Source organism: Microchirus variegatus (genome assembly GCF_963457635.1).
Source record: "Microchirus variegatus genome assembly, chromosome: 5".
NCBI lineage: Eukaryota > Metazoa > Chordata > Actinopteri > Pleuronectiformes > Soleidae > Microchirus > Microchirus variegatus.
The window spans coordinates 24,124,436-24,258,651 of NC_139806.1; the positions used below are offsets into that span (position 1 = coordinate 24,124,436).

At 40.1% G+C, this 134,216-nt stretch overlaps 14 protein-coding genes across 14 annotated transcripts; 6 read left to right on the plus strand and 8 right to left on the minus strand.

The window, feature by feature from the left end:
- Window positions 1–1,937: 1,937 nt before the first annotated feature.
- LOC310927006 (clathrin interactor 1-like) lies at window positions 1,938–9,852 on the minus strand (the record flags this gene model as incomplete). The annotated part of the gene is made up of 12 exons (XM_083889240.1): window positions 1,938–2,323; window positions 2,435–2,618; window positions 2,969–3,279; window positions 3,425–3,502; window positions 3,624–3,705; window positions 3,792–4,008; window positions 4,673–4,841; window positions 5,190–5,444; window positions 5,659–5,767; window positions 5,914–6,010; window positions 6,202–6,306; window positions 9,812–9,852. 12 exons carry the CDS (start codon window positions 9,850–9,852, stop codon window positions 1,938–1,940), a joined length of 2,034 nt encoding a protein of 677 aa, XP_083745366.1.
- Window positions 7,468–8,607, plus strand: LOC310926669 (creatine kinase, testis isozyme; the record flags this gene model as incomplete). Its single annotated transcript, XM_083888852.1, has 1 exon — window positions 7,468–8,607. One exon carries the CDS (start codon window positions 7,468–7,470, stop codon window positions 8,605–8,607), a length of 1,140 nt encoding a protein of 379 aa, XP_083744978.1.
- Window positions 9,853–10,883: 1,031 nt separating the features above from the next.
- tpst1l (tyrosylprotein sulfotransferase 1, like) lies at window positions 10,884–14,332 on the minus strand. The gene is made up of 5 exons (XM_083889225.1): window positions 13,892–14,332; window positions 13,270–13,428; window positions 12,926–13,179; window positions 11,852–12,053; window positions 10,884–11,663 (listed from the first exon to the last, which is right to left on the minus strand). Exons 1-5 carry the CDS (start codon window positions 14,297–14,299, stop codon window positions 11,628–11,630), a joined length of 1,059 nt encoding a protein of 352 aa, XP_083745351.1. The 5' UTR covers window positions 14,300–14,332; the 3' UTR covers window positions 10,884–11,627.
- Window positions 14,333–19,758: 5,426 nt separating this feature from the next.
- Window positions 19,759–23,375, minus strand: crcp (calcitonin gene-related peptide-receptor component protein). The gene is made up of 6 exons (XM_083889975.1): window positions 23,219–23,375; window positions 22,596–22,632; window positions 22,402–22,500; window positions 22,180–22,274; window positions 21,432–21,489; window positions 19,759–20,407 (listed from the first exon to the last, which is right to left on the minus strand). The coding sequence occupies exons 1-6, from the start codon at window positions 23,224–23,226 to the stop codon at window positions 20,261–20,263; spliced, it is 444 nt and encodes a 147-aa protein (XP_083746101.1). The 5' UTR covers window positions 23,227–23,375; the 3' UTR covers window positions 19,759–20,260.
- Window positions 23,376–23,512: 137 nt separating this feature from the next.
- asl (argininosuccinate lyase) lies at window positions 23,513–32,285 on the plus strand. The gene is made up of 16 exons (XM_083890033.1): window positions 23,513–23,652; window positions 23,738–23,932; window positions 25,545–25,628; window positions 26,927–26,983; window positions 27,071–27,168; window positions 27,254–27,331; window positions 27,453–27,530; window positions 27,621–27,673; window positions 30,031–30,093; window positions 30,181–30,295; window positions 30,387–30,471; window positions 30,671–30,730; window positions 30,834–30,917; window positions 31,081–31,161; window positions 31,283–31,389; window positions 31,677–32,285. The coding sequence occupies exons 1-16, from the start codon at window positions 23,638–23,640 to the stop codon at window positions 31,822–31,824; spliced, it is 1,401 nt and encodes a 466-aa protein (XP_083746159.1). The 5' UTR covers window positions 23,513–23,637; the 3' UTR covers window positions 31,825–32,285.
- A 1,208-nt stretch (window positions 32,286–33,493) lies between these two features.
- Window positions 33,494–42,294, minus strand: ca4c (carbonic anhydrase IV c; the record flags this gene model as incomplete). Its single annotated transcript, XM_083889637.1, has 8 exons — window positions 33,494–33,670; window positions 34,718–34,881; window positions 34,970–35,036; window positions 35,107–35,199; window positions 36,093–36,238; window positions 37,168–37,332; window positions 38,244–38,291; window positions 42,240–42,294. 8 exons carry the CDS (start codon window positions 42,292–42,294, stop codon window positions 33,494–33,496), a joined length of 915 nt encoding a protein of 304 aa, XP_083745763.1.
- Window positions 42,295–43,399: 1,105 nt separating this feature from the next.
- aldh3a2b (aldehyde dehydrogenase 3 family, member A2b) lies at window positions 43,400–50,484 on the minus strand. The gene is made up of 11 exons (XM_083888996.1): window positions 50,446–50,484; window positions 48,763–48,929; window positions 48,070–48,301; window positions 46,902–46,987; window positions 46,389–46,597; window positions 46,188–46,305; window positions 45,646–45,787; window positions 45,389–45,555; window positions 45,200–45,299; window positions 44,717–44,955; window positions 43,400–43,965 (listed from the first exon to the last, which is right to left on the minus strand). Exons 2-11 carry the CDS (start codon window positions 48,922–48,924, stop codon window positions 43,951–43,953), a joined length of 1,470 nt encoding a protein of 489 aa, XP_083745122.1. The 5' UTR covers window positions 48,925–48,929; window positions 50,446–50,484; the 3' UTR covers window positions 43,400–43,950.
- Window positions 50,485–56,475: 5,991 nt separating this feature from the next.
- On the plus strand, window positions 56,476–58,031 carry LOC310927343 (uncharacterized protein; the record flags this gene model as incomplete). Its single annotated transcript, XM_083889638.1, has 3 exons — window positions 56,476–56,596; window positions 56,699–56,880; window positions 57,438–58,031. 3 exons carry the CDS (start codon window positions 56,476–56,478, stop codon window positions 58,029–58,031), a joined length of 897 nt encoding a protein of 298 aa, XP_083745764.1.
- Window positions 58,032–59,402: 1,371 nt separating this feature from the next.
- vtnb (vitronectin b) lies at window positions 59,403–65,471 on the minus strand (the record flags this gene model as incomplete). Its single annotated transcript, XM_083889639.1, has 8 exons — window positions 59,403–59,539; window positions 59,657–59,986; window positions 60,198–60,356; window positions 61,653–61,809; window positions 62,102–62,241; window positions 64,642–64,869; window positions 64,951–65,067; window positions 65,408–65,471. 8 exons carry the CDS (start codon window positions 65,469–65,471, stop codon window positions 59,403–59,405), a joined length of 1,332 nt encoding a protein of 443 aa, XP_083745765.1.
- Window positions 65,472–67,356: 1,885 nt separating this feature from the next.
- Window positions 67,357–75,737, plus strand: LOC310926985 (solute carrier family 13 member 2-like; the record flags this gene model as incomplete). The annotated part of the gene is made up of 12 exons (XM_083889218.1): window positions 67,357–67,458; window positions 68,558–68,686; window positions 69,881–70,017; window positions 71,379–71,638; window positions 71,724–71,883; window positions 71,979–72,101; window positions 72,695–72,904; window positions 73,100–73,200; window positions 73,490–73,605; window positions 73,686–73,847; window positions 73,944–74,081; window positions 75,615–75,737. 12 exons carry the CDS (start codon window positions 67,357–67,359, stop codon window positions 75,735–75,737), a joined length of 1,761 nt encoding a protein of 586 aa, XP_083745344.1.
- A 5,966-nt stretch (window positions 75,738–81,703) lies between these two features.
- unc119a2 (unc-119 lipid binding chaperone a2) lies at window positions 81,704–93,804 on the minus strand (the record flags this gene model as incomplete). Its single annotated transcript, XM_083889640.1, has 5 exons — window positions 81,704–81,816; window positions 82,530–82,702; window positions 82,807–82,906; window positions 84,810–84,923; window positions 93,549–93,804. 5 exons carry the CDS (start codon window positions 93,802–93,804, stop codon window positions 81,704–81,706), a joined length of 756 nt encoding a protein of 251 aa, XP_083745766.1.
- A 5,411-nt stretch (window positions 93,805–99,215) lies between these two features.
- On the plus strand, window positions 99,216–100,563 carry LOC310926867 (beta-crystallin A1-like; the record flags this gene model as incomplete). Its single annotated transcript, XM_083889074.1, has 5 exons — window positions 99,216–99,272; window positions 99,396–99,514; window positions 99,606–99,747; window positions 99,846–99,988; window positions 100,416–100,563. The coding sequence occupies exons 1-5, from the start codon at window positions 99,234–99,236 to the stop codon at window positions 100,561–100,563; spliced, it is 591 nt and encodes a 196-aa protein (XP_083745200.1). The 5' UTR covers window positions 99,216–99,233.
- A 5,953-nt stretch (window positions 100,564–106,516) lies between these two features.
- On the plus strand, window positions 106,517–114,610 carry LOC310927013 (Golgi SNAP receptor complex member 1-like). Its single transcript, XM_083889248.1, has 9 exons — window positions 106,517–106,553; window positions 107,568–107,688; window positions 107,918–107,978; window positions 108,261–108,368; window positions 108,483–108,574; window positions 110,542–110,613; window positions 111,431–111,460; window positions 112,324–112,406; window positions 114,221–114,610. The coding sequence occupies exons 1-9, from the start codon at window positions 106,526–106,528 to the stop codon at window positions 114,343–114,345; spliced, it is 720 nt and encodes a 239-aa protein (XP_083745374.1). The 5' UTR covers window positions 106,517–106,525; the 3' UTR covers window positions 114,346–114,610.
- A 961-nt stretch (window positions 114,611–115,571) lies between these two features.
- LOC310927346 (trafficking regulator of GLUT4 1-like) lies at window positions 115,572–116,372 on the minus strand (the record flags this gene model as incomplete). The annotated part of the gene is made up of 3 exons (XM_083889641.1): window positions 115,962–116,372; window positions 115,683–115,809; window positions 115,572–115,588 (listed from the first exon to the last, which is right to left on the minus strand). The coding sequence occupies exons 1-3, from the start codon at window positions 116,361–116,363 to the stop codon at window positions 115,572–115,574; spliced, it is 546 nt and encodes a 181-aa protein (XP_083745767.1). The 5' UTR covers window positions 116,364–116,372.
- Between the last annotated feature and the right edge of the window lie 17,844 nt (window positions 116,373–134,216).

Genomic DNA, 134,216 nt, shown 5'->3' on the forward strand with positions numbered 1-134,216 from the left:
GTGTGGGAGATCTGTTTCAGATCTGCGACATTTGAGAACTAAAAACCCACATCCACAGAAAACCTCCATCAAAATCCATTGTTTACTATCCAAGTTTTGGTGCTTAGTGACAAACACAGGCAAAAACATCCTTTGTGAAGGTCAAGAATAAAAAATAGAAGAGTTAAAACAATATCCACATAAAGTCAACAATAATGGAATACCTGCACAAATGAGCAGATATTTAAATAAGCAATGAATAAATAATACATTAAAACAAATTTAAATTGGAGTAAAACAGCAATTGACACACATTAGGGGTTTTCCTTAAGTTTTATCTGCTAAAGGTGTAATCCAACGAAAGAATAAAGATATGTTATCGGTGCGGTTCTGTTCAGAATCTAATGTGATGCAAACACCAGTAAGAACACAAGACTTAGAAAAAGGAGGAAACATCATCTTACATGTTATAATTTAATGTTGAATGATGTACAGACTAGTACAATGAAACAAAAATAAACTGTACCAAACTAGAAAATAAATCCTTTAAAACTAAATCATGTTATTATTCGTCATCTTCCATAAGAACAAAACCTTACGTGTAAACTAGTAAATCATTAAACTAATAGCTGTGGAATCATGATTCTGAGGGTAACAAAATAAAGATTTGGTCTTTTGTAGCGCAGTGCCTGAGAACATGACTAGAGGCTCTGCTTAGTTGTTTGCACATCAGAGAAAACTAAAAATCATACACAAAAGTCACACACACTCGCATTCACACATTACGCACACACATATATAGACATCAACCGAGATCCCAAAACCCTTTTCGATTGGTCTCAACTGGCCATAGAATCCATTTAATAAAACAAATGGAAAAAATATTCTCCTGTGATCCATATCAAAGGTAGGTAGAGGTGGTTATTTTTCGAGCATATTGTTTTTCACGTTCCAGAAATGACAGACTGAAAAATAGCTACAAAGTTAAATATGTTTAGCGGGTATGTTTAAATACTTACTGTGGTGTCCTGAAAGCTCTGCTGTGTACCACTGCCTTATATTAAATATTAAGGAAATGTAGACAATAAAAGAAAATGATGCTCAGATAGTGACACTCTTTTCCCACAGCAGGCTGGAAATACTCTTTAAAAGACCACATTTCGCTCCTCTATCCATTAACAGTGTCTGTTATGCACAAGCGTAAATGTTTGAAATACTGACTGTCACTTTAATCAGGCATTAATAACAGACTGAGGATAAGAATAACCTGTTATACATAAACTAGGTGTCCTACTGCACATCCAGCTGTGCAGGCTGCAAAACTACATAACCCTATCCTGCCCCCTGCTGTAAGTATTGATTCTGTATGATCCACATATTGTAAAAACAGAGTGAGTTCACTTTTTGACTGAACTGTTTTAAAGTTATAAATAAAGATGTTCTCCTGTTCTCCTGAATGGAAAATTAAGGCAGCAATGCCAGTTTCATCTGAGTTAACCTGACTGACTGAGTCCTGAATGTGGTTACAGAGAGAAATGTTTTGCAATGTTTTGTTAGGAAGCGGGATATACTGCAGTTTATATATAAGATTTTTTTTAAAAATGGGTAAAGACAGGTACCTTTATTTCCACAGCAAAGTTGTGACTAATCGCTGTGGGTTGACAGCTTCCCTGCTCTTAAGGGAAAAGTAGCAGGAGGCGAGGGGGCACTAGTGGGTGTGGCAAATCAAATCATAGTCGTATTTTCTGTCAGAAAAACACAGGGAGATAGTTTCAGCACTACTCTCCAGTGTACCACAGAGTGTGTCATCAGACAGGATAAGACTGATGCCACTTCCCCCATAGGAGCAGAAGCAGAGAAACATGCAAGGTTGTCTTCGAGAACAGCAGTCCTTCTGTGGTTCACACTCTCGTATGTGTCAGACATGCACACTCACACTCACACTCATTCGCACTCCTTCATTTCCCAAAACTGCCAAAGTTAGCAAAGGCATCTTGTTTGGGTGGAACCACAGCTGGGGCGATGGAGTGAGTCAGGCCCATCCCGACTCCTGGTGCTCCCATGCCACCCATCATCACTGGAGTGGTCATGCCCATATTCATGCTCATGTTCATTCCCATCATGCCTTGGTTTACAGGAATCCCGCTCATCCCCATGGTACCCGAGGTCATTGAAGGTGGCATACCCGCAGCCAAAGACGCAGACATGCCAGTTGCTATACCCATCGCCATGGCACTGCCTGCCATCATGGGATTGGCTGGCGGTCTGATGGGTGTCACATGAGGTGGGGAGCTCAGGTTCAGTCCTCCGAAGTTCTGGGCCAACAGGTTGATGGGAGGAACTCCTGCACAAGCGGGGAAGAGTTTTATTCTATGAATTATGTCAAATTATAACACTGATCTAAACATGATGTGTTCTAGCTTAAACGCACAAATCTGCATACAAAATGCTGTACCTTGTTGCTGGATGATGTTGTTGAGAGTGGGTGGCGTCTTACTGGGGTTGAGGCCAGCTGACAGGAAGTCCAGGCTGATGTTGACAGAAGGATCGGACCACGTCGACCCCAACGACCCTTGACCTCCAACCCCGACCTTCTGCTGTTGTCCTAATGGCTGCTGAGATGTCATGGCTCCCAAACTCTGAAAAAAAATCACATATTTTACACTCTGATAAACACACACAATATTATATATAAAATAATACACATCGAAAAAGAGCTAATGTTCAATTTAGTGTGAATTTTAGAGGCCCAGTGTGTAAGAATTTGTGACAACTAATGGTCTGGTCTGAACCTGCAGATTGTAACTTGAAATGCACACGCTGGTTTGTCTTTCTCAAAACTCTAGAAGTACTAAAGTACTATATAAAGTGATTTATAGTATAGAATATCCAGTATCTCTTTATAAACCTTGCTAAATGTTACACACTGGACCTTTGTTATTATAACCTATGCTGGTCAATGTTTGATGAAGACGTGTACTTCACTTACCTGTTGTGAGCGAGACAGTGGCATGGCGACAGATGCTCCTGGTGTTGCTCCTCCCAGAGAGAAAGTCAGGCTCTGAGACGCACTCAGTGTTGCGTGTGGATTGGTTAACTGATTAACTCCACCCATCAGGTCAAACAACTCTGCAGAGGGAGGGACGGGGGGAGGGTTCAAGCCTGTGGCTTTGGGCGACTGGACGCTGCCAAACAGGTCAGTAATGGGATGAGATGGAGCAGCGTTGGATGAAGCGGAAGGATTGGCAGAGAAGGCGCTCCAGTCTCCAAATTCTCCATTTGCATTGGATGATGCAGCAGCTGGTCAAAGGAGAGGAGTGACGTGTTTAATTAGGACATCAGAAGTATGACAACAATTGCCCGATGCTGTCCTAAATCCACATTCTTGTTTATTAAAATCTACTTTTTCTGCATTTGAAATTCATTTGTCTATGATGAAAGTTACCTGTGGAGGTTGGGAGGCTGGCTGAGGCAGCAGGAGAGGAGAAGTCAGCAAATCCAGCAATGAGGTCTGAACTTCCACCTGGATGGAGACAAAAACATCTGTATTCATAAAAAAGCAAGAATCTGACAACTCAAACTATGGCCCGATGCTTTAAAGCCATGTCATCCTTATCTTTGGGAGTGTAGATGTTCGTTGTTACCTGTTGTGGTGCTCTGACGGGATGAAGGGTCGATCTCTAACAGGTCAGCAAGGCCACTACTGGATGACTGCTTGGCTGATGACTAACAAGGGAAGAGAAGGCAGTAAAAACATGAGCTGCTGCCATTGTGTGTCACTTTTGGAAACATGCGAGCGTGAACACGAGTACCTTCTCATCTGGACTCTTGTCTCCAGTGTAGTGAGCTGCAGCACCGAGGTCCAGAGTCTTGTTGCTTGAGCCGCCACTACGTTTCCGCGTGGTGGTGGTGGTGGTTTCTGTCGCTTGTGTGATCTGGATACTCTTCGTCGTGACCGTCTCCTCCTCGTCTTTGAACTCCAGGGTTTCCTGACGACCGTTTCGAGATGCTCGGTCCTCCTCGTTGTCACTATGGCAACCACAATATGGACACATGAGAAACAGAAGTCGGGAGGTTTAGCCGTTATTCCTGAACCATGTCTTTGTACAAAATGCAGCTATTATGAAGAAAGCACATCGGTATTAGTGTTTGACTGATATGGGTTTTTCACTCGCTGAAGCGAACCTTTTGGAATCAGCGTAGATGTTGGCTGTTATACTATAAACTACATATTTAAGTGCATGTAAAGCCATAAAAATATCTATATACTGTTGTCACCACACAGGAAAATGTGCAATTGACAACCTTCCTAATTTAAATAAGGTTCAGACAAACACACGCTTTAGTGGTGACCAAAGCAGGTGAATTTTACCGCTTGTCAGTATTTGAAGAGAATAAAAACATTAATGCTCCAGTATCAAACGTCCTGTGCAACAAAGAGAAGCAACGTCCACCTGCTTTGGAGACTGTACACAAATCTTTTGGATTAAAATATTTTTGTGAATTTAGCAGCATTATTATTATATAAATCTATTATAACAATAGGCTGATCGATTACATACTAAATGGTCGATGCCAATTATTAAAAAAAGTGGCCAAAGGCAGCATAGTTAATTTGTCTACTACCTCTCTCTAAGAACATTCCATGAGTTCAAACAGGCGCTCACGTCTGAGAGTGAGTGTGTTTGTTCACCTGATTCTGTCAGGCGAGTCGTCTCGTTCCTTCTTCCTGAACTTGTTGAGCGTGTCGTCGATGGTGCTGCCGATCTTGTCGCTGATCTCTCCGAGCTTCTCGCTGAAGGGAAAAGCTCCTCTGCTCTTATCCCAGTCCTCGTCCCACTTACTCCGATCCAACTCATTCGCTGCAAAGAAGGCGAAGAGAGGCGGACGCGTATTATAAATATGTAAAAGAGCAAATCTTGACATGGTAAATGAAGCATGTAAGTTCAACAATCAATAATCAAACTTATTACATTTGTGTTGATTTATTAAGATAATACTTAAAGCTTATCGAAATATCAAAAATATCAAGTAAATGGGAAGATTCAATAACTTCAGTCTCCACAGGGTTGGGTCAAATAACTTCCCATTATACTGATCAACAATCATTTTGGCCTCTTGAGGATCATCAATAAATACATATTTCAAACAACAAATATATTATTAATCCCTGTGGATTTACAGTTATCACTTTAATCACCATTACATACAGTTTTTACAGCCGCCACCGCCGCCGCCACCACCGCCGCCTCCTCCACCGCCGCCTCCTCCTCCTCCGACTCCACCACCACCACCACCACCACCTCCTCCACCTCCCATACTGTCAGAGGAGACTCCGATGTATTTGTCTTTGTTCTTCTTCGCTTTCTTCCTTTCCTCCCGTAATCTGTCGTCGTCCTGGACGAACTCCACCATCTCCTTCACCTTCTGACGCACATTGATGCCCTGATCCTTTCCATTCTCATCTACAAACAAACACAGCGAAGAACACCCACACCGATGACTTCTGACCTTTTCCTCTTAATAGAATCCCAATCAGGTCATATTTTTTTATCATTCAAGGTTTCATTTTACCATGAACTGTATTCATGCTTGTATGTACAAACTCAATACAAAATTGCTCAATGTTAGTCTGGAATGAGTCAAATGTGCACCAAGAGTTTAAGTCCAGAAACTCACCAATGAAGTGGTAGTTTTCTAATGATCGCAGGTCATAAATGTGTTCTCTGGCACTGGTGACTACTCTTTCAGACCCATTCCTGATCAGATAAGCCAGCAGCAGCAATGCCTGGGAGAGAAAGCAATAAAACGAGAGAAAGCATGAGATGGAGGGAACACAGAATCAGAATACATCGCAAATATAATGAGGAGATGCACGACACCAGCACATCTGGAGAACAACAAACCAAACCGCCCACCAGAGTGGAACCTCACCTTATAGACTCGCCTCCAGTTCTTCTTGTTGTCCTTGAGCATCCTGGTCCACAGCATGTTCATCACCTCTGGGAACTGCTCATACATAAAGGTAGACCTGCACACGCAAACATCGAAATTAACAAAAGCCTCTAAAGCACAGAAGAATACACTGAGAAAACCTGTGAAAGTAAAGCAAGGCAGAATAAGATCAAAGGAGGGGAGCCTTTCTCTGCTGCCTTAGAGAAAGCATCTGTGCACGCGTTTACATACAGATACAGCAACCGTCTATTTGCATGTCCTACATACTTGGCTATTTCTCCCATCAGCTGTCCAGATGGTCCCCAGGGATCATCGTTGGTGGCCTCTCTCACCTTGGACTCGATCTCCGAGTAGTTCATCACCACGTTGGTGCTGTTGATACACATAACACATGGGTTTCATCATAAAACAGCAGTGCCATCTGACATCCTGAAACACATACTATATACATATGCGAAGAGGCTGAGAGGAGGGAAAAAAGATGCGTCTTATGTCTTGATATGGATATAATATCGATATATGGCCCAGCCCCAACCTCAGGCTGAGGATGCAAATCGTTTTTAAGATAAGAAATCAATCACTTTTGCGCTGATATTGCAGTTTTTCAGATATTCATTTGCTACACAGGTGGAGAATTCTGATTTTGGAACAGCAGGTTGTGGCTTGATGGTAAATGCATCTAGTGTGTTTCATTACGACATGCTTTACGCAACAATATAGCTAAAAAAGCCGAAAAGAACAGCGTAACAGGAAAAAAACCCCACCTCTTTCACTATTTTAACTACAAATCCTTCGGCCCATTCTTCAAAGTTGTATCATCAAACCTCTTTATTACCCTGTTCTTTTCTCTCTCTCACCGTTCAACTGCCATTACTCGAGTTAACAGACAATACCAGATGCCTTTGACTCCGTTATCACCAACAGATGAGGCAGACAAACATCAAGGGCTCTATTATAACATGACTCTGAATGTGCACGGAAAGCCAAGGCTGCCACTGCCAGCTCTATTGAGGTAGATCAATAATGGAGTGTATTCATCATGACCGGCGGGCGCGACCGACAGCTGATGATGCTAATATACAACTGGTGTCTATTACATCTTCATGTTCTCTCTTCCTTTCATCTCTTTACTTTTTTGTGGCCTTTTCCTCCATTTTTCATTCTCTCGACTTCCCTCCTTCATCATTGTTTTCTTATCAAGGTTGTTTTATAATGAATTTGAGGTTTTTCAACCCTGAATAGGCAACATTAGTTTTCAACAACCAGGTCAGGGCAGACTATAAAGTTAGCAGGCCCTCCCCATTGCTTGTCAAATGTTACGAATAGAATGTGTCACATAATATGTCAGATCATGCCTTGCATCATTAGTGATGTCACGAGTATCATCAAAGGCAAACTTGTTTGATAAACACTATAAACCCTAACAAAGATCACTGCTACTAACCCACTAACCGCTAGAATTTAACATCAGAGCTCCAGAAAGAGAAGACATTCACATCTTTTTCCTTGACAAAATCCAAACAAACTGAAAACATGGCAAACACCTGTGAGTGTATGAACAAGAACATGTCTGCTGAAGAAGAGTACCCAGATCTCAGTCAGCACAACAACCACATGGCCAAGGTGTTAACCCTGGACATGTACAGGAAGCTGAGAGAGCAGCCTACACCCAATGGCTTCACCATCGACAACGTGATTCAGACAGGGGTTGATAATCCCGGCCACCCTTTCATCATGACCGTGGGCTGCGTTGCCGGTGATGAGGAGACTTATGAAGTGTTCAAGGACCTGATGGACCCCATCATTGAGGACAGACATGGAGGATACAAACCCACCGACAAGCACAAGACCGACATCAACCCTGACAACCTGAAGGGTGGTGATGACCTCGACCCCAACTATGTCCTGAGCTCCCGTGTCCGAACAGGACGCAGCGTCCGTGGCCTCTCCCTGCCACCACACTGCACCCGAGGCGAGAGGCGCGCCGTGGAGAAACTCTCCATCGAAGCTCTGGCCTCCCTGAGCGGAGACCTGAACGGGAAATACTACGCCCTGAAGAACATGACAGATGCTGAGCAGCAGCAGCTTATTGATGATCACTTTTTGTTCGATAAGCCCGTGTCTCCTCTGTTGCTGGCCGCAGGGATGGCTCGTGACTGGCCCGATGGCAGGGGTATCTGGCACAACGACAACAAGACGTTTCTGGTATGGGTGAATGAGGAGGACCACCTGCGTGTGATCTCCATGCAGACAGGAGGCAACATGAAAGAGGTGTTCAATCGTTTCTGCACCGGCCTAACCCAGATCGAGAACCTGTTCAAGGAAAAAGGCCAGGCTTTCATGTGGAATGAACACCTGGGCTACGTCCTCACATGCCCGTCTAACCTGGGCACTGGTCTGCGTGCAGGTGTGCATGTGAAGCTGCCAAACGTGAGCAAAAACGCCAATTTTGATGAGGTCCTGAAGAGGATGAGGCTCCAGAAACGTGGAACAGGTGGCGTGGACACCGATGCTGTGGGAGGAGTGTTTGACATCTCGAATGCTGACAGACTGGGCTTCTCTGAGGTGGATCTGGTGCAGATGGTGGTCGACGGAGTCAAGCTGCTGATCGAAATGGAGAAGAAGCTGGAGGCGGGACAGTCCATTGACGACCTGATGCCCGCCCAGAAGTAAAAGCCATTTGAGACACAGCCTCCTCAACTCTACCCTCAGATAGGTTACGGGGGAAAGTTGTGGAGAAGTTGAAGAGGAGGCAGAGGAAAGAAGGAAACATGGAGAAGAAGGAAAAGAAGGAGGATATCCAGAAGGGCGCCATGAAACACCTCTGCTAACTGTGTCGTTAAAGGAAAATGACAGCCTTAGATTTACACAATAACGAGACAAATACACATTCTTTTAGTTTAGTTGGTATATTGATTTTGGTTAATCTCAAGGGAGTAAAAGAAAATAGTAAATATTGATTCGAATGAAATGCTACTTGTACTATGTTGATTATATAGACCTTTATAGTCTGTCCACTTGGATTTTTTGGAATTGTGTAATAACTTAGTGATACAATCTGAATGGACACCAAAGAATCTCGTTGATGATGAAGTATGTCCCTTCAGCTCAATTATCCCTTGATGACATGATATTATGATAATGATAGTTTATCAATATGTATTGTATGGTCATAATAAATAGATTTAATATAGAATAAACTGTCTTTCTTCTTTTTTGGGTGTGGGGGTCCCAAACGTATACAAACAATCACAAACATAACTCCATGAAGAAAATAATCACAACAGCAGCGCTTTAAAAACAAATGACACGTTTTTTTAAGCTTTGTTGTTTGTGCTCAGGACCATGGGGGGCAAGGGCACGGTGCATGATGGGTAACTAATTGGCAGGGAACTGTTAATTATCTAGTCACTGGCTGTAAACTAGCAGCCACTAATACTGCACTTGATACTCAAAGTGAAATGTCAGGTGAAAGCATCACCGTGCGTATTCCAGCAACATCAGCAGCAACAGAACACAAATAACACAGCCGAGCTGGGTTTAGAAATGATGGCCGAATTAGCTAGCTAGATAGCTTTCATTAGGGATAGGAAACAACTCGATTTCCGGTTTAAAATATCGCGGGGTTCATATCCCATGCGTACCATAGTGGGGGGGAAAGGACACAAGAGCAGGTGCATCTCTAAGACACACATGTACAGCAAATATACGCTACAAGGATGAAAACTGGCAAGTAGCCAGCTAGGCTAACAGCTGAGGGCTAGGTCCGTGACGTCACGGCCCGTATCCTCTCAGGTCGGCGGGTAAAGCTGCTGCTGATGATGCCCGAGTACTTGCAGCCGGTTAGCTTAGCATCCACCTGCTCCGCGGTACTCACGCTTTGTCCACCAGCTCTCTGACTTTCCACATATTTAGCATCTCCGCACGGGACTGCGGGCTCGCCGCCTCAATACTGCGTCACCCCCGTGTCTCGACGCCCCACAAGACAGCAGTGGTATCCGGTTATTGACAACGACAGTCCCCCCCCTTCCCTGAGCTCCACGATGGGCCCTGGGTGTTGTACGGCCGCTGCGGTTAACGGACCGGCCCCAGTTGCTACGGAAACGTCCTGCCTACGTCACTGAAACGTCCACGCTCGCTTTCATATATTATAAAATATATATATCATATTTTATATAAAATATATATATATGAAACATATACACATATAAGGCGTATAGTTGTGTATATATGATTTATGTAGTAGTGTATAGTGTATACCATTCCCATACGAAATATGCATATATAATGTGTAAATTAAATCAAGAATTGACGTTTCAGAGAATGTGGCCTGTGGGCAACATACCAGCCACATAATATTAATTTATAATGGAGGTTTTTTTTTTTGTCTTAAATTAATTTTTGGATCATAAATTAAATGGAAGTTTATGTTGTTCCATGTCAACACAGACACTTTTAATTTTCTGTGAAATATCTGTCATTGCAATAGCATGATGGAATTTTGTGATATAATTTTAAGCTCATTTGAATCGTTTTTTAGACTTTTAAAGATCAATACTGGCCAGACTAGATGCTCGGTGGCCCCAATCAATGGGCAAATAAATGTCGTATGTCCCTTTAAATCACGTTCAACCATATTTACAGCAATATTAGCAAATTTCCTGTCAGTTTGTTTACATTTTGCACCACTAGATGGCAGTATATCTCCACTTATCTCCACTGAAATAAAAAGCACTAATTACAGTTATAAAGGTGACATTTAGGCCATTTTTTAATCCATGTCCAACAACATACAACAATTACAAATCCTCATTTCAGGGTAAACATCCTCCTGAATGGCAAATGGTCAACACCAAAATAATTTATTAAGAAAATAAATGTACATCTTTAAAAAATATACAGTCATTATGCTTCATGGACACTGACTGACATCTCGGTAAGTAAAAGGTTTGTGTCAAGACACATTCACATTTGTGGAGAAGCCATGACGACCGACACACATGCTGGAATACTTGCAGGTACGAGGTGTAAGGATGCATTGAAATGTCTGTTCACTGTGAAGGACACATCGGAGAATGCAAAGAGAAGCAGTGAACCTCAAGGGGTTCAGATACAGTGTAAGGCCCGGTTCACACTGGGTGTGCATCGTGGCTGTCCTGCATACGTGCACTGCAATACTGTCTCCCCTCACCACCAATGTGATTATGGCTTAACTTTCTGATTTATCATAGACAGAAAACGCCACACAATTTAGTGTGGCGTATTTACTGAAACAAAGAGAGAGAGAATCTGCACAGCTGCTAAAATTGCTTTTAAAATATAATATTTATGTTTTTCATGTATTCAGATTCAGCTAAAATGATTGTAAAAGGAGCAGTTTTAAGTACAATTGCAGCTACAATGTCAACACTTATTTGTTCACATGGACACTGAAATGAAAACAGCCACAGCCAGTGTGAATCAGGCCCTCAAGTGATTTGAACACAAAACCACTTCAGGAATCTGGATTTTAAAATCCTCCAGCTGTAAACAGAGACAACACTGCACTCAAGTCTTAGTAACAAGTCAAAAATACACATGGGACAGTTTAAAAAAATCTTCATATAAGATATAATTACTGAAGAGCTGGTTCTGTTAAAGGTGCATTCATATCGTGGAGCCTGGGAAAAACAACTGGATTTTCCTCCTTTTCCTTAACTGGAGTTTGAAGATCCGGCTGTTTTCGAACCCTAAGACAAAGAAAAGATTCAGAGTTTACTGATGAGTAGAAATTAAAAAGCAAAATAAAAATGAAGAGGAAATCTACATCCACAAAAATGGAATAATAATAAAAAAATACATTGCTTCCTAAATTCGGTTGTTTTACACCGAGTAAAGAGAAAGAAAGAAGAAATTAGCCCATTTGTCTTAATCTCACCTGTGAGTCGTCGAATGGAGATGCCAAGGGCTCTGATCTGGTGTAGTTTGGCGGGTTAGCGTGAGGGTCGTAACCGAGACGAGCCAGCATGGGTGCGATTTCAGCCATGTCGTTTAACACGTCAAAGGGAATGTGTCCCACCCACTTGGACAGGGCGTCTGTGTTCACCGGCTTAATCACCTGATCCGTCGATCGCTCGACCCTGCATGGACACAAACACCAGCGTCTTTAATAAATATATATACATAGAAAATCTCACAAGCAAATGAGCCAATACAGAGAATTCAAAATGCCTAAATAACAATAATAATGACACAAAGTCTTCAGCCTAAAGAAAATCAAGATAAACATCAGACTACAGCTCAAATCATTAGTTCATGAAAGCTGAATCAAAGTTTACCACTTTAATCAATTTAATGTCAATGATATTATTAAAATTGTGAAAATAAGCTGGGTAGAACTGCATATCTTTAGGACAAAAATTAAGAATTAACAAATAAAATGTCATATTTTGCATCCAAAATGATGAACTGACAAATCAAGAAAAAAGCCATGAGCATTATACAAATAATTATCTACAATTTTGTCAGGCGATCATATCCTTGACAAATTGTTTTATCGTCGAGTATCGAGTCCTTTTTTTTAACCTGGCCTCATTGATTTCGACTTGCAACAGCAGATCAAAATAACAGGTCAAAATATCTCACAGGTCACTGACAGGGGTTTCATTCCTGACTCTGCTCTCTTGACTTGCTGCTGTGGACAAATCAATCTATAGATCCGAGTTTTAAATGACCTGTGTCACCTTTCTTTCATCCACATAAAGTACTGTCAAGAAGAAAATGCATGTAATTCATTGGGACGGTCATTATTTGAATAATCTGCTCCTAGAAATGCATGTTTTTTTTGCTGATTTATCATTTTCATATTTTTCTACCATTGTGCATCACCTGTTACTGTGTTTTTATTGCTTATTCTGTGAAATGTCAACTGAAGCCATCTGCACGGCTGATACCGCTGCAGCTAAGAGATGATCAGCGTGGTGTCTGCTTACACAGCACATACAGTACTCACTTGGACAGAGACACACCACCAGCCTTTCCGATCAGCTCCTCGTGGTGCAGCACTGACAGATCCCACTGCAGGTCTAGGAATTGAAGTAACTTCCTCATTTCCACCTCCGGATACAAGACAAGTTGCTCATAGTGAACAGGCAGACATACGTCTTTCCCCGCTGCCTGGCACTGGCTGAACATGGTGTCTACTGCGCTGCTCCACTTGGTCAGACAGTCCCTGTAGCTGGTCAGGTCGAAGCCAGAGATGGTGACCTATGAATGGAGACATCATATTAACAATCAAAGGTGTTCGCGCTGGAACTAACTTGTCAGGTTTGTCCTGGTAACAGTAAACCGGTGTACCTTGCGTGATATCATGGAGTGGACTGTTGCCCGCCCGTCTCGTAGCATGAGCACAAATTTTGCTTTCGGGAAGATGCGAGCCAGGTATGACAGAGACTTCAAGGCAAAAGGGTCCTTATTGCAAAGGCGAGGTGCAGGTTCTCCATGGCCGACTATCACCTAGAAATACACATGGGACAACAGTGACTATTTTAACTAAGCTATGTTCTTAACTTTTAATGTAGATTAGCCCTTATTTATTTTAACAATTTGTGCAGCTTTGAAAACAGTGGGCTCTAAAAAGTGTGAACTAAGAAAACTTGAAAAGAAGAAGTGGATAAATCAGTATTATTGTTATTACTTCATTAACTACCACTTATCATTTGAGCTGAAGGCTGGATTGTGTGAGGAAGCTGGAGTGCATGAAAAACAAAATGTCTGCACATGTAGTGCAATTATAAACAGCCTTTTCAATAAAAATGATGTTTAAGCTTAATATTAAATACATAATTTAACAGAATTTTTTTTACTGACAACATTTGTCAAGTTTCTGAAATCAATCATTTGTTATTTGTAATAATTGGACAATTAATAAAATATAGATTAATCAGCCCAACAGATAAATCGGTACTGAGCAGCTCACCTCTAACAAGAACGCTCTCACCGCTGAATCCAACACCTGGTCAGTGACGCCTGCCTCCTCCAATCGTATCCTCTCTTTAACAGAGCGACTCCAGGTGGCCCGCATGGCCAGGAGGCGAGGGATCACTCGGGTCTCTTCACCACAGCGTACGGCATTGTGGGCATCCAGCATGACACGCATGAGCGTGGTGCCGCTCCGGGGAAAGCCTCCGATAAAGATGAGCGGTGTTTCTTCTGGGAAGTGTTCAGGGAGGGGCAGGCTCTGATTGACTGAGCCCAGGTTGAGCTCCATCCATCGGTGCCGGTGGCTTTTTTGAGGGCACTCAATCCCACTCATGCCCAGGTAGAGCAGGGACGCAGAACAAAGGAGCACGCAGCCCAGCAGCAGACTTGACCTGCTGGTCCTCATGGTGGCTGGGTGCGTTTGGGAGTCAAGAGGGCATGAGAATTAGGGGCGCCTTCAATTTCAGTAAAAGCCAGTTAGATGTAGTTTGACAGTCAGAAAGGGACGAGAGTGCAGCTGAGATGCAGAGTAAGCCTGGACAGAGGCCAGGGGGCTGCAGTCAGATGCTGATTGGGACTCCTCACTCCTCGGTAGGTCCTCGTGTTAGAGAGAAAGATGCAGGCTTGTTGCATTCCACAGCTGACCATTTCTTTCATCCATTGTCCCTACAGTATAAATACACAAGAAAGATTTGCACCAGAATTAGTTGATACTATTAAAACCAAACTGTAAATCCTCTTACATAATTATGTCATGACTTACTAAGCAACAAAACAAAAATTATTTATCTTTTTCCAAATGTTTAAAAATTACTAAGTGCAAAAATGATCATGAATGTGCTACTGTGGAATCAGTAAGAAGGGTGCAATGGTGGCTGGCTGCTGTGTTATTTCTGCCAAGAACACATGCACACACTTCCAAAGGATCTGAAAAGCATCCACTCTGTTTACAAAGATGCAATTCTGCAACTTCCATCTGGCAGGCGGCCACAGACTCTGAAGCCATATCAAAATTCACTGCGGCATGAAATGCAAACACACTCTGAGACAGTGTATCTGCACACGCTAATTACAGCCTCCTCATGTTTTCATTTGTGCTGACAGTTTCTGCCACGTTGAAACGCAGAGCCATTTGTTTATTACCACACAAGGCGTACATGCTACTTCCCCTTTTATCTCCCAACGCATTAGTAGTTTCATTACTTCTATTATTATTACTATGACAAAACACACAAGCCTGACAAACAAACAGAGCCCTCATTACTCTGACTTTAATAACAATATAGTTCTACAACCACACCAATTCATAACACAAATAGCAAGTTGCGTGGAGAAGCTAAATGCAATATGTCCCCTTTTCATCTTGTTTGAATAGATGCGAAGGGAGCGTCACATCTGGATGCAACGTGGGAAATCCTCGTCTATCCGTGCAAGAGTAGCCTGCCCATAAAATTCAGACTGACCATGAAAGCAAACAGGAAAAACAGCTGGAAATGAGGACATCTCGACCTGGCAGTAGGGATGCTTTCTTGAATGCTGCATTAATCGTGCTAAATCCAGTGGTATACAGAAGCTTTATGTGTAATTGTAATATGCTTCTATGCAGAGATTAAGCCACTTGGAGATTTAGACCAATGGTTTGAGAAAGGCTTTGCTGCACACAAGGTTTTATACACATTAAGAAATAAAAAAGAATTCTCATGAATAGCTATGTATTATAGAAGCGGCAGAAACAATGACTTCTGAAAATGTGAATAATAAAGACCATAACTATCTCTTCAGGTAAGACAGAAAGACAAGCTGCAGATACTGTCTGTGACAGCTCTATAAAAAGTGGCCTTGAAAAGGCCACGATGTTCTCTGTTCAGCAACAAATCAACAAAAAAGGCAATAATAACAATAAAATGGCAGCTTGTGACCATGCAGTCTGAGAACAGCAAACTGTTGCCTTCTATCCACATGCATCCAAGCTTCTTTAGGATCAACAACACACAGAAATATTCCCTTGATATTCCAGGTCGTGAAGGACGATCTATTGATTTAACAGTAATATAATGTAACCTCGGCCACACGGTTGGCAAAGTGGTTAGCGCTCTTGCCTTTGCAGCAAGAAGACCTGGGTTCGAGGGCCTTTCTGCATGGAGTTTGCATGTTCTCCCTGTGTGTGCGTGGGTTTTCTCCAGGTTCTCCGGCTTCCTCCCACAGTCCAAAAACATGCAATATGGGGATTAAGGATTAGGTAAATTGGTCACTCTAAATTGACCCGTTGTGGCCCTGCGATGGATTGGCGAACTGGTGTACCCCGCCTATCACCATATATCAGCTGAGATCGGCACAGCAGACCCCTCCCCCAACCCTCCTGTGGAAGATAAGAAGGTAGAAACATAGCGTAACAGACACATCAACTTACAAAAATGCTAAAATAACATCAAAGCTCCACAAAGCCACGCTCCTTTCCTTGCAAGAATAGTAAACCTGCATTAATCATTTAAACTAACCTGAAACTAAATTAACTCAATACTGGCTCCTACAAGGAAGTATTGACTTCCTGCCAAAGTGTAACAAAAATATGCAACTCTAAGCTTAAGTTAATATTTTGAGATATCGTATTACAGTCCTTCCCTTTGCTTTCTGCTACATCCTCCTCAGTGGTGGGGAAAAACGTCAAATGAATTCAATCTTCATTTGCATCATGAACAACTGATGCCTTTTCACTGAAGAGGCTTTGTGGATATCGTTATGCACACTGGTGACATAAAGTAACCTGCAGGTTGTCAAGAAAGCCTTTTTGTTACTCACAGTCGGGAGCATTGACACTGATTTCCTGCTGAAGTAGGGAAACAGCGGGAGAGTGTGCAACTTCCACATTTTACCTTCACTCCAGCTCAAATTGTTGTAAAGATTCTATTTGTGCATACATTTATTTGAATGGTCTCCATTAGATGACTTTAGCTGTGTGGGGAACCTGGGGTTCTTTCTGCACACAATTAATCACACAATAATCAAATCATGAACATATTGCACTGGTACAGATTCCCAGGCCCAAAACTCCTGCACATTAGATGAAGATTTTTGCTAGGGCTGCAAACGTTTGGTCCAGAAAATGTCATCTTTAATAGCTGAAAAATCAGAGGACCTGTTTTAATGCTTTATGTAAGAATTATCAATTATCTAAATAGGTGTAATAATCGATTAATTAAGTATTCAATTTGGCACTAATGTTTGCTGTCAAAATCAAACAAATCCAAGACCACTCAAACCAGGTCTGCTTTGACTATTTTTTCAGATGAAGGAGAAATAAAATTGGTCAGATATATCATATATCGGCAATATCTTCAAAGGAAAAAAACATATCGGTCGACATATACTGGCAAGTAGATCCTGTTGACTTCTGCGCAAACTAGACGCATGGTGGAAAGGTAAACTGGGCAAAGCTACAATAACACAGCAGCCCAACTGTGTGTATTACGGCAGATTAACGGGATTACGAAGCGAAAGCCCAGCAGCCACGAACATCTGGCCTCAATTCAGGATGCGTCTTGCCTGCGAAAAAATGTACCCGAGGCGGTCAGCTTCCAGGTGAATGACCTGTTATCAGTCTAACCGTCCGTGACAGGACCAGCGGACCAACACACACCTGTCACTGCGTCATTTAACGCCAAAGTGTCACGGCGAGGCTTCGCTAACAAGCGTTTTATTGCAACTGTGATAAGAAATGTGAAATGTGTTCACTCACCAGTGTCTGTGAAACTGCCCAAATCTCGAGGAAAAACACGACTAACATACGAACGAAGAGCTCCTGTTTCCGCACAGATACGACGCCGTTTACCTTCATGAGGAGACGCTACCGGTGGAGGTCACACAGCGGAAACGTCTGCGCCATTTCGTGATTTAAAAAACACATACACACACATACACTGAAGTTTGTACCGTCTCTGTCGTTTAGGTGGGAAAAAAACACAGTGAGCACGAGCGCAGACAGGCAGAGCAAACTGAGCGCTGATTGGTCGATGGGACGCTCTGAATTCGACATCGCATCTGTCTGGAGGAATCAGATTGGTGGGCGGGTTAAAGGGCAATTCCGCCACTGTTACTTCCGCTGCTTCACACTCCAGGCTAAAATTACTCCACCTCATCGATTCGTATGCTCTCAATTAAAAGCCCACAGGGGAAATTAAATCTCAGCGTGGGATTTAGTTAGGTTACCCGTCTAATTTGATTAATTTTGACTGTATTTTCACACAGTTTTGTATTCACATTCTTTGTGTATTTATGTCCTCTTGTATTTAGGTTATGTGCCTGATACCATAATGCTGTCACAATAATTGTCCATGCATATCGACTTGATACAATTGTCCCTCTGCATTTCATTTAAATTTAGTTGGATACATGTTATTCAAATAATAGATTATGATATATTGATATTTCGTACTTCTTACTCTATTTAAAAAAATACTATACATTACTATTACTAGTACTATGGTAGTCTGATCATTGTTTTTTTTTTGGTTTCTTGATTGTCAACAAAACACAAAAGCAGTGAAACAACAATAAAGGCACACATTGTGCAATAACTTCAGAAAACCCTTAGGGGAATCTCTACTCGATGTCAAATATTAGTGAACATTATTGAAATATTAGTGAATAATAAGCAGAGGGAAAATGCAGTTGGGAGAGCAAGCATGAACATTGAAAAAACATCATTAAACCATCATTAAATAAACAGCAAATAGAGTTTTAAGACTAAATCTGATTTTCTATCAGCCTTTGGGCATGTAGAGCAGATTTACCTTTGTTATTTAAGTGTATTTTAAGTGCTGTAAATGTATATTTATACAAGTCAAATCCAGAATTAAACTTTCTACTCTTCTTTTTACTCTTCTTTAGATATTCTGAAGTGTCCGTTCAGACATAGACAAGTGTAAACATCAGATTAAAATCTGGACTTTGGTTGACTTACTCAACAACATGAACAGACTTGTTCCTGAACCACCGTGCAGGTTTTTCCGCCCCACATTATTTGCTGTGTTGAAAAGCAAACACCCATTTGCACAAGTTTTAACTAGTGTAAAGGTGTTTATATGGCATTCCTATGGCTGGGATTTAAACAGCACCTAGAATGAGAGTAATTGAGGTTAAACTGTGTTACGCATGGGTTTGTTTGTGTATAAGATACCTGCATGTGTGAGTAAAAGGTATTGAACATAACAACACAATATTTGCAATCTTAGACACTATGTAAGAACAGGAAATGGATGTAATGTATTAACAGGAAACCCAAAAGAGAAAAGTACGAGTCTACCAAAGTAGCACATCCTTCCTCTGTTATTTCACAACATCCCTGAGCAGAAATACAACCTAATCCAAATCTGTAACATCTCACAACGATGATTGAACCACTTATAGACTTAAGACAAGCTCCTAAATGATATAATGACCAATGTGTTATGTTTACAGCATTCCACTGGTGTATTTATTTTAGTGTTGCATTCACTGACCGACTGATAATCCAGGGAAAATAAGGAAGAACCACTATCATGATAAAACTTTTAGATTGTAGCGATTGAGCTCCAGTTCCCTCGTCTGTGATGCTGCACCATGCAAAAACCACAAGTTCCCATTTTTATACGTTGCGTAGGTGTTGTTTAGCACATCCACATACAGAAAATGCCTGCAGGCCTTTTCGAAAACAAAAATGTGGCATTGACGCGCTTGCTTGCTGACCGTGTTATTAAAAAGTCTCCTGTCGTCATTATTAAAAAGCCACTCTAATCCTGCGGTCTGACCAACTGAAGGTTTAATTGCATGAGTGACATACAGTATATTATATTGCTGGAAATCACACATTTTACAAAAGCACTTATTTTGAAACTGGCAACCTAACATTATTATGCCAGGAACCAAAAATACAACATGTGTTAAACGATAAGGTAGACGGGTCGGGTACAAAACAAGTCTTTGTGTGGCTCACTGTCCAAAAACTTGCATTTATGAAACTGTGCACATTCATCATTGAAATCATAATATGCTAATTTCCTTTGACTGCAACTAACAATTGATTTTAGGGTTATTTTCTACTTATTAGGTCTATAAAACGTCAGATGATGAAAAATGTTGGGTCAGTGTTTCTAAAAAAACAAAAAAAACTGGAAATAATGTCGTCACATCATGTTTTGTCCACAAACCAAAATGATTCAGTTTGAATTTTTCCTATGTTATATGGAGCGAAGAAACAGGTAAACTGAGCCATGGTTGGGCACCCATTTTGGATCTTCTCTGTCAGCAGTTTGACAATGATTCAAAGTGAACCCAGGCAAATGCAGCCAGTCCAGTCCAATGTACTCCAGTTCTTCACCTGCGGGTCACGTCACGATTGTTCACCACCTTCATCCATCTCTCCTTCAGCTGGAGCTGCGTTTTCCTGCTCAGGGTCACCAGGAAGGATGCCTGCGACTGTCTGGATGAGCTCCTCGATCTGCTCCTCCGATAAACGCTCCTCACTCTCTTCCACCAACTGAACGCAAGCAGAAAAAATACAAAATAATTATTTAAAAATCACAATTAATCCAATGACAATGCAAAAGGGGCCACTTAATGTCTTGAACCAGCACAGAATTATAACCTGAATGTAAAGCTTTATTTTGGCTTTATGGGGCTGTATTAACGTTTAATGCTGTTTCAGCTCATCATGTATAGCTTCACAGCTTTTACGTTTTGGTTTAATGAGCCGCCTGATGTTGTGTTATTAACAAAAAAGATTGAAGACGCATTATACACTGTCTGATCAGCACCAAATAGTATTATTACTCTCTAAATCCTGTTTTCAGGGGCAAAGTAGTCATGGAACAGTATGTTCAAATGTCCAATTATCCATTAGTATAGTTCCATTTAACAACAGTACTAATAACAAATAATAACAAATATCAATGTGCAAAAATGTAATATTACAATGCTGTTTCCAAGATCAATAAAAGCTCACATCGTTAAATGACATCCATATTAGGGCTGTAACTAACAATCATGCTCTTTCTATCTTAATTAACCTGGCTATTATTTTCTCGCTTAATCGAGGACTTGTTTGGGCTCTAAAACGTCAATCATAATAGTGTAGTTTCACAATATGAATGCTGACAAATTCAAATGACAGCAACAAGGATCTAAAAATTCACAGGAGTCATAACATACTATCATTCTAGTAGTAAACTTAACAGAGAATGCTTTAGTCAGACAACGGCTTTAGACTTTTACTCAGACAACGGCCTTAGCTTGATGAAACTGTACATGTAAATGTATGACTGATGCTTTGCACCTCAGTCCAAATATCGCCAGGGATTTGCTGTATGAAACTCTCAACATCTGTATGCCTTGACACTTACTGTATGTTCTGTGCTCATGAAACTGATACGCAGGCAAATGTTCTGAAAGTTTCAGTAAACGACACTCTGGACAAATACACCATACACCAGTTAAAAAGAGATAAAGACAAGTATTTTATACAAGGTACTGTAATAACACTAACTGGTGAAAGGAAAACTTACGAGCTGGATTTCCACTGCTGTCTGCGGGCGGTGGTTCAGGATGTGCAGTTTCTCCGCCCTGAAGATATTAGGACAAAACATTATCAACGCTGTCTATATGTTAAATAGAACATTTAAATATTTGCTACTTCATGTCTCCTCACGGCGGCGCTGCTGCTCAAATGAAAGAGGGAGTTTACAGGGGGGAGAAAGCTATGTTAAATATGTTAGATTCATCGCTTTATGCACTTTTTTCTCTATGTTGTGAATAAATAGAGAAATCCTCCACTTGTAACTTTCCACAGTTGTTTTGTTTTCTTCAGTTGTCGTGATGTATCGCTACAAGATAGTCTTGCAATATAGTGATTATCACAGAATCGTTGCATCGTGATATTATTGTATCCTGGACCGCGTATCACGCATCGTGAGGTACCCTATGATTCCCACCCCTATGAACAAGATTAGTCAAATTAGTCGACACGATCCTGATAACGTTGAGACAGAAGGGAAGCAAGACTGAATACACAAAGATGCACCCACGAAAAGTTTCAGATGTTAATTCTACCGCTCACAAATCCAGTAATTTAGCAGTGATGGTATAAATGCTGATAGTATTGCTTGACAGAGCCTGATAACAGATGGGCACAGCATACCAATAATCCTTTCTGTTCATAAAGAGTCAACAGATTTAGAATAATAACATCATCCACAAAAGTTACGCACTGCAGCTTTAAAACGTGAAAATCGGTCTTAGCGAGACCATACTAACTTGGTCAGTTTGTGAGGCATCATGGTGGTGAGGAACTCTTTGACCACCTCTGGACTCTGTCTGCTGCATGGCGTCTTTGACAGGTAATTGAGTGTCTGTGTTGAAAAACATAGAGCTTTTAGAGCGAGCATATTAGCTTTTGCTAAAGTGCAAATGTGACACATCAGGCAAAAAAAAGAGGAGGTTAAAATCAGTGAAGTGAAGATGAGAATGTGAGCCGACCTCATACATGATGGTGTTTAAATTCTGCTGCCCGGAGCTGTTTTTGTTCTTCCCACTCTCCTTCCTTTGAGCCTTTAGGTCTGTTAAGAGATTGAACACCTGCGAAACACACAGATGATCAAATATGACAATTAGGTATTTTTTTCATCTCCTCATTTAAAACAAAGAATCCTGAAGGGAGATGGAGAACGTACCTCGTAGTTACTGAGCATGGCAGCATTAGCATTTTTCCTGAAAAGAGGAAAACGAAAGTATCACACTCAACGTTCATTATTTTGACCTTTGAAAAACCAGAGGGTCAACATTCTGACTGTCAGATGCTTGTGATCTATATATGCTCATGTGTTGCTGAAGTGACATGATGACACCTGAGCTCTCAGGTCTCTGAAGGAAGTAGGAGGTGTGGCTGAAAGCTCTGAACTTTGTTTAGTGACAAATTGTTAATGCTGGGGTTTAAATCGATATAAAGTTGTGATGTATCGATGGATACACAACGTTTGCATGAAATGCATGTTCTTTTGTGACTAAAACAATTATGGGGAATCTCAACATGATTACTTTTGGTTTATGTATTATTTGTTTGTGTTGTTATCAGCTTCATAGTTCATAAATAGTCTTAAATTACTGTCCCATCCCTACATTCGACCACAATCGGACTCAAGAGACTTTAAAATGAGTCACGGAACAAGCGTTTCCCACAAAGTGCAGACATTCTTAAGCTTTCTACAAGTTTATCCCTTTGTGAAAAACTAGACATTACAAACAACATAATAAACATACGTCGATAACAACGTCAATAAATATTAAAGAACCTTACACTTCCATAATGCCAGGCTTTCGGTTTTGGTCCGCTGTACATACTCGTCCGTAAGGAAAATGTAGTCCAGGTCAAACGTTCCGCCAGAATCAAACCGCCTTATTTGAGGTTTATCGATAATGTAACAATGATAAAAATCGATGATGATATTTAATCATGATATATTTTTTAATTTCCAGAACACCGATGTTTTAATGATAACTTGTTTTCAACAGCAGGCCACCACCCACACTCTGCTATAGTCATGCAATACGTCACGTGACTCTTTTAAAGTGACAGTAGCAGCGGGTCTCGGGGAAAAGAGGGGGAGCGCGACAGTTATCTAGTCTGGTTAAAACTAGACTTCAGACTCGATTGGGTTCACCCGGGTTACTGTGGCTGTGCGTTCCAACGCCGATTTTAACGGAGTCAATACAAACATGGACACATCCGAGGTAAGAAGAACTGGTCTCAGTGTAAGCTAAAGGTAATCATGATCGGTGTAAATACAGCTCCGTCTCCCTTGTCTTGTCTCTTCAGGGAAATAAACTGTGGGGAGGTCGTTTTGTGGGAGACATTGATCCGATCATGGAGAAGTTCAACGCATCTATCGCTTATGACCAGAGGATGTGGGATGCTGACGTACGAGGGAGCAAAGCTTACGTGAAAGCTCTGGAGAAGGCGAAGCTGGTCTCTACTGATGAAATGAATCAGATCTTACACGGAATGGATCAGGTACCCTCACTTCTCAAGGTCCAGGGCTGGCCTAAGCCTTTATGGGGATTGGGGGGGGGGGGGGGGGGGTCAACCAGTGGGGGGGTCTCTTGTTGTTTTTGTAACCTGAGAGGGCAAAAGTGGACTCGTATTACTTTGCATCTTCATATTCAAAGTGAAGCATGAGAATTAAACAAGTAAACCAGTTTAATGACGCTCCTGAAAGCAACAAGTAATTTGACTTGATGTTTTGGTGCATTCAAGTAGAATATAATTAGAAAGAGAAATACAAATATAAGATGTAAAAAAGCACTACAGAGGTCAGATCCTTGGTTTTTTTGGGTACTGGGATGATGTGGGAGGACTTGAAGCAAGCAGGTACATAATAAAACATCAATTGTGGACACGTGGAACCTTTTGTTTTCAGTTGAATGTTTTGTATTGTCGTTGTAGTTCCGTCCCTTTCTGCCGTGACACACCGCGGAAGAGGAATGTGGCTGACTGTTTTGCTTTTATGTGCACTTTCTGTCAGAAATCAAATAGAGACTGCGTCCACAGCGCTGGCTTCTTGTTCACTGGACCTGCACGTATTTTGGAAATTTTATTTTCGGCACAATGTAATCCTGCCATGAAAAGCTCTAGTTGCGCTTTATCGCCATAACAATTGCCATTCCCTTACAGACATTGTATAAGCTGTGAAACCAGTTATTACATCATTACAGCTCCGAGCACTGTCAGTGTGATGTGTATATACCACTGTTTGTTCAGGTTGATAGCTGACATATGTGCCTTCAGGTAAGAGTGTCTATAGTTAATAACTTCGCCCTGTGTGACATAGTCACTCGTCAGGTTTGGGCAGGTCGTGTTACTGTAGTACACTTTAGAAAGTACTCATAGCGTACAACCCTCTGCCAAAGCCACTCAGTATACCACAGTGATGATACACACTTCAATGTCTTGGAAAATAATCCTAATTCTGGATCTAGATCACAATCAAAACGTAATATTTAGCTTTTTATACTCAAATTTGCTCATTGGGCTGTCAGAAATGAATCACTCAACCACTAAAGCAAATTTGTCTGTTCAGGAATGCAAGTAAATAACTATAATTTGACATCTTAATCAAGAAATAATAATGTGCTTTGCTATTTTTTTCAGTATAGTCAATGAAAATTAATTGATTATAGCATTAAAAATATAATTTTGGTTAAAGAGCTTCTACATACTTGTGTGTCAACCTTGACAGAAACTTAGGGTAACCATGGCTATGCTCACAAACAGACAATCAAACAGATAATCTCACTCTCGAGGTAATAAAAAGTTGAGTATCATGTTATAATACAAAGATTATGTTTAATATCATCATATTATATGTTACAGCCAGTAATTATAACATGAAATGTTCTATTCTAATGTTCTATTCTTGCACATATATATATTTGTTGTATTTTGTTTCTTCTTCTTTTCTTGCTCGAGTTGGTTTAGTGAATCATATAGTGATTGGATTTTGGTGTTGTTGAATTCCCCATTTCAGTATTATTTCAGTGTCTTTGAAATCAGCTATTCCACTGCAAGATTTTTGCTTATTATTATTATTATAATACAACAATGACAGTTTTTTCTTTCTCTTCAGATTTCATTGGAGTGGTCCAAAGGTGTTTTTGTCCTCAAACCTGGAGATGAAGACATTCACACTGCTAATGAGCGCAGGCTAAAGGTGAGGTTCGTGATCCTGTGGGAGAGAATTCAGTTATAGTTCATGTATGAGCAAGACTTTTTTGTGAATGGAGGTCAAATGGAAGCTGCTGCCAGTGAAATCCTTTTGTAAAAAAATAAGTGTTAAATAGTTCTATGTAGTAGTACTTACCAGGGTCAGCGATACGTGACATGTACACACATCGCTGATTTGACCCTGGTATACTCACGCATCAGGGTCCTGTAATATCCCACTTCACCATTGGGTGGTGGTACAAGTCTGGACGCAGGGCACAGGACGGATTCCTACCAAAGAAGAAGAACAGGATAAATGCACAGGCTTCTGTTGTCAAAATGGTTATTCCACTCCATTCCGTTTCATACTCCACCTACAGCAACAGCAATGGACAGGAAGTTAGTCACAATGTAATAGATAAAAAAGTAGGGACGTTGTTAAAGCTGCAGTGTGCGACTTTTGTCATCAGTATTCCGCCTCATGTCTTTGTGAACCAAAATAATATAACAGTATGTGCCGCAACCTCGCATCCTTAATTAGATCTGACTGAGGGAGCGTTTGTGTGAATGCACCGGTCGCGCAGGGGCGGGTGGAGCCAATGAGGATTTATTCCGTCAAATTGCTGATCCCCGAATTTCTTTTTAAAACTTTTTACTAGTGCTGGGCACGACGCGTTTCCATGACGACTGTCCGGAAAAAGACGCGTGACGTCATGTTTACGTGCCGCGATGCCGGAGTCCAGGCACCGTTTACCAGTTAGCTCCGTTAGCCGCATTAGGTCGTTTTCGCGCAGTTAGCGAGCCTACAGTCGAACTGGAGCGGTCTGTTTATTAAACGAAAAGAGCAGCGCATATACGCATAACCAGCGTAACTGTGTACTGCGTATGTGCGCCTCTGTTTATAAAGTTTGCCATTACTTTAGAGACTCATTTTAACAATCTGGAGTCACGTAAAACATGACGTCACGTGCGTCTTTTTCCAGTCAGTCATCATGGAAACGCGCCGTTCGTTAACTGCCATTATCGGGTTAATGCGCCCAGCACTACTTTTTACTGATTCATTTTTAGCTACTATTATTATTGTTATTATTATTTTTAATGACATTAATTTGCTACTTTATTTATTAATTTCATTATTTATTTTTACCCTATTTGTCCATTTTATTTTGATTGACATGTAATTGGAGACAACTGTTCTGAAAACAAATATATATATAAAAAAAGAAAAAAGGTTACATACTACAGCTTTAATGAATTATTCCTTATAGTGTTATATTACTGTCCTCTGGCTGCTTCTTTTCTCAGGAGCTGATTGGTTCACCCGCGGGGAAGCTGCACACCGGCAGGAGCAGAAACGACCAGGTTTGTTTGAAACCCGCATTCAAACCGTCGCCACTGCGTTTTGCTTTCAGGATGCAGTCTGTGCATTATTCTCTTGTGGTTGACCAGGTGGTGACCGACATGAGGCTGTGGCTGAGAGATGCCATCACCACCCTGACACAAAACGCCCTACAGCTCATATCTACCATGGTGGAGCGAGCAGCAGTGTAAGACAAAGATACATGAGACCACACATTTACACGAATATATTATCAATGTATTTTCTTAAAGGTGTTGCCTTCTGTTTCTCAGGGAAATTGATGTCCTATTTCCGGGTTACACTCACATGCAAAGAGCTCAGCCGATAAGATGGAGCCACTGGATTCTAAGGTGACCTTGACACTTTTCAGTCCGGTGCACGTCGACCACATTTTCGACTCACACGACGTGTGGTTCGCTCACAGTCTCATGCTTATCCCTGCATGTGTTCGCTGGTTGAACTACGGCTCAGTCACGCTGTCGCTCTGAGCAGAGACGTGGACCGGCTGCAGGAAATCAAGACAAGAGTTAATGTTTTACCCCTTGGCAGGTAAACTGTCAACACACACACACACAGAGACACACACAGTGTGCGATTTTCACACAGTCTGTTAATGAAACGGCTTCATGTCATTTTCAGTGGTGCCATCGCTGGAACACCATTCGATATTGACAGGCAGCTGCTGCAGAAAGGTACAAATACAACCTAATAGCAATTAATCTGCTGACAATTATTCACTTTATTCAAATTACTATGTTTAAAGGTGCATTATGTAATAAATCTAAAGCAACATACAATCCTCCTAATATGTCAAAGAGACTCAGGAATAATGTTCATATAATAAACTGAACTCACCAACAACAGTACAGCCAAAATATTCTCTCAAAATATTTTGCAGACTGCAATGAAATCATGTTTTGGCATGTGGCGCCACCTACCGCCGTCTACCAATCATTGCAGTCGGTAGAGTCTCAGCTGCCGAGCAACCACGGGTTGCCAGTTACGTCCAAGAGTGTATGGCTGCAGACCGGAGCCCCTCGTTTCGAGCCCTCCCGATTTGAGCCATGAATCCACGCCCCCCAAGGAAAATAATTTTCAAAATAAAAGCTTGCGTCGGGAACCGCTCGTCTGTTGCCATAAACATAAAATTACACTGGTAAATTGTATAAAATGTATTGTTCAACATGAGATGTATGCTCCACACTTTAACCTGCCTGGATATGCCTCAGTAAAGGCCAAAGTGTGGCTGCAGTCTGGAGCCTCGCGTCCGGTATTGTTAATAATTGTGTTTTAACCAAAGGGTAAAAGTAATCATGCTAATACTTATTAGTATATACGTATACTAATACTTATAAAAATACCAGACGAAAAAATTTAATGGAAAAAATATACAGAACATAAAATGAATAGTAAATACTGCAAAAAAAAATGTATTGTTCAACATCTATATCAGATAATCACATTATTGGAAGTAACATAAGAGTCGTGGGAAGTCATTCGTACACAGAATACAGAATACCGTTTGTGCGTAAAATATCATTTAAATAATCACATACTATTAGAGTTGGATTAAATTGTTTTATTTATATTGTGTTTTTATACTGCCAGCCATTTTGAACGGCAGCCAATTAGTTAATTCCGGCATTCTGGCTGCAGAATCCAGGGTGGGGATCTTCGGAGTAGATCCCCCGCAACTCCCCTCGCCTTCCTCTTCCAACATACCCTGTGGGTATGGCAAAAACAAAACAAAAGCATACTTGCGAACAGCACACTGCACCTCGTCACCTGCGGTGGGCTGTTCCTCTTAAACACACTGGTGTGTAGCTTAAGGAAACTCATACAAACAAACCATCAAGTTATGCAACCATTAAACTAACTTTAGCTGATATTCACTGACAAACGCTGATGCCGTTTCGAATGGCTAAGGAATCGCATGTTTCCTCAAATAAACAAATATATATGTAATATATAGTCCAGAAATCTGCAAACTATATGGACATAAAAAACGTTACTTTTAGGGTTAACATGTTTTGAAATTAACTGCAGAAAACAAGCTCACAAACTTACCTGTGACTCAGTCATCCTCCCTGTCATCACTAAAGATTAACTTCTTCTTCCTTTTCTTTTGGTTGTCACTATTGCTTAGGTTAGTGGAATACTGCCACCTAACGGTAAATCTCCCTGAGATCTAATCCGCGAGGTGTATTTTGGACTGCGTGTGCTTGCTGTACACTCTTGGTTGTACACGCCCAGGCCTGAGACTGGAGGGCTGGCAACGGGAGGGCTATCAACTGGAGGCTCCGGGCTGCAGCCATACCCGCCTCGTTACGTCAGAGCTACAATGGCGGAGAAAAGGAAACCTAAAAGACCTCGGTATTTTGAATTAGAGTGTAGTAACCGTTTTTGGGCACATTCTTACATATGGCACCTTTAAATGTACACTAAATACAGAGGCTATTAGAATTTGCAATATAGAGTGTCTTATATCCTTTTTTCAGCACAGCCGAGGCAATCTGATTAAAAAAAATATTTTTACAACTATATAAGCACACTCCTAAAAAATATAAAATTAATCATAACTTTTCCCACAACACAACAGATTTTTAATGCCCATATAAGGTGTTGTGTATTATTCCCACTGCAGTTTACCATGGATGCATCTAATCAGGCACAGATCCGTGCCACCTGAGCACTAAGGGTTAACCTGATTAAGACATGTTAATATCTGAATATGTATCTTAAAGGTGGGGTATAACAACACAAGTTGCAAATAATATTATATTAGTCACGTCGAAGCTGAACCGGCGAAGTAGAGTAGCTACGAAGTAAACGTATTAAATTATAAGACATTGTGAATTTTATATACATCCGAAGACATCTGAAACAGCTGACTGGGTAAAAAAAACCATCTGACAACCATGACCACTTCAAATGTGTCAATGCCAGGATCACAGGATGTTTCCACTGACCCCAAGTGACCAAACATGTCAATTGTTGCAAGTTGCAAAACCCATTTCTGCACCATTTCTCCTTCTGTGCATGTGTGCAGAGCTGGCGTTTGAGGACATCAGCCTGAACAGTATGGATGCAACAGGCCAACGAGACTTTGTCGGTATGTAAGCGCTATTATTATTTGTTAAAAAGAATTCCTTTAAATAAGAAGTAGTATTTAAAGTTGCCTCTGTCTGCCTTCTTAAAGCCGAGTTCTTGTTCTGGGCGTCTCTGTGTGTGACTCACCTCAGTAAAATGGCTGAGGATCTGCTGCTGTACAGCACAAAGGAGTTCTCCTTCATCACACTGTCCGACGCCTACAGGTCAGCCTCTGCAGTTTATTCTGAAAATTACAGTGAAGTATATTTGGATAAATTATTATGGTTAGTGGTGTTGTTTTTATTGTGTTTGCAGCACAGGCAGCAGTCTGATGCCCCAGAAGAAGAACGCTGACAGTCTGGAGCTCATCAGGAGCAAAGCAGGTCGCGTCTTTGGCCGAGTAAGTGTTAAAGATAGACTGGAAAAGTGGAAATTGTCTGAAAGTAAATAGGGCAGTGAATCGGCAAGAATAGCTTCCCCTCATACATGGATGCAATAAATTGAGATGCTTAAAGCTGATTTAATGGAAAAAAAATGCATTTAACTTGATTGATTACCTCTTAGAAATGGACTGTTTTAAACTTCTGTCTGTTTTCCAGTGTTCAGGTTTCATGATGACAATGAAGGGCCTGCCCAGCACCTACAACAAAGACCTGCAGGTATCAGCGTTTCTGTGCTCTCACATCCTCCAAAATTCCCCCTCTCTTTCTCTTTTTTCCCCGTCACACACCGTCCTTGTGTTGCGTTTGCTGCCCTCTACAGGAAGATAAAGAGGCCATGTTTGACTGCTACGATACGGTTCATGCCGTGCTGCAAGTGACGTCTGGAGTCATGTCAACTCTGCAGGTCAGAGGGTCACCATGAGAGGTGGCGTTTGCTCACTGTTACCAGATAGACATTGAAAAATGTCTAAATGCAAATGTCAATGCACATCTGGGGGGGGGGGGGGGGGAATAATGCTGAGGACTTTTTGAGACTGTTTTCAAACAACAAAACGTTTGCGTTTCAGATCAACCAGAGCGTGATGGAAGCGGCTCTCAGTCCTGACATGTTGGCGACCGATCTGGCCTACTACCTCGTCAGGAAAGGGGTGAGTGGATGAAAGATGTGGCGTCAAATTGCATTTAACTCATTACATGTGGTTTATGGTCAAGGTGAGCACTTGAAATTATGAAGATTAGGCTGAAATATTCTATTATTCTTGGTCATAGATGCCTTTCAGAGAAGCGCACGGTGTCTCCGGTAAAGCTGTGTTTATGGCCGAATCCAAAAATGTGACACTGAATCAACTCAGTGTGGAAGACCTGAGTGCCCTGAGGTGATCATCTCTCTCTCTTCATTAACAAATAATATATATGGATATGAAAATATACATCTATAAAAATACATGTAAAATCTATATATATAAATACATATATGTATAAAAATATATACATACAATATACACACACACACAGACATATATATATACACACACACACATACACACACACACACACACACACACACACACACACACACACACACACATTTATATACTTTAATTCCTTCCATGCAGCCATTTTGTAACATCATCATCACCTCCCTGTCTCTCATGTTCTGTAGCCCTCTGTTTGCCACCGACGTGTCGTCAGTGTGGGACTACAGGAGCAGCGTGGAGCAGTACAGCGCCCCTGGAGGCACGGCCAAGAGTAGCATCGCCGCACAGGTGGAGCACCTGAGAAAGTGGCTTCTTAAGAAACAGGCGCATTGACCTCGGCCCAATTTTACCCTTTGAAATGAAGAATCAGGTTTACTGCCACAATTCATCTCCTTCCTTAGTCAATCACACGCCTCAACCACGTTTCAGTGATTTTTAGGGACATCTGTTTTATATTGAGAATTTTAATGCATGTTATTTTGCAGAATTTTTGGCTCCGACTTTATCGTACATGTCCGTCTACTGTCTGCGATTGTCAGAATGGTAAATGCAAGACAATTTTCTGTACAAACAGACAAGAAGTTATTATCTTAACTGTCAAAATAAGGTCAAAATGACCTGTCCAGGGTGTAGAATCTCAGCTTTTACCTCTCATCAGTTCTGAAGAAGCCTGTTGTGACTTAATATCCCATGAATTGACTGAACATCCTCCTATGTTTCACACTGTCACACACAGATAATGAAAATCAAGACTGATGTTAAATACTCAAAATAATAAAAACAATAAAGTTTATTCCAGCCTAATGAGTAATGTCATATCTATATCACATAAATATCACAAACACTTTATGTAAGTTATGCAACTAGAGTTTAAAACAGGTACTGCAGTCCTAATCCACCCTCCTTCTGAAAGACCTGTGGTTGCCAGGTAGATTGATAATCCAATCCTGCATGAACCAAAAGCCAGATCTGTGAGGAATTATATTTAAACCACAACATATACAGGCTCCAAATTAAAATGTCAACTGTGGATTAACTGTCCATACCATTGTTTTAATAGGTAGTTAATTTGACATTTAATTTAACATTCACTTGACATGTCATGGTAGTTTTATGACTTATTACAATACCTAGCCCCTTTAAATGCACAGCGTGGACACCAGAGTGCAATGCGGACGCAGAGATCTCAGATCAAACAAGAATAGTTTATTTTAACAAAAGCAAAGTCTTACTCTTGGTCAGGCAATAAATCTAAATCATGGTCAGGCGAGATGGTCGAGATGGCGCAGATTAGGGAATCCAAAAGGGGAACGTGAGGTGCACGATGAGGAAACACGTGATGAACAGCAGGTGTAGACATTCACAGAATCAACGAGACCAGACAGGACAGATGTGCAGACAGGAAGACAGGAAACCCTTCACCAAAATAAAACCACGCAGACTTAACACTTTAAACACCCTTATTTTATATTTTTAGTCATCACTTAAGCCTTATTAAACATTTGATGAGAGACAGAATATAAACGGAACCTGGTGTCCAGAGGCGAATAGTGACACGTCATTCATTCAGAAATTAAAAATAATCATTATAGGGTCGATATATTTGATTAGTTGAAGCAAAAGGGCTGTTTACAAACGTGTTAGCAGCTTGCTATTGCTGTCAAGTTCAAATCTGACAGCGAAACAAAATGGTTTCAAAGTAAAAGTCACTTTTAAAGCACAAATGTGACGATGGTGCTGGAGGAGAAGTCCGTTAATCGTCTATTTCTCTGCTAATCTGGCAAAAAATCTATCATATAAATGATCGTTAAGTGTAAATAAAAGTAAAAAATATTTCTAGAAAGTGAAAAACTATGGAACATAACAAGTAATGTTCACTTCACATAATATTTCTCTCCCTGTCACAACAGTTGGATTTAATTCACTCGCGTTGGTGTTCAGTAGTAGTCGTTGACTGAAGTATAAACAGAGTTATCAGTTGTTTCGCGAGCACACAGCCATTTTATACATTTACGAGCACGAGTGAGAAAACGCCGAACCACAAGTGCATCGCGCTCGACGGAGGCGCAGCAGCTTTGGAGCGGTAGACAACTCTGCCGTCCAGAGGCTGCGTTGGTCTGAAGATGTCGGTCATGGGCTGGCCCGTCCAGAATTTACACTGCTTCACCACGGAGTCCAGCTGGTGAGGAGACGAGAGGTCAACCAAAACGGGTCAAAAGGTCAAATCCAACAGTTATTTTCCCTGAGATTCAAAGTGTGTGGTTTTTTGTGTCATCACTTACCGAGTGTTAACTCAGTACTGTATGTAAGTAAAGCTGTAGTGCGTAACTTGGAAATGGAAATGTTGACACTGGATACTTAGACATAAACTGTCACAATATTGCTATACTGTATTATCTGCTATACTAGGTCAGAAAAAAGAATAATATACATAATTTAAAGGTGCCATATGTAAGAATGTGGCCAAAAACGGTTACAACATTCAAATTCAAAATACCGAGGTCTTTTAGGTTTCGTTTTCTGACATAACTGGCAACCCGTGGTTGCTCGGCAGCTGAGACTCTACTGACTGCAATGATTGGTAGACGGCGGTAGGTGGCGCCACATGCCAAAACATGATTTCAAAACATAAACATGATTTGCAGTTTGCAAAAGATTTTTTTAATGCAAATATTTTGTCTGTACTGTTGTTGTTGGTGAGTTCAGTTTGTTATATGAACATTATTCCTGAGTCTCTGTGACACATTAGGAGGATTTTATGACCAGTTGCTTTAGAGTTATTACATAATGCACCTTTAAATTCTTTGTTTTAGTCAATATATGTATTTCTAAATCTATGTAATGTAAAATTTGCAGCCCACACTTTGGGAATCAATGGTCTATCACATGACTCGTTCTCTCAATCTTTGTGTCTCTGTATATTTATGTTTGGAGCTCATGTTACGCGGCAATATTCCCATGCTGCACACAAGATGCCATTTGTTTGTCGAGACGAGCAGAGCTGAGCTCGTAAACTGAGACGACCTCAAAGGAGACTGACTGAAAACACAAAGAAGTGCCCAGAACCCTTCTACAGTCGGGTCTGATAGTATTGCTTGACATAAATAATGTTACATCCTTCCTGTTCACAAAGACCCAAACAAACAAAGGCAGAATAACAACTCCAAAAATCAACAAAGGTTACATAGTGCAGCTTTAACCTCTGCGGCTGCTCATACTCGCTCACCTGTCGACTGCTGATGGACAGCGTCCTGTGAAACACGGTCCAGGCGACGGCCTGCTCACATCCTGGTGTTGTCATGGAGCCCACGTAGCGATAGTACATGTGAAGGTCCTTGGAGGGCGGAATAATGTCGCTGAGTCTGAAGTTTGGGATCACCGAGCTGCTGCCTTAACACACAAAAAGAAGTGTGAAGTGTCAAACTGTTCTGTTCTCCAGGTCATCATCAAAGTTCATCATGTCACGTTTTCCTCATACCGTTGTTTTGCACTCGGCCCAAAGCGCTGATTATTGCGTCCAGGTGAGGATGGTCGTCTGTTGTTTCCTGTGAGGACGCCGTCAGTGTTAGGACACAAGTGTAATGTTGTTATGAAGTTATTAAGAACGCAAAGTACCTCAAACAGGAAGGCGAGCAGAGCGATTCCTGCCATGTCATGTTCCGCCTCTGCCAGAGAACCATACGGCTCTTTAATGTGGACGATGTGCAACTTGAAAAAGAGAGGAGAGGGTTAGAATGAAGTCCACGCAGACTAGACTGGAATTAAAAAACATGGATTTGGCTCAAATGAGGCAAGAAAAGTGGTGACAGTTAGATGTTAGACTCTCAGATACTCAGATCATTTAAACCATTGGTTCCTGTTACCAAGGAATACTCATAAATAATTATGATAACCATTTTTATCATAACTGAGAAGCAAAATCGTAGATAAGCAGTCACTACACTGTAAAAAGAAAAAGTTGAAAAAAACTGTAATCAATTTTTGAGTTCACAGCCCACAAAACATCTCAAAATATTTTGTTAGACAAACTTGTAAGTTAGAGTTGTGCCAACTCAAAATTTTGTTTCAAACTAATTTTGTTAAGATAATTTAAAAATTAAATAAAAAAAATTAATTTTGAATTTTGATATGGCACAACTTACAAGGTTGTATAACAAAATAATATTAGTTGATGGAACTTAAAAAAAATATATATATATATTTTGTTGGGCTGTAAACTAAATAGTTGCCTTGAAATGTTGAAACTTTTTTTTAGTGTATCAGTTGTATGTCAATTTAAAAGTGGCACATTAAGTTTTATAAAATATAAATTAATAAATGATCCAAATTTACAATAAATTTAAAATAATAATTGTTGAAGTTCCCCCCAAATTCCAATGGTTGCCGTGGCTGCGTCCTTTTGAACCTGCCAAATTCAAAATGGCCGACTTCCTGTTGAGTTGAACTCATGGTCCCAGTTTTTTGTCCGTTGTCCTAATGGGTTCCACCTTTGGGGGCGCTACTGAGCCATTTTGCACCACTTTTACATATGTATTTTTCCAATTTTTGTCTGTTTTCCTCAACATTTGGTGCTGCCTCCAGACTGATGTACTGTGCTGTACCTCCATGGGGAATCTCTCTCCATCGACGGTGTGCTCCGAGCCCGGTCTCCCGTTCCCTCCCCAGTGGAAGTGGAACTGTGCGGCTCTGTAGTGACCGGGCAGAGCTCCTCCGGTCAGTCGCACTGACTGTGGCAGAGCAAAGTGAGCTGTGGGGAAGAAAGAATGTCTGTATTTATGCAGGTGATGTGTGTGTTTTGGAACAATAGTGTAAAAAAAGTGCCTGCTCATCCGGAAGTTTATGGAACTTCTGGAGAGGAACTTGCAGCACTGGCTTGTTGCTGAAAGGTCTCCAAATCTCAAACAAATACTGTCTCAGGAGATTATAGGACGGATCAACATGAAAGTCCACCATAAAATTGTCCTTTTTGTGAGACAAACGGCAACTAAAGACTCACATACCTAATGTAGAGACGCACGATATTTGACTTTTTACTGGTATCTGATATAGTTCACTCTTAGAAATAAAAGTGCTAAGCAGAACCATATAAGGTTCTTCGGCTTGTCCTCATAGGAGAACCCTTTTTGGTTCCACCTGGAACCCTTTTGGAGGGTTCCACCAAGAACCCTTTTAAAACCCTTTATTCAGGAAAGGGGTTTTAAAGGGTTCTCTGAATCAAAATGGAACCATTAGTGTTACCAAGAACCCTTGAAAAACCCTTTGGAAATGGTTCCAGGTAGAACCTCAGCCTTTGTAGAAGGACCATTTTGGAACCCTTATTTCTAAGAGTGTACTTGGGATCTACTAATATCAGTCATTTATATCTTTTGTACGGGTTAGGGTTAGTTGAATGGGATTTTACTGTTTTACTTTTATGATTTTATGCTTTAAACCTTCTCGCTCTACCTTTAATTCTGCAAAGCACTTTTCGCAACCCTAGTTGCTTTTAAACGTGCTCTAGAAATAAAGTGGACTTGACTTTTTTTCTTTCCGATCCACTGTCCAGTATCTTTTCTGCATATATACAGTAGTATCGACTAGTCCCTACTTCACTGGCTTTACAACACAGATGTTACAACATCTGGAAGAAACCAAAACTGAAACAAAAGGTCTGACGACGCGATGTCTCCTTGTTACCTGAATGCCCTTTGTTTTCCACTGTGATGTTGTGGACATTGGTGTGACCGATGAAGTCGAAGGGCGGCAAGGCGCTGTTGACGTGCACTTTGTTGGTCACAATGTTAATGGGAGACTGACGTAATCCTCCACAGCTGGGGAACTGAGCGGCCCAATGGTTCGGGTCTAGAGGACACGAAACAGCAGCATCAACATCATCAAATTTCAGAGTCTGCTGACTATGATATGAAGAATATGTTCCCCTGCAACTGAGAGAACAGGTCAAATCACTCTCGTCCCTCTGGGCAATAAAGCATTGTCACTGTATACCACGCTATAAGAGGCAGGAAGAGAGAATTGATGATAACGATAAAAATTAGTGGTAAAAGATGAAAAGGACGTGTAACTTAATATCATATATTTCCATGTACACTTTTTCACACAGAACATTTGCCAAGGAGCAGTTTTTCCACATCTCTTTGTTGCCTGACTTCCCAAAGCAATCTTGTAGAAACCAAGGGGATAGATTCAGAGCAGCACCCCCTAATGGTCACATGCAGCATTACAAAAACAACCAATAGTAAAACTCCAAAAAGGCAACAAAATAATCTAGGACTGGGTCTAATGTCATACTTGTACCACTCTGCACAAAAAGTGTTTTTTTAAATAAACTATAAAAAAAATATTATATGTAATTATATTGTACTTTCATTTGGCTGATTTGTTTTCACTTACATCTGACTTAATTATTGATATCAAATACTAATATTAATATTAATATTTATGTTGTTATGTTAGTATATATATACATATACAGTATATATATACTAACTGCATCCAACCTCTAACTCCAACTTCAGGCGACTTTCCTGTGTAGACTGTTCCTCATCTGTCCTACATAAACTTTTAAAATGGCATCTTTTGCTGGGTTTTTGTGACACAATACTTACCTTGCATCTGGCAAATACTCCGTATTACAAAATAAATAAATAAACTGAGCATTTACAGAATAAAAAAACAGCAAACTCACTCTAAAAACCACTTAAAAGTGACTCATTTTAAAAACAAAAAGTCCAAACTAAATAATGTGGTCTTACCTCTGCATGTGTCATCACAGGAGTACTGGCTCTGGTAACACCACTGAGCTGGACACAAAAACACATTCAATTCAATTCAATGTATTTGTATAGCACCAAAATCACAACATACATTATTTCAAGGCACTGTACAGAGTAAGGCAAAAAACTGTTGAGCAAACACTGAGGATCAGTGGAGAGAAGAAGAAAAACGAGGAAATCTCTGACAGAACAAGATGCAAAGATGTACAGCCGACATCTGCCTAGACCGATTGTGGTGAAAGGAAAGAAGACAGAAGAAAGAGACCAGGAGCAGAAATACAACAATTGTATCAAGTTATAAGTTTAGACAAGACAGTTAATGAATCTGTTATGAACTATCAACGACATGTTCATGCGTATTTTGCATTAGTGGTTTTCGGTATCGGAAGAATTCCAACAGTTTCTGAAATCTCAGAAGCTGCAAGTTAAAGCCAACGTGTGGTTATTACGGTAATTTTACTTGTGCTGTTGTAAGAAGCTGGAGAATAAGTGTCTTTGAGAGTTGAACACCTGTACATAGGTTCCATTGTTTGGCCTGTTTTTGGACCTTTAGACAAAGACATTTAAATTGTTTATGCACCATTTTAACATGCAGTAAATTGTAAATAACTGCCAGATATTGAAAGTTATTCTGAAAAATGGGCAAAAGCACTTACTCACAGGACACTTTGTGGTTAAAATAAGGACATTTTGAGGCTTCAGTGTTAAAGGGTTCAATGGAGAGAAGTCATTTCCGCCTGCATGACCAATAAAGGACTCATTTATTTATTTATTGAGTACAATAATGTCATTTATACAAGCAACAATACACTGATATCAACTTGAATAATTTCACAGATGCAATAACTTCAGACTCAGTGTCAAACAAACAGTTTATAATAATCTGCATTAATTGCTCTCACGCTCACGCTCCATTAACCACAAACTCAGCTGACGCGTCTGTGTCGAGCAGCTGAACTTTGAGAAGTCACACGTACATAATCCAGGATAATGATTAATTCTCACATTACCGGTTTATTTAGTTGCTCTTTTGTTTTGGGTCAAATACACAAAAAGTTTTTCAAGAAATTAATGGTGCTTCACAGTCACAAGACTTTGACTTTGTGAGAGCGTTGAACTTTTTACCCAAACACTGAGACAATATTATTATTAATAAGTTTGAACTTGAAACCACAGCGATGACAATATATCTCACTGTCATCCCTATGCTTATAATATTCTTATAAGAAGTGCTTATAACAAGAAGTATTAATAAAGATTCATTACCACATATGCTACATAAATATTGTTGATGACAGGCCAATAAACTGCTAACAGGTTTCTATCAAGAGCCTAATATGGATATATTTATGTTTATACACGTCTTGTAATAGATTGTTATTAATGAAATAATTAATTAATCAATTATTGTTAATAAATAAACATTATTATTGTTTGTGACAGGAAAAGACAGTTTCTAATAAGAGCCTTTAAGTTATGGACATATTTATGTTCAGAAACATTTTATATGGTCTTGACATTAAGACTTATTAAGTCTTATTGGATTTGTAGACATTTAATCTAGGATTATAAGGTATATACAACTTGATATGTTTCTAGAGTTTATAAGGTTAATTTCCACTTTTGCAACCTAGTTATTGTTTATCATAATGTGTTAATGAAGAATTTGCACTTATGAAAGCTAATTATAGCTAATAAACATCTTATATGGTCTTGTTATTAACACATATTACTGTATGTCTTATTATTTAATCCTGGATTATGAGGTATATGCAACTTGATATGTTTCTAGTAAGTGCTTATAAGGTTGCTAATAAGAAATATTAAGGGTTAATGAAGATGAATTACCATGTATGCAAATAAATTGTTTGCACATTTCTAATAAGTGCCCTAAATAGTGCAATAATAAACATGTTTAATTTTGTTTGTCTGTATTTACACTAATATGGATATCCCACAAGGTCTTGTTATCTACGGAGGACAAAACCTGAGGTAATAATAAATAAATAAATGAATAAATAAATAAAGGAATAAATAAATAAACATATATAGGAAAACATAAACAAATAAATGCATAAATAAATAAATACAGGAATAAATGCATAAATAAATAAATGCATCAATAAATAAATAAATGCATTAATAAATAAATAAATGCATTAATAAATAAATAAATGCATTAATAAATACATAAATAAATGCTTAACATTTATTTATACATTTCTGTGCACCTACATTTATTTATTTAATTATTCCTGTATTTATTTATTTATGCATTTATTTATTTATTATTACGTCACGTTTCCTCCATAGTTAAAACTTGCTAAGTCATATTAATGTGACTAAAATAAATAAATAAATCCAGGATTATAAGGTATATAAAACTTGACATTTCTAGTGAGTGCTTCTAAGGTGGCGAGTAAGAAATAGCCAGTGTTCATGAAGATTAATTACTACTTATGCAACCTTAATATTGCTAATACACATCTTATGGTTATTTGACAGGACAATAAACTGGTAAAAAAGTGTCTAATATAACCATGTTTATTTGTGTATGTCCTTATTAACACTTAAAAAGACATATTTATGTTTAAAAACATTGTATATAAAGTCTTATTATTAACTCTTGTTAAGTCTTATTAAGGTAATACAAATGAATCTAGAATTATATATAAAACTTGACACGTCTTGAGGAAGTTATAAAGTTTTCTAAGTGTTCATGATATCATATCATATATATGTATACAAGTCACAATAAACTGAATAAAAATTGAAAAAAAAACAATGTAATGTGGATTATTTCAAATGAACAGTGAATAAAACCTTTATTCATGTCGTGGACTGTTTCCACGCTGCAGGTGCTGATCAAGTCATTTATCTGTGCTCGTGCATTGTTTCGCAGATGTGAGTGAAACTCCGGTGTCCGACTGCGTGGTGGGAATGAAAAGGTGCTGCAGAGAAACCATTTAGCTAATATAGGAGCACAGATTAACCCCGCTGACTCCCACAATGCCGTTCTTTGAAAGCAGACAGCAGTTCTCACCAGCGGAGAACAATGCACACCTGGCTCATTCACCTGTGTCCAAACCCAAAAGACACGTCACTGGAAATCCAAACAGCTTTACTTGGTTTTCCTTATTTTCCCTTAAATTTGAGTGCTTTTTTGTTGTTGTTGTTGTTGTGATGAGTCAGCATCTCAGAGGATCAACAACAACAAGAAAATAATCTGTAAAAACAATGTATTTGAAAATTGAACTTTACTTTATTTGTATATCTAGCAACTTCTACTTTGACTCCACTACATTTCCTCCTTACTATCTTTCTTACTCGTTACTACAAAATAAAATTAGAAGAATTGTTCTGGTAAGATACTTTTACTCAAGTATCCCTTTAAGGTACTTTTAGTTCCTTTTAGTAGTGTTGGTGTTGGATGGAATTTAAATTGTTTAAAGCACCTTTTGGGGTTCAAAAGAATGTTAATGTAAATATAAAGTAATTACAGCTTACAATGCAAATTGTAAGTGTATTGGCATGTCTTTGTTAAATGATCTCACTTTATGCTTACTTTTTATATGAATATGTAATCGTTTATGTCCATTTTCAAGAAAAAACCCCATTATTAATTAAAATTATTTTAATCTGGATAAAATCAAGATTTCCTGAGAAATTAAAGAGTCTGATGAAATGGTAATGAAAATAATGCTTGTTTATAGCTCTATCATTGAAGTCTTGTTATTTAATACGTACAATTCTCCACTCTCCAATCTTCAGTATAATGTAATTAAAGGAGCTGCAACAAATTGATGTTAAGGATTAACTAAAAATCAGGATTTATAAAGTCAAACTGTCACGGTAACAGATTTGGCTGCAGATGTGTGAACATGATAAAATAAGGCAAAACCTTAGTATATAGTTTTTATACTGTATGTGTTCTATGTGTGTGTGTGTGTGTGTGTGTGTGTGTGCGTGTCCTACCTGTGGACTGAGAGAAGAGTGACAGCAGAGTCAGGAGGTAGAGACAAAAACCCATGATCAGGACCAGCACAAAGACCAGAGAAGATCCCGATGGACTAAATTCCAGCCGGTTCATGTTCACATACTGACTCTGTGCAGGGTTTGAAGGTGGGAGGGAAATGTGTGTGTGTGTGTGTGTGTGTGAGGTCCAGGTATTAGTCATGTTGCGGGGACCTGAATCTCTTTATACGATCACATTATGGGGACTTGTCTTCGTTATAGGGACAAAAACATCCACATCATGACAATTATCACGTTTTCAAGGTGAAGACATGTTAGGGTCAAGGTTAAGCTTAAGGTTAAGAACTTCCAGTAAATGCCAAAAAAAAAAGATAAGAAAAAGGGATAAAGGTGTCTTTGAGCAAAATGTCCTCACGTGACAGGTGTGTGTACATGTACGTGTGAAGACTGACACCTGGTGTATAAACCGGGGTACTGCATATTTACAGATCATATGGAATCAGCTTATAACTCAGTGATCAGTGATTATAAATATAATCTCACACACTTTCATTGATAAAGAGGTTTTGGAACAGCTGCACATGTGAAAACACAAGGTTTTTCAGGCACTAGAGGGCGCTGCAGAGTCTCTTTATATATACATAAAGTGCTAATATGAGAAATATACAGCTTATGTACTACAATGTACCTCATGTATTTTCTATACCAGTGGGTCCCAAACGTTTTAAAGAAACATGAAATTATATTAAGATGAAGCGAAAGATAAGGTGACTCTAATTATTACTATTTTGACCTATGAGTATTTCACAAACTGCTAATCCACCTGGATTAGAGGAGAAAATATCCAGTTTAACGGGCGAAAAAAAAGTATGATCGAGAGATTAAAGTAACTCATAACAACCAGGTGGAAGAACACACCAGGTGTCACTTAATTCATCGTCATGTGTACCTAATAAAATGGCAGGTAAATATATAATCAATAGCAAAAAAAAACAATACGACAACAACATCAGGCACCTTTGTCCAATAATTCTTTATAAATGCATATTTACTGTATTATATAACTATTGTGACTTGAATTCCATGAAGAGTTTAGTGTGAGAACATGTAGCAACTATTTAACACGTGATTAAAAGTAATTCCTTACGTACATTAAATGCTTAAGATACATGAAATAAAAATGTCCTTCATAAACAAGTCTTTTTTTCTCAGTCGTCACATAATGAAACAAAACCACTGGACAGAAATGATCAAAGTGCCTTCAAGTTCCCATCATTGAAATGGAATGGACTCAAAATAAAATACTACAGGTGGACTCTTATATTAAAACAATATGATAAAAATCACAAGTTAATCAAAGTTCACTTTTTGTTCTATGAGAACTGATGTTGTAAATTCACAGTACAATTAAGACGGGACTCTTCCTTTCTTACTTCATTTTTGAAAAAAAACCCTCTGTATTGTAATATATTTTCTAAATAAACAAACACACAAACCTGATCGTAAAAGATTTAAAAAAATTAGCAGAGATTTAAGCGCTTCAGGATAAAAGAATCACTTCCTGACACTTGTGATGCTGAATTATCTATGGTATTAAGGCAACACCTAACATATTCCAGTGGTGCTTGGAATATTAGGTTAGCTTCTTCCTCTCTGGTCCAACAGGGGTCGAAACGACTTAGTTTGTCATCCAGTAAGAAGCAGGATGATTTCAAAGGAGATATTTCTGGAAAATAAACAAAGTAAACGTCATATTTTTGCCTGGTGGTGGTGCTATAGAGCGGTGTGTTGCCGTGGGTGATGGGGAATGTATGTTAGTTGCAGAGTGCAGTGGTGGAAGACATGTGACTAATGTCTTTTAGACAGGACCAAAAAAAACCAAACAACTAAAAGTAATAACCACATAAAACGAGGACAGTTTGGACATTTTCCTCAAGGTCTGTCACTTTCCCATGTATTTATGGGTTGAAACTAGAATCAGGTATAGATTTGGTTAAAGGATAGGTGACTACACTCTTAGAAATAAAAGTTCTAAGTCGACCATATAAGGTTCTTCGGCTTGTCCTCATAGGAGAACCCTTTTTTTTATTAAGGTTCTACCTGGAACCCTTTTGGAGGGTTCCACCAAGAACCCTTTTAAAACCCTTTATTCAGGAAAGGGGTTTTAAAGGGTTCTCTGGATCAAAATGGTTCTTACTGGAACCATTAGTGTTACCAAGAACCCTTGAAAAACTCTTTCTTCGGGAAAGGGTTTTTCAGAAGCAAATGGTAGAACCTCAGCCCTTTTGGAGCCCTTATTTCTAAGAGTGTAGTTAAGGTTAGTTATTAATGTATTAGTCCATCTACCTGCAGTTTTGCAGACATGTCAATGTAATACAAATTAATTTAAAACTATTTCCCTAGTTTATTAGAATAAGGGCATTTTTCAATAGAAAACAATATGGGACCATGAAGGTCATGGGACCTCCTCAACTCACCTGCAGCACAACAGCAGCCACTACACCCAGGAGGGCTAAGAGCATCATCCGCCCAATCCAGCCCAGGTCCAGCGTCTTCAAAATGAAGAAGCGCGCTCTGCCGAGCTTCTTGGCCGTGTGAGGCGGATACCGCATGCTGTTGACGCCTTCCATGTTCAGCTTTTTGATGAGGCAGCCGCGCTTGTGGCTCAGCTGGTCGAAGGAGAACTTACCGTGGTAGCAACCCATACCACTGTACCCTGTCGATCACAAATAGACAGTGAGGTGAAGTGAAGTTTCTCAAAATTTGTGCAAAAGCTGCCAGAGAAGTTAAACTAGAGGTTACTGAAGTTCATTTGACCACAAAGCCCAAACTGTCTGATGTCAGTGTTTTCTTGAACACACCAATACAACTATAAGCCAACTTACTTCCCTTTTGCAGGCCCTTCCTATATCATATTTGTTGTACCATTTCTGTGACAAGTCGGTGCTGTGTGAACTCACCCACGCCTCCAAAAGGCAGACTGCTGACAGAGAAGTGCACAAGACAATCATTGGCCAGCAGTCCTCCACTGGAGGTTTCTTCCTCTATTCTCTTTATCACCTGCACAGAGATAATGACGTTATACCCACAAACTTTAATGTAGAATCTGGATGTATGTCTGCACACGTGTCTGTTTAGTATTTACATACCTTATCATCTGAAGAGAAGACGTACAAGGCCAGGGGTTTCTCTCCCTTATTGATAAACTTTATTGCTTCATCCAGGCCGCTGACAGACACGATGGGACACAGAGGTCCAAATATCTCCTCCTGCATGACCTTCGCCTCTGGCTTCACGTCACACAAAACAGTGGGAGCTACATATAAACAACAGAGGAACAAAATGTGTTGTTCATGTTCTAAAATTGCGTTCTATAGTTTTTGTATGTGGTTGACACGTGTGTTACCGATGTAGCAGTCTGACTCATCAGAGCCGCCTCCTACGGCCACGGTGCTGTCGTCTATCATGGCCATTATTCTCTTGAAGTGGCGCTGGTTGATGATGCGTCCATAGTCGGTGCAGGTCTTTGGGTCGTCTGTGTAGAACTCCTGCCAGAGGAAACCATGCAATATAATATTACATAAAGAATGGTTAGTAGCCAGAATCAACGGTCTTTGGAATTAATGGTGAGATGTAGTGATCATTACTGTGTCACTCTATACAAGCTGAACAAAATGAATACTAACATGTATGACTTGTTGTGCTCAAACTGTGCTCAGAGCACCCTCTGCTGGACAACTTGGGAATGACTGCAAAGAGTCTGTTGTGCTTTTAGGCTGTATAGTTTAAACTTGAACTGAGGTTCTGATCAGTCAATTCAACATTTCTAGAATCGATGACTAGTTGACTATCAAAAGTGGATAAGGCGTAAGATATCTTTAGATTAGTTAGTGGATTAGACATATCGCAACCCTCATTATTATTATAGCGTTTTCAGGTCTCCAGTACCTTAATGGCCTTCTTGATCTCTTCAATGACCTTCTCCTGGATGCTGGGCTCACAAAGGATGTAATCAGGTGCGATGCAAGTCTGACCGCAGTTACTGTACTTTCCCCAGGTGATACGCCTGCAGTGACAAAGTAAACAAAGAAGTGTCAGGGAGAAACAGCTTCAGAACTGGAGAATATTGATTTTTTAAACTATTCTAACCTGCACGCTATGCTGATGTCACAGTTCTTGTCGATGTAGCAGGGGCTCTTTCCACCAAGTTCCAGAGTCACAGGTGTCAGGTGTTTGGAGGCAGCCTCCATGATCAGTTTGCCGACCATACTGTTTCCGGTGTAGAAAATGTGATCGAAGCGCTGGCGCAGCAGCTCCTGGGTCTCTGATACTCCTCCAGTTACTACCGAGTAAAGCTCCTGACATGCAGGGCAGAAACAAAAAGTCCAATAAGGTAGAAGTTAGAAGTTAAAAACATTCAAATCATTGGGTGATGTCATGCTGGGTTGCCATTTAATAGCCCATTGCCTCAAACAGAGTGGTCTATAAAAACAGAAACAAAGCCTGTTTAAAAATAATGTCACAACTCAATAAATAACAATAGTCTTATGTTGTTGGACTTCTAGCTCGTTGTTCATTAAATAATGAAAAAGAATATCCTCCACTAAAATGAATTGTTATGGTGCTGTGTTATGCTGATGACACGATGTAATCCAGCCTTACTTTGTCAATATACATGGACAGCAGTTCCTCCATGAGCTTTGCAGTGTGAACACAGAGCTCAGATGGCTTAATTACAGCTGCATTACCTGCACAGGAAAACAACAAATGTGACACAAATCGCACACTCAATAGATTTGATAGAACAATCTTTACGGTCTATCTCAATTTACCTCAGAAATGTGTCAAAAATATCTCTTTAAAGGATACATTAGAAAAAGAGAAACCACAGTGTTTATAAAATGTTGGAAAAGAAATCAAATGTTTCAAATTAAGCATTAATCTCCTTAAGTTCTTGCATCGGTTGTTCTTCTGGTGAAAAACAGATTGTTTTCCAATGTGTCGATTGCTGCTTCTATTTTATATCTTATTTTCAACTTTGTCCAGAGTTACACTGCATTTTATTGATTTGAATACACCTTCTTACCATGTAACCTGAAAATACCATCAGTAAACTAAACCTAAAATGTGTTTATAGTCATTCTATGATGCCTGTATTGAGACTGCACTGCCAATATATCAACAGAAAGGACTTATGCTCTACTAAGCAGACATTGGCATTCATGTAATATATGATGACACAATGGCGCAAAGGATAAAGTCCATGTTTTGCAAACACTCGGTGGCTGAGTGACTGGACTCGACAATCCTCCAGCTGCCAATGTTTGTGACAAATTAGTTTATATTCAAATGAAATACAAATTTACCCTGTAGGCGGAGCAGCTCTTGCAGTGCTGTGATCTAAAACGATCACAGGCGAGCAACAAACTAAAAAGAATAAACTTTATTTTGATATATACTGAACCTTTTTTATTTTGGCATTGATTAAAAAAAATACTAATATACACTGTTATCGAATTACTGCCCAGCCCTACATGAAAGAGGGCAGATTTTTTATTTACTCCATCTACGCTTATCTTGTTGCTCATGACTGTGTATGAAGTTCACAGAATGACTTTTGGCCCACACTAATCAGACACAGGTTAGGAAATGTCAGGACACAAAAAGCAAACTGTGGTTATGATAATAACACTCCTTGCTACAAAAATGCTAACAAACTACACCTGTGGTGGTGCCACCTTCACCTAGTGTGATTACGGGGGGAAATGTCAATGAGATCAGATAGAATTGTAAACTGAGATTGTTATGCCTCTCTCACACGCTACAATACCTGCAGCGATGGCTCCAACGAGTGGCTGGATGGTGACAGCCCATGGGTAGTTCCAGGATCCGATGACCAGCACCACACCCAGTGGCTCCGGCTTGATGTAGACAGTGTCTGAGATAGTCACAAGGGTCTTCTCCACGGCTCGAGGGGCGGCCCACTCCTTCAGCTTCTTGATGGCCAGGTTGATCTCCCCCTCTAGACCCAGGGTCTCATACAGCTGGGACCCTACATCACTCTGAGGGTGAAAGCAACATTTATTTTTAAACACACACATTTTGTAAATTCTGTCATTGGGCTCTCTCAATCAAATCAGAGGACCTAGTTTGATTACATTGAAAGCAGCATGTGGGATCATGGGAATTGTTGTTCTGGGGTTAGGGTTAGCCTCCAAAATTCTCCCGGTAAAGCTTGAGCGCTCCGGCATTGAGTGATCCATTACAAATACACACAATAAAATGTTCCTTGCAATTACATTTATGTTTTTACTGAATGAATGTATGGACGAATTAATATATTTTGTTTGTGTTGGGAGTTTCCTTTTCAATATATAAATGATTCTGCAGCAGAGACATTAGAGTTTTTATCACACTGAAACATTATGATAGACAGTTGAGAATGACTTGCTCCTGAGTTGTATCCTCGATATACCATAGCTACTTACAACCAGATAATGATGACTTTAGAATCAATACTCACCCTGTTGAGATCTTTCTTGAGGGCATCCGATATCTCGTTCTGTCTCTCAGTGAATAACCTCTTCAGGTTCTTCAGCTGGCGGATGCGATGGTCTAAACATTTGGACCTGCCTGTTTCAAAGGCTTTTCTGACACGTGCTACTGCCTGCTGCTCCCTGGACATCCTGGCTGAAAAATTAAAAGGAAAACAGAATGATTTTACTGCCCTGTTCTATTACACTCTCAACTCTATCTGTGACAGAAACACTAAACCTGGTTATAAGTTGCACTTAAGTGATAAAGAAGCTTTCTGGATAATTCCAATTTTTCCCAGAAGATGCTCCAACTCAGCCAGAGCACAAAAACAAACACACCTCAATAATACAAATTTAATGGCAAGTACGCAAGGTTAATCCATATTTTCTACTGTATTATTAATGGTGATGACTGTGGGGATGACAAACGAACATGGGCTGTATGTTTATAGGGATATAAGACACTTTCCTGCATGTGATTATAGCCTCTGTATATACGTTTCCATATCGTAATGGAAGGGTACTAAGGGTTAATAATCCATTCAAAGCACTATAATTTTTTGGGAGAAACAATGGAATATTTGCTGTTTTTCAGTGTGTAATTAGGGTTTGGGCAGAAATAATTCAACATTCTGCTCTGAGATGCTGCAATGGGCAGCACTGTATAAACTAATCATTAAATAAAAAGAACTGCAAGATTAACCGTGCTTCTACGTATATAGTTGTTTATAACACTAATATTTCCAATTAATTATACTTCTGTTTGTATTTTCTGTTCGTGTGTCACTTTGGATCTGTCCAGGCACCAGGATGAAGGGACTGAAGTGACTTCAAGTTCGATTTAAGAATTGATTTTACCATTAAAAAAGTTTTACTGACTAAGCAGGATTTTATTTTAATTATGATTTAATTATAAAACTAACGGCTCCTGTCGCTGACACTCCTTGTAGGAGTTTTCCTCACAGTATTGACTGTTTAAGTGAAGGAAAACTCAAACACTAATGTTACTGCTTTAATAAGAAGTGTATTAGTGTTGAATAGAATGACCTTCCTACTGTTGTTGTTCTGTGCTGCTTTTTGACAAGAAAAAGAAAATGTGTTGTAAAAGGAAACCATGATAATTACAAGGTCACAGAGATCAAGGCTGCAACTAACTATTATTATTTCATGATCGATTAATCCAGCGATTATTTTTCTCGATTAATCGACTACTTGTTAGATTAAAAAACAACAACAACAAACACAAAAACAATAACACTCACATCGATAATCAAAATAGTTGACGATTATTTAATTAATGATCAATAATCGAATAACTGTGGCAGCCTTAACCGATACAGATATGATCTAGTATTGCACTTTAAACACACACACACGCACACGCACGCACACACACACTGCACAGTCTTCGAGTAAACGTGTACTTATTGCACCGTCCTTAAACCTTTACTACTCTTAAGTTATCATACAATATCTAATTAGTTTCTTAAACGTGTTAATGTATGTTATTAACGGTCTATTCACTTTTTTTTTCTATTACACATTCAGTTAATCGTAATCCGCGTAGCTCCGGACTCACACGGCTCCGCTCGTCGCAGTTAGACTTTGACGTCAAAAACAGTACAGAGACGAAAGCAGTTATTTTTTTTAAAAATGTGTTTAAATCCTACCTGCTTTATTTTCAGATAAGGTTAATGCCTGGAGGTGTTGACGCTTTGACGTCTCAGCGAAGCAGCTAGCAAAGGAGCAGGACGATGTCACTTTAGCCCAGAGGAGAAAAACGGTTTCTTCCTCTCCGTTAGACCACGCCCACAGAGGGGCGGGGCCAAATCACAGGCCACTGAGGCATTAATATGCATTATGGGAAACTAGGATAGAACCAGGTACCAGTCTTGTATAAAGTACTTTATTAAAGGGATACTATTGAGTAAAAGTACAAGTATCTAACCAGAAAATTGGTATAAGTTAAAGTCACTTACTTTAGTAAAAGTCTAGTGAAAAGCAGCTCATCAACTCTTCTTCTTCTTCTTCTTCTGTTTTTATTTGGTAGTAACAAAGATAGTTATAGGATTTTCATTTTGGATATGTAGCAGAGTAAAAGTACACAATCTATTTAGGAAATGTATTGGAGTAAAAACAGTGAATAGAAGTAAAAGTTGCTCGAAATATACACAACAAAGTAAAGTACAGATACGTGACGTTTGCAATGAAGTACAGCAAGTATTTGTACTTTGCAACCGCTTTACTTAGAAGCGTATTGAATAGAAGCAGTCGACACTTTGGAGACAGATCTGCAAGATCACCAACAAAAACCTGTTTTCACTGAGCTGCAGTGAGTTTAAATGAACTTCCTATTGTTGTTGTCTGTGCTGCTCTTTGACTGGAACTATGTGCTGTAAAAGGACACCGTGATCATTCAGAAATATCATTTCCCACCCAATGGTGTGAGCAGAACCACCTTCACTGGGATTGGATCCTGTGAATATGTATTATATACTCACTTCCACATTATTTTTAATGTGTTTTTGTGTTGTGGACTGTAGTGGTCTTGCCTTTGCAGTAAGAAGACCCGTGGGTTCGGAACTCTGCGTGTAGTTTGCCTGTTCTCCCCTTGTGTGCATGGCTTTTTCTCCAGGTTCTCTGGTTACCTCCTACATGCAGATTTGAGGATTAGGCAAATTGGACGCTCTAAATTGACCGTAGGCGTGAAAGTGAATGGTTGTTTGTCTCTATGGCCCTGTGATGGACTGGCATTTTGCCCTATGTCAACTGAGACCGTTATGTGGAGGGTAAAGAGGCAGAAGATGAGTGCGTGGAGGACATTTTTGTGTAAACAATAGAGCAGTTGGTCATGTATTGATTGGCATGACGTCATGGGAAAGTGAGGCATGTTGGGAGGTGTATTTAAAAATACAAACGTGTATAAATTTGTATAAATTCTTCATAGCATCTCTGCATGCCTGCTTTCTCCTCCAAAGTCAATCGAGCCAACCACTCGCACCAACGTGTCATATCATAGGGCCGTTTACAGCCTCCTGAACCATAATATCCATTTATTTTATCACATCCTCTTCTTTCCCTGAAGAATCTGACGCACTTTCATCCGCAGCCAAACTGGAATCACACTCATCTTCGATTTTTCAGACAGCACAGTACACACAAGCGAGGAGTAACCCCATCGCCTTGGCCATGCAGGCCCACGGACAAGGCCCACAAATCTCTCGGGTCGACAGGAAATGTGGACGCAGTTTCCACATCTAACAGCGAGCCGAGGAATGGTGTTTGTGTATTGCAAAGAAAGGGGGGGGGGGGGGGGGGGGCGAGGATGTCGGTGAGGTAGAGGCAGGCAGAGCGTCATTCACACCTGAGTGTCGATCCTGATGCCTCAGAGAGGAGTGTGGACACAGAAGAGCAGCGTTTCTCTGTGTGCACACCTGTGTTTGGGAAGCATATACTGCAGCATTCACATCCACAGAGGACACTTCTTGAATTGTGTGCATTTTTTTATGGCGCAGTTCGGAATATTAAGTCTGAGACCGGAGGTGAGATATGTGTTAAGTTGGTCCATTTGGGATCGGAACTTTGACATGATAAAGAAAAACATTGTCATGCCATCATAAGAAATTACATCTATTGTTTTTATGTGCAGGGTGATAACCTCTGAAAACTAAATTACTCAGGTTTAACTCAGACTAAGTTAACCCCAGAGGCGATTCTAGAGTCTGTAGGGGCCCTAAGCAAAAATTCCTAGGGGGCCCTTCCGACTAGTGTTCATCACCATTATGTTACAAATAATCTGACACCAATGAAAAATATATGCATATACATTTTGTTGTTTTTCAAAATGAATGAAATAACATGGAAAACCCTTGTCATTAAAAAGTATGTGAAAATATAAATGTAAAGAACAATAAAATACTGCAAATAGCTTTTAAATAACTATATAAACTTAGTAAAAAATACATTAGACTGTAAAGAACCCACATTATAAAACAATATAAATATATAGAACAATGAAATACTGTGAATAACTGAAAAAAAACATATAAACTGAGTAAAAAATATATGCATTACACATATGTAATGCAAATAATAAAGCGCCTCTGGTTAACCCTTAGAACACAGAGCATTTTGGATGCTTTTTTCCATTACTATGTTTAAACGTACAGTACATGTACAGAGGGTATAAGAATATGCAATACAGAGTGTCTTATATTCTTCTTTTCAGCACAACCGAGGCAATCTATTTTGTTGACTTCTGCACAATTATTGCTACTTTACATCACTCCTAAGAACTTGATATAAAATGAATCATAACTTTGACTCAACAACACATTAGAAGTTAAATAAAACCTTGTTTTTTAACCCATTAAGGTATGCACCAAGAAAAAAGCAAAAACATTACTTTATAAACATTATTTTATTTTATTTACTTATGATAACAATAACGTGAAATTGGACCCTACAGTATTTCAGATACATGCCTCTACCAAACGGTTGAGACGTCTGTTCATAATTAACCTGGTTTGCATAATTCATAAAGTAGTGAGTAGTGAGTTCAGTTTGATGCATTTTTCAATGAGATATAGTTACTTAAAGTTTTAAGTTTAAAATTATAAGTCATATAAGTATTATGTATTCATGTTTCAAAGTTTATGGGGCCTAACCAGTGAAGTTGTCTCCTAATGAGGTTTCTCTGGTACGTCCATGTTGGCTTCAGTTTCCAGACCAAGGACTATGAAGGACAGCAGTACGTCTCGACATGTCACTGTGGAGAAAAAAAAACGGAAGTGAAGTAAAAAAAACAACGTCTTCAGTGAGATATTTGGACCTCTGCTTCCCATCGTGCCGGTCAGCCGCCTGGATGAAGCGATAAAGCTTATCAATAAGAGAGAGAGAAAACCTCTGGCCCTGTAACTTCTGTACAGACACAGATAGACACGTGTGCAGAAGCAGAGCCGTACATTTACACATTCTGCACTCAAGCTTGTGGGCATGACATCATTGAAGGTGATAAAAAGAATGGTGGACGAGACCTCCTTGTTTACAGAAATGGTACAACAAATATGAGCTAAGAAAGGGCCAATGTGCCCTTGGGCAATAATACACTTAATCCCATGTTGCTCCTGATGCACTATGTGAATGATGGATATGAAATATGTTTGACAGAAAAATTGCTGTGTGAATGGTTGAATGTGTTGTAAAAAAACAAAAAAACATAATATATATAATTATAAAGGTATTATTACAATGTGTTGGTGCAGCTACTGGAGGTTTATAACTGCCCAGTGCTACCACCTAGTGGTTAAACTGTACTCCTTCATGTATATTTACTAATAACTCAAATAATAACATTAATAAAAATATATGATTTTTTACTTGATGAGTTCCATATTTATTAAACTGCCCAGTGCTGCCACCTAGTGGTTAAACTTCACTTCTCATGCCTCCACAGCAACAAAAGCTTATATATGTTATATTATTGTACAAAAAAATAATAAAATCATAACATTAATATATGCACGCGTTTACTTTATGAGTTGCATGACTGCAGGTTTTTTGAGGTTGACGAAGCTCATGTCTGGATTGACATGAAGTCACGCTGGAATCATGTGACCCAGTTTCGACTGTTCATCTCATTTTTGGTATCGACATATTGTTGTTGTTGTTATTGTTGTCGTTGTTGTCCTGCGTGTAAAGTCATGTGACGGTGAGCGGCGGCGTCATTGTCCGGCTGAGTGGCAGCGAATGTGGAACACTTCACGTTATTGTCTCACCCGGAAAACGTTCGCATCACGTGCTTTTCTCGTGACCACGGCCAGATTGGTCATATACAGACTCATTAACTCATTAACTGCCTGAATTAGTTTTTAAAAAGTAGAAAGAAGGGATTTTCATAAATTGCAAAGAGGAAGAAGGTATTCCACAATCACATGTAATATAGACAGAATAATAATAATAATAATAATAATAATAATAATAATAATAATAAAAATAACAATGATAAAATAATAATGACAATAATAATAATAATTGTTATTTTAATTATAATAATAAAAATAATAATAATAAAAAGTGTATGTTTGAGAATGGAGAAGGGGAAGCATTATGTAAGTTTATTCTTCAAACAACTCCTTTTCAGACATGTTAAACTGTATTTTGTATGTTTTATTTTTTGTTATTTTTTCTTTTCTTTTCATTACTTCTTTCACATGTACGAAATAAACTAAACTAAACAAAAAATATATCGTTCTTACCATCTAAAAAGTCACAATTTATAGTCAAATAACCCCTTTTTATATTGTTTCTCCTCAGATACTTTAATTTTACTAGATAGATAGATAGATAGATAGATAGATAGATAGATAGATAGATAGATAGATAGATAGATAGATAGATAGATAGATAGATAGATGTTGGCATTGTATCTAAATGATGTCATAATCTGGCATATAATAAACCAACTAACTAAGTAAATTAAATAAGTTAATAATAAATACATATTTTTGCCAGATCTCTGGTCCTGTGTAATGTTAGGATATTTAAATGCCTCCTCTGTGCGTCTGGCACTACAGAGCCGGCTGACCGCTTATGCCTTGGACTGTGCGCCATCCGGTGTTTTGAAGTCTCGATCGGTGGAAGCGCAAACGACACGGAAGGAGGGGGAAAAAAAGTAGCCCGATTTGTCACCTCGACACATTCACATTATTGTACCTGGCCTGGATCCTCACACTCCCACAGCTCCTTCAATACACGTCCACTAAACACACACACGGTGCGTGTTTCCCCCTCTGATGCGCACCAGGAGGCGCGGAGCTGTAGCAGAGGAGAGGATGTTTCACAGACTGATGTCATTGTTGCTTTTACCTGCAGCCATGTCATCTGTCCAAATGTGCTAGAATCAGGCCGGAAGAAGAGGGAAAAGCAATTCTTAGACTTAGATATATTTCTGCATTTTTATTTATTTCATTTCATTATCTTATCGGGTTTAAATCCACATTTGAATATACTTAACCATGAATTTGTGTCAAAGCATTAGTGCATGTCATGCACCACATAGGTGCCACTGCTGCAGTGATCCAGTTACATCACATGACCCACAAAACAGACTTTTCATCAAGTTCTCACTGTGCATCATTTGTTTTAAGTATTACATTAAACAATAAAAAAGGGTAATAGTGTAGTGTATATCAGCCATTGTCCAGTCTGGTGGAAGTTGGCACAGTACGTTTATATCCAACAAATTGTCATTTTTGCATCCTTCTATTTGCCCCACAAGCTTATTAATGACATAACTTTAACCATTGCATGGATTATATTTATTCTAAGGTGTTAAAATGCACAATTTATTATTATTATGATTATTATTATTATTATTATTATAAGTTGAGTGACCTGGAAGAGTTGCGCGTAAAGACAAGCCTCGCCTTAGTGAAATGGGTTCATTATTGTGTCTCGTGAGGATCACACAGACACCCATTAGCCGGACAGCCATTAACAGGTGAACAGCACTTCAAAGGCACGCGCATGGGTGCGGCACAGGGTGGGGGGGTCGGCGGGGGTGAAGGGTGATGGTCGTTTTTTTTGTCTGTCAGAAGTATAAAAACCTCCAGGGTCAACTGTGTAGTCACCAGTGCCGAGGAGACACAGCCGAGGAAACACACTCTGCGTTTCTTAGTCTTTGACCTCTTTTGGATAAAATGGCATTCGGTTTGGATTTGAACGTTTCTGAGATGGACACGATTTACTCGGGACATTACTGGCCCAGTGCGCGCTTGGATTTAAACAACAGGGACGATTACGCACAGGAGGCCAACAATGGTGAGTGTTTCTGAAGCCATTTTTTAAAAATTATTATTACCTATTTACCTATTTCTAAGCTTCTAAATGGCACAAATGTAACATGTTGTCCTCTCCCTGCAGTGCATCATGAGGCTACGACGCATCGGACGAGCTCGGACACTCACCGCCGCAGGAAGCGCACGACTTTCAGCAAAGTGCAAGTGAGTGAGCTGGAGCGAGCCTTCTCTGTCACACACTACCCGGACATCAGGATGAAGGAGGCTCTCGCCTCCCTGACTGGGCTGCCAGAGTCTAAAATCCAGGTATGTGAAGCGCAACAGACTCCCATATGTGTGCGTCATGGCCTCCAAGATTAGGACGCGGATAGGGATTTGGAGGAGGATGAGGATAAGATGGAGGAAAACAGTGAGCGTTTCTGATGAAGACTTCCTTATACTGAATTAATATTGATACTGATGTATAGTATTTGTGAGGATTTTACAATGCATGACTTATGGCTATATATATTAAACCCCAACAGTTCAAGAACTGATTGTCATTTTCATGTTGGTTATTATGATTTCAGGTCTTATAGGTAAAAAAAATGACATTGCAAACATTATTAAACAATATTTAAGGAGAAATATAGACATTTTAAATAGATCTGCAGTTTGGTACACACTTATTATGAAGGAATTCTTTGCCAAGTTAAATATTTTCTCATGAAATGTGAACAGGATGTAAGTGTTAATAACCTGCATGCCGACACGGTGGGAAACTGGCATCCCTGGCAGAGTTTTGCATCCTCTGAGTGCCTTCTTTTTGGATAATGATTCACTTTTGTCCCCAAATTAACCTCTATTCTTGTTCTTTTCAACAGGTCTGGTTTCAAAACCGACGGGCACGGTATTTCAAGAGCAAGAAACCAAGCAGAGAGGTTTCCAAAGGTTCTGCAGAGCACCATCAGTTCAACTACACTCATGCTCTCAGTCCATCACAGCCGCCGGTGCCTCAGGATTTCTCTCCAAGTCTACCTTCTCCACCTGGTTATCCTGCACCAAGTCTACCTCAGTCCACCCGGCTCTCATCCATCCTGGAGAGTCAGGTCAGGCCTGAGCCCACTCATACATCCCCCGTTTCATCCTGCTGGAATGGACAAGACCTCGTTCCCCAGGACTTTGACTACCAAACCCCAGACTTTACCAGTTACTGCCAGGATGTGTTTCCACTCAGTGAATGGGAGTTCACAGAGGACTTTGAGGCTTTCATCGGGGATGCATGTGAATCCCTGCAGCCTGTGGGAAGCCGCTGTGCTGCAGTGGACGATCTATCACCCGTCTACAGTCAGCTGGACCAGCAGCAGGTCTTGTCCAGCCCTGATGACCTGTGTGACCTGAGTCTCCAGGACCTGGGCGACTTCAACCTGTCTGATTTGGACATTTCTGCGACCATGATTGATTATATTTTGGGTTGAACATTCCAAAGAAAAGGATTGCAATGTAAATAGGTTTAGCTATAATCAGATTTGTTATATTTTTTATTTATAAGGCAGGATGTTAATATATATACAACAATTCAGAGATTTACATTGTGTAGTGTTGGTTACACAGCAAATGCAAATAAAAATATTATTCTAAAACTGTGGTTTTTCCTCTGATTATTATTATTATTTTCCTTCACATTTTTGGGGGAGTTGAACATGCACGAGAACTCATAACTCTTTGCCTAACATTCAGGAATCCAAATATGGAGTATATTATAATACAATTTTGCCTGCTATTTATTGAAACTGAATGGAGATAGACACATGTCCTCATATACCTTGATCTGGCAGTGCGAGGACCACGGAAGAACAGATGTTATTAACATATTGTCGTCTATTATACAGCTAATGCAAATACAAACATGTTATTCAGTATTTGTTTTCCCTTTTTTGACCCAAGCACATTGACAGTTGCTGTTCAAAGGTGTTTATATTCCTATTATTATTATTTTTTTTCTTATTATTATTATTATTATTTCCTCCTTCTGCCTAAACTATCATATTTTGGGGGGCTTGAATACAGGAAAAATCAGGAAACTTTGCCCCCTCTGCATACTGTCTTTTACATAACAAATGCAAAGAATATTGTTAACTATTTTTCATTGCTCATCATAATATTTATATATGTATTTATATTTAAAGCCTGAACACATGAACAAGTACAAAGACTTTATGACTTGTCTCTCAGATTAGTCTTTTTTCCAAATAACTTCATTTTTTAAGGCATGAACATGCACAAAAACTCATCAAAACTTTGCTCAAAATGTAGATATAAATTTTACCCGTCATTTATATTACACGTTAGCCATTGAAAATAAATAAAAACAACCTGCTAAACTGCACCCGCTTTCTTTATAAAGTGTATTTTCTGCCACGTCCACCACGTGGCGCCGTGGCTTAGTTGGTTAAAGCGCCTGTCTAGTAAACAGGAGATCCTGGGTTCGAATCCCAGCGGTGCCTTTTCTGCCTCAGGTTGTTTTCCATGACTCGAGATGCGAGATATAGTACTTTAGAAACGATTTTCATGATAGTAATGAAACAAAGTCGTAACTTTCCTGCTGGAAATTATGTATATATTATCTATTCAGTCGTAACAGATCAGCCACTATATATGGTACAACTTTGAACGTGGAATAATTGTTGGTGCCAGACTGGACTGAGTATGTGGGTTATTTATTATGAACAAAAAACAAATAGTTAGTAATCATGCATTCATGTTGTATAATTGCTTCTTGAATTTCACATATAGATGCATCCACACACAGAGGGTATTTCTCTTTATTTCCTTCTCGCTGGCTTCTTTTACTTCTTCTCTGCCCTGGCTCCATCAGGTGTCCCTTCATCCTTGCAGCCCAGCCAGTATTTTGCAATGGAGCGTGGATATGGAGGATTGTTGTAGTCCACACGCTTTGTCCGCAGATTCACTCTGTAGTATTTATCTGCCATTATAAAAAAAGAAGAGGAAAAACAAAAATACAAATTGTAAAAGGAGGAAGCTTAAAGAGGAAGTAAATAATTTCTGATTCCTGATACAAGGCGGCTCCATGTTTTCATACCTCCCTTAAAAAAGTAGACATTTTGAACCGGAGTGCTCTTTTGCTCCACTATGGTGCTCTCCTCACTGTCATCTCCAAAGAAGCTGAAGTCAAACCAGTCGTCGTAACCCCAGAAATCGTCATACAGCGCTTGGCGACTCTTCCGTCCTCGCTGTCGGCGGTTCTTTCTCAACCGCCTCCTCGTGTTGCCCCGTTTCTTCGCCGCTGGAGGAATTGGTGTCGTGGGCTGCGGACTGAGGTGGACTCGCCCCACCATGGCAGCATCTACAGGGAACCTGAGACCCTTCCAGACTCTACTGGTGAAGCGAGGGCCTGTGGGATCACTGGTGACTGATGAGGAGGAAAGAATAAAAAGAGATTCAGAGAATCAAGATGAGTTCACTGGACTAAATAATGAAATCATTCTGTTAAGACTCAAACTGAAGATCAATTGAAAGATGGGCTGATTCTTACACATTTGGTCATTCATGTAATCGCATGTGAACGCGTATGTTAGAAAAAATCTAGAAAAACAATCAAAAACAAAAAAGCTGATTCTTACTGGGGCCTCCGAAGAGGTCTGCGAAGAAATCCTCCAACGTGGGGCCACAGAAGAGGTCTGTGTAATGATTGAAGAGCACAGAGGGCGAGGACATGCTCATGTGGACACACTCCTCATGGGATGGCTGGCGCTTGAACTCATACTCATAATACTGGTCCCCTAGAAATAAAATAAAAGCACAATGTACTTAATTCATTAAAGTCTGCCCCACACTAGAGGATAATTGGCCAGATTTTGGTCCTGATCTGACCAGGTTAACAGATTAGCTGACCAAATTATCCTGGTGTGAGGGATTAACAGACAGGATTTTAACGTCATTGGACGCATCAGAGTCTCCCATTTTTAAAACGTAATCTTTAGCCAATGTTTGATATAATAACCATATATATAGTGTCTGTCGTCTCCCACTTTTTAAAAATCAAATACATTTGAAAATCTTCTAGTGTGGGTCAGGCTTGGACAGATGGATGAACACAGGTTGAAGCTTTTAATGGCCCCTATCCTTACTACGTCAGGTGTCTTAACCCATTAAGGCCTGAAGCGCCTGGAAAAAATGCCTCTAAAACCTGAGCTTCAATGTCTACTAAATGTCTGATTTCTGATATAAAAACATAACATAATGTACAATTGCCTCAGAAACTGTATTAAGGGTATACGTTCCCACCACTGGAGGTTTTCAACCTGTGGGTCAGGAGCCTTAAGAGGTTGCAATGCATTTACAGATTGTTTATTTTTGTGACACTTTTGTTTCAGTCTTACAAAAGACTGTATGTGGACGTGTTTTTGTTGGGGGAAGAAAAGATAAGATAAGAACTTGCATATTGTTTCTAAATGTTCTGAGGCATTGTTCAAATTTTTTTTAAATGTAACGTTGATTGGGTTTCTGTCAAGGTTGTGATATAGGACCCAAGTGCAGGACAACTCAAGTGAACAAAAGGCAGATTCAAGCAAAAATAAAACAGAACAGAACAAAGCAAAGGGAACAGGGGTTAAGTAAATACATTCTTTTTTTTTTACAAAAATCAATGCCATGGAAACACAGAAAAACAGAGGAACAGCAAAACAGACAACCAAACAGAGGCCAAAGCAAAATGGTGAGTATTTATACACACAAGGAAGGGAGCGACAACGAGACACAGGTGAAACTAATAAGAGGGCGGGGCAGGCAATCAAGAAGGCAGGAAAGCAAACAAAACAGGATGTGTCAAAATAAAACAGCCAAGAACACAACACCAGTAACCTCAAGTAAAAAGAAACTAATTTAAGTCCAAAAAAATTAAAACACTGCACTTGATAATTACATTTGCCTTGCCTTTGCTCCAGGTATACAATTTAAATTATGGAATTTAAAAGCAATGGTCAAATAAAGAAACCTCACAATTTGCTCCGCAAAAATCACAGCTTTACGGAAAATCTTTCAGTGTCAAAACAGTCAACATTTTATAGTATAAATACCCTTGAAAAAGTAGGCCTTCTCTTTGCCTCGGAAGTTTGGTGCTGGCACTGCAAACCCAGCATCCATGTCGCTTGGTTTGTCACCAAAGCCGACGGAAATGTCCTGCGGAAAGTCCTCGTCCAAGACATCGCCATCAAACCTCCAGTACTTATTCCCCTGGAATAAAACAAGTTCATATTAATGCTGTTACTGCTGGAAAAGCCCAGAATTTTTATGGACACTAAAAGCTGCTCTGTGTGTGAAATTCTCCTTCTCCTTTTTATTATTGTTCCCTTCTTTTGCAGCAGTCATGTGATGATTTGATGCTCGTCCGTTATTATATGGATTAAAAAGGGATTTCTCTCTTTCTACAAATTGAGATTCACCCTGGATTTACTCCTTTATTCCTCTCCATTCACCGATGGCTGCGCACATTGTTCACACACTGCACAGAAATAGAAGATTCAACCTTAAATATGTAGCTTTTTCCCTGGCAGTTGATGCGTGTGAAGGCAGCGTCGATTGGCCCGGGGATCCCCCACACATCCTGGATGAGTTTGGGGTAACCGGGAAGTACGGCCGTGTCATCCAACTCAAAAAAATATTCACCTAGAAACAAAACAGGGCACAGATTAGGTAATAAAGTATTTGTACTTTGTTATAGACCACAGTCAAGTTTTATTTAACGTGGATAATCCATAGAAACTGAACACATTCACTCATTTTTGTCCTTTTATCAAACTGTCCAAAATACCCAAAATGCACAGGCCAAAGGGAAGTATTATTTATTGCTTTTCTTTTACTTTTACCAAACAAGTGTCATAACAATTGAAGTACAAAAAAACCCCATGACACTAATTATTATTATTACATGCTTTGTTACCATGGAACTCCTTTCATTTAGTGCTTTCAAAACAATGACTGGTGAGCAGTGGAGGTATTACATTCTCTAAAGCAGGGGCCTCAAACTGGCATCCCGGGGGCCACATGCAGCCCCCCAATCGATTACATGCGGCCCCCCACTTATAACATGTTATTATGAAAACATGACCCACGACCTCACCGTCTTGTAAACACAGTGTGCAGCTGAGTCACAGCTGCCAGCAAGGTGGTAGAATGTAATATATGTTTGCTAGCAATGTTTTTATAACAGTAATAATAAGACATTTGGTCATAATTATCTCATTATTAAATGTATCATATACAACATTCAATTACATATATATAAATACACTCGTTAGGGCCCGAGCCACGAATGGCCATGGCCGAAACGGCTCCTGGTACGAATTTTTAATTCCAGTTGTCCACAGTTTTATTTATGTAATTTAAAATAATTGTCTGTTGTTTCTTTTTTCCCACTTTTTGTTCTCTAGGCTGGCCCCCTCTTGACCAAAATAGATGTACATTGGCCCCCAGGTCATTTGAGTTTGAGACCCCTGCTCTAAAGGTTGTATGAAGGTTGTGACAAAGTAATGTTAGGGGAACGTTCTTTAAACATAGTATGAAGGTTGTGACAAAGTAATGTTGGGGGAATATTCTGGGAACCTTTAGAGAACATTCCCTAAAGGTCGTATGAAGGTTGTGACAAAGTAACTTTGGGGGAACATTCTGGGAACCTTTAGAGAACGTTCCCTAAAGGTCGGTATGAAGGTTGTGATAAAGAAACTTTATAGGAATGTTCTCAAAAGGTTTAGAGGACGTCTTCTAAAGGTTCCCAGGACATTGTATGAAGGTTGTGACAAAGTAAGGTGCTGGGAACCAAATGAAGGAGAACATACAGGAGGGGGGCTCCTTCCTACAAAATGAAATGCCTAAATGAAAAACTAAAGGATCTCGCTCCTGGTCTTGGGGAGACACTGTCCTCTGCATGTTGTAGATGTTTCCCTGCTCCAACACACCTGATTCAAATGGTCAGCTCGTCAGTAAGCTCTGCTGAAGCCTGATAATGACCCATTTATCTGAATCAGGTGTTGGAGAAGGGAAACGCCTAAAACATGCAGGACAGGTGCTCCCCAGGACCAGGAGTGAGAAACCCTGTTTCAAAGCAACAAATGTGGAGAAAAGCAGACTGAATTGATTTACATAATTGACTTTTAACACAGTTTTAGTTTTGCATTCAGGCATTGCATTTTGTAGGAAGGATCCTCCCTTGGTTCTCCTAGTGGTTGATATGGAAAGTTCCCTAACGTTCCCCCTAACCTTTCTGGTTGCACATTTGGTTCCCAGCACATTACTTTGTCACAACCTTCATACAACGTCCTGGGAACCTTGAGAGGATGTCCTCTCAAAACTCTCTAAAGGTTCCCTGAATATTCCCCACAACCTTCATACAACATTTAGAGAACGTTCCCCTCACATTACTTTGTCACAACCTTCATACAACCTTTAGGCAACGTTCTCTAAATGTTCGCAGAACATTCCCCCAACATTACTTTGTCAAAACCATAATACAACGTTTAGAAAACGTTCCCTGAACATTACTTTGTCACAACCTTCATATAACCTTTGGAGGATGTCCTCTAAAGGTTCCCAGAATGTTCCCAGAAAGTTAATTTGTCACAACCTTCATACGACCTTTAGCGAACGTTCTCTAAAGGTTCCCAGAACATTCCCCCAACATTATTTTGTCCCAACATACAATGTTTAGAAAACATTCCCTTAACATTACGATGTCACAACCTTCATACAACCTTTAGAGGATGTCCTTCAAAGGTTCCCAGAACTTTCCCCGAAAGTTACTTTGTCACAACCTTCATACGACCTTTAGGTAAAGTTCTCTTAAGGTTCCCAGAACATTCCCCTGAAATTACTTTGTCGCAACATTCATACAATCTTTAGAGAATATTCACCTAACATAAATTTATCACAACTTTCATACAACCTTTAGAGAACATGTCCCTAACATTATTTTGTCACAACTTCCATACAACCTTTAGAGAACATTCTCTTTTGGTTCCCCTTCAAGTTCTAAAATTTTTTACTTAAATGACTTTCAAAGTGCAGGTTTACCTCTGAATGCATAGATTGACCCATTCTTCAGCTGCAGGAATGCGTCAAAGGGTCGACCACTGCACGGCTGTGCGTCTGCGTCTACAGAAGCTGTGGGAACAGCTGTGGTGTTGAGAACGGAATAAGGCAATGGTACATCTGTGGTGAATGTTGGTGCAAAAGTTGGCGCAGTAGTCGTCGCTGCTTCTGTTACATCCTCTCCTGCATCGAAGGTGTCGCCACGAGCAACTGAGAGCAGGAAGGAAACAAAGAGAGATGAATTCCAGGCCTTGCGTTCAGTAAAATACAAATGATATCTGGAATACTGACTTTTTTTGGGGCAGGTGGTGTCATAGTCTCCGCAGCAGCTTCCGTAGTAAACACACTTGGAGTCGCACTGACATTTCCTCTGTGGATCGAAGGAGCCGCAGAGACCCACACAGGATTCTGTGGAAGTGCAGTTTGTTTTTAGGGTTAAATGTCTCTTATCGATGTAGTGCAGACTTGCAGAGGATAGAAGTACTGAGACAGAACAAAGCAGTGTGAAATTTAATTACAACACACTTACAACAAAAATAGTGAAAAAAAACAAACCTATAGTACTGAACTATTAGTTAGTATGTTAGTGTGACATGGTAACACTATTATTATGACTGTTAATTATACAGTACTTTGTTGTACTATATAACTTTGACAGTGTCAAGAGGAAGGAAACTTAAACTTTGACTCTATAGCTGTATTCTGGATTTGACATTTTTAATTAGAGCAAACAATGTGGAAGACTTACGTTCTGCAGCAAAGGCAGCGTCCAGGAGAAGGACGAGGCCCAGCAGAGCCACTGCTGGCTTCATGTTGACTCCCTGAAAAGAATCAAACAGATTATTTCAATGGAGAAATCTACACTTTTCTACCAGTCTACTCTGGTGAAATGAGTTGTTCCAAGCCAGGACACCGCACTGAATACAGATGAGACCAATAGATATTTTTCAGAAGCAGATGACCCCAGGGTGTCTCTGCTTCCCCGATTGGTCAACACCGTGACAATCATTAAACTGTCACGGTCGATCTCTGTCCTTTCTGTTCCACAATCATCATCTCAATATTTTTGCAATGACTTTAGTTTGCTTTGCTCAATGTTTCACAATAAGGAAAATGGTTAGAATGCGTCAGAAACCGGACAAGAAACTAGAAATATGAACAAAGTAGATTTACTTCATATACTGTGTGACGACTGGAGAACGAGGGAACATGTCATTCAAACATTGTGTAACTGGGACAGTATTTTATTGATCTGGTGTTCAGATAAAACAACAACCCTAAAGCAAATATTGTGGCTTCTCCTGATTAAAAGTGTATGTAGGACATGACTAAAATATTCTGGATTAACTGAAGATTAATGCTTGTTATTTCCTTATTTTCCCCTTTCTTGACATCCAGATATTGTTAAATATTACAGGATCTGTTACGTTTTCTCCAACTTTTCACCGCTTGACTATTATTACAAATGTAACGCGATAAATGGCATTAATTATAGCTGTGTAAGCAGCCGCTTAGTTAGCACTTATGCTTTGGGCCGGCGCTGCATAAAGGAAGACAGAAAATGTAAATATCTCTTTTTAAGTTCAATACCCATAAAGTCAACAAGGACAGATTATAAAGGCTAGTGGAGTCATTCATTAGCTAGCCCATATAGGTGGGTGGTGGAATTGGTTTAGTAATAATTTTGCAAAGTAAAACTGAGACATTAAAACTCTTTTACTCACTCGAATACTTGTGTGCATTGTGAAAATACTCAATTTGAATAAAAACTCCTACTTCTACTGTAGTAACAGTATGTAAGTAACAACTACTCATCACAGAGAATGCACTTTCTATCAATAAAATATTACTTACGCCTACATTGAGTTTTAATTATTTTCTATAGGAGTGTAAACAGATTTATGTTTTATACATTTTTATCATTCTGGGGACTCACTCACCTGCATGTTTCCCTGCTCAGACACACCTGATTCAAATGATCATCAACGAGTTCTGCAAAAGCCTGGTAACGAGACATTAATTTGATTCAGGTGTGCTTGAGCAGGGAAACTAACATGGAGAGAATGGGTCGCCAGGACCAGGATTGAGAGACCCTGCATTAAAGAAATGACAGCAAATAATCATGGAATTATAGTCAGAATTATTCATCTTTTTAAAATAATAAACTTGAATAGAGTAGACCTTTATTACCATTATTGCTAACTGTTGGCTACTCAGCGTATAGATAAAACACAAACATGTTTACAGGTAAATAATTTACTCTCTTCTTAAATCACAACCGCTTACAAAATATATCTCTTTATTCTTGCTATTTTACTTTTCTAGAAAATAGGAAATGGGATATGTGGCATTTCCTTACGAGAAAACATGTTTGAATTCTGCGTCAAGTGACGTAGTTCTCAAGAATCTGCTGCAGCTGCTGCTGACCTTAGGTTAAACGTATCATCTGCTGTTTGACTCCCTTTCCACACGTGTCAGCCCCTCCTACTCTCTGCACGTTTACTGTGACCATCACAGAGCATCACCTCGTCATGTTAATGTTTGATGCACTGAAAGAAAGTGAAAAGATCTCACTCTGTGTCCACCTCATTACCTCAGTAGTTTCTCTGTGGAGAACATCCCCCGTTTTTCTTTATCTGCTGCTCCGTCTTTTACGTCTTATTTTATTCTTCTTTTTCTTGAATTACCAGAAGAATCATGGTTAGTTGGTTGAAGTGGCTGTGGTACCACAGGAACTACATCATGATTATCGTCACTCCACTGGTTCTCCTTCCTCTTCCCCTCATCTGCCCCACATCAGTGAGTATTATGGCTATTTTTCCTGCTTTGATTCATATGAGATGTATATTTCTTTCATTTATTATATCATGCTGGTATTACCTTGTGACAGTTAGTTGTGGACCCTTGGTGCATGTGCATCTTTTCAGAAGAATGGTTTTTGGTGTACATAGGATTTCGGAGAAAGATATTGGAAAAAATAAAAATAAGAAAATGAAGACGGGACCAGGGTCGTCTAAATAGGTTGATATTTTACACATTTTTAAAGCAGTGCATCTCAATCTTGGTCATCCATGTTTTAGATGTTTCTCTGCTCCAACACACCTGATTCAAATGAATGTCTCGTTACCAGGCAGAACTAGAACCAGGTGTGTTAGGGCAGGGAAACATCTAAAACATGCAGGGCAGTGAGTAACATACGGAATATGGAAACTGTCACAAATATTGCGCAATCTGCACTTTCTCAATAAAGTCCATTGTTGTGCATGATCCATACTTTTTTAGCTGCAGTTTAAGCACATATTGATCAACAACATCAGATTCTTACACACTACAAGTAGTATTTTGCGAACCAGTGTCTTATCTATGCGCACATCCTACAAATTGTATCTTCTCAATATCACTTTCTCTTAATGTTTTAAAACTGTAAATGTCATAAATGAGGCACATTGGGTCGAGTGAGGAGTCATATTGTGTGAGCGGCAATGGAAAATTCTGAGTGTTGGTCATTTTAACGATCAGGATTTTTAAAGAGAACCTATAAAATGTTATCACAAGAGACAAAGAGTATGGCACTGTTTGCTTTGTGATCAAGGGTTACTACGCTCTCTCTCTCTGTATGTGTTTGTGTAATTGCTTTTTAAAGAGAAGCCTGAGATAAGACGAAGAAATTAGAAGCGGGCGTTCATAGTGTGTGGTGTTCAGTTAGTTTTTCTGAATCTATGTCCATTTTTGTGTTTCCAAAAAGAATATTTGCAAGTACAGTAAAATACATTAGTGCCCTGGCACTTTCTCTGCATACTAAATCCATATATAATATCTACCATACACAATATATTACAGCAGGGGTATCAAATTCAAATGACCTGGGGGCCCTAAATGTGTATGTTTGTGTTTACAGGAAGCGAAATGTGGCTATGTGATCATCCTCATGGCTCTGTACTGGTGCACAGAATGTTTGCCTCTGGCTGTGACTGCACTGCTGCCAGTCGTTCTCTTTCCTATGATGGGCATCATGACGGCTGGAGCGGTAAGGTGGTGTTTGTTCGTCATTTATTTGCACTTGTGCATTGCCGTTTACATCCTGTAGAAGTTCACGTTCAGAACAAGACAGGACCCACGTGCAAGTAATGAACAGAGAGAGTCTCTTATACAAATAAAACTTTACAGAAAGAAGCAAAAACAAGTGGAAGATATAAGATAGAGGGTCTGAGCAGCACAAAGACTGAAGACACAAGATAACTGAACACAGGTGAAACTAATAAGACACAGGTGAATCACCTGAGGGCTCTAACTCTGTGTCGTTTTGGTCAACCCCTGAATACGACCCATAGGTATGTTTTCTTCTTTATCAACTCAACTAGGGCGAGGCAGAAAGTTACCGACAATGACATTTATATTGCATTAGTACACTAAATTCCAACGCTTTAAACACTAAACAAACAACTGGTGAAAACCACATAGAAGCTACTTGATGCACCCAAGGTACTAGTTTGCTAGTTTGACTTTCACAAGCTGGTCGTTCGACTTTTTGACTTCAGTCAGAAACACCCTCATCATAATTAAACCTACTATTAATTAAACCATAACTATTGCAACAAGCGGAAACATAGTAAGACTTGACACTCTTCAGATGTTCCCTGGATTGGCCAGGCAGCATGTTAGGCAATTTATCTTTCTGTTGTCCATTATAGTCAGAGCCGCCCTCGTCATTTAGGGCGAAGACTATCCCGGGTAAAGTTTTACAGGCGATCAACGTGTCAGTAATCCTGCTCACCTTGCGATAAGCAGGATTACTATCGCGAGATAACTTGGCAGCTGGGAGGGGATAACGAAGAAGAACAGCGAGACGAAGATAGCGACAGTTCCATCTGAGACAAACCTGCAGTACACATGATAACATCATCAACAAATGTGTAATGCAAAACTGCTGTGTTTTATGCTCATTTTCAGTATTTTGGATCATAGAAGGAACATGTATTCACTGTTTTGAAAATGTATTAGCTGATTTATTTCGTACTTCATGGATAAATTATCTGGTCATCAAAGATAACGCATTAAACCTCATCAGATGGACCAGATAATGTTTACAGTCGGTGTAAATTTGACATTTAAGTTAATTATTTTCATGGTGTAGTGGAGCGTTATCCCAGAAGTTAATGTCTTTGACTGTATGTTTGTCTGTCAAAACCTTTTCAACTGATGTTTGCGTCTGTGTTTTCAGGTCAGTATTGAATATCTGAGAGACTCTAACATGCTGTTCATTGGTGGCCTTTTGGTGGCCATCGCGGTGGAGCACTGGAACCTGCATAAGCGAATCTCTCTACTGGTTTTGCTGCTGATTGGTGTTCGTCCTTCACTGTAAGAAAGTCTTGTGATAAAGCTTTAGTCGAAAAACGAAGCTGAAATTACAAGATCAAGAATGCCCACATAGTTGTCCTCATCACAAACATTAGCTGTTCCTTGGATTGCACTCTTCTGGACAGAGATCTCAAATGTTTTTGCCACCCCTAAAGCTGGGGACACACTGCATATCTTTCACAGTGTTTACCAATTCACCAATCACCCATTTATCAGACGACAGTACATTATTTGTCAAACCAATTGAAGCCAACTGAACACCTCAAACTCTCATGCAAACTCTTGCAAGATTGACAATGTCAGTGAGAGCAACAGTATAGAGGGTAAACATACCTGGATGACAAATGCAGTTGTTGTTTTTATATTCCCGCTCCTTCCTGTCATCTTCGTCTCCTCCGATGCAACATCCTGTGTCCCACTGACTCTTTTTCATTGGCTGTTGGCAAAGGAGTTTGCAGTTTGGTTGGTACCCGAAATTGAATGAAAAAAAAAAATCATCATACATGCTTGATTGACTGTGACTGAGGTCGGGTCGGGTCTGTTACCCTGACACACTTGCCAATTGGAGTCTTTACCCCACACACCCCTCATAGATTTCTGTGCCAACTGGCCATGCCGACTGTTCCGGTGTGTTGACCCGTGGGTGACTGCCCAACTGTGAATCGTGGGGAAAATTGTGAAATAGGGTTAGGAATAAGATCAAGAATACAGCTAACATCACAAGCTGTTCCTTGGACTGTGGTCTTCTGGACAGAGATCTCAGATACTGTTCCTGGAATCTAATGGCCCCCTGACTCTCGTGTCACCACTGGGACCACAGTTGCCTTCACTCCCCACATCTTCTTCAGTTCCTCTCTCAGGTCTTGGCATTTCTTGTGCTTCTCATTTTCCTTCTTCTTGATATCCCTGTCACCACTCCACTCTTTCTCAGGACTTCTTAGTTTCATTATTCTCAACCATCCTAGTTGGCATCTTGACCCTGGGACTTCTGGCCCGTTCTCACACCAATGTTCCTACAACTTGGGTCCTGCCTGGTGTGGTAGACTTGATTAGATTGGTAGATTGCCGTTGTGCTCAGGGCCTGTTCCTGTGCAGTCATGATTCACGCCTCTTTGTTGTATTTCAGTCTCGCCCTATCCAGCCATTGGCATGCTTTTCTGATTTCACTGGAACAGGCATGTAGGGGCGTTTGACCCTCTGGTTCCGGTCATGATCGGTGAAGTGATTTGAAGAATCATTGTCAAGCATGTATCAGGAAAACATGACATGACAATAGACCTTGTAATAAAATAGTACTTATCATTTTCTGCACATCAATACTCTCTTATAAATTCTCTCATAGTCATTGTTCTGTCACACAGGCTACTGATAGGCTTCATGTCCATCTCAGCCTTCCTCTCCATGTGGATCAGTAACACGGCTACAACAGCCATGATGCTGCCCATCGCCCACGCTGTGCTGCAGCAGCTGAAAGCCACCGAGGTCGAGGCAGATGAACGAGAGCCTCCGGCTGCAGCCGTGGACTCAGGCAAACACGCGCATGAGCTAACAGGGCAAACTGGTCAGGAAATGACAAATGAGAAACATCCAGATACCAAAAGTCAACTAGAGGACACTGAGTGTAAGTTAAAACATTTTAGATTTATAGGTTTCTGGAGAGTTTCCTCTGCCAATAATGTGAACTTACTGAATGTGTCCGACTACAGATAAAGAGGAAGTTAAGTCCAGGAGACAAGAAATTGAGGCAAAGTATGAGCATCTGACCAAAGGCATCACTTTGAGCGTGTGTTACTCTGCCAACATCGGAGGCACGGCCACACTCACCGGCACAACCCCTAACCTCATCCTCAAAGCTCAAATGGACGAGTAAGGCATCAACCAATAAAGACAGCAGAAATGCTATCCAAATACCTGACTGCTGACTTTTCTTATGTCATCACCTTTCTTCTGTTTTTGTGAAGGATTTTCCCTGATAACGGTGACGTGATCAACTTTGCCAGCTGGTTTGGCTTTGCTTTTCCAAGCATGGTGCTCATGCTGGTGTTGTCCTGGCTCTGGCTTCAATTCATGTTCCTGGGTTTCAAGTAAGACAACACACAGTCAACCACAAAAGACTGTGGGTAAAGTGTTTTTTTTTTCTTTTATACCTGGCGTGTCTTTCAATTTCACAAAGATCTGCAAACAACAAAAATTAATCTATGCTACTGCATGATTAACTGACATTGTAGTACTATAAACATGTCATAACCAATTCAGAACTGTCTTGACTTAACCTATACCTTGATACAGCGGTTATGTATCTGCTCCTGGTCTCTCTCTTCTGTCTCTACCTCACCACCCTCTTACCATTTGTCTCACCATTTTTCCCAACTGGTCAAATGATGGCCACCCATTTTGCAGAGACTGGTTCTGTCAGACATTTCTTCCTCTTGAAAGGGAGGTATTTTCTCTCCACTGATGCCTAGTGATTGCTCATTGTGTGATTTCTTTCTTCCTTACTATGTACAGTGCCTTGAGATAATGTATGTTGTGATTTAGCGCTATACAAATACAACTGAATTCTGAATTCAAAGAGCTGTAAATCAACAGCTCACTCTAAGACCACTTAAAGGACTTTACTCCAATCACAATGCTTTGATTTGCTGACCAATCTCCATCTTTTTACTTTTCTCCTCAGCCTGAAAAAGTCATTTGGTTGTGGCATGAAGTCAGACAGAGACAGGGAAGGGTACGTAGTGATAAAGGAGGAGTACCTAAAGCTGGGGCGTGTGAAGTTTGCTGAGGGCGCCGTTCTCACCATCTTCATACTGCTGGTGATCCTATGGTTCACCAGGGAGCCGGGCTTCATCGATGGCTGGGCAACAGTGCTCTTCAATAAGGAACAGACGTGAGTTTCTTGCATTGTCTTCCCTCTGTTGACAAGACTTTAGATGATGAATGTGGCACAATTTTAAAAACCAGCAAATACATTTTCAAATCAGTGAATACATGTTCCTTCTACAATCCAAAATACTGAACATGAGCATAAAATACAGCAGTTTTGCATTACACATTTGCTGATGATGTTATATGTGAACCGCAGGTTTGTCTCAGATGGAACTGTCGCTATCTTTGTCTCGCTGTTCCTCTTCGTCATCCCCTCACAGTTGCCAAGGTTTGGAGGCTATGGTTACGACGATTCAGGTGAAATATTTTAAGCTGATCACATTATGGGTGGCAATGGTAGCGCGAGTTGTATTTCAAGAGGAAGGTTGTGGATTCCCGACTCCGCTGGTCTACATGTCAATGTGTCTTTGAGAAAGGCTATTAATCCCACGTTGCTCCTGACAGCGATGGTGCCACCAGCGTGTGGATGGGTATGAAAGGGGGTATGGCCAGAATGTGCTGTAAAGCAGCTTTGAGTGGTCAGGCTAGAAAAAAAATGATAGTGCTGTTTACTGTTTCATGGTTAAGCCTCATCTGGTCCTCACAGGTAAGATGGTGCAGGCTCCGGATCCTCTGCTAAAGTGGCAGGTGGTTCATGAGCGAATGCCCTGGAACATCGTCCTCCTGGTGGGAGGAGGCGTGGCTCTGGCTGCTGGCAGCGAGGTAAAAATCAACGTGTTTTGTGATGGCTGATCAGTTAAAATGAAAGAATTTCTGATGTTTGTTTGCTTGTCAATTTTCAGAAATCAGGTTTGTCGAAGTGGTTGGGAGACAATTTGTCACCACTGGAGGAAATTCCTCCCTTTGCCATCTCGATGCTGCTCTCCATGCTGGTAGCCGCGTTTACCGAGTGCGCCAGCAACACGGCTACCACCACTCTGTTCCTGCCCATACTGGCCTCATTGGTAAACTGAATAAAAACAGTGCAGAGTCCACAATTACGTGTGAACACCTAATTCCTCTCCATGTGTCAGACTGTGTTGTTTTGCTCTGTGTTTTAGGCCACAGCTATAAAGATTCACCCTCTGTATGTGATGCTGCCCTGCACCATCGCTGCCTCTATGGCCTTCATGCTGCCTGTGGCCTCGGCGCCCAGTGCCATCGCCTTCGCCTTTGGAAACCTCAAAGTCTTTGACATGGTGAGGTTCACACACATATGACTACAGTATATCACAGGTAAAATTCACATGAGCACAGTTTACAAGTTGGCAAGATCCTGATTCTTAGATTAAAGTATGTTTTTTTGGAAGCCGAAGGAAGGTAACATGGTACATGTACTGTAGTTCATCATCTATAAATTAAAATGAGTCCACAGCTTTTGATAAATGCGGTTTGCTTGCATTACAATGAGTCAGCGGATTTTGTAACACGCCAACAAACACAGGTATGCAGTGGCTATTCAAAACTATGTAAAAACATAGCCTACTCCGGACAGTCATTAGACTTTGAATAACCATTCAAAAACAACAATTTAAACTAGCGATGATGGTCTCTAATTTAAGGAAGTTTAAGAATCCCACACATGCAAAGCACAACCAGCTACAGACAACAAGTGACACTGCACTAGTAACTGGTAAATCATATGATTAATTAAAATTATGACCTCAGGTAGGCATTAACATACAATATATTCTCAGTGTTTTGACGCAATGACAAACAAGTAAACCCAAGACCAGTAGCGATTAAAGCAGATTAAATATACAAGTATTAGCCAAACTCGAGTATCTACCGATACTGATATTAGTCTGATTTTAGACCCTTTATGAACTATGAAGCTGTTAACAACATATTTGTGCTGAGTCATTTCAAAGTCAACAAATATTTCTCTCCCAAAAAGAAGAAATAAACAACCCATAACATGACTCAGCTAAAGTGTTACATCTGTGCATTGTGAAGCATGTGTGATATAGGATTTTTGGATTGTATTAGATTTTACATTTTTATCTGTCCAATGTCTAATACAGTGATTTTGACCAGTATCAGACTGATACAGATTCCCATCCAAATGGAATCAAAGAAAGCTTAAATGAATTAAAACAAGAGTAGAATATTGTGATGGCACTCACAATCTTCCAGCTCTGTGAGAGTGTATGGAGAATCAACTCACTGCAGTCAGGTGTGTGTGGCACTGATTGGCATTGATTCAGCCCAGTTGTGGGGAGTGTTCATATACCCTGAGCCTGCAGTGTTCTGCTGACTCATTGTTTCACCTTCAGAGGCAGTGAGAGGTTCTCCCTGTGGGTTCTTAAGTTGTCGGTGTATCTATAAACACTGAGTCAGAACGTTGTGTGTGTTTGATGTCAAATGCCTGTTTCCCAGTGTATATACTTGTGGTGCTGGAGAGTTTGTTATGACTTCAGCCTTTTGGGTTAGCAAAGGTCTCCCTTTGAGTCAGTTAATCAATGTAATGCTTTATTTCATGAAGGAAGTCTGTAGTGGCTCTACAATCTATCGCACCTGCGTCCCAACCCCCCATTACCTGACAAATATATGCAGTTTTACAAGTGCCAAATTGTCCAAAATGCCGTTGAAAAAGCCTCACCCTGTAACTGATGCTCAGTGTGTCTTTATTGAGACAGAAACTTCCCCACAGAGAAACGTTAAGTCTAGTTACAATTTCCTTGACTTTGAACAGCTCATGACTGTACTGTACTGTGTGTCTGTTCCTCCAGGTGAAAGCTGGCTTCATGCTGAACATCATTGGAGTTTTGACCATCACTTTAGCCGTCAATACGTGGGGAAACCTCATGTTCAACATGGGCACCTTCCCTCTGTGGGCCAACATTACAAATTAACAACCTCAAGTAAGAAAGGACACTGGAAAAATGAAAAACCTGACTGCACAAGCAACAAATCAAGGCAATAAAGGTTTATATTTATGTATCTATAACTATATCTATTTATATATAACTATCGGAATGTTTTCAATGTGTACGAAATGTAAATTAAAGAAACCTTAATCTGAAATACTGTCTTTACTGATAACAATGGTGCAACCAGTACATTTTATGTTATAAAATACGTACAGACTGGCGATGGACGACGACAAACACATCCGTCTCTGTCTATCATACATTTTGTGGATATTTAATCAATACATCATGTTTTTATGGTATGGTGCTGTAGTATAATTTCTCAATTGGAACACATTTGTTACAAGGAAATAATACACAAATACAAGGAATGTATGCAGCTTTAAAATAACATATCTTTCAGCTTCTGCAGGTTAAAGTGTCAAGTACTGTATTTGGAGTGAACTTACACTTACCTTGCCATATAAGTCTTCTGAACTGGACAGTATTATACCACCTTTAATCTTAAGTTTTTGGACATATCAATTTTGCATATATTTATCAAGAGGTTACTAGTCTATTTTGTATTGTTATTTTTCTTTTATAGAATTGGTTTGCCACACAATTTCGGCTTCCGACAATGTGTGTCTTCCTATTTTAGGCTGATTTTAACAGATTATCCTATAGTATGCTGGGTTAATCGACACAATTTTAACATCATCGGACGCAGAACCCGCAATAACCTATGAGAGCGAGTTGACTGGGAAATGAATGTTGCATACTTTTGTTTCGTACCATATAACTTACAGTACAAGCTAAGTTTTATTTGCCATGACTTCATCAGCACAAAGCATCACAGACAAGTCGCCTCATGTCTGTTTATATTCTTAAGTTTTCCCTGCTCCAACACACCTGATACAAATGCTCATCAACAAGCACTGCAGAAGCCTGATAACGGCCCATTTATTTGAATCAGGTGTGTTGGAGCAGGGAAACTTGCAGGGCAGTGAGTCGCCAGGACCAGGATTCAGAAACACTGGGCCAGCTCAATCCTCCATGGGGCTCTTAGCAAATTTGATTTTGGGGCACTCTGTTACTGCCAATAATAATGATTATTGATCATTCGCACACCTACCCCACTAAACGTATTCTATTCTGTCACAAATACGAGTCTCAGAATATTCTGTAGTACACTGAGCAATTATAAAGGCTGTTTTGCTGTTAACTTACCAGATACAGCTGATGTTGCAGAAGACACAGAAGGGACAATGGGCACAGTCATGTTATAGTCATATTACACTTGAAAATTATGCAGTTATTTTCTAAATTAAAAAGGACAATTGCTTGAGAAGTTTTGAAATAATATGGATTTGTCTAAAATCATGTCCCTTGTCATATGATTATATTTAAAAAATATTAATTGCAGTATATTCTGCAGTGCACTGATCAATTCAAGGCTGTTTTCTTGTTAACTTACCAGGTAAAGCTGAGGGTGCAGAGAGGACAGTGGGCACAAGAGGAGCAGAGGACCCAGATGGACCTGAGATGAAAAACATATCCCTTGTCATATGATTATATCGTATATTAATAATTATCTTAATGAGATAATTTGACAAGAAATTAAATATATATGGTGACAGTTTTTGATCACCTGATTCATTACCCCGGGCCGAGTCAGTGCCTCCTCAAAAATATTTTAACAGTACTCCTGGGGAAGTTTCATATGACGTACGAAATTATTCGGGAGATGGTTTAAAAGGAATATGTTTATTTACTCACATAATTTACTGTGCTCTGCAGCAAACAACATACATCAAATGATAAGTTAACTAAATTAATGAATGCAAAACCATATTGCTAGCAAACGTCACCGCGTTTATAATTACGTTAGTTATTAAACGTTTGCTATCAAACACTGTTATCAAAAACGTTGTCTTGATGCCAAAAATCGACCCGGAATGATTATATATATATATACAACGAGAATCAAAAAGCTGAATAGGTGAGTAATTTAGTGAATTAAAACTATTACACAAACAGGTTAGCTTGAATAGTAAGCTATCCAAACTAGTCAGACGTTTTGAACTCATGTTAGCTAGCAAATTTGCTAATACAGGCTAACGTACTTAACAACAAAGACAATATCAACAAATACCAAGACATACCTTTTTATTTTTGACCTTTTTCTCCTCCTCGTCCTCTTCCTGTTTTCTGCCCTTGAAGAATAAGTCCTTTTTTTGCGACATTTTACCTGCTCCAAGCTCCTGGATGCGCAATGTCGGTGCACTGCACACGTTACTATCTATTATCTATTATATACTATTATCTGAGCTCTGACATTACGAGCAGAGAGGAAGTAGGAAACTGAACTCTTTGATGTTTATTTTATTTCATTTCATTTTTTTGTACAATAATGTACATTTGACGATATATGAATCATCACTCACACATGGAAAAAAATAATGAATTCCCTTTTTTTTTTTTTTTTTTTTCCCTTAAAGTTAATTGCTCTTGGGGGACCTCTTGTGGTCACCCATTAGTGGAAAATGGGTTACAAAGTCTGTTGTGTGTGTGTGTGTGTGGTCTCCCAAGATTTTAAAATCAAGTCAGATTTGTAAATCCTCTAGTGTGGAGCAAACTTTAGAAGAGAAAACAATCAGGGACTGCAAAGAAAAGAAGAGGTGACCATTTTTGTCCAAGAGCTGTACCTCAAGCTTTAATGAAATTGGATAAAACTGAATTACCCATTTTGATTTCTTTACTTATTACTCTTGTTTTGCACTGCAGTAAATATATGTATGTGTCTTTTTTATAAGTCATTGTATTGTTTTTTTTAGTCCCAAAGAGAAGGTGTAATAAGCCTGTGAGTCAGCCGACACCTTTTCCCCCCCCCCTTTTATCATCTGTCAATTATTGTAAATTTATGGCTTTTGACTTTGTTGTAAATTCCTCGTACATGTGGACTGAAATGAACAATTAACGATGTTGTTCTCTTTCTTGTCAAGCTTTAGAAGTGTTCACGATTTTATATGCAAATGAAAAGTTTGGTTGAAGGACAACTGAGAGATAAGAAGCTGCCAATAATGTCATCGTGACATTCTATTTCTGTTGTGATTTATTACCTCTGTTTTGAACCTCTGTCTTTTAAAAACCCATCGGAGTTTACAGTGTACAAAGAAAGTGTTGTTTTATTGTCCATGTTATGATTTCATGTACAAGAGCCTTTTTGTATTCTGATAAAACAGCATCCATAATAAGCAAATTCACTTTCAGGGTCATTTTCTCCCTGTACTTGAATCAAAACAATAAATGCCAACATCAAGACACATTTAAAAAGGTCCCATAAATCTTTATTTATTCCACTTTTTTGTTCAACACAGCAACATTTTGAATTCTCAAAAACAAAAAATAACATCAGGTCAAAAATATTTTTTTTTTACACTAACATTCGAGTCTCGCTGAGCCAACCTGAGTTCCGTTCTGAACCTTTTTCTTTTCACACGTTAAGTTCTCAACTCTTTGAGCCAATGACGTTCTGAAGCAAAGAGGTTCATTCAAGTAATTTCCTTTCAGACAAGTCTGCAAGTACTACAGATAAATGTGTGAGTGTGCAAATGAATGACAGTGTTTTTGCTATAACACACATGCTAGAGAGAGTTTAAAAGTAAAAGACAAAATAGAATATTTCATGGAAAATGTAACGCACACTGATGTTTTAGCCGTCATGGCTCCTTCAAGATCAGGAAAAACTGGGACTTTGCCAGTGGTTTATAATGAAGGTCACTCCTATTTTACACATGTGCTGGCAATAACAACAATCAACCTCTGGGAGATGAGAAGGAACAATAAGTTGGTAATTTTGACATTTTAACTGAATTTTACTGTATTTAATAAACCCTAATAGTTTTTAATAGGGACAAAAATCCAACTGGACCAGTCGATATGAGTGGGTCTCATACTCAAATGACCTTGGGTCAGTCAAATTGTTTGGGAAAGGGCCATTTTTCACTCGGGGGTGGGCGATGTGCTATAAAAATGATATCACAATAACAATATTTATGGTGCTATTTCACAGAATTTCAAAATAAAAGTCTTTGTTTTGATATGGAACAATATACAGCTCATAATAACATACAGAAATAACTCATACGTTGATATTATGTGGTGCGCACAAGTTTGTGTCCTCTGACCCTTATACAGGCAAAGACATTCCCAAAAAAAGGATTTATCTCATGGCTCACTGTATCTGTCATCTATCACAAGGAAAATCATATGTTGCCAAAACAAATGAAAAAATAGAATTGTGGTGTGCAGAAACATGATTTGATGCAGAAATATGTCCAGGAGCACGCTTTATGGACCGAACATTGACTTTTGACCTGATGTTATTTTTATGATCGACCCTTGTTCTCATCAGATGTGCATATAAAAATCTATTTATGACGTGGTTCCCATGTTTTTATAATGGTAATATTCTTTTTTTTTTTTTATGTATGTCAAAATGTCAAATTAACCATACACTCAGTGTCAAAGTCACAGTTTTTCTTGAAGGAGGCCTGAAGGCTGAAATGTCATCACAAAAATGTGTGCATATGGAAGAAGAGTCCGCAAGATTCTTTTTTCTGTCCATGGAGGAACAACATTAAACGTGTAACTATTCTGTAGAAAATGTGATCACACATATTTAAATAAAGATATTTCAATTCATATATCTATCACAGTTAGCATTCATGCTTCACATACACTCTTAGAAATGAAAGTGCAAGTAGAACCATATAAGATTATTCGGCTTGTCCTCATAGGAGAACCTTTTTGGAGGGTTCCACCAAGAACCCTTTATTCAGGAAAGGGATATTAAAGGGTTCTCTGGATCAAAATGGCTCTTACTGGAACCATTAGTGTTACCAAGAACCCTTGAAAAACCCTTTCTTCGGGAAAGGGTTTTTCAGAAGCAAATGGTTCCAGGTAGAACCTCAGCCCTTGTAGAAGGACCCTTTTGGAACCCTTATTTCTAAGAGTGTAGACACTTCCAGTACAGTAGGGTTGGACTGATGTAAACATTAGACCAGTAAACCACGACATGTGAGTCAGACTTAATGCAACTATTACCTGTTGTTTTTTACCTGCCAATAAAGTGATTTTTTGTTCTCAAAACCTGAAATTGATGCATTTATGGCCTATAATTAAGCAGCACAATGATTGTTTAAATATTTGAAGGTATTAAAACATGGACTGGGGTTGTCGGGAACCAGTCCAGGACCAGTGTGTAACATTTAGATGGGTTTGTTTGACAGAAACTTCTTGCACTGTTTGTTGCAATCTGGAGTTTCCACATTAGATGTCACTAAATTCTTACACACTGGACCTTTCAAAAGGCCTGAAAAACAAATCTGCTCAATTGTCCAATCTTAAAACCCTAATAAATATGGTAAGAAATAATTATTATTTTTTTTATCAAGGAAACTTAATGTTTCAGATATTTGAGACTTCTCAATTTGCCAGATCCTGTCGTCCTGCACCAGACTAGAGAGTACAAGACAATCATACAAACTACATAAACACACACATATTCCAAAAAGCAACAATACACACTCACACAGTGGATCTCTAAAACTGTTCTTAAAGTCCTAAAAACACACATATTTACATGTAAGATTTGTTCCCAACGTACAGGAATGAAAAAAATAATTTCTATTAATGTTTTTTTTTCTATACATTTTTTTTCAAGAGCAAAATCTGCTCACTTGCTGGTTTATCATGTTATACACACACACATACACTGTTACAGCAACGTCACACCAAACTGAACTACGTGTGTCATGTCTTTTTGTGTATGTGTACACACACACACACACACACACACACACAGCTGTATGAGTCATTTCTGGATGGCAGTGTGGCAAAATTATGTTAACGCCGCCAGTTTACTCCGATCGTGCCTCAGGAAAGTCCATACGTCTCTTGCGCCTCTACATGCCACCGTTGTACGAGTAGTCCGCCTTGTTGTGCATCACCAGCTTATTGTCCACAAAGTAGAAGCTGTCAGACTGCGTCTCGTATGGATGCAGGATCATCTCTCTGACTGTGAACACACACACACACACACACACACACACGCACACGCATAAAATCACAGTTTTTCAAAACAAGCTCCCTGATAATTTTTTTTTTTAGCTTCTTAAATGTGAATATTTTATACCCGGGGGCCCCGAGGCCCGGGGGCACATTTTATGTGGCCTGTGAGTGATTAATTGGTCTTAAAAATCTGTGTTAAAATAGGGCGATGCTGCTTTAAGACGTTGACCATAAACTACATTTCGCATAATGCATGGCGATTGCGTTACCCGCAAAACGACAGCATCCTGCCGCTAGATCGCAGTGCTTAATTGTATGTGTATCACGCGACGAGTGAAATTGAGATTGAGACTGTGATTGCAGCAGAAAAAACGCCATCGCGGACCAGGTTACATCTATAATTCATCACATTTGTAACTTGAATAAGTCATAAATACAGAAAGTTAGAACATAGCAATATGTTACGGAGTAGTTACCTTTATTTTACATTATATCTGGTTACATTTAGTTATATTTATTTTGTATGACAGTTACATCTGGCCCTTTGAGGGTAACCATTATGCTGATGTGACCCTCAGTGAAAATGAGTTTGACACCCCTGCTGTAGGTGATCAGTATAAATGAATAATAAATGAATAATGTCTTTTTTCTACCACTAAACAGTACAATCCATTTTAACATCAAGACACCATGTGTGTGTGTGTGTAATTATGGACTTACCGACGTCCTCAGACAGAGGTGGGAATTCGTAGATGTGTTCACACGTGTTCTTGCTGTTGGGCATGCAGAAGCCAAACTCAAAGTCAAAACTCTTGAGCAACTTCTCTCGAAAATAATGTCTCTCAATCATCCTGAAGTTTTCTATGGGCATTTCTCCAACCATGAACTCCACTCTGCAAAAAAAAAGAAAGAGAAATCACAGACAGAAGAAAAAGATGGAGATTGAAGACATCGTTTTCATTCTTCTGATAAATAACGATGAAACATTCTGACTTACGTGGCGCCAACTTGCCGCAGCCGAAGGAACGCTGGCGTGAACTGGTAACGGACAAAGCGGCCAGCATTTGGGTCAATATCCCTCTTGTCGCCTGTTTTATCTAAGGAGAAAAACAACACAAAAATAAATAAAATATTATTCTTTTAAAAATGGTCTATGGTGGACAAAACTATTTCAATTCCAAAAATCATTATAGCTATGACCCCAGGGGCAAATCAAGGCATATAGCATAACAATTAAAACATAATGCATTTGCTTTTTTCTCCTAAATGATGACATACTAATAGCATATACATACTTAAAATAATAAGCTCTCTTCACTTTAGCTAAGCTAAACTAAGCTGAATTAGATTTTTAGCACTTCCTGACTGCAACACAAGCTTGAAAGCACCTACAATTTTGTCACACCGTGGCGAGGGTTGTCTTGTGTTGGGATTTTTTGTTCTGTCATTTCCTGTTTTATTTTGAAAGACTCACTCTCCTCTCGTTTCAGAACACTTGCCCTTCCTTCATGTGTCACCAGTGCCTTGATTACCAATTGCCTCCACCTGTTCCTCATTAAACTTAATTAAAGTGCCAGAGTGTTTTCGTCTGTCGACCTGATCGCCCAAGCCTGCTTCCACGCCCTGGCCACAGCCTCAGCGTTCTTTTTTCCTAAAGTAGGCCTTGTTCCTCAAGTCGAGTGATTTTTTTGTTTGTAGTTGTTGATACGTTAGTTTCTTGCCATAGCTGTAGTTAAAGTTCACACCCATTTTGTTTTAATTTTTGATTCATTTGAGATTTTGTCTAACGTTTCGAAGTTAGTCATAGGTTCTCCATTCTTAAGTAGTGAATTTTATTTTGTGTAGTTTATCTACCTTACCAGGTTTTCCTCCAGTCGGAGCGTCTTTTGTTAATCTTTTCATAGCTGTTTTGTTTGAATTTTTGTTGCTTTTGCTTTTAGTTAATTTTCATAGTACTTTGCTTTGTTACTATGATCAGAGGAACTTTGGTTGTTAATAAAAGATCCTTATCAACTGAACCTTCTCTGCGTCTGAGTCCTGACTCGAGACATTGTGACTGTTTCTTTGCTACTTATATTAAGAAAATGTTAAAATGTGGGGACGCACAAGCACTGGTTTGCAGTGCAAATTTGTGTTTGTGTGATTTTTAATTATTTGGAACATTAAGCAACAACTACAGACCAAGACGAATTAGCTTTTAGCACTTCTCAATCACAATGTAAGCTTTAATGCAGTCTTTGCTATTTTTTTTTTCACTTGTTACTTTTGGGACATTAACCAACATTTACAGACTAGCTTTTAGCACTTCCTGGTCACAACAGAAGCTTGAATATGCTGTCAATTATCTCTTTGTTACTTTGCTACTTATAAAAGTGTAAAACATATTAAGGCTAATTGCCATTTGGTCACATAGTGACTCCAAAACAAACCGTTTTTGTCTAGGACTGGATTTACCTGTTACCTTTGGAGCTAAGCTAAATTAGCCTTTTAGCAATTCACAGTCACAATGTAAGCTTGAATCCACTGACAATTATCTCTTTGTTATTTTACTACTAAAGGAAGTCTAAAAATAGGAAGACTGCCATTTAATCACACTGTGACTCCAAAAAACAACTTTTGTGGTTTTTTTTACTTATTACTTTTGGAACATTAACCAACATTTACAGACTAGCTTTTAGCACTTCCTAATCACAACAGAAGCTTGAATACGCTGACAATTATCTCTTTAGCACTTCCTGGTCACAATGCAAGCTGATTAATATGTTACTATGCTAAATAAGGAAGTCTAAAAATGTAAGTTTCTTTGACTGGGTTTATTTGTTACTTTTGGAACATAAACCAACATTTCCAGATTAAGCTAAATTAGCTTTTAGCACTTACTCGACAGAGATATTAGCTTAAGAGTGTTTCTGTAGGTTAATGCAGAAACATGTTGGTTGCAGTGTTGCAGGTTTTCACAGGTTTAATGAAGGTGATGCTGAGAATAAATCAGTGACTCGCCTGTGGATGGAGGTTTGGTGATTTCAAACAGCACTGTGCCGGTCTCCATGTCTCTGATCTTGAACCTGGTGAAGTCAATGTTGTAAATATTATCGTCCGGGCTGCACAGGTAATCTAACAGTGAGAGAGAGGGAGAGACGGACAGAGAGTTACAGAGGAACACGCACGTCTTAACCTCACATTGAACCTGATCTAATCCTAAAGCCAGACGTTGATCCTGAAAAAGCCCTTAAAAGTTGCATTTATTTGGTCCTCGCACACACGCACACAGTCTGGTTTCTAACCTTAACCATAACTACTACTGACCTTTACCTTATCCAAACATAACATGGCCTAACCACTGGCCATCTCTTCACCTTAAAATGTTATCATTTACATTATGTGGATTTGCTTTTAGTCCCCATAAGGACAAAACATCCCAATAATGTGACAGTGTAAACAGATTTAGGTCCCCACACCATGAGCAATACCTGCAACACACACCTATGAAAGAGACGCAAGTTATTTTTGTTCCTCTAATCCTTCCTGCCCTCACCAGGCAGTGTCACTGCTTATTAAGATTCCCCAGCAGAGTGGACTCTTCCGTGGACATTGCTCTCTGCATGATCCAGCGAAATCATTGGTCAGGACGTGGACCTGCTGCAACATCTCTCCATCATCTCCACTGAGGCCTCCTCGCTCCCCTCACTCCCACAAGAAAAACATCAAGATACCATGTCCAAGTATTAGCTCTCCTGATACTTTAACCTAACCACAATTCAAACCCTAGCAATAGACTTAATCAGATCCTCAGTAATTACGCCAGGTTTTGGTCTGCATGAGGACAACTGGTCCCAATAAGATCAAGCACATACACTCAGAGTAGACATAAGTAACTTGACCAAAACTGATCCTAATGCAGGAGAATCCATGTTGTAGAAGAACCAAACCCTGGGTGAGCAGATTGTGTATAATATGCTCGACCACAGCTGGTGTTGTCCTTGTGCTTTTGCTAGCCGGGTGCTAATTGTTACTTTTGAGCATCCTAATGAAGTCCCATGAGAACACTGCGTTAGAATGGGAGACTGTGTTTGTTAACGTGTGTGTGCGAGGTTCAAATGTGCGTGATCTGAGGATAACTGCTGGAAGCAGCTGATAGACTCCGTCCTTGTGGGATGTGATAATGAACACTTTGATAGAGAACGCGTCTATGTGTGTGTGTGTAATTTGAATTGCACGACACATTAAGGGGAAACTCAGCAGATCAAACTGCTGCTCATCTGCAAACCACATCCTCAAACTTCAGCATCAGCAGCTTTCAAAAGATCCACTTCACACTTCACTTCATGTCCTCATCATTGACCAGCTGCCAAATGCTTTACTAACCACACTGGGCACAGTATGAGCTCAGGTTAGCTGTTCTTACCAGAGCTCACCTTTACAATCACTGGCACATGGAACCATATTAAACACAAAACCCGACACTGATTATGGGATCTAGTTCAGTCTGACCCAGTTACGCTGCCAATTCTTAAATCCTCAATTCACCACAGTTGAAGTCATCTGTTAAGTTCAGTTCTGACCTCAAGAAGCCTTTTGTCCAATTTTAAAGAGACATAAAAAGGTTTTATATTGTCTCAGTTTCATTCTAGTAATTTTCTGTAACATAAAATCATTCCCTGTTCTCATTCCCGTTTTAATACACAGGGAATATTGCTTCCTAATATTTTGTCTTAAAGGTGAAGTAAGTAGTTTATAGTGACATCTAGAGGAGAGGCTGAAATTTACAACAAAGAACTGCTCCTCTGCTCACCCCCTCCCTTCCCTAAACGCTACGGTATCCTCAGCCGGTCAAATGTCGTCCTCGTCGTCTTTCTCTGTGTCAGCAGATGAGGTTCGTGAGGTGAGGGAGAGGGCGGAGCTACCGTGGCCGTAGCAGACGAAGCGGAGAGAGTGGAGGCGGGACTTCCGCTACAAGTAAAGCGACGATTGATTTGTTCTCTTGCGTTTGTCTATACAGGCTCCGGTAGAAACATGGCGTCTCGCTGCTAACAGTGGCAATGCAGTAGCGGCCAGCGACCATGTTATTTTACATGACTTTTTGAAACACTACGAAAATGAAACAAAAAATATTATACAGCGACTAGACAATGCAGGAGCACATAATATGTATAAAAAAGTGGATTTTGGGTTATATAAACCCATAAATACTACACAGTGTCCCTTTAAATCATTAGAAGATGCTACTATGCTAATAAAAAATGCTAAATTATGACGGAGAAATACAGACAGTGCAATTGTTTTTGTTGGCGCTCAAAGATCAACGCTACACTCTGAAGAAAATAGTTGTAGCACCTCATTAACCATTAAAATGGTATATATTATACTGTATGAACACAATGATTCAGATTACAACACATTTACCAACCAAAACACAACCAATAACCATAAAAAAATATATAGTTTGTATTATTGTATGCTGTACATTATAACTGCAAACTCAATTGTGAACCCCTGCCTTTGGTGACTCCTTGACAAAGACTCTGTTTAGGATTTCCTGTCATGTTCCTCATGTGCGACACCTATGTCTCATTATCTCCACCAGTTGTGTGTATATTTAGTCACTCAGTCACTTCGTCTGTTCCCCTGTGTTTCCTTCCGCTTCGGCTTCATTCCCTTGTGTTTCACAGAGTCTTGGCCTCTTTGTTTGCATCTGCCTGCCTGCAGGTGCTGCTTGTGTGTTTGAATCAAAATATCCTCAGTGCATTAAACTGCCTTTGTGATGTGTCTGCATTTAGGTCTTGAAATCCTTAAAGGTGCAGTCAGTTTTGGCTAAAATGAGTGTGTATCGCCGGGATTTTTAAAACCTGCGTGAAGTCGCTTGGCTTTTGGCTTCTCATTACCATAAAACTCCTACACCGCTTCAAAAACTACCAGAAAGCAGAGAAATAGAGCTTTGCGCCCATATATTTGTCATTACGGTAGTGACCGTACAAACAATTTTTGGCCATAATAACTGAGAAAGTGATCTTGTATTATAATAAACACCCCCAGAAAAGAGCATTAAATTCATCAGATTTATGACGTTATTCATGTAAACTAATCTTTTTTTAAAGGTGCATTATGCAATAAATCTAAATCAACTGGACACAAAATCCTCCTAATATGTCACAGAGACTCAGGAATAATGTTCATATAACAAACTGAACTCACCAACAACAACAGTACAGACAAAATGCAAGCAAAAATCTTTTGAAGACTGCAAATCATGTTTATGTTTTGAAATCATGTTTTGACACCTACAGCCGTCTACCAATCATTGCAGTCAGTAGGTTCTCAGCTGCCGAGCAACCACGGGTTGCCAGTTACGTCAGTTTGAAAGTAGTAACTGTTTTTGGCCACATTTTTACATATCTCACCTTTAATACATCAAATACTTTTGATTTTGTAAAAGCAGGTCAATCACATGCAAAGTTGATAGCAATCTTGTGCTTTTCATAAAACCTTATTTCTTGTGTTCAGTATAAAACGGATATGATTAACGCTTCTCCTCTTCAAATCGCTGTGTGAACTGTGATTTAGTTTCAATAGCATGCCGGTGTAGAGGGGTGACGCATCTCGCCTCTGCCTTACTGACCTGAATTCATCTGCGAGTGACCTCAGTGTCATGGCAACAGTGCAATAGCAAAAAGAGATGAGAAATTAAATGAGGGGACGGGAAAGAGAAGTCAAAATGAGGACACAAGGGAAGGAAAGGAGATCAGTGATGGAGGTTTGTGGATGCGGCTCACATAAAAAATGGAAATCAGGTGTAATATCCCTCGGCAAACAAGTAGCTTTTGTTCCTAAATCAGCATGAATACCTGCTCAACATTCGTAAACAGTCTCTGATATGAAGAGCTTTCAACGCTTTGCAGCACCAGAACAAGCCTTCACCTCGATCACACCTTTTGCTTTCCAAAACCAAACCATTCTCACAGACCAACAACATGGACGGCATATAAAAAGTGGAAAATTAGCTTCTACTTCCCATTGGATCACTGAAGTTTCCCGAGGTGGTCTTAATTTCGAGTTTCAGCTCTTCTTCAATTTGACACCAATGTGATTCACACTTGATATCCTCCAATAGACACCTGGTTTTAGGTGAATGTCTGTGAACATGTCACCGGCCAAATCTCAGTTAGTTTCCATAGAGTGGTCCTATCGCACATATATGTGAGTTATGGAGGGCTACTTACATGCATTTACTTGTTTTTATGGTTAAAAACCTCCTTGTTGCTGCAAACCGAAGCCGAATGGAAATCTCTCGTCACTGAAGCTCTCGTCAGCTGCGCTGATTCAGACTGAAATCTCGCCCCAGAAGACAGACTGTGATTGGCCAGCCATCGAGAGCTTTTTCAACTGTCTTGTGATTGGCCAGGTACCTGGAAGTGACTTAATTAGCACACCAGCTCTCAGAAGTGCAGCTCCCCCTCTGGAACGGTGGATGCGCTGCGTGCGACTCATTATCAAAACAATGTTTAAAAATGGCTTCGTCACGACTCCCCGCCGCAGTCCCTTTTACGCCTTTGAACTGGAGTTCAAAGAGTCAGAAGACACTGTCGCAAGTGAAACACTTCCACCACAGACGCTCTTCTTCTGCGGTTCAATGTACGCAACCGGATGTGCCCGGACTAGTGCCCGGAGCAGGACGATCTGCTGTTCAGAAGTGATCCTTACATTGCAATTCCAGGACTTTTTTAGACCGCTTCCAGAGCCAGAGAATCCAATAAAACCCAGCTTTCTCAGCAGTGGCTGAACTGTTTGTTTCGAAACGTCAGGTCTTCATAAACGAGGTAATGCCGCAGATACACACCAAAAAAACAGCGTTAATTGGAACTTCCGGTCTATGGGAGCTTTAAGATTCATATGAGTGACGTCACTCACGTGTTCACACATCACAGGTCAGTTCACTGTCCTGTTCGAGTCCTTCTCTCGCTTGGCTGACACAGAAATAAGTCAACGCACCATGAATCCTTTTGAAAGGTATGAAGAAAACGTCATTTTGAGCTGTGACACAGACCGCTTCACGAAATTACTACAAACATGATTTGCAAGGACTTTCCTTAACCATCAATAATATGACCTAATAATCATCTTCCAAAATAGCTGCATAAGAAGGGGAATCAGTTTCAGCTACTTGGGAATGTGCAGCAGCAGGAAAACAAAACACAAAAGAGTCACAAAACAGCTCCTCAGGGCCCCCGGAGTGACATGGTGATGTGTTAAGAACTGTAAAACAGAGGAGCGGAGGAGAGCGAGGAGATGACGGAAAGTCGAAGGGGAAATGTGTGGGAGAGAGCAGAGAGATGCATGTTTCACAGGCTGTAACCAAGAGGAGACGCTTCATGTTGCCGTAGTGATTCAAGCATGTATCCACGTTGCTGTGGTGATTCACACATGCCTCCTCTTCCCTCCTGTGATGACTGAGTTTGGAAATAAGTCCAGCTTGGTCGACGAGAATCACTCAGTACGTTTACATGACGTTAGGAAAGATGTTAGACTAGACTAGAACAACGAGAACACACCCAGATAATCTGCTCCCAAAACTATCCTCGGCGCTCAGTGCATGTTCCGCAAGATTTGACCCAGTAATGAGTGAAGCAGCTGGTACACAATAGAAGAAGAAAACAGCAGTTTGTTGACTGTTACATTTTTGGACTTCCGAAAAAACTGAATTTTTGCTCTGTCAGCTTAATGAAGTTAAAGGTACAGTGTGTCAAATGTCGCAGCATAACAAAACCCAACTGGTTCTGCGCATGTGTGGCATTTAGCGACATCCTTTCGGAACCCAGACTGTAACCCCGGACCATGGATATATAATATGAACTGGATAGAGCTCCGCCCCTTCGCTTCCGTTCATTCCTATGAAGCTGCTCACCCAGCGCATATGCCAAAAAAGTTTTTGACTTCCGCGTTTATTTCCGGGTTATGGGGACCATAGAGCATGCGCAGTAGTGTCACTGCCATATAAAGATCTATAAAAGGCCGTGTCCATGTCTGGACGTGTCCTGTGGACACTTTTACAGGCGTCTCTTTTACTATTGTGGTCAATGGGAAAATTGCTTTTGGGCTCCATAGGGTTTTCTGTTGCAGTACCCACAGTGGCCACCATGTAAAAATTGTCTTCAAGGCAGAGGGGGCGGTGCTCTATCCAGTTCATAATTATACATCCATACCCCGGACACAGCCTTAGTAACAGGAACTTCCTGTATAAAAAAAATAGTGTGGGGTCGCCACAAGGTCAAACAGACAGTGCCTAAAACTAACTATGACTAAACGAGGCGTCAATAGCAGCATATTTGCAGATAAAAACAGACTGTTTGTTCACTATCAACCCTAAATATGGAGTTAGTTCCCGTTCCTAAAAACCTGACTGATCACATAACAGTCAAAGAAACGACCAGATTACATAAATAGAGAGGACACACTGAGCCAAAGGACGTCCTCAGAGCGCTTCCTCTCTCTGTAAGCTGTGATTATGTTGGACTGGACAAGCAGCATAATTTCATTACTTATCACACATTAACTTTCTGTATAAGAAGAAGGGCAGGGCAGTATGGTCAACCCTTGGACGAGAGGAAAGGAATTGGGCTTGTAAATGAAAGGCAAAAGATTCCTCATTCTAAATAGTCAAAATCATTATAAATCAAAGGGAAAAAAAATTCAAAAGAAAAACATTTCAAGCGTCACCCACTGAACCAGACATGAACTCCTGTGGGAAACATGAAGGCTGCTTTGAAGCATGAGCCCCGACTCACCTCCGCACATCCTCTACAGTCAAATAAAATGAGCCTGAAGTGAAGCCAAGCTACACAAGGGATGATTTGATCCAAGAGGATACACTGGCTGCACTTCTGCACTGTTTTTCAGAAACAATCACATGGTTCTGGGCTCTTGAATAGGAGCTTTTATTATGGAGTAATTCACAAAGCAACATAGGGAAAAGTTGTAAGCTTGAAACACAGAGACAAACACCATCTATCTATCAGTTACGACTTAAATGTAACTTGTAACTTCTCTGTTTTGATGTAACCACCATGTTGACTTCCTCTTTATCCAGACCAGTCGATGATAAGCACCTCTGCTCATGGGGCTCATGAGGTCAAGTGTGAACAAGGACAACATGGCTGTATAGATCACAGAGTAAAGGTTCCAGCAGAGGAGGTTAGATCTATAGATATGTGCAGACGATTACACAACAGTGATGCCTTATCGTGTGTTTACATGGCGCCTGTAAATAGGGATGGAATGTTATTATCACTTTCTCAATGTCATGAGAGCAAAGGTGTCTCTATAAAGTTGTGGGACCTGTGAGGATAGGAAGGACCCTTTTGGAACCCTTATTTCTAAGAGTGTACAGAGACGAGCATTCCATGCGTGCCCATAATCCACTGGCTCCTCAACAGATCTCTAGAAAAACAATGTGGACGCTGGAGTTATTAACGTAGAACAGCGAACAAAGATGGACATGGAAGACCATGTCATGAAATGACAAAGGAGAAAGCAGACATCGCCAGACTGCAGTGACCTACACACTGAGGAGTACAAGCTAAATGTTGCTAACCAACAATTTGAGTCCATGCACACTGACTGCAGGTGCTCCATGAAGCACAGCACTTTCCAGTCCACTCGGTGGCGCACTTCAGTCCAAAGAGACAACAAAGAAGAAGGTAAACATGGAAACCTGCATAAGTGGCAGCAGTTTGTGACATCGTCCACAATAATGTGAATGTGAGGCCTTGGGAATTGCAGATTGGCTGGTGCTTAAAGGTGAAGTAAGTAGTTTATAGTGCCATCTAGAGGAGAGGCTGAAATTTACAACAAAGAACTGCTCCTCTGCTCACCCCCTCCCTTCCCTGAGCGCTACGGTATCCTCAGCTGGTCAAATGTCGTCCTCGTCATCTTTCTCTGTGTCAGCAGATGAGGTTCATGAGGTGAGGGAGAGGGCGAGCTACCGCGGCCGTAGCAGACGAAGCGGAGAGAGTGGAGGCGGGACTTCCGCGACAAGTAAAGCGACGCTTGATTTGTTCTCTCGCTTTTGTCCTTACAGGCTCCGCTAGAAACATGGCGTCTCGCTGCTAACAGTGGCTATGCAACCGCGGCCCGCGACCATGTTATTTTACATGACTTTTTGAAACACTATGAAAATGAAACAAAATCTATTATACAGCGACTAGACAATGCAGGAGCACATAATATGTATAAAAAAAGTGGATTTTGGGTTATATAAAACCATAAATACTACACAGTGTCCCTTTAAACATCCTGCGACCAGAGGTTCAGAGATATCACCTACAACCACACCCCTGCTCATTGACACCAGCTGTCAATCACTCCCATCACATCCCAATCAAGTGGGGATGCAGGCTCATTTTATCTCAAACTTCCATTCAAACTTAGTTTTCTCCAACTAGTGAAGTCTCCCCCTGGTGGCTATTCAGTACATTGACACTTCCTGATTAACTTCATATGAAACCTCCGCTGTGCAAGACTGATGCAGACCTTTGTAACTGAAGTACATGTGCAGACATGAAAAGTGCCTCTCCATGAACACGGAGAGTCTTTTGAAGAAGTATTTGTGAAGATATGGCCAAACATGAGAAAATCCAGAAGTTTAGCAAATATGATGGATCAGAGCAATCGCCTGTCACCGCGGTATTATCATATCGTGCATAAATAATTAGAATAATAAATGACATTTACAGCCCTCGAACTTACTCTCTGTGATCTTCTGCAAACCCAGAACATCTTCTGGAGTGACCAGAGCGCTGGACAGCAGGTCCTCTTCACTGGTCATCGGGACTCCCGCCTCAGTCGAGTTGCATCCTTTCTTCACTCTCATCGCGGTTGTTTTCTTCGGGCTGCTGCCGCTGCTGTCCGCTCCTCCGGTGCCTGTACCTGGATTATCACCGACAGTCTTCTTTGCGCTTGATGTGTCCTGGCTGGTGCCCCTGCTGGTACAAGAATAGCTCATTCTCCACTGCTCCTCCTCCCCCTCTCCTCACCCTGAGATGCAAACCGTTGCCTCCCTCCCTTCCTCCTCTGTGAAGGATGCACAGTTGCTGTCTGTTATCCGGTGCTTAATTCAAATCCGCTTGGTCTTAATGAGCCTGCAGTCTGTCTCCGCAGACAGCCGCTCTCGGTGGCTGAGCGCGGACGCCTTTACAGCTCCTCTGCAGGACGCGATTTCGATTGTCAAGTGAAGCTGTGTGTGTGGATGTGAGCGGGAAATGATGGGTTTGAAATGGAAAAAAGGGTCACAGATGGCCGTTTCTTCCTTTGAGGAGGAGGAGGAGGAGGAGGAAGAGGAGGAAGAGGGGGGCGTCCCAGCGCCAGCGCTCCCGTGCTGTGCGGATGACAAGAAGCGTCTGGTGCGCAAAGTCGACACAAACGCGCGTCACGAGAGACGCAACAACGGTCAAAACGGTGCTTGTATTTGTTACCTGGGTGATTCTCTGCCTTTGGGTCACACCAGGTTTAAGCATATTCCTGATGACTACATCTGATTGTGGACTCTTTTTATTGAAAAATATATTTTCCCAGCTTAGCCATAAAATTGCACACAGTTTTGTGCACATGGAAATTTGTTTTATATAATATATATATATATTTTGAAGATATTTATGCAAATTCATGCAGAACCATAATAATGATATGTCCCTCATTGAAGATATGAGTCTGTAAACCACACTTTAATGTAGGGACTTATCAAAATGGCACATTTGGCCCATGGCTCAGGGACTTATCGCTTGTTCGGAGGCAAACTGAGTAACAATAAAGACGTGAACGACCACTGACGGAAGCAAAACCGTCTCTTTCTCTTAAAGGTGCATTATGTAATAAATCTAAAGCAACTGGCCATCAAATCCTCCTAATATGTCACAGAGACTCAGGAATAATGTTCATATAACAAACTGAACTCACCAACAACAAACCTTTAATGCAAAATATTTGCATTAAAGGGACACTGTGTAATATTTATGGGTTTATATGACCCAAAATCCACTTTTTTATACATATTATGTGCTCCTGCATTGTCTAGTCGCTGTATAATATTTTTTGTTTCATTTTCGTAGTGTTTCAAAAAGTCATGTAAAATAACATGGTCGCGGGCCGCGGTTGAATTGCCACTGTTAGCAGCGAGACGCCATGTTTCTACCGGAGCCTGTAAGGACAAATGCGAGAGAACAAATCAAGCGTCGCTTTACTTGTAGCGGAAGTCCCGCCTCCTCTCTCTGCTTCGTCTGCTACGGCTGTGGTAGCTCGCCCTCTCCCTCACCTCACGAACCTCATCTGCTGACACGGAGAAAGACGACGAGGACGACATTTGACCGGCTGAGGATACCGTAGCGCTCAGGGAAGGGAGGGAGTGAGCAGAGGAGCAGTTCTTTGTTGTAAATTTCAGCCTCTCCTCTAGATGGCACTATAAACTACTTACTTCACCTTTAAACATGATTTGCAGACTGCAAATCATGTTTAGTTTTGAAATCATGTTTTGGCATGTGGCGCCACCTACCGCCATCTACCAATCATTGCAGTCAGTAGAGTCTCAGCCGCCGAGCAACCACAGGTTGCCAGTTACGTCTGAGCTACAATGGCGGAGAAAACAAACCTAAAAGACCTCGTTATTTTGAATTTGAGTGTAGTAACCGTTTTTGGCCACATTCTTACATATGGCGCCTTTAAATTATCACCAATGTTAAAATACAGTAGACCGAGACCGAGCAAAGTCAGCGACAGACTACAGCGACAGGTCCACTCTGATCACATACCCTGGTTAATACAGCAGAACAGTATTTCCCCCCAGGTACCAACAGAGGAAGCTAACGTACCACTGGTGGTACACGAACCACAGTTTGAGGACCATGCAAAGAATGCATTTGTGTCAGGCACATTTCCAATCTATCAATAAGCTGCATTTTATCCAGCTGTTGAACGCAGCGAGCAGCACAACACCATCATCAGCATAATCCAGCAATGAGGAGCAGAATGAAAATAACCCAGCGAGGCTTGAAATCTATTTCTGTCTTTCCCTCTCTCACTTCTCCGATGCAGGTTAAGTCTCTGCATGAGTCACTGGAGCTCAGTCACACCTGACTATCCATCAGAGCTGCCATACAGCGCCAGATGAGACGAAGACATACCTGAATATTCAGGATTTACAATGATTTTGAGGTTGATAAACAGAGTCAGAGTCAAAATTAGTTAAGAGTGTAATGGCTTCATTTTGACTGAGTGGATGTGGAAAAGACCTGTCCCATAAAGGGGTAGAAGATGGATGGATTATGTGGAAAACCATGATTTGTGTGGAAACATCGCACCCTAGAGGTCATTCTCAGTAAGTGTAAACGAATTCACATGGTTTGGCCTAATCTGAGTGAAGCTGAGTAAGACACAATAATTACATTTACAGCACTAGTACAGGAGTATATTGTGAATGTGAATTCATTTAGGAAGAGAGGTAACCATGGTGATGTTTCTGTCAAGACCCCTTGATTATTATCTCTTTACCATGGCTTTTTAATTCTGTTTCTTGTTTCCTGTTTTATAACTTTACACCAACCCAGAAATAAGGATACTTTCCCCACAAAATAAAAATGCTATAGTTGGTTATATTTGTGTGGTCATACCAACAGTATCTGAACACAGCGGCTGTATGGTCACTGTGAGTGCTCTTCACACCCCACTGTGCTGAGTTTGCTTGTCTCTTTGTCACATCTGCTGCCATCATCAGTAAAAAGTCACACACACACACACACACACACACACACACACATGCACACCCACACACAAACACACACACAGACACGCACAAGCCAACCTCAACAAATTCACTTTGATCATCGATGTGCTCACAATAATATTTCTGCTGTGTTATATTTGTTCATATTTTCACATTTGCGTGTGTGTTTTAGACACAATAATGGAATCTAATGGATACTCAACACACACACACACACACACACACACACACACACACACACACACACACACACACACACACACACACACACACACACACACACACACACACACACACACACACACACACACACACACACACACACAATGTTACACAGACAGAAAGTCTGGGCAAAGTGCTGACCTCAGTAAGCCATTCCTAAATGCTTATTGTTCAGTGCAGCAGAGAAGAGAGGAGGGTGTACGTTAATTTACCTGCTAGTGACAGCTATTCTCTCTGTGCTTGGAATGTCACAACAATGACACACATATTCCATGTGTATACGGCTACCGTACCTGAAAGTAGAGCTGCCAGTTTCTGCTGTTCAGCTGACACCAAAGTGCTGCTGTGAGGCCTTTCCGTCACTACGGAGCTACTTTCATTCACAGTTCTCATACTAAATAATCAAACGCATCTCTGTGACCTCTGCTGGTGTGAACAAGCTGGTTCCATCTCTGCTCATCCACCTGTCTGCTGCCAACTCTGCTTGAACTCTGTTGACAGAATATTATTCATCAAGGGGGAATTACTACAGCAGAGGAATAATAGACGTGATCATGAATAGACAATAATAGATGAATAAATAGATATATTGGGAGACATTTAGTTTATACAGTGTATATCCTGCTTTGTTAGCGCAGCTGTTATCTGCCCTCCCTCTGTTTGTCGTGATGTAAAATGCATCACTCAAATGTTTACTTTGTGGTACAGTTCGGTACAGTATGATACGGATTGGAAAAGCCCTCAGGCTTGCGTTACGACTGCGAACAGTACTTTCACTTGGTAGGCTGGATGCGGCGACATCGAACGCAACACAACAGACAACAAAGGAGGACATCCAGCAGCTCGTTATGTTCCTGCTCAGTTTGTGGCCGTTTGTCTTCACAAAACATCAAGCTTTGTGTGAGAATAGACTGTGGATGCTGAAGGGTACCAAAAACAGAATGTGGGACAATTATTTTGGTACTATTCCTAATGAAAATGCAAAAAAGTATGTACCGAATAGCGTTCTAGCTACCGCATGGTAACGTATCAGGCCGCTATGCTATGATTTGCTGCCCACACGCAAAAATTGAGGACAATATTTTTACTGTAATACTTCCTCAAATTTTTACTAGTATCGAAATCGAAATTCTTGCTATAGATCGCGCACACATCGGCAGGAATACCATTGACATTCAGCCACAAAACGTAGCATTAGCACCGAGTAACATCTCCCACGAGCGAGCAAAACAAAGGCGCTCAGATGTCAATCACTGCATAGCAACTGCCAAGCCCATGGAAACCATACCCAGCAGCGTCACACTTTCCATTAGATTCCAAGAAATAATCATGACGTTAGCATGGATTAACCATATTTGGACTGCCGCTTGCTTTCATTCATGAGGTTCCATTCATGAGGCTAATATTTGGCAGGTTATACCTCAACTATTCCTTTGTATTTGTTTGAATAACTTTAAATTGCCAGTACATCCCACTTGAAATAAAGCGATTGCAGCTCCTACCTTGTGATATAAAGTTTTTATTTTGCCTCAAAATCTCAATATATACCTCACCCAGTCCCCTGTACTTGTTGAAATACACCGTATTAAAATGCTCATTTGCACTTGTCATAAAGTGATTGCAGCTCCTCCCTTGTAACGTAAAGTTTTTATTTTCCTTCGAAAATCACTTCTTCCATTCCGCACCAACCCCCTGCTTGGTCACTGTGCTCACTGCCCTCACCATTACCATTACGCGAAAAATACTAATTTGAACTTGAATGATATTGTATTAAACAAGTTACACACTACAGCTTTAATCAGTCAAAGACAAGACTTTAGATAAACTACAGTGCAACAAGCGATGCCATATGACTGTTTGGCCTCTTTGCGCTCGCAGCAGTCGTGTATGTGCGTGCGTTAACCTCTCAGTGTCTCACACAACAGAACAATGCCGTCCAAAGCAAAGTGCTGACATAAGTCCAGGCGTGTGCCTGCCCCCCGGCCCCAGACACGTGTGGGTGTATATAAACGCCCATTCACACCGTTTCTGCAGACCATTCAGTGGAACCCTACGACACACAGCTCACCAGTTTGGGTAGGTCAGACTAGTTCAAGTTAACCATACAGTAATTTCCCGAGCTATGGATATGATAGTGTGAGCCTCTTAGTCAATACATCAACAACAGGGAGTTTTAATTGACCACAGTTAGAAAGTAGAGGTTGTTTATTGACTTCACTGTAGAAGTCAGTGAACAGGATTATAGTCTTCAACTGATGCTAGAGTTAATTATGCAACATAGTAAAAGACTGGCGAATGCTAAAATGCTGCCCAGATTAGCTGTTGAGTGAGGCAGTTATGTTTTAATAATGCAGGTTTGTATTTTAGTAAGGGATTTCTTTTTGATTGTCTGCCCTGACCTTATTTTCTCATAGGTACTGCTGAAAAATACAACAAAAATGGCTCTGACAAACCCCATGCCCATGGGCCCTTGGAAGGTAACACAACATCACCCATAATCACAAAGAGCTGTGAGAAATGTGCATTATTAGGCATTGCTGCTTACATTTTACGGACTAAATTACGACTCTTCTCTGCTTCATTGTTTGTGTGTTTCACAGATCACCGTGTATGATCAGGAGTACTTCCAGGGCAGGCGTATGGAGTTCACTGCCTGCTGCCAGAACATCATGGAGTGTGGGATGGAGAACATCCGCTCCCTGAAGGTCGAGTGTGGCGCGTACGTATCCATACAGCTTTCCCTCACTTCTACTTGAACACAAAATAATGTGCTCATTTAAGATTCCCTTAAATCCGCTCTCTGCTTACAGCTGGGTGGGCTACGAGCACTCCAGCTTCTGCGGCCAGCAGTTTGTCCTGGAGAAGGGAGACTACCCTCGCTTTGAGGCCTACAGTGGCAGCAACTCCTACCGCATTGAGAGGATGATGTCCTTCAGGCCCATCTGCAGTGCTGTGGGTGCAATCGACAAGAGAGTAACCCTCCTGAGCCGAACTGTCGGCTGAAATTCACCATCTGTTGTGCTAAACGTTGTTTCTCCTGCTTTGCACAGAACCACAAGGACTCCCGCATGGTTGTTTACGAGATGGAGAACATGATGGGTCGTCAGTTCGAGCTGTGCGACGATTACCCCTCTCTGCAGGCCATGGGCTGGATGAACAATGAGGTTGGATCCATGCACATTCAGAGTGGAGCGTAAGTCATTCTTGTCGAGTTTTGCTTGCATTCAGCTCGTTGTTACTGTTACGAATTGTCTGAATTGTTTACTCAAAATATATGTTTAATAGCATTGTAATCTGACATCAACTTGACTGTTGTCTTTTTCATATAACCAGGATGAAGTGACTCAGATTGCATTTTCTTAGGTCTTTGTGGACACAGTCAGATTTGTCTCACTTATGTTTGCGGTGATAGATGGGATGTAAATTGAATATGTGTCAATGTCTGTATACAGTGGCTGAATATTTGACGTCTTTGGCCTGCACTTCACAGATCATTTATGGGTTAAATCTCACCCATAAATGATCTGTGACAGCATTCAAATTTGAATTTTCGTACATCTTGTATTACTATATTATCTAGAAGGAGTTGAATAAACTTGTGTGCTTGTTTATTTCTTCAGCTTTGTGTGCTACCAGTACCCTGGATACCGTGGCTACCAGTACATCATGGAGTGTGACTGTCGTGGAGGAGACTACAAGTGTTACAGGGAGTTTGGCTTCCACGCCCAAACCCCCCAGATTCAGTCCATCAGGAGGATCCAGCACTGAGATGGGAACGGTTATTTTCCTCTTCCTCACTTTCTCTCTTACCATTTCCTCTCCCTCTTCCTTCTTCTCCATCCCTCGTCCTCTTCCTCCTCTGCCCCACCCTCCATCTTTCCGGCTCGGCTGGTCCAACAGGTCAAAGCAGGATCCCGAGCCGGTCTTCAGGTGCTCACTGGTGTCAGTTGTTAACAGCACTTTTTTGTTTTTTAATGAAACATTACGAAAAAAGAAAGGAATAATGTCAGAAAGACAGAAAACAGGAATGACAGAAAGTAAGAAAATATAACCAGCATGAATGAAAGGCTTCTGACGGGGTTTGCTGCAGAGCGGTGAAAAAGTTTTTGCTCTTTTTCTTCGCCACCTGTGACGACGACAACATCATCATCATCGTCGCTGTATTCTGCATCAATGCAACAGCCAGTGATACCTGTGATATCTATGCCTGCATATGTTCAACATGATGAATAAAGAGAATGAGCAAAGAAACAGAGAGATTTTCTCTCATTGACATGAACCTCAAACACATTTGTGTCTTGTTTTTCTCTGTCGAGCAGAATCATAATCAACCAAATCTGTGGGATTCACCCTACAGATAAAAACGTGTGTACAATTCCTAATAATAATTTAATCCCAGCATTGATACCAAACAACATTTGGAGTCTAAAATATCACCAGTAAAGACCTAGGCTCTGCTCATGGCAGCATATCATATTTGTCCTGTAAATGGTACCAGGAGTGAACACCATCATGCTCCATACTCCATCAGCAGATTATTTATTTACTTATGATAACAAAAAACGAAAATCAATATTTTTTTTTAAATTAGACACTATAATATTTCAGATACAGGCCTCTACCAAACGGTTGAGACGTCTGATCATAATTAACCTTGTTTATGGCTGAGTAGTACCTTAAAGGGTGAAACTAAACCTATTCACCGTGCATGTTTTTATTTGAGTTTATGCTCTGTGACATAATACCAATCCTGATTAATCTAATAGCATCTGCTATATATAAAGGTTTTGAGCATGGAGCTAATCTGAATATCTGATATATCTGAAAAATCACAAAGACAAACCAGCACATAAATACAGAGAGTATATGGTCAGAAAAATTCAGCCAAAGACAGCGTCATAATGCAGACACACTTTATTTTCATCGAGTCTTATATTATTTGCATTCTGCCTGGTCAAAAATCTTAATTTTTTGTTGTTGTGAAGAATGGCTTCTTCCTGCAATTCCCATCAGGCCGTGCACTGAAAGGTAACGCTGCCCTCTACAGTTCAAAGTTCTTTGACGGGGGTCATTTGACGTTGAACTGTTGAAAGGAATTTTCCTGAAATGCAAAAAAGACAAATATCTTTAACTGTGACATATAAACAATGTCCTGTGTTGCATTCAAATAATTCTTTTTTTTTACCTTAGCTGTTTTTCAAATCGTTTCCGACAGCAAGGTTTCCTGCGTTGCTTCCCACATGAACACCTTGCATGTCTCCCATGTTCACGTCAGCGCCGTCTTTTCCTGATTTTAGAGAAGAGTGAGTCATGAATTAGAAATGAAACAGCGGTACTAATCCAACAATATGTGAAAACAACTCACCAGTAGTGGCTTTGTTCCCTATCCCAAGAGTCCCCCTGTTATGTCCAACCCTGACGTTAGTCATATTGCCCATATTAATTGTGGGTCTAGAGTTTCCTGAAACAGTCATCAGAGAAAGAGTCAATAAAACTGACTGACGGATTTACCTGTAACTTCAGTGTAACAAGCAAACTTACCTGTGTTGCCACCTTGTGACATTGTTCCTGCTGAAATCTAGACGAACTAAAAGAAAGACAAAGAGTTATTATCATGTAAATCCCTCATAGTCTCTTAATGAAATACCAAATAAGAATCTTTATCACACCCCTGGTGTCAGTTATCTGTCCTCTGCTGTGAGCTCAGCTCTGCTTGTTGGATTGAGATGAAAAGCCTCTGCTTTTATACATATCTCCTTCATGTGTATATTCATTAATCCAACATGGTGAGGAATAAAAAGACATCTTATCTTATCTTGATATTTTGGCTTTTGGCAGAGAGCCTCAACAAATAAAAAATCAAATAAAAAACCCTTCTATACAGGGACCCCCGTGTAAAAGATGACAACTGAGACCCGATTTACAATATTAGTCATGTCAGGGGCACCTTTTGCTTTTGTTCCTGTCATTTGAGATATATATTTCATAATGCATGAGTTATTTTAATCATTCCAATTTCAGCCATTGTAAATTGCTGTCAACTCCTTATATGGACATCCTGGGTGTGTGTGTTTATAGGTCACATATTCAGGTTTTACATTTTTTTTCCCCCTCTTCTTTTGTGTTGTTGAGTCAAAGTTATGTCACATTTTTATAGTGATATAAAGTAGCAATGTGTGCAGAAGTCACCCAATTTCTTTTGTTTCTGTTGAAAAAAAAAGAAAAAAGAGCCAAGTGACCTTTGCACTGTGATGTATTTCCAAATTTCACAAATTCAATCTGATCTTAAACATTTTTTAGCACCCTTTTCTCAGGTGTGTTTATATAGTTGGTGTCAATACATTTTTTTCATCTGTTTCTTTTATATGATCTTTACTATACATTTGATCGAACTTCACAAACAAATAAAGTAAAAGGAAGGACATTGATTGCCTTTTACACAGCTTTTATTGAATCTATCTTGACCTTCAGCATTACACTCTAAAGAGTCATTATTTGAGTCGCTCTCCTCTGATCTGCATGGAAAATCCCTTTAGATTAGCAGTTTCTGAAATACTCGAACACCCATTTCACGTCCAAAGTCACTCAAATCACCTTTCATCGCCATTCCAATTCTGGATTTGAACTTGAACCAGAATGCATTGAGTTGCTGCCACGTGATTAGCTGGTTAAATATTTGAATTAACACTCAGATGAAGAAGTATAACTAAAGCAGTCTTCGATCAATCAGTCAAACAAACTTTGATTATAAAGCGGAAACAAGATATCGAGGAAAACAACCCACCACCACATAACAACTGACTATGCTGATGTACTGGTTGGAATTATGTATTAAAGAAGTGTGGAAAAGTGTAACGATAAGTCAAGATGAGGTAATCCTTTACTAGCCACACAATTGTAACAGCAGGCATACTAAAACACTAAAATGATGATAACATTCATCTCAACCCACTAAATAAAATAATACAATTGATAAGAAAAATAATTTGCACTGGAGCAGGAAGCATGGTTAATATTTCACAACAGATAAGATAATGGATACAGACAAGTCACTTTCAACACAGGCATGTGGTTATTACAGCTCGGCTCCATGTAATATGTGCGCGTAATTATCCATCGACATAAATATAAATTAACAAACTAAAATTAATGAAAATGCTAGACCTGCAAGGCACTGGACACTGTATTATCTGCTACACTTGGTCAAAAATAACACATTCATTCATTTAAATGCAATGTGTTTGTCTCGTACATATTTTACAGCAGTTTAAAACGTGCTTAAAATGTATATATTTATTTATTTATTTAGTTTGTCATTTACTACTTTTAATCATAAGCTGATGGTTGAGTGTGGAAACCACTGGAGGTCGCTGTGGTGTCAAAGGAAAGACTGCGACAGTTGTTTCTCATTGACGGAAGAATCCATGAGGTGGCTTTTTGCCTGTATACAGTGGCTGAATATTTGACGTCTTTGGCCTGCACTGGGACAGTGAGGCAGTGGACGAGAGCTAGAGTTAAATCTCACCCATAAATGATCTGTGGCAGTTTTCAAATTTGAATTTTCGTACATCTTGTATTACTATATTATCTAGAAGGAGTTGAATAAACTTGTGTGCTTGTTTATTTCTTCAGCTTTGTGTGCTACCAGTACCCTGGATACCGTGGCTACCAGTACATCATGGAGTGTGACTGTCGTGGAGGAGACTACAAGTGTTACAGGGAGTTTGGCTTCCACGCCCAAACCCCCCAGATTCAGTCCATCAGGAGGATCCAGCACTGAGATGGGAACGGTTATTTTCCTCTTCCTCACTTTCTCTCTTACCATTTCCTCTCCCTCTTCCTTCTTCTCCATCCCTCGTCCTCTTCCTCCTCTGCCCCACCCTCCATCTTTCCGGCTCTGCTGGTCCAACAGGTCAAAGCAGGATCCCGAGCCGGTCTTCAGGTGCTCACTGGTGTCAGTTGTTAACAGCACTTTTTTGTTTTTTAATGAAACATTACGAAAAAGAAAGGAATAATGTCAGAAAGACAGAAAACAGGAATGACAGAAAGTAAGAAAGTATAACCAGCATGAATGAAAGGCTTCTGACGGGGTTTGCTGCAGAGCGGTGAAAAAGTTTTTGCTCTTTTTCTTCGCCACCTGTGACGACGACAACATCATCATCATCGTCGCTGTATTCTGCATCAATGCAACAGCCAGTGATACCTGTGATATCTATGCCTGCATATGTTCAACATGATGAATAAAGAGAATGAGCAAAGAAACAGAGAGATTTTCTCTCATTGACATGAACCTCAATCACATTTGTGTCTTGTCTTTCTCTGTCGAGCAGAATCATAATCAACCAAATCTGTGGGATTCACCCCACAGATAAAAACGCATGTTTTTATTTGAGTTTATGCTCTGTGACATAATACCAATCCTGATTAATCTAATAGCATCTGCTATATATAAAGGTTTTGAGCATGGAGCTAATCTGAATATCTGATATATCTGAAAAATCACAAAGACAAACCAGCACATAAATACAGAGAGTATATGGTCAGAAAAATTCAGCCAAAGACAGCGTCATAATGCAGACACACTTTATTTTCATCGAGTCTTATATTATTTGCATTCTGCCTGGTCAAAAATCTTAATTTTTTGTTGTTGTGAAGAATGGCTTCTTCCTACAATTCCCATCAGGCCGTGCACTGAAAGGTAACGCTGCCCTCTACAGTTCAAAGTTCTTTGACGGGGGGTCATTTGACGTTGAACTGTTGAAAGGAATTTTCCTGAAATGCAAAAAAGACAAATATCTTTAACTGTGACATATAAACAATGTCCTGTGTTGCATTCAAATAATTCTTTTTTTTTACCTTAGCTGTTTTTCAAATCGTTTCCGACAGCAAGGTTTCCTGCGTTGCTTCCCACATGAACACCTTGCATGTCTCCCATGTTCACGTCAGCGCCGTCTTTTCCTGATTTTAGAGAAGAGTGAGTCATGAATTAGAAATGAAACAGCGGTACTAATCCAACAATATGTGAAAACAACTCACCAGTAGTGGCTTTGTTCCCTATCCCAAGAGTCCCACTGTTATGTCCAACCCTGACGTTAGCCATATTGCCCATATTAATTGTGGGTCTAGAGTCTAAAAGTGTAACGGTAAGTCAAGATGAGGTAATCCTTTACTAGCCACACAATTGCAACAGCAGGCATACTAAAACACTAAAATGATGATAACATTCATCTCAACCCACTAAATAAAATCATACAATTGAGAAGAAAAAGAGTTTGCACTGGAGCAGGAAGCATGGTTAATATTTCACAACAGATAAGATAATGGATACAGACAAGTCACTTTCAACACAGGCATGTGGTTATTACAGCTCGGCTCCATGTAATATGTGTGCGTAATTATCCATCGACATAAATATAAATTAACAAACTAAAATTAATAAAAATGCTAGACCTGCAAGGCACTGTAGTATCTGCTACCCTTGGTCAAAAATAACACATTCATTCATTTAAATGCAATGTGTTTGTCTCGTACATATTTTACAGCAGTTTAAAACGTGCTTAAAATGTATATATTTATTATATTATTTAGTTTGTCATTTACTACTTTTAATCATAAACTGATGGTTGAGTGTGGAAACCACTGGAGGTCGCTGTGGTGTCAAAGGAAAGACTGCGACAGTTGTGTCTCGTTGACGGCAGATGATGACGTCCACAGACAGTCAACAACAAACATGGCGACCAGCAGCAACTACTGGGAAGGTAAAGTTGTGCTTACATCGTCTCGTTTGAAAGAAGTTTCAGCAGCTGGTGTCGACAAATTATTGTTCTCTGTACATTTATGTAAAAAAACACACATTACATATCTTCCGCTTTGTGTCACGTCAAATACACGCCACGTTAGCTAGGACGAGATAACCTCAGCTAATTTGTTAGCTTGTTGGCTGCTAATGTCGCCTATAAGTTTTCAGTGCAGAACAGAACGTCATTCAAATAAGATATTAAAAAGCGTCGACAAACTTGAAACATGGGAAGCCATTCCCGACACATGAGTGAAGTAATGAGTTTATGAAGAAGTACATTTGAAGTCCTATATATCTTTAGAGCTACATACGTATGCTAGGCAGGTTTAAATTCATACATTTTCCACAAAAACTGGAAGGACTATGTCTGTATAATTCTGTGTTTTATTTTTTTGTCCACTTCATACGAATTCCAAGATGTTGCTCCTTATACAGAGAGTCTGCTGCAGCTCTGTAAGATGTGAGAATGATGGTGCCTTATTTATGTTCTGTCCAAGATTGTCAAGGCATGATTGTAAAGACTACAGACTAGTTGATCTGAGGCCAGACAGCCCATAGGATAGATGTGACAGGATCAATGACTTTAGAAACGCCAAGGTCAAATGTCAAGCAGTTTCTTATCATTTTAAAACAATGTAATGACAACAGCGCAAACTTGAAATAAAATCTGGACTTGGTTTCATCACCACAATTAACTTAATGCATGTTATTTAAATCACTGTGTTGTGCGATATAATCCTATATCGTCCCATCCCTAATCTCGGTTAAGAGATAACCAGTCTGCTATATTGGGTTGTCAGTTACACGTGATGTGAATTTTGTGTTGCATCTTTTTGAAACTTCCTCCAGCCTTGTCTGCCTCTTATTGGCCTGTATTTTTTCTTTGTTTTCCCAGAATTTACTCACCAGTTTCCAGTTTATCTTTCTATCTGATAGTCCACACTGAGGTGTTTGTCCCTTTTTCTGCTCTCAGAATTGCGTAAACAGGCCAGACAACTGGAGAATGAGCTGGACCTCAAGCTGGTCTCTTTTAGTAAACTCTGCACCAGCTACAGCAGCAGCAACAGCCGGGAACAGCGAACAAGACACAGCAGGTTTAGCAGCACACTCTCAATATTACTGAACATGTGGAATTACTTTTGTTGACATTGGATGACCCTTTATAGCCTTATCTGGTGTAAATTGTAAAATGTTTCCACGTACCATTTAATACAATTGTGTAGAAACTCCAGCTTTTCCTCATTGATTGTGCTGCATTTGTCTGCAGTGTGTTGTATGTTGTTCAACTCAATAATAAATCATAATTTTCCTTTCTGATCATAGCTCATCTCAAGACAATATGCTTGTGGCAATGACGACTGAGCTTCAGCAGCTCTTGGCTAATGTAAGTCACACTTGACTCCCAGCCATATTTGAAGCGGGTTAAAGTGAAGCCCTGGCCCAGGAGGCACCAGAACTGATGTTTTAATGTTCCACAAATGAGAAAAGCATAGAAATGCAAGTTATTGCTGTACATTCATGTCAATTTAAAATGTGCTTAACTGCTCTCAACCGTTCTGCCAAATCTTGTCAAGTTATTGACCCACTGCTGAGTTGTTTTCAGATTATATTATTCAGATATTAATTTAATCTTTGTTGTTTTTTGCTGCTGTTGTTATTGTTGCAGCTCTCAGCTGTTAATGACAAAATGGCAGAATACACCAGCACCCCAGGAGTTTCGTCACATAACGCAGCATTGATGCACACCCTACAAAGACACAGAGATATTTTACAGGTATATTTTTCTCCTTGGAGCTCTAAGTCATTGTATATCCTTTTGTGATTTCCTATCACAGTCTGATAGATGTTCTGTCTTGCTGACTGTGAATTATAATGCTGTAACCTGCAGGACTACACCCATGAATTCCACAAAACCCAAAGCAACTTCTTCAGCCTAAGAGAACGAGAGGACCTGCTGGGCTCCGTTCACAGAGACATCGAGTAAGTCCCATAATGATCTAATGTTCTCCACCTCCCCCTACTGTTCATGTTTAAAGCAAAATATTGTAGTGGCAGGATGTAGCAGGATGTTTTTTTTTTAATGTTGCCCATTTATATGTTATTTGTGTCAGTGTGTGATTCTATCAAAACTGGTTTGGTTTTCGTAGCTTTAAAGTATGTGCTTTAGGCAAGGGCCCTCCCTGTGTAATGAAGGTTGCCGTGAAGCGAAAGCGGAGTATGCAAGCGAAAGACAAATGGCTCTGCCTGCTTAAATTCAAAACAAAGCAGAAAAAGGAAATGGCAGATGATAAAAGAATGGAAAAGTGGTGACAGTTGTGAAAAAGTGTTTATTCCCTTACTTCCTGGTATGCAAAGGCCACCGTAGTTCACTGACATGCTTGGGAAAAGGGAGTGGTGAGCAAAGGACTCCTCTGTTGTTAGTTGCAATCGGCATACTCACCATCGGATGTCACTAATTCCTACATTCCTCAAACGTTTGTCATTGCATAGATTTGTTTTTATTGCTTTTTTTGAACCCTTCTTAACGTTGCGGCTCTGCCACTGTGGATCATTATTGAACTCCCTTAATTCTGCACTGCCTGTTTCTTACATTTTCATCTCCTCTTACTCTTCTGCTTCTCTTCTAATTCTTGCTGTCTCGTCCTCCACCTCCTTTGTCTCCTCTGTGGATTTTTGTTGTGTTATTTTTTAACCAGTAGGAGGCAGAATTATCCAGTTCATTGCAGAAGTTCCCCACCCTTTTAATCGTTTGCTTTTCCTCTCATATTTCATCCTCAGAAAAGAGACATCCCTTTACCCCCCCTTCTCTCTCTCTCTCTCTCTCCCTCCTCGTCTCGCCTCCTTTCTCTGGGGGTATCTTTCATAAGTGCCTTCTACAGTAAATCAAACCACAAGGCTTTCATTTAGCCTAAGCTGAGTGAGATTGGCCTGTCTGACAGAGAGAAATGCTCTATCAGGGGAGGACAGTGAGAGCAGAACAGAAAGAAGGAAAGAAAAATTATGAAAGTACATTTTAATTATTCCCATATATACGTGGGAGGTGTAGAGAAACAGTGGTCGTGAGATGGGGCAGAGGAGATAATGGATGATGAATTGATGATCGGTCCAAACAGGGAGTGTAAATAAGAGATGGAGGACGGAGCTGTGGCTTAAGCAGAGCTCATCACTTAAAGGCCTTAACGCAGGAAGTACATAATCAGCATCCAGGCATCGGTTAATAGGAGAGAGTGAAAAACCTTGTTCAAACTGGGACAAAGAATGAGAATAAAACATGGTTTTAGTGCGTGGAGCAGCGTTTCATGTGAGTGTGAAGACGTTTCACTAAGCACCTAAAAAAGGCAAAACATGAGAGGAAATTGATGTACACTTTTTTCTTATGTTATCAGTTGGATGTTTTTCATTAGAACATTATATATTATAACTACAGTACTACAGAGTAAAGAGTCTGAAGGCACCAACAGCTTTGTTGTTTTTTTATGTCTGTCAAATTCCATGATCAATGGCATTTGGATTGGAATGAAGTGACTAAAAGTTAAACTGTATATATCAGCAAACTCATAATGCATCGTGGATGTAATGTGCAAGCAGCATGTCTTCAAAAAACCTGGTGTAATAGACCTTTTTAGGAGTTTTGTTTCTGGAAAAATGTGTTATTTTTAAACTGCATACACATTTCCCATATTTTCTGCATATGTTCCAACAATGTGATTGAGAAATAATCGCACTGCATGGTAATTTTAGCATTGCTGAACCATCAAATGTAATGGTTGTAAATGTAGTGGCTTTTTGCACAGTATTGTACATATTATTACATACATATTTTAAATGACTACATGCACAGAATGTCACTTAGAACGTCTGCTACAAAATAAACCAGCTCCTGTCCGATGTTTGCTGAGGGGAAATAATTTCACTATTTCACTTGGCAGTTTTGTTTTCTTGTTCAGGTCCTACAAAAGCTCGGGGGTGAACAACAGAAAGACTGAGCTCTTCCTGAAGGAACATGAACATCTCAGAAAGTAAGACATTTTTTTAAAAGACAACAACCAACATATTACTTTTACAACACTGTTAAACACTGTTTCACAAAAAGAAATTGAAATGACCATATCCATGCTCCAACATGAACAGCCTGGGTTCTGTCTGTGAGATTTAATTAGCAGACAATCAGGACGCTGCCGCTTTAAGTTTAGTGAAAGTGCAGAAAGATGAAATAAAGCAAGAAGCCATCTTCCTGTGGGCTCTAATGAGGGATCGAGAGAAAAGAACAGGACAGCAGTAGATAGATGGTGAAAGAGGTGGACAGATAGATGAAGGAAGTATAAAGTACAGTATTGATTTTTTTGTCTCCATCGGAGTCGGCCAGGATGCTCGCTCTGCTGAGCCCCGGACTGAGCGCTTGATTTTTCTGTCCGTCACTTACTTCAGCTACTGCTAATGGCCGCTGACGCAAACGTCGTCCATCAGTGAGCCCAGGCTCCGCGTCCGACGTTTGTCTGCTACTGTGGTTACAAAATGCACCCGATGCGAATAACTTGGGGATCGGATTGCCGATGTGAAATTTATACATCGGCTGTATGTGTTCTCATACATTATAGACACTAACTGGCTGCTGTTATGACTGGGTTATATTTGATCAGTCTGAATCTGGCTTTCCACAGAATCCTCCATTAAAAAGCACTTTCTTTCTCCCTTTATGGTAACATACAAAACAACTCATAGAAAACATTATCTGTATGTTTTTAAAGTATATATACTAAAAATGCATTTATTTAAAGGGATAAATGTGAAGCTACAAAAGCTTAATTTTACTGGTCTCTCTTTTGTTGTTCTCAGCTCCGATAGGCTGATTGACAATGCAATAAGGTAAGCTTTTATTGTTATTTTCACACTCATTTCCCTATTTTTCCTCTCACTCAACACTCAGCGTAAGCATATACAGAACATTCCCACACTATTCGTTTTGCAGGGGACATATTATGCAAAATTGACTTTTTAATCATTTAAATCCTTATATTTGGGACTCTGTGGGCCCTATTAGTCGGCAAAGTGTGAAAAAACTCACTCATGTTTTTGTGGTCCTCCTCAGTCTAAGTACAGGAGATGAAACTCGCGATGTTGACTTCCGCACTCATTGGCACATCACAAGAAGCTAAATTCCTGGAATTGTTATCTCGTGGAGATCCACTTTGTCCATAAAACACACGAGAGTGCTGGCGAGGGCAACGGTATCCGAAAACCTGAAGTCCGCGAAAAGTTCTATTCTTGGCTCCACAGTGCAGCACAGAGTTCTACACAAACTTCCAGCCTCAGAGGATTTATCTGTCCAGTGGATACATGTTATATATGATGGCAATGTGCCTGCAAATGATCACTTTTCCAGATGCTAACTGTTGTTAGCTCCCAGTAGCCTCTGTGGCTGATGTCATTTCCTGTCCCTTAAGTTTTGTTTTACTTTGTGTGGAGTGGACCTTTAAGGTGGACCTAAAGAGATACTACTAAACAGAGCGTTCTGAACAGTGCTGTTTTGGCAGGGTGATTAAACTGCTGTGGTGCTTCATCCTGATGGTATTTTGACCAAAGCATGTCACAGACATGTTCATTAGGACACCAGGGAACTAGGTTAACTTGGAGAAATAGGGTATAATATGGGACCTTTAACTTTCTACTTTTCACAAACGCTCATGTGGTGCTCCTCTTCTAATCCCTTGTGCCTTCTTTCCTTACAGTATCGCCATGGCTACCAAAGAGAACATCACATTTCAGCGTGGAATGTTGAAGTCTATTCAAACCAGGGTTACAACTTTGGCCAGTATCCTTTTTTATTATCATTTATCTTCTTTACTTAAAGGGGAAGTAAGTAGTTTATAGTGACATCTAGAGGAGAGGCTGACATTTACAACAAAGACCTGTTGCTCTGCTCACCCCCTCCCTTCCCTGAGCGCTACGGTATCCGCAGCTGGTCAAATGTCGTCCTCGTTGTCTTTCTCCGTGTCAGCAGATGAGGTTTGTGAGGTGAGGGAGAGGGCGAGCTACCGTGGCCGTAGCAGACGAAGCGAGAGAGTGGAGGCGGGACTTCCGCTACAAGTAAAGAGACGCTTGATTTGTTCTCTCGCGTTTGTCCTTACAGGCTCCGGTAGAAACATGGCGTCTCGCTGCTAACAGTGGCTATGCGACGGCGGCCCGCGACCATGTTATTTTAAATGACTTTTTGAAACACGAAAATGAAACAAAGAATATTACACAGCGACTAGACAATGCAGGAGCACATAATATGTATAAAAAATTGGATTTTGGGTAATATAAACCCATAAATACTACATATTGTCCCTTTAATCTATACAAGAACTTCAATCTACATCCACACGACTACGTTTTCTTATAAAAATTATGCTTTCAGATAAAACTTTTTAGCTTTGTTTCTAAGCCAGTAGTACCAATACAACCATAAATTACCACACATATGCTGGGCGTAAACAGGAAGTTGATTCGCTACTCTGCAGTTGTTTGCTTATTTTTAGGGAATAATACTATGTGTGTATATTGTGAGGTGAACAGGTGGTCGTCGAGTCACACGTGAAAAGAATTCAGTAGGGCTTATACATTTCTCCAATTTATCCTTTATCTCATAAAATAAGTATTTACTGATGGCAGATAATCTAGAAAAAACTAACCTACCAGTTATTAAACAACACAAATCAAATTCTTCTTCTAATATTTCTGCACTGCACTTCAATTATAGTCTTTTCAATTGTGTATACAATTGTATATGTATATATATGTATGTGTATATAAGTATGTGTATTTATATATGTAAATATATATATTTGTATGTATATATATATGTGTATATGTATATATGTATATGTGTATATATAAGTAAAGTCAGGGGACTACAGATGAAAACTAGCCTTCTGGCTAATTCTGGCTTTTTTAACCATGTGTAATCATGTGTTCTATGAAATTGCACTGTCCCCTTTTAAATAAACTAATAAAAATAATTATAATATATATGTATATGTATATACATATATACATATACATATATACAAAATCTAATTTTGGATAAAAAAAATAAAATAAAAAAAAGCTTCATTTGTAATAATTTGTGGATTAAAAAATAATAACCTGCCAGTGTATCATACCAATTAATCGGCTTAAATTAATCGGTGTACCTCTAGTTAAAGTCGTAGAAAGTGCCTGAATTTAGATGAGTAGGAGTAGGTGAGGAAGCTTTAAACTGGACTTTGACTCTAGAAAAGGTGCATGAACTCTGATTTATGCATTTCTTCCTTATTAACAAACATGTAGTAGTGTGGATGTTGCCTCAGTTTTGATTGAGCAGTTAATTTCCATCGATTTGTCTCTTGCTGCCTCTGGACAGAACTAACAACAGCACATAGTGATGCTGAGCAGGGATAACAACTCCACTTACAGTGAAAGCTGCCATGACACAGTAGACTGTACCATTAGGCTCCATTTATTCTTTTTTTTTTCTCCCTGGTTGCCTTAGAAGCCACTGATGTATTTTCCCTGCCGCTTTCTGCCTCTCACTCACTGCAAGGAAGGGAAAACCCAACTTGGATCTTAATTATTTTTCCTTCACCGCACGTCCCCGCCCCTCAGATCGTTTCCCCACCATCAACAGCCTCATCCAGAAAATCAATTTGCGCAAGAGGCGTGACTCTCTAATTCTGGGTGGGGTGATCGGCGTCTGCACCATACTCCTGTTGCTCTACACTTTCCACTGAAACATCATCCAGAAGATATATTTGTAGTAACTCAGTTCAACTGTTGCCAAGACCTTTTTTTTTTTTACATGATTTTCCTTCTATTAAAAACAGCTCTTAATTTGAAGGTTTCAGCTCACTTAGTGGAGGGGTTATTTATTTTCTGAATTGTTTCAGCTGGGAGTTTTTATATTGCTGCTTGTAATTTTAAATCTTTATACATTTGTAAAGTAAAATAATAATATGTACTGTTCATGTTTTCGGTTTTTTTGTATAGTATTGTCAGTGCCTACTAAAATAAAGATGATGAGCTCACGTTCAACTTTGTCATGCTCATTCAAGTTTATTTCAGACATGCAGAACTATGGCACAGTAAACCAGTCATACAGTATAAATGTATAAACATCAACATCAGAGTGCCAGGAACAGTGCATACAGTGGGGAACCAGACGACCCCATCCTCCTCTTCCTCCTCTTCCTCCTCCCCCTCCCCTCTCATTGTCTTGCAGTAATATTGTAAACATAACGAGGTGTAAAGATCCAGGCAGTTCAGTCCAAACAGATTCATTTTTATCATAGTAGCACGCAAAGCGAGATATCACACAGTGGCTGCAGTACGGCATATTTGTGTACATTTTTTTTAAACGTGATGTAAAAAAGCCAAAAAGTATCATGTACCGAACACAAAGAGATTCAAATGTGGAGACGCTACAGAGGATTTATTTAACAGTCTTCAATCCTGTTCCATATGTTGTTGTTGGTTTTTTTTCTAAGATACATTATTTTTCGTCAGCTTTGCATCAATTGACTTATTTTGTTGTTTGTGATAATGAAAGTGTGAAGCCATTCAATCATCTTGGGGGTCAGACAGCAGTGTGCGTCAGTGCACTACTAGTTCTGGACGACCAGTAGCTACACTTTCCTCCCTGTCTGGTGATCGGACACGATGACTGTGCGCAGTCTTCACCTTCTTCTCCTTTGTTCCTGAGTTTGTGCGGTAAATGGTCGTGAGTGTTGCCAGAGAACGAGAAACAGCCTTGCGATTTCTTTCCCTTTTTCGTGTTGTCCACGCGGCAGAAAAAGCAACAAGTCAAGAGTCTCTTCGGGCTTGTTTTCTACTCGGATGTTGTGCTTTTCTTCTCTCTTCCTTTTCAAAATGACAACCCTCCTCTTCCCCCTTGTCCTCGCTCTCTCGTGTACATGTTTGGGACCAGGTGAAGTCAAAGAGAGTGTGTGGTGTGGCTCCCTCAGTCCTGCTGGCGCTCTAAATACACAGAGAAAGAAGATCACACAGCTTCACATTCAACTTTAAATTGTATGTGTGTGTGTGTGTGTGTATGTGTTTGTGTATCCATTACCTAATGTATACACTATGAATATGATGACAGCCACACCCAGCAGGATTGCCAGACAGCTGAGCAGCATAGACAGACGCCCGTATTTCCTTGCTCCTTCAATATCTCCTGTGTGGAGAACAGACCTCGACTAATGGGAAAGAAAATGGAAGTGAGTGATTAAGGATGAATTATTTAACATGTGACACAAAACAAACAAACAAAAGAAAAGTCCACAAAGCACAGGCAGACAATCTCTGTGTTGTCATGAGGGGAAAAAATTAGAGTTTTAAGTCAACTCACCACATTTGCATACCATAAGGCACAAATGTTTAACGGCAGAGCGGGACAGAAGCAGGACAGCACCGCCAGCCAGAGATAAGTAGAGGGTAAGGAACCGGGCGGCACCGGGGAGGGCAGCGGGCCCAGGCTGAGCCGGGACGCGGACTTGGGTGGGGCCGTCAACTGCCCCACGGAGCCCGACTTGAGCGGTGATCTGTGTCCGTTCTGGTCCGCGTCCAGGGAGCGGACGCTGCCTCGGATGTTGAGGGAGAAGGAGTCGGACGGTTTGATGTTGGTCTGCCCGGTGGGCTCCGTGGTCGCGGTGCTCAACAGCTTCTCCGTGTCGTGGAAGTCGGTGGGATTTGAAACTTCCCTCTCGCCGAGAGCGCTTTTCCCAAAGGCGGCATCAGTGTTGATAGCCATCACGGAAAGATAAGAGAAGATGTCAAAGTCTCACACGCCTCACGGGCTTTTTTTTCCGTGTCCGAGCGGCTTTTCCTGTGGATGGATGGAGATGCTGAAGAGCCTTCCTCCTTCAGAGCAGGTTCTCCATGGGGGGTCATCAGATTCAATAGGCTAAATTCAGAGAGGCAAATACCTTCAAGGCAAACTATTTAATTAAGCAGTATAACTCCATCAAAATTTCTTATTGATGAGCAAGATGTTATTGATGTCCCAGTCCCTCTCACGTTTAGTTGGCGGTGAGTGTCCGGACGCGCTTCAACCTCACCCCCCCACTACCCGCCTCACCCCCTCCCCTCTCTCTGTAAGCACTGAGGTATTACCGCATCTCTTCCATCTCCACCACGGCACATCCCCACTGTTAAGGCCTGCTTATGCACCAGGCGAGGCTTGTGACAGTGCAAAAACAAAACAAAACACCACTTTTTAAAACCTCTCCTGCAGCGAGTGTGCGCGGTGCGTAAAAGCTCTCCATTTACGCGCGGGAGGGCAGCGGCTACATACGAACTTCAGCCCCCCCATCCAGCTACTATCACAATAAACTGCTGAATTAATATTTGGCTCATTGTCTCTTCTTTGTTTGGTTAAAAACACACACACACACCCATCACCATTAACAACGAGGCAATGATTCTCAAGGGCTGGGTCAGGACACAGATGGGGGTTCCCAGAAACTCCATTTAAAGAATTTTCACCACATTTTACTTTGTTATTAGTGTGTATGTCTTTAAAAGAAACACGTTGTCACTCATTCACCAAATATCTCATGGATATTATTAATATAAAGGCACTAGTTCTGTACTAGCAATTAAAAGTACATTTATCTCACCAGAAAATGACTTTGGAAGAAGTTAAAGTCACTTTTCATAACATTACTTAAGTAAAAGGCTTAGTGTATATGACATTTATTGTACTTTAAGTATCAAGAGTAATTTTCTGATATAAAATGTATATTTGTCCTTGGCCAAGACACTTAACCCCATGTTGAATGGCAGAATGGTAAATACAGACCATTACCAACTCTTCTTCCTCTGGTTTTATTTGGTAGTAACGAGTAACAAAGATAGTTAGAGAAAATGTAGTGGAGTAAAAGTTGCTAGAAATATAAATAACAAAGTACTAGTGAGTTTTGTACTTACAGTACAGTAAAAAAGTAGTTGTACTCTGTTGCATTACAACACTGCATATTAGAAAGAATCTGGTACTTATTATATTGCCATTCCATAAGTAGTGCGATATATTGCACCAAAAAGTGGATTTTAAGAAATATATTATCCTTAAAAATTATTTTCATTGTTATGTATAAACAATATCATTCTACAGTTTCATTCGACATTTTACTGATATTCACTCATGGGGAATGAGAAGTGGCTATACAACTCAGAGAAGGGTATTATAATAAAAAATAATAAGGATCATAATACTTTTATTGATATACAGTAGCAGCACCTTTACAATCACAAGATAACAAAGTGCTTTGACAGACAAAGCAGAAGAAAAATGATACTCATGGACAGAAACGAGATGAATTTGTGATATGTTTGCATTTTGCTGACGCATCACTTCACCGCTGTCCAGCAGGGACATTTGCACACAACAGTTTCAGTGTTCTGCACCATTTAAAAGCCACAAGATAAATATTGATCCGTGCAATAACAATTCCTTTGAACTATTGTTTCGATCGACCAATTTCTGTGTATGGTCGCGGCGTGTGACCTGCAGGCAAACCAGTAATGTGGCTTGTATCTTATAATGTGGTGGCTGAAAAATGTATAAACAGGTAAAAAGGGGACAGTGATTAACTTGTTTTTAACCCTTATACACGTAGACATGTATTTTTGTGTTTTTGGCTTTTCATTTTGAGATTTATTTTATCCTTTTTTTCATGCATATTGTTAAAAAAAACCATGAGGTTGTGCATTTTTAAGTGTTCTCATGTATTTTTTGTCTATTGTAAACAATGCACATTTTGGTGCTCTAGGTGTGTTAACGTTAGTATTTTATGAAATATGACATTGCAATTAAAAAAAAATAATAATAACAATAATAATAATAATGCATGAAGGCGCCTCATGACAAAAACTTGGCAATTTAAGGGTTTGAAAAAAAATCATAATAATTTGATATGTATGGAAAGGACTGGTGTTGGTTTAAAACTTGATCCTTGAAAAATGTATCCAATTTTTATAGCTTCATTTTTTTAATGAACACATTTTGGTGCTGTGTGTGAGTTAATGCAAGTTTTTTGAAGGCTCATCTAAGGGTTAGACCAGGGGTCTCAAACTCAAATGACCTGGGGGCCAATGTGCATCTATTATGGTCCTGAGGGGGCCGGCCTAGAGAACCAAAAGTGGGGGGAAAAAAAACAACTGTTCACAATATTGCATCATGATATCACACGTATACTTAATAATACTATTTATGATGCAACATTAATGTATTAATATCAAAAACTGACATTTGTTTTAAATGACATAAATAATAGTGTGGACAACTGGGGTCTCGTACCATTTGTACCAGGAGCCGTTTCAGGCCACGGCCATTCGTGGCTCGGGCCCTAACGTGTATTTATATATGTAATTGAATGTTGTATATGATGCATTTAATAATGGGATAATTATGACCAAATGTCTTATTATTACTGTTATAAAAGCATTGCTAGCAAACATATATTCTATTCTATCACCTCACTGGCAGCTGTGACTCAGCCACACACTGTGTTTAAAAGACGCTGAGGTGGTGGGACATGTTTTCATTATAACATGATATAAAGTGGGGGGCCACATGTAATCGATTGGGGGGCCGCCAGTTTGAGACCCCTGGGTTAGACATTTAATAGCAATACAGTGGGTACGGAAAGTATTCTTTTGAGTATTTTTTTCCCTCATTAATGTATATACAGCACACCATTTTGACAGAAAAACACAATTTATTAAAGAACAACTGGAATAGCACATGGCCGTAAGTATTCAGACCCCTTGCTGTGACACTTGTATATTTAACGTCCATTTCTTCTGATCATCCTTGAGATGGTTCTCCACATTTGTTGGAGTCCAGCTGTGTTTAATTACATTGATTGGACTTGATTAGGAAAGGCACACACCTGTCTATGTAAGACCTCACAGCTCACAGTGCATGTCAGAGCAAATGAGAATCATGAGGTTGAAGGAACAGCCCGAAGGTTCCTAAGAGCACGGTGACCTCCATAATCCTTACATGGACGACCAGAACTCTTAGAGCGGAAACTGAGCAGTCGGGTGAGAAGAGCCTTGCTGAAAAGAACCCAAAGATCACTGTTGGTGGAGCTCCAGAGATGAAATGTAAATGTAACGTATGCAGATTCTTCCTGGTGTTACAATAAGCTGTTCCTGCTGTTTGTTACCCTTTTTTCCTTTATAATTTATATCCAAAAAAGAACATAGTATCATAGTTATCATCTTGTGTTTATGTGGCTGATTTGATCCCACTTCCTGTTCCACACATACTGCACAGTTGAGTGTAGGGCCTCAGTGTTGTGGATTATTTTGCCATCTAGTGGCAATTTTGAGAAAATGCAGCCAGGGCGTGAACATGTGGAGTTAAATTAAGCATCAACATTTCACACACCTCATCTTTCTTCACTTAATGATGTCATTTTCAGACATCATTTAACATAATGACGAAATCCATTATATACATTTCATTCATTATGTTTTTGTCCTTTGCTGCGACTTTTAATGTGTTTGTTTTTTAGTATAGTTTATATGTAACAGTAGCCTATGCAGATGTGACCCTGATTAAATGTCATCATGTTTACATTCGACATAAAGAGCCTCCAATCGAACAAACATAAAACCCAGACAAAAACATCTCAATTTACTTCAACTCCCTTTTTGTTTCACTTTAATGGTTTTTAGTAATTTGCCTCTTTTGTAAACTGTCATTATTACTCATGGAAAGTTTCCCAACACAATAAACCAAGTCTGAGACTATATTTTCTTCTTTATTGCATAAAAAAGTAAACAAAATGTACATGTCAGACATTAAATATCACATAGATACAACGTGTGGATTAACAATTTGCAAATTAAGGAGATTAGCAGATTTAGCATTACATCTGACACCAAATTAAAAAATTATAATTAACATTTTAATATGGTTTGGATTAGATGATAAACAGTCTTTCTGTTGTTTTACAGGATCATCCTCGTGCCTTGCCCAGGAACACACCAGCTTGTAGACTTGTGGAGCCTGGGATCGAACCCCCAACCTACCACTGATCCACCATACAGTAATAATACCTTTTTTAATACTTTTTTTTTTTTTTAAAACCTGCAGGTTATATGTGCGAGAACCTCTCTGTGTGTCGATGACAAATGTATTTGCATCCTCATACATGTGTGATTATACACCAATGGCTGAAATTCAGCTGATAACTACAGGTTATTGAAGGTAAACGAAAAACATCTTCGGTCCTTCCTCGTCTTTAGTTGTCGGTGCGGGGCAGGCAGCGCTGACCAGAACAGTTCTTCAGCTGGCAGCTTTAGCATGTGTACAGGAACATAAAGCTTGCCAGTGAAGAACTGCTGTGCGTCAGCCATTTAAGGCAAAGAGGAAGTCGGCGAGCGTGACAGTGAGCCCGGAGTGACGGACAAGCCACTTTTAGGCACCGACTGCTCTTCCACTTCTTCTGTATTGGACGTGTTCCTGCAGAAAGAGAAGAGATCATTTAACTTCCTTTTTCTTTGGACTCTGCTGGTTTTGCCTCATTAGGATCAGGTTTTTGGTCTCTGTGAGGACGACTGGTCCTGACAAGTGCAGTGTTTTTGCCAGAAAATGTCCTAAAGAGGGTGCAGTGCAGTCGAGCCCCAGTGTGTGCAATCAGCTGAGAGTAAGTGGGTGAAATGAGGTGATACACAGGAGTACCGTCTCTGCACCAACAACAAATTCTTATTTACTCTCATAGTAATGATGCCAAGTCACCAACCAGCCTCTTAAAAACACTTTTTTTTGTCAGTTACCAAGGTTACAAATCCTAAGAATGAGTACAACCTTTTAGAGGTTCAAAGATTTATTTGGTCTGTTCATCAGTCAGTGTTCTAGCGCCATGGTTCCCAACCTTGGGTCCAAGCCCCCCAGAGATCACATGGGTGATCCCAATCGCTAAACTCTATTGTAAGAAAGTGGCCAAAAACTGTTACTACATTCAAATTCAAAATACCGAGGTCTTTTAGGTTTCATTTTCTGACGTAACTGACAACCCGTGGTTGCTCGACAGATGAGACTCTACTGACTGCAATGATTGGTAGACGGCGGTAGGTGGCGCCACATGCCAAAACATGATTTTAAAACATAAACATGATTTTAAGTAAGAACTATTTTGATCCAGAGATCCCTTTAAAACCATTTTCCTGATTACAGGGTTTTAAAAGAGTTCTTGGTAACCTTGGGGATAAAGGTTCCAGGTGGAACCAAGCCAAAGAACTTTATATGGTTCTACTTAGCACTTATTTTTAAGAGAATGTTTCAAACCATTGTCCAGATTTTTACTGGTTGCTCTCTTCAGTGCAATCATTTCCCCTCTGGAAGGACGACTTCCAGAGGGCAAGGACACTAACTACGTGGGTTCTACACGGGTTCTGATGATCAGTTAGAGTTTCACCTGCTGGAAAGTTCTAAAACCATCTTGCAGGTTTATTCAACTGCAAAAAACAACACACTTGTGGGTGGTATATTGACTTTCTGCCAATAAACTCCAAAAATGTCACACGCCGGATCTTTAATTCAAAAACCGTTATCATCATAGTGTTCGTCGTCATGGCAATGCAACAGGGAGTCTGAGACAAATTAAATGAGTTTAAATTTCATAAATTTCTCCAGACACAGTTTGTGGATTCTTTAGACTAACTGTTTTAAGGCGACACATAGTTCCCTCAAGTGCTAAACTCCTAAAATAGTAGTGTTTCAAAGCTGTAGACTATTAATACAGGTTGTTTTTTATGTTCATCCTTCTTCTTTTTGAACTTTTATTCAATTTTGTCTGTTCACCGTGTTATTTTTTCAGAGGGGAAAGCACAAATGAAAGGTACTAACCACTGGAACACTTGACGACTAACACATGTCAAGCGTAAGCTTGTCTGTGCTTTCCTTGCCTTCAAAGAATGTTATCGTGAGGTGATCCTGAGATATTGAGGACACGCTTCCACTTCATTGGCTGACGATGAGTAACACATGCTGTACATTCCTGCACTAAGGAGAACTAGAACAATCTCAGGTACTTAAATGCCCCGAAGCCTGTACTCAGCAGGGGAGGGTGGCTCTCTATTAGAGGGAAAATCTTGCAGACTCCACTGCAGGGAAAGATTATTGTCTCACAGTCTCTTTGGATTTAACGACGGCATCAGCCTGAGATGCCCAGACGGGCCACTTAACTCAAATGTCTAATCAGCCAATCACATAGCAGCAACTCAATGAATGTAGACATGGTCAAGACGACCTGCTGAAGATCAGACTGAGCATCAGAATGAGGAAGAGGGGTGACTTTGAACATGACATGGTTGGTTGGTGGTGCCAGACAAGGCCAGTCTGAGTATTTCAGGAATTGCTGATCTATGCACAACCATCTCTAGGGTTTACACGGAATGGTCCAAAAGAAAGAGAACATATCCAGTGAGGAGCAGATCTCTGGGTGAAAGTGCCAGAGGTCAGATGGAATTGCCGTTTTGTATTGTGATATAATCTTTTTACAATAAGCTTAAGAACAATATGAATCCTTTTTGGCTGGGTTCCACCAAGAACCCTTTATTCAGGAAAGTGGTTTTAAAGGGTTCTCTGGATCAAAATGGTTCTTACTGGAACCATTAGTGTTACCAAGAACCCTTGAAAAACCCTTTCTTCGGGAAAGGGTTTTCCAGAAGCAAATGGTTCCAGGTAGAACCTCAGCCATTGGAGAAGGACCCTTTTGGAACCCATATTTCTTAGTGTGGGTTTTCTCCAGGTTCTCCAGTTTCCTCCAGTGTCCAAAAACATGCAGATTTAGGGATTAGGCAAATTGGATTGTTTATCTCTGTGGCCCTGTCCAAGGGTGTAACCCACCTTTCGCCTTATGGCAGTTGGGATTGGCACCAGCGCCCTCATGTGGAGGATAAAGCGGTGCAAGACGAATGGATGTACTGGTTAATAAATTAAGTGTATAACTTATTACCTGTGTTTCTTTCAATCCGTCCGTCTACCAGAGTTTCTATGAGACAAATTGGCTTCTAAAGACTCGGTTTTGACCCAAAAGTTCATGACTGACTTTGACAGTGCGGTGCGACTGTACATTATAGCTGATTTGTAAAGGAAGTGGCACTTTCCACGAAGGGTGCCGCGTAAAGGGAAGCACCCACCCCCATCGAGCATGCACTCACGCCTGCATCAGTCTGGATGTAGTCAGACAGGAAGGCGTACAGTCCTCTGACCACACATGCGCACACACATACACAGACAAAGGCTGCCACAACCTCAAACTGAATTAGTTATTTGCTCCATATTCAAAATGACAGGCAGTGTAAAAAAAAAACCCACTCGTGCCACTCTTTCCCATATCTCTTGTTCTTTTTTTCCCGTCGTCTCTGACTCATCCGTCCTCTCCAACCTCTCCCTCGGTCAGATCAGACTGTCCTGCATTCCTGGCATTCCAGCCGTGTATGTTAGAAATTCCATCCGGCTGCTGTGGGCTCGCACGGTCTCTTTCACTCCTCCTTTTCCATCCCTCTATCCTTCACCCATTCCTTTGCTCCATGTATTCGTCTACATCTGGCTTGTCTGGCCCAGACAAGTGGACGTGGCTTCATCATCAGGGTCACCCACCCCACCCCCCCACACCTCCTCTCAATCAGAGCCACATGACGGCCAGTGTGGAAGTCCTTGAGACAGGCTTTTATACAGAGGGCAACTGCGTGAAAGAGATAACACACGGTCTAAAACGCAGAACACTGAGCTTATCTGACACTGTGGACGTGCACAAGGATAAGAAAAGAGGGGCTGAATGGGCAGGATGTGCGTGTCAGAGAGAAATAGGGATGGCGGTGTGTAAACAGGGAGGTGTGAATGAACCCTGCCAAAAGTGAGGAGAATTTATTGACATTCAGCTCTTTTGAGGGGACGTCTTATCAAGCCTGAGCTGTGCACGTACGAGTGAAATTCAAACGTATCTATCAAGAGCAGTGATGTGCGGGGCCTTGGAGGTCACCTCACCCTGTCCTTCTAAAAGAAACTACACTCTTAGAAATAAAAGTGCTAAGTAGAACCATATAAGGTTCTTCGGCTTGGAGAGCCCTTTTTGGAACCATTTTGGAGGGCTTTATCAAGAACCCTTTTAAAACCCTTTCTTCGGGCAAAGGGTTTTTCAGAAGCAAATGGTTCCAGGTAGAACCTCAGCCCTTGAAGAAGGAACCCTTTTGGAACCCTTATTTCAATATAGGGTACATCACCTTCAGTTAGCAATCATTTACACACTGGACCTTTAAAAGATTTAAAAATATGCCTTGTGAGTTATCTCTCAGGGAATCTTGGGTGTTTTTGCCCATATCCAATAATACATTTTAAAGTGTGTCTGATACCGATAACACAAACTATTATTAGTAATTTCAAACCATTTGTGTTTAACCATGAAGCTGTTAAAAACACATTTGTGCCGAGTCATGTCGAAGACAACGCAAGCGTGACTCTGCGAAAATGCTTTTGCAGTCTGTGCACAGTGACGCATGTGATATATTGGTTTATTTTTGGATGAGTATTTCATTTAGTTAAGTTGACGGTAACACTTTATATGAAGGAAAGCATATTCCCCATTAAATAAGTGCTTACTAACATGCATATAAGTAGCATACTAGCCCTTTATTAGTAAATATTAAGCACGTATTAACACTATTTATGTAGAATAAGGTGGCAATACATGCTTAATAATTACTAATAAAGGGCAAGTATGCTACTTATATATGTCAGCACCTAGTTAATGGTGAATATGTGTTCCTTAATATAAAGTGTTGGCAAAAATGTATATACACATTATATAGACACCTATAGGGTAGCACAGGCGGACAAATATTGTCCAATATACTAAGACAAAGACAGCAGTCCAGCTAAAAGCAATAGTCTGTGGCAGGACTTCAGTGTACATGGAAAAGTACTGACTGTTGGTGTGAAAATGTGTGAAGTGTTGCAGATTTATCACATGATTTAACACATGAAATGACGGATTTACATATTTGCACAGTGCTGCTGCTGCTGCTCACATGGTAATTAAAGGCCGTGCATGTATTACATAAAGGAATGCAGGTACATTCCTTTGCTGTGGGTGTGGCCCACATGCAGCGTGATTACTGGGCCAGATTGTAGTCTGTAATAGAGACTGATCATTTTATACTGGGAATGGGGACAAAGGCAGGGAGAGGGCGGCGGCTTTGGCAACACTCTGGCCATAGTGCAGAGATCTTCTTCTGTGCTCGGCTGCGTCCCGGACATAAAATAGCTGCGTGACTTTGACCCAGAGATCACCGCGGATAAGTCGCCGGGAATCCATGACATCCTGGGAGATGTTTCATTGACTGCGTTTTTATTTTTATTGTCGAGTCATGTATAGAAAATCCACTCTATTATTGAGAAATACAGACCAGTAAGTCATAGTACAACACATCTTAAATAATCATTTCTGGACATTTTGTTGAGAAGTAAAGATGAGGATTTGTGTTCTTTACTGATTAAGTTTGCTTTAATGGTCACAGTTGGTAACGTGCTGTATATATGAGGACAGTAACCCTGTCTTCTTGGTGCTATTTCATCCCACCCCCCACTTAAATGAACCTACACAGCACATCCCTTCTTGCCCCATCCTCCCATGACAAGGCACGCAATAGGAATGAAGGGTGTAGCCCAAGTTGAGCAAGATGGCTTCACTTCTGCAAATGTGGGCAATAAAACAAGTATGGAGAGGTTGCTGGTGAAGCCTGGATGCAGGGAGTCGGGGGGGGGGCGAACACATGTAGACAAGCTGAGTTGCCTTTTTTCGCTGCCATGTGATCCTGGCTGTGACGGGGCGGCTTATGTCACGCTCCTGGGTTGCAGCGGCAGAAATGCAGCTCGTGACACAGCCTTATTGAGCATTCCAACCGGTGCACTGAACTCTGGCTGTACAATTATGTAAGACAGGATCCATGGATGGAACACGTACACCAAGTTCCCCTCGACCCCTCCCCACTTCTCCCAGAGAGACTTTCTACATCATTTTACTTCGCTTTTAATGCATTTTTCACAAGTTTTCCAACGCCGTTTACGAGTCGTGAAGATTAAATAGCCTCGAGCTGGACTGGGAGGCTTCAATCCTTTGCTACGTCACCTGCTTTAATATTGTTTTTCCTGCTTCTCGCAAACATCTACAATAACTCCCTGGTGTTTATACACTTGTATTTCATCTCGTGTCACTGCATTTCTCAGAAGTGACTCAGGCCTCGGATAGCTTCCTAATTTTCACCTATCCCCTACTTGAGCACAGGCTTACTCCTTGGCCTGTTATGAACTCAGCACATTTCACCAGGGCTTATAACGCTGACACATTTTGACAAGTGAGGAGTCTGTGTATGACATTCGCCTATAAGGTCTATAAATACAACATACATGACTGAATTCTATAGAAGCTTGAACACAATGTTCTTGTTTTTTTTCCTGAATGTGCTGTGACAACAGAAGCTATAAAAAGACACATCTGTAAATCTTTGCTGACAGTTCCTGTTCCTATGTAAATTATAATATAATCTGGACTTTTTATTTTTAACTGATTTGCTGCCATCATCGTCACAGTGTCAGTGACGTAAATGGTGATGAGTGATTTGCAGGAGCTGGGAGGTTGTGAAATGTCATATTTCTAGATTGCCAATATAATCCCACTCCCCCTCCTGTGTCAGTCACTGGGCCTGGACGACATCAGGCCTTCAGCCTGTACTAACATCAGATCTAAATCCTCAGCAAACTAACACAAAAACAGACATTGAGAGGTGAATTTGACTCCACTTAAGTCGTGGGAAGGTTCCCAGCTCCTGCATAACCACACAAACTGGGTCATCGGAGCCTGAGAGGCGGATAGGAAGAAGCAGAAACAGACAGTGAGTAATAGTGCGCCCCACCTTGACCACCGGCCGGGTCGCTCCTCCAGAACATCGGACGAAGCTGCGGAGTTCGGGGTTCCTCGCCCTCTGCTCGGCGGAGTCGTGGAGCCTCAGCGGGGTGTGTCACTCTGCCTCTGCTCACATTCGAGCCTTCAGCGCGGCTCGGTACCGTTTATACGAACGTGGTCCTGAAGCGGCTTCTCTGCTTTGCAGCGTCGTCGAAAACTGCGTAGGACTTCAGCCCCTTTACACAACTCCTGCCCCTCTCTCTCTCTCTCTCTCTCTCTCTCTCGCTCTCTCTCTCTCTCTCTCTCTGACACACACACACACACACACACACACACTAGTCAGACACACACCCGGCTTCACACTCCGATCAGCTGGCAGCGTGATGACGTCGGCACTGACGAAGAGCGTACGTCAGCATCGCTGCGGATCTGACGTGACACGTCATGTAGCAGTTTGACCCGTTTTTAATCTTTGTACTGATGTTACAACGTGGTTGTAATCACCTCGTAAAACAGGCTCGTGCTTAAATAAAAGCGCCTACTTATTTACAGGCACACAACTGAAGCAGAAATATGCTGTCACGTGTTTAATTAGTGACGTCATTGTAGAACTTTCCAGCAGGTGAAAGTGTATGTTGTGATTAAGTCCATGGCGCATGCGCAGTTCGTAATCAAAGCGCAGTTGTCACCAAAACTTTGTTTTGTTACACTTTGTCATTACCGGTACACTTTGTCAGTTTACAACCTATTGGTTAGTGTCTAGTAAGTAGTGTACTGTACTGTACTGTAGTAGTGTAATAGAATTCTTACTCAGAGAAACTACCATTTCAGATATCTTCAATCCAATTGTTACCAGCCATAATAGCAATTACGGTAATTGTAGTGAAATGCACTGAAGTGACATCATTGTGGATAGGAAGAATGTCATTGTGGATAGGAAGAATGTCATTGTGTATATCTGAAATTGAAAGCCCGATACACATGAATGGCAAAACTGACGTCATTTGTCCTAGGAAGAATGACATTGTGGATAGGAAGAATGACATTGTGGATAGGAAGAATTGAATAACAGCGATCTGTAACACATATCCAGTCTAGCTATTAAATGTTAAAACGGCTTTTCATATGTGTTTGAGGCATTTTTAAAGCTATTTTAGCGAACATTAGCTTCTTTTTATTTTAGTACATTCAAGCTACATAGTGACAAGTGATATTTTAGTACATTTCAAACACATTTGGGTTGTATTTGAGCACATGTTAGCTATAATTAAGCTACATTATAGTTACATTGTAATGGTCATGTAACAAAAAGCTACCTGGCTGCTAGCATGTGGCTCAGCACACCCCACGAAACCCGCGCTGGTGTTTCAGTCTATTTCGGGTTAGCACAATAAAATAACCTCTTCAATGGTTGCTATGTTCGTCGATGCCTGCAACTTAACACTCAGCACTGCCTTTGACAGGAAGTATTGCGTAAACATCCATACCAATGCAAACTTGTGCCGAGGTATGTAGGGTAGTGACGGAGATAAGGTTTGGGACAGACATAAAATGGACAAAAATGGAGTATAAATGAGCCTTTACTGTTCACTGCACCTTTGTCTTGGTTTCACAATAGATCAGTGGTGCACATACTACTGTTTATTTTTGTCGCTGTTTGTGTGTCATATACCATATAGAGGATTTTCTATTGACAGGTGTTGCTAACATTGCCTAACCAGGAATATGGTGCTCATTTTATATTATCCTGAATCTAACATTGCTTCTGACTGGGATTTGGTACGAGCCAAATCAAAAGCCTCACCACTGCTGCTAAACTCTGACATTTAAAGTACTCATCAAAGTGTTTAAACAAGGCGTGACTGGTGAAATGTATAGGCTACATGCTCTTTACTTAACATAAGATTGTGTGCATTGGTGACATAATACGAATACTTGGCCCCTACGTCTACAATGTAGCCCCTTTTGGCCCCACATTAAACTGACTGGGGCCTTCTTTCAGATGTCACCGTGTCATTGGTTATGGTGCTTCTGCTGCACTTGATTTTAGCATCTTGTCAATGAACACTTCAGTGCTTTTTAGCACAAAAATAAATTAGCCAAATGTTTGTCTTTATCTATGTGTGTGTGTGTGTGTGTTTCCATGCATGTTAAAAATCAGATTTTAGTCAAAAACTAAGACAATAATTCGGTTTTTGGTCAGGCTAAAATAGAGCTAGTAGTCGGACTAACATAACTACACGGAAGTCGGACATGGCGTTCTGCGCATGCACCAAAACCCCAGCATGAGAGATACAGCGCCCCCTACGGAGGCGGCGTCAGACAAACATAGCCAATAAATAGATTTTCTTTTCCACATCGGACTCTGCAAGTTGTCTGATTGTCCACTTAGTCCGACTATGGCCCTAGCTCGTTTAAACTGTGCATTTAAATGACAACAATAGCACAAGCTGAAAGAATAAGGTCAGGAAAAACATCAGCACCATTAAATCCAATGCTACAGCTGTTAAAAGTCTCAGGGAGGATGAACATAACAACTGTCACCATTTACAGTAAAAGGTTCAGGGTGCGTTTTGCTGACAAAGCAGCTCTTAAGGTGTTAGTTGAAGCTACATTATTGCTCAAAAGTTGCCCTGTGTTAAGACAGCGCAGCGTCTGCAAATGGCCTCCAGAGACATCAGCAGGTCGAAGTGAACTTGTTACCCTCCCAGCGCTGACGCACGCAGACACCGTATGAGGCCTCTATGTCCATATTCTCTCTCTCTTTATGTCACTCTGCAGCTTTAAGGCTGCTGCAGTTTGAGAAGCTGTCATCTGACACAGTGAGCACACACAGCAAATACACATGAGATCAAAATCTGCTGTCTCACTCCCATGTCCTCTCCTTCGTCTGACTCTTTTCACCTCACAACTTAGATGGTAGATGCACTGTGACTGGTCAGATTGCGAATATCAACTGCTGGAAACCACACGTTTAATTTGGAGCTTGGTAAATTCCTGAATTCTTTATGAGTTATTGCTCGTCCTGAGGGACTTTATTAGATTCCTCACGCTGTTTCTGTGAAAAATGATGCTGTTAATGCAGGTTTAATGGCATAATGTCCACCATATGTGACAGTTAAAATCACTTGTTCAGTAATAGACATGCTGTTATGTCACACACAGTGTTGTTTGGTATAAGCAGCTATTGCTTCACAGTCATATGACCTCCTTTAGCCGTGCTGTGTACATATCTGGGAATCTTTTGTCATGAGTTCACCACTTAAATAGTTGGTGCTGAGTTTAAATGTTTCCACTGTGACTTATTGTATAACATTGACTAATTTCAGGCTCTAAATCAGCTCAAACTACGAGCTGTGTCCATGTCTCTGAGTCAACACACCGACTAAACCTACTTTATCGTGTAAAATGATCCTGTTGCTCTTTGAAAACTGTCTGTACTAACTGCTGTGCATATGTACAGTGTTAGGGTAAACATTCACAATACCTGGATTGGACTTTTATGCACAAGTCCCTTCCCAACTGCGTTATGTTGTGTATGTTTTGCAAAACCTGAAGTCTGCAAGCGTTACCTTTTCTTTAACATTTAAATCTGTTTTCTTTAGTCTTTGGTTTTCTGTTTTCTTTGTTTCCAGTTTCCTAATAGGTGTACTTTAAGTTTTAACGTTTGTCCTGTTTTTCCCTCGTAATTCTTCACCCTAACCCTAATATGATTCACCTGTGTCTTATTAGTTTCACCTGTGTTCAGTTAGCTCCACCTCCCCAGTGTATTTAATCTCTGTGCTCCAGTGTCTTTGGCATTTTCTGTACCTTTGTTATGACCTTACACTTGAAACCTTTCAAATCTTCATGAATGCCTTCATGCATGAAAAGTGTTCTATGACTAAAACTTGCCATGCCTCAAGGTAAGTGCGATTGTATGTCAGTGAGTGTGTACCTAATGGAGAACTGTGCGTGACACTTATTCCCCCACCACCATTCATGACACACATGCGTCTCAGTCTGAATAAATAGCTGTTGGTCAAAAGTTGTGTGAAAATGTAAATTAGTGCAGTAGTCAATATATATACGTGTATATATACATATATATGTATTATGGCATGCCGTTCAGGAAATTAATCTTTGAATATATGGAATGAAACTCTGAATATATTGAATGAAACCTTGAATATATTGAATGAATCCTGTATATATGGAATGAAACGTAAATATATTGAATGAAACCTTGAATATATGGAATGAAACTCTGAATATATTGAATGAAACCTTGAATATATGGAATGAAACTCTGAATATATTGAATATAACCTTGAATATATGGGATGAAACTTTGAACATATTTAATGAGCCTTTGAATATATGGAGTGAAACTTGAATATATTGAATGAAACCTTGAATATATATATATTTATCAATGAATATACGTATATATATACTTACACCATGGTACAAATATTTTATACCAGACATAATAATATTATTATTATAATATATTAATAATATTAGTTGAATTAGTGAATCCTGAATATATGGAATGAAACCTTGAATATATTGAATGAAACCTTAAATATATTGAATGAAACCTTGAATATACGGAATGAAACTTTGACTATATTGAATGAAACCTTGAATATATTGAATGAAACCTTAAATATATTGAATGAAACCTTGAATATACGGAATTAAACTTTGACTATATTGAATGAAACCTTGAATATATTGAATGAAACTTTGAATATATTGAATGAAACCTTGAATATATTGAATGAAACTTTGAATATATTGAATGAAACCTTGAATATATGGGATGAAACTTTGAATATATTGAATGAATCCTGAATATATGAAATGACACTGAATATATTGAATGAAACCTTGAATATATGGAATGAAACCTTGAATATATGGAATGAAACTCTGAATATATTTATTGAATGAAACCTTGAATATATGAAATGAAACTTTGAATATATGGAATGTAACTCTGAATATATTGAATGAAACCTTGAATATATGGAATGAAACTTTGAATATATGTATCAATGTATATACTTATATATATACTTACACATACCACCGTTTGAGAACCATGGTACAAATATTTTATACTAGACATAATAATATTTTATATATATATTAATAATATTACTTTTAGTAAAATACCAGTGCACACATAACATGCATGTTATGCACTTCCGCCACATGTCCTGTAGAGGGCGTGTCCTGTTGCCTTGGACACGCGTCACTGCAACGCGGCTGTGCAGCATGTGTTTCCTGGATCAAATACGAAAAATATCCGTGTAGCAGCCTGGATTTACGACTCCTCTCTGCTGCTTTTGTGCGTTGTTTGTTTGTTTTTACCGTAAATAAGTTTTTATTAACCAGGACTTATTAAAGAGCAAAGACAGCTGTCGTGAGTGAACGTTCCTCTGCGTGTGTTTAGGACGACTTCAACACATTGGAACCTTTTAAAACCATTTGTTCCTGAGAGAACCAGAACCACGTGATGCCAGAGAATAAAAAGATATCCCTGCCGATCCAAACACCGAACAACAACAACAACAATCCATCTGAGAGGAGACACAAGACGAAGACGTGGAAGAAGAGAAGCAGAAACACTGTTTCCACCTCCCCTCCTCGTAGTCATGGTAACACTTTCATTGAACTAACCAAACAGAAGCCACATTATATAGAAATCCTGTTTAAAGTGAACTTGTACACAAAAGAGCCCATTATATAGAAAAAAACAGAGATTACTGTGGAGCTAATTTGACCTACTTTACTCACTGTTAGGAATTATATATATATATATATATATATATATGTGTATACACATATATATATATATACATATATACACATACATATATATGTATATATATATATATATATATATATATATGTGTATATATATATATGTATATATATATATATGTATGTGTGTATATATATATATATGTATATATATACATGTATATATATATATATATACATATATATATACATATGTATATATATACAGTACAGACCAAAAGTTTGGACACACCTTTCCATTTACTTGAATGAGGAAGTGTGTCCAAACTTTTGGTCTGTACTATATATATATATGTGTATATATGTATGTGTATATATGTATGTGTATATGTGTATATATACGTATATATGTAGTATCTCAATATATTGAGATAGTATCAATATAAAGTTTTGCCCCATAATCTTAGTCAAAAAGGAACTATTTAATAATTGTCTGTTATTTTTTAAATTAATATTTTCTGAATTAAATAAAGCCTGAACTGGACTGAAACACACCCAGATAATGACACAGGAGTCACATTTCTTCTGCTACTGTTAGGATTGGTTAAGCGGTTCAAACCAGGGTCGGTGTAAATGTACATAATGTAAAGAGCAGTTGGAATCATGTGGTGGTGTGCTGAATGGCTCATTAGTGAAAAGGCTCCCCGTGTTGCTTCACCTCATCTATTACAGCTCATTACTGTAAACCATTAGCCCTCCAACTCCACAGAGAGTCATGAGTAATCGAAACCCTCAAGTCCACACTTGTTTACATGTTTGCTTTGCCTCCCTACTACAGCGACACCTCAGACTGTGTCTTTGCATCCGGTGTCCCTGCTGAGTCCTGGTCAGCCTCGATTGGTCGGCCTGCTGCCAAAGCTGAGAGAGCG

Bases quoted from the DNA above. Each gene is read 5' to 3' on its own strand.
- crcp (XM_083889975.1), bottom strand. The intron at 22,275-22,401 runs GTCGGCTCACAT...TTTTCAACACAG, and splicing joins TAAACACCATCATGTATGAG to ACACTCAATTACCTGTCAAA. The intron at 21,490-22,179 runs GTTAGTATGGTC...TAATATCTTCAG, and splicing joins ATGCCTCACAAACTGACCAA to GGCGGAGAAACTGCACATCC.
- LOC310927013 (XM_083889248.1), top strand. From the start codon at position 106,526: ATGGCGACCAGCAGCAACTACTGGGAAG. The intron at 107,979-108,260 runs GTAAGTCACACT...TTATTGTTGCAG, and splicing joins TTCAGCAGCTCTTGGCTAAT to CTCTCAGCTGTTAATGACAA. The intron at 108,369-108,482 runs GTATATTTTTCT...TGTAACCTGCAG, and splicing joins GACACAGAGATATTTTACAG to GACTACACCCATGAATTCCA.
- asl (XM_083890033.1), top strand. The intron at 26,984-27,070 runs GTTTGTTTGAAA...GTGGTTGACCAG, and splicing joins GCAGGAGCAGAAACGACCAG to GTGGTGACCGACATGAGGCT. The intron at 30,094-30,180 runs GTATGTAAGCGC...GCCTTCTTAAAG, and splicing joins AGGCCAACGAGACTTTGTCG to CCGAGTTCTTGTTCTGGGCG.
- aldh3a2b (XM_083888996.1), bottom strand. From the start codon at position 48,924: ATGTCCAGGGAGCAGCAGGCAGTAGCACGTGTCAGAAAAGCCTTTGAA. The intron at 46,598-46,901 runs GTAAGGCTGGAT...CCTGCATGTCAG, and splicing joins TGTCCATGTATATTGACAAA to GAGCTTTACTCGGTAGTAAC. The intron at 45,556-45,645 runs GTAACACACGTG...GTTTATATGTAG, and splicing joins TGAGTCAGACTGCTACATCG to CTCCCACTGTTTTGTGTGAC.
- tpst1l (XM_083889225.1), bottom strand. From the start codon at position 14,299: ATGAGGACCAGCAGGTCAAGTCTGCTGCTGGGCTGCGTGCTCCTTTGT. The intron at 13,429-13,891 runs GTGAGCTGCTCA...GTGTATTTCTAG, and splicing joins TGAGAGCGTTCTTGTTAGAG to GTGATAGTCGGCCATGGAGA. The intron at 12,054-12,925 runs GTGAGTACTGTA...GTGTCCATGCAG, and splicing joins GGTGGTGTGTCTCTGTCCAA to GGTCGAGCGATCGACGGATC.